At 46.8% G+C, this 108,104-nt stretch overlaps 1 protein-coding gene across 2 annotated transcripts; it reads left to right on the top strand.

The window, feature by feature from the left end:
- The first annotated feature begins 25,238 nt into the window (after positions 1-25,238).
- Positions 25,239-96,184, top strand: SLC4A8 (solute carrier family 4 member 8). Of its 2 annotated transcripts, XM_074980317.1 has the most exons (25): positions 25,239-25,283; positions 50,341-50,422; positions 54,528-54,665; positions 56,031-56,166; positions 59,017-59,177; positions 62,324-62,512; positions 64,008-64,099; positions 65,782-65,939; positions 67,034-67,121; positions 67,514-67,660; positions 68,956-69,047; positions 71,450-71,624; positions 73,441-73,574; positions 74,904-75,149; positions 76,549-76,654; positions 80,718-80,879; positions 81,881-81,994; positions 84,453-84,614; positions 86,955-87,206; positions 88,365-88,433; positions 89,780-89,953; positions 92,728-92,865; positions 94,196-94,296; positions 95,137-95,239; positions 95,877-96,184. In XM_074980317.1, the coding sequence occupies exons 3-24, from the start codon at positions 54,557-54,559 to the stop codon at positions 95,222-95,224; spliced, it is 3,093 nt and encodes a 1,030-aa protein (XP_074836418.1). In that variant the 5' UTR covers positions 25,239-25,283; positions 50,341-50,422; positions 54,528-54,556; the 3' UTR covers positions 95,225-95,239; positions 95,877-96,184. The 2 variants fall into 2 exon arrangements, with proteins under 2 accessions (XP_074836418.1, XP_074836417.1); XM_074980316.1 differs by lacking the exons at positions 25,239-25,283; positions 80,718-80,879; positions 81,881-81,994; positions 84,453-84,614 and having other exon boundaries at positions 50,338-50,422.
- Positions 96,185-108,104: the final 11,920 nt, after the last annotated feature.

The following is a 108,104-nucleotide window of genomic DNA, read 5'->3' as shown; positions in this document are numbered from 1 at the left end:
TCAGTTAATATACCAGGTTGAACATTCAAATTCTTCTGAACAGGTCCACATGTAGTGTTCCCCATAAGCTGAGTGCTTGAGCATTTACCCAGGAAAGATTCAGGTGCCCCTCGAGCTGATTAGCAGAGCACCCCAGCCTCCCACAGTCAGCTGAATGTGATTCTACTGATGGTGCACATCTGCACATGCCTCAGTGCACAGAACAAAATTTATTCTGCCCATGGATGGAAAAATTAGAGGGAACACTTGTCTAAAGCAAGGAAAAATCTCACTCTCACTTCCTTATCCTTCAAAGTCAAATATTCTTTGCCAGTCCCTCCACTCAGTCACTCACTCAAGAAAGATATGGACAAACTGGAGAGCATCCAGAGGAGAGCAACAAAATGATAAGAGGTTTTGAAAACCTGAGTGGGGAGAAAATATTTCAAAAACTGGGCAAGCTTAGTCTAGAAAAAAGGAGACTGAGAAGGGACCTAAAAATATTTTTCAAATGTATTAAGGGCTTTTACTAAGAATGGTCTGTAACCAGTTTTTCTTCCTGTCCAGTGCAAGTAGGCAGAGGGGAAAGTAAGCAGGTGTGACTAAACGCACAGCCCAAGCATGAGCTGGCTGAGCTGCGGCAAAAGCCAGCAGAGAGCAATTTAAAGACCAAGGTCGCAACAGGACTATCTGCAGCTTGACCATGATTTCATAGACTCATAGAAGCTTGGGGTCAGAAGAGACATCAAGAGGTTGTCTAGTCCAATCCCCTGCTCAAAGCAGGACCAATTCCAACTAAATCATCCAAGCCAGGGCTTTGCCAAGCTGGGCCTTAGAAACCTCGAAGGATGGAGATTCCACCATCTCCCTAGGTAACCCATTCTAGTGCTTCATCACCCTCCTAGACCTCACCCACTGCAACTTGAGACCATTTAGAATAGTCTGGTTCCATCCTCTTTGGAATCCCCTTCAGGTAGTTGAAGGCAACTATTACATCTCACCTCTTTCTTCTCTTCTGCAGATAAAATAAGCCCTGTTCCTGCAGCCTCTCCTCAGGACCAGTGGGGTGGGGGAAAGGGGGGAGCATTTTGGCTTTTTACTCAAATTCAAATGGGGGCCTCAAATTAAACACTTGTTCATTTTTTGGCATTTGATAAGTTTCAAAAAATATTTTTATGCACAACCCTCTATAACTGGTGCAGTTGCACAGAAAAAAGGCTACAAAAGCATTTGTTAAATAAAAAAAATATTCTGGTGCTGTCTCACTCTTTTTCAGTGCCATATTTTGTTTTCCTGTGTCACCTTTTTTCATTTTTATTATGGCTAGGGGCCTCAAAAGCTGGAAGTAGCTCAAGCCTCTCTGGGCCTCTGAGATGGCCTGCCTCTGTTCATAAGTCATGTGCCTCAGCATATGAATCATTTTGGTTACCCGGTGCTGGACTCTCTCCAGGTTTTCCCTATCCTTTTTGTAGCGGGAGACCCAAAATTGCCTTCTTCCGAGAGCAAAGTTAAGCCTGTGCAGGTAATTTTTTAAAATCTCACCTCCAAGGGGGTATGGATGTTGTGATAGCACTGTGATGTTGAAATCAATGGAGCTGTGACAATTTACATCAATTGATCATCTGTCCCCTTGTGGCCAACTCCTGGCGGAGTTTTGTTAGAATAAAACATGAACCAGGACGACAGGATGCATCTTGAAAAGCTAGCAGGGAGTTTAGGAGGAATTTGAATTCTTTCAGTGCTTTAATTATGTGTGTATCAGAGGGGTAGCTGTGTTGGTCTGTATTCGGAAAAACAACGAAAAGTCTGTGGCACTTTATAGACCAACAGATTGATTGGCGTATAAGCTTTTGTGGGCAAAGACCCAATTTGTCAGATGCATTTGACAAAGTGGATCTTTGCACATGAAAGCATATGCTCCAATAAATCTGTTAGTCTATAAGGTGCCACAGGACTTCTTGTTGTTAATTATACATGTATATTTACTGTTATAAAGATGACAAAGGCCCAGCCCCTTGGCTTGCACGGCGTAAGGGCACTGTTTCACAACTAAAAGCACAAGCTGTACTTTTCCACTTGTCTAAAATGGCTTACAAGGTAAATGTTGTGTGGTTTTCTTTTGTAGTGGATCAATAGTACGTGTTCTGATGCAACACGGGCAGGACAAGAAATAATGATCCACTTCTTTCTCGGGCACTTCCCCACCTTTTTGGAATGTCTTCTCCAAATAAGTCTTTGAAGTACTGTCTTCCATCCAATCCCTTTCCCAGGCCCATTTTTAAAATAACACAGACAGATGTCAGTTTACAGTGGAGAGGCAACTTGACAACAGGATTAACTGAGAACATTAAGCATAGAATCATAGAACACTAGAGCTGGAAGGGACCTCAAGAGATCATCAAGTCCAGTCCCCTGAACTTGCAGCAGGACCAAGCACCATCTAGAACACCCCCAATAGATGTTTGACTAACCTGCTCTTAATTATTTTATTGATGGAGACTCCACAACGTCTCTAGGCAATTTATTCTAGCGCTGAACTGCCCTGATGGTTAGGAAGTTTTTCCTAATGTCCAGCTTGTACCTCCCTGGCTGCAGTTTAAGCCCATTGTGTCTTTTTCTATCATCAGAGGTTAAGGAGAATAAATTCCTCCTTTTTCTTTACAACACCCTTGAAGACCATTATCACATCCCATCTCAGTCTTCTCTTTTCTAAACAAACCCAATCCTTTCCATCTTCCCTTCTAGATCATGTTTTCGAGACCTTTAATCATTTTTTGTTGCTCTTTTCTGGACCTTTTCCAATTTTCCACATCTTTCCTGAAAAATGGTGCCCAGAACTGGAGGCTTTACTCCAGCTGAGGCTGAATCACCACCAATTAAGGCCCAATCATTCTTGTTTACTTATCTATTTAAACATAATGCATTGAAGCTTGCTAGCTCTTGCAGCAGTGCAACTACGTTCCTGTCTTTTTCTTCCCCTCTGACTACATATTGCACCTGCTTGTTGCTTTTTACTTCAAATCTGAACTCAAACTCTTTGGGGGCATGAATTGGTCCATGCTGTGTGCTTTATAGGGTGCCTAATAAAATTCAGATTGGTCTGATGTAGGGTTAAGAACAAGAATCAGATTCTCATCTGGTGTAAACTGGAATGACTTCACCAATGCCAGGGAATTATGCAGAGCTGATCTAGAGCACATGAAGATTCAGTCCCCATATTTCAAATTCAAGGGTATGTAATGGCTTCCTTTTCATGAAGGCTTATGTTTAACACTAGATGGTGGTAGCTTCATGAGTTGCATATCCAGGGAGATGCAGCTGCTATGGCTTCCGCTACCCCAAGAAAGACTAGAAATCCAACACGGCTAGGATTGCTGTCTAGTTGAAAGATATCTGAACTACAGCAGGTTATCAATAGTGGCGAGCAGTACTGGTTTCTGGGGACAAAACTCTGCAATGAAAGGGCTCTCATAGAGGAAAGGCACTGCCCTTGCAGGTGTTGTCAAAGGCTAGTTGTAGTATTTGCAGCACAAGAAGGATCTGTGGCAAGTATGCAGCTATGGTGGCACATCATCCATGCAAGAGGTGGTGGGAGGAAACACTAAGCCCCCAGGGCAGCCATCTGTTTTAGTTTGTGTAAACAAGTACTAATTTTCCATGGTGAAGGTGCTGTGGAATCTGAACTTTGCACCCAGGATTCCCTCTAATTTTTTTCCACCCAGGGTGGAATAAATTTTGTTACGTGCAACAAGGCATGTGTGGACCATGCACCACAGACAGAAACACGTGCTGGCTGTGGGCACTCTGCTAATCAACTGGGCAGGACCGGAATCTCTCCCGTGCGGCCACCCAAGTGCTCAGCTTTTAGGGAATGCTGCTTGCACCAATACACCATACTCAGATAAGATGGTGGAAAAGGTGTAATGGTCTCAAGTTATAGAGGGGGAGGTGTGGGTTGGATATTAGAAAAAACTATTTTAACAGGAGAATGGTAAAGCACTGAAATATATTGCCCAGAGAGGTGGTGGAATTGTCTTCCCTAGGGGGTTTTAAGTCCCAGCTTGACAACTCCCTGGCTGGCATGATTTAGTTGGGGTTGATCCTGCGTTAGGCAGGGGGCTGGACTTGATGACCTCCTGAGGTCTCTTCCAGCCCTCAGAGTCTGTGATTCTCTGAAAGACAGAAAAGAAGCCACCCCTTCCACATCATCAGGCCAGGAGAGGTCTACTAGATACAAATAATGTTCCTGAAATCATGAGGAGTAAATCCAAGAAGAACTGAAAAAGAAAGAAAAACAAGGAAGCCAATTTAAACTAGATCTTGTTTTGAAGAAGGGTCAGTGGATGAGCATGACCTGAACAGAGAAATGTCTTTTTGTATGTAACCTCTGATCGGCAGAAGTCAACATGGGACCTCTGGAGCTTCGTGCTGGAGCCTCTACAGCTTGAACTAAAAGCCAGGTGCTGCTCAGCTAACGCTGTAGAGGAGATTCACTTTCGGTCTCTGTGAGTAGTCACTACCTGGGACTGTGAACCACATCCAGAAGGCATGTGGGTTCCATGTAGGAAAGCATATATAATATTATTACTCATATCGGAGAAGCACCTCCAGGCCTCAGCTGAGAGCAGGGTTACGCTGTGTTAGGCACTGGGCGAATGTGACCCACTGATGACAGAACGTTACAGTTGCCCTCCCATTACGGCGTGGGGGGGGCAGCAGGCCCTGCCCTCCATCCACAGACAAACATGACTCTCACTCAGCGGGGAGAACAGACAGTTTATTAGTCAACAGGGACACAGCATAGAACAGTCTTAGCACAGGAACCATAACCAATCAATACAATCCATTTTGGGGAGAGGAGGCCCCGAGGGGGCTCCTGAGCCGGGGTCTTTGCCTCCCCCTTCGTCTGTCTCCCCCAGTAGAAACTAACTACTCTCCAACGGTCCAGTTCCAATTCAATGGGCCAAGCCCCACCCCTCTCCTTTGTCCTGTCTTCCAGAGAACAAAGGTGTCACCTGTTGGCTCACATTAAAACTACGCACTGATGCTGCCTAGTGGAACGTAGGGAAACCGCAGGGAACTACAGGGCCCTAGGAAACACATGCAACCAAACCAGAGGAATAAAATCCCCAAACACCCCACTTTGCCACACCCCCTCATGCCAGACCCTGAACAATTTGTTATTACAGCCCCCTGCCAGTGTTCCCTGTAAGCAGGGAGCTGAGGAGAGACTCAGGTGCTACCCAGATGACTAGCAGAACACCCACCACTCGGTCTGTGTTTTTCCTGGTGGTGCAGATTTGCACAAACCTCAGTGCACATAAAATGTATTCCACACATGGGTGCCAAAATCTGCATATGGATAGAAAAAATTGGAGGGAACTTTGCCTCTCTCTGCCCCCGCTCCCCCCCATTGAGCTCACGATGTAGCAGGCTCAGGATTTTAACTCGGAGCTTCGGTCCCTGGGGTGTGGACCGAGAGGGTGGCCACCCCTGGGTACAGTAAAAGCACAGCCCCTCTGTGAGGGGGTGTACTGAGCCCAAAGTCCCCCTGACGGAAACCTCAGGGCTCTGTCACACCTGTCCCAGGAAAGGAGCAGTGGAGAGGTCCTCCACGCAGGCTAGAGTGGCTGCACAGGAAGCAACCAGTCGAAAACCAGGAGGGCCATATAAAAAGGAGGGGCAGAGCAGAGGAGAGGGGATTGTTGGGATGGGTAACTATTAGGGGCTGGACTGAATGCTTGGCTGCCTGACGGAGCTGCAGAATAGCCACAGCCAAATGGAGGCAGGGGCTGGGAGAGCAAGAGGCTTCTGGCAGGCTGTTTGGACTGGTTAGGACTGAGCCAAGAGAGGGCCCCAGGTGAATAGGTCTCCAAGGGGGAAGCTCTGTAGATACGGTCCCATATTAGAGCTGAGATTATTTAAAGACATAGTCCCAGGTAAGGCCAGAAAATGGCCTAGGAACCACTAAAAGGGCATCACCAGAGGATACAGAACATGAACACGCACAACCAGAAGGAGTGCTCGCAAGAGACGAGCGTTGACTCCTCTCTTAGAAACCTTGACCAATAAACAGACGAGACAGACGCCATGTGGCAGACGGAGGGGAGACGGAGGAAGTAACTTGCCAGAGGTGTCATAGCAGGTTAGTGGAAGAGCCAGATGTCGGGGCTCAGAGGAGTGGGGCTAATCTACTGACCTAACCTCTGGGCTACACTTACTCTAACCCTAGTTCCTGCTGATGTCTGCCTTCAAGGACCCAAAGCTTACTGCAAAGCCTAATTTTTAAATCCTCGGTTTGCAGATGAGCTTGCGCTGACTGCAGCTTTAATTCACTGCTACTCTGTTTCCTGTTCTCTCGCCATTTTGAGGTTTTGCTATTAACATAAAAACGGAAGGGAAATTCCCTGCCCCAAAAGTTCTCCCACTGTATTGTTTTCAGTCGAAACTCATCAGCCCAAATGCCACACGTCGGCAGAGAGGCAAACAAAGGAAAGGCGACGACCCAGTGCGTGTAAGTTCTCTTTGGAAATTTAGCCCTTCGCGTTTATCAGTTATATAGAGTGATGGCATCACCATGGACTAACACACTTGATTTGAGTGTCTGGGGCAGGGGTGTGCAAAGTGGGGGTGGGTCCCCTCGGGGAAGAGGGGCATGAAAATTCATACGGGAGGCACAGCACGATTGTCTGCTGGGTCTCAGGCTCATCCATCTTATTAAAAATGCTGAAATCTGTTCCTGTTTTTATGTCAGTGCATTCACATTTATATACCGGTTAATAAAGTTTTTACCTTCTACAGACTTATCTTCTTACATATGCTGAAGAGTTTTTTTTTCATATAAACATAACTGAAGTTTTCATCAGCTTGGATTACGTTGGACAGGTTGAGGGGCACCTGCTAATTGCAGGGATGAAAAGCGGGGCCCAGTGTAAAAAGTTTGCTCACCCCTGGTCTAGGGGAAAGGCATTTTGCAAGGAGAAAGACAGATAGCTGGGTGCAGTTTGCAACTTTGTGACCTACATCTCCTAACAAGCCACAGCAGCAAAATGAGGAGTCATGACATCACCTGTTATTGTTATTAGCACACCTGATTGCTTCACACAGATAACCTACGGGGAGGGAGTGGCAGAAGATTCAGGCACGTGTGCAATGAAGGTGGACTCAGAAATTAATCACTTTTAAATTAGCCCTTTTTAAATAATTCAGTGGCATGTTAATTTATATCTCTTGTATCGAATATGTAGCTAAAAACGTGTCATATGGAGGAGGGAGAAAACTTGTTCTTCTTGGCCTCTGAGGATAGAACAAGAGGCAATGGACTTAAACTGCAGCAAGGGAGGTTTAGGTTGGACATTAGGAAAAAGTTCCTAAGTGTCAGGGTGGTCGAACAGTGGAATAAATTGTCAAGGGAGGTTGTAGAATCTCCACCCCTGGAGATATTTAAGAACAGGTTAGACAGACGTCTATCAGGGATGGTTTAGACAGTACTTGGTCTTGCCATTGAGGCAGGGGGCTGGACTTGATGGCCTCTTGAGGTCCCTTCCAGTCCCAGTGTTCTATGATTCTATGTATTAAGGAACTGTAATACATTGCTGGTGTTTGCTGCCCACAAGATTTCTACAGGGACTGCTTTGTGACATGGTACATCTGAGATTAGTTTAGGCTCCTATGGTACAATGCAGCATCCACTGAAGCATTTTATTTATTTATAATTCTACAGAGCCTAGCATGATACAACCCTCCGCCACAATTGGACTTGCTCGGTGCTAGACCAGTGCATATAAATAACAATCAATCATCAGGCTTCTGCTGACTGGTAGGGACATTGGATAGCATGCTTGTGCATTTTAGGCTTGAAAAATTAATGCAACACCCCAAATAGCTTTGGTATGTTCTGTAAAAGTGAAAGGAATCACCGGGAAGCAGGCAGCAGAAAATATTACCTAACTATTTTTCTATTGTGCGCCTGGTGTGAGAGTGGTGTAAACATTCTGCATTGTAATTTATTTTACAGATTTGTCAAAAATTCTCTTTGTGCTGTGTGCATTGCTTCTTGTTGGCTAACGATTGCAGCAGTAGCCCAGAGAGAATCATCTTTCTAAGAGGCCAGAGATGTTTCATCAAATGGGCTAACTGAGCCCCTGCTTATGGTCTAGATCAGTGGTTCCCAACTTGGAGTCTGCCAGGGTATTGCAGGAGGTCCATGAAAAAATAAAAGAGTAATAAAAATGATCGTAGAAAATAAGTGTTACATAAATTGCAAAAACAACGAAAAGTCCTGTGGCACCATATAGACTAACAGATTTTCTAGAGCATAAGCTTTCGTGGGCATGCATCTGAAAAAAGGGGTCTTTGCCCATGAAAGCTAATGCTCCAAACATCTGTTAGTCTATAAGGTGCCACAGGACTTCTCATTGTTTTTATGGATACAGACCAACACAGCTACGCCTCTGATACTTCTCATAAATTGCAAAGTTACAATCTATTATTTTTAAAATAAATATCTTCCAATAATGTTATGAATCACTGTCTGGAAATCTATGTAGTGGGTTCCTTTTTCATTTGATGATGTGTACAGAATTGGCTTCGATGGGGGTCCGCAAATGGTTTGGGGGAATGCATGAGGGTCCATACTAGTAAAAAGGTTGGGAACCATTGGACTAGAATTTAAAATTTCAGTACTGAGCTGTAGGAAAAAATTGGAAATTCAAACAAGAAGGAAAGCTGATGTGCATAGTTATACTAATTGAGATGCATGAGCCCTTCAAGTGACAATTTACTTCGTAGGTGGGTCAGGTTTCCTCTCTGAGCATTGGTTTTGTATTCTTTCCTGCCCTGCCCCCACCATAATTGGCGTGAACAGCAAAGTCAGGTCCATAGCATGTCAGGTAAAATAAGAAGGAAGGTGCTGAATACAATTCAAAGATATTTTTCTTAGTGGGAAAGTTGTTTTATAATGGAGTAACTTGTGGGCCATGACTACCATTTCCATTTGCATGGTATTTTGGGGGGAGATTTTCAAAAGGCACACAGCAGTTTGTGGCTTGATTTCTACTGAATAAAAAAATCCTGTACCTAGCTCTCATATAACAATCTTTGTCTGTCTCCGTGCAGCCTGTTTGCTGCTATGCTATAGCATAGCATAGGTTAAGGTTACCGTATTTGAACTTTCAAAAGAGAGGACACCCCAGAGAGGCAGTGTATCGGTATCTACCAACTCACATGGTATTAATGTGTTATAGTATATATGCAGTTTGAATCTCTCTAATCCGAAACTCTCCTGTCTGGCAACATTTGTAATCCGGCATGATTTTAGTTAGCTGGATGACCACTTATCATAGGTATGGCCAGATTTCCCGTGGTCCCATAAAGTTTGTTTCCAGTCACCAGTGCTGTCTCTCAGTGCTCTGTGCTGTTATTTAGCTCTACTTGATCCTTAAATATCTTCTAAGGGCCCAATAAGCAGTGCAAGTATTGGTAATGCTTCTAAACAATATTGGTCTCTTGTGGTTCCGCAAATACTCTCGTCCAGCACCGATCTGATCCTAAGGGTGCCGGATTAGAGAGGTTCAACCTGTGGTATATTCATACAATGTGAGTTGGTAGATACTGATACAGATACACTCCCTTTCAGGGGTGTCTGCGTTATTGAACGTTCAAATATGGTAACCCTACCATATGTGGGATGAAATTCAGTATGCCGACAGATTGATGGTGAGGTGTCATGAGTGATGCAAAAGTGAGCAGCCCTAAACAGATCTAAATTATGGTTTATTTCCACCCCCTCCTCAAAAAAATGAGGAAACTCAGACTTCCATGCTTAGCCTTTTTGTAAGGGTAATTACAAACTTCCCTCTTTTTATTACTAAATGGCAGCATGGCCTAGTGGTCGGACCTTTGGGCTATGTGTCGGAAGACCTAACTTCCAGTCCTGCTGCTACTACTAACCTACTCTGAGCAAATCACTTCTCCTTTTTTCCCCTCCCACTCTTTGTCCTTTCCCACTAGGTTGCAAATGCTTTGGGGAAGCAGCTTATGTGTTTACAGAGTGTTCAGTCTATTGGGGCCCTTTTTTCTGTGGGCACTGTTGCGATTCAAGTAAATAATAATCATATCCATTTCAACAGTGCCTCAAAAAATAAACTGCATCACAGTGACTGCTGGGCTCCTTGCTACTGTCCCTTCCTTAGAAAGGATCTAGGAGTCATAGGCTACATCTACATGTGAAGCCTACATCGAAGTAGCCTATTTCGATGTCGCCACATCGAAATAGGCTATTTCGATGAATAACATCTACACGTCCTCCAGGGCTGGCAACGTCGATGTTCAACATCGACGTTGCGCAGCACCACATCGAAATAGGCGCAGCGAGGGAACGTCTACATGCCACAGTAGCACACATCGAAATAAGGGTGCCAGGCACAGCTGCAGACAGGGTCACAGGGCGGACTCAACAGCCAGCCGCTCCCTTAAAGGGCCCCTCCCAGACACACTTGCACTAAACAGCACAAGATACACAGAGCCGACAACGAGTTGCAGACCCTGTGCATGCAGCATGAATCCCCCGCTGCAGCAGCAGCAGCCAGAAGCCCTGGGCTAAGGGCTGCTGCACACGGTGACCATAGAGCCCCGCACGGGCTGGAGAGACAGCGTCTCTCAACCCCCCAGCTGATGGCTGCCATGGAGGACCCCACAATTTCGACGTTGCGGGACGCGGATCGTCTACACGGTCCCTATTTTGACGTTGAACGTCGAAGTAGGGCGCTATTCCGATCCCCTCATGAGGTTAGCGACTTCGACGTCTCGCCGCCTAAAGTCAAAGTTAACTTCGAAATAGCGCCCGACGCGTGTAGCCGCGACAGGCGCTATTTCGAAGTTAGTGCCGCTACTTCGAAGTAGCGTGCACGTGTAGACACAGCTATAGTGGATCACAAGCTAAATATGAGTCAGCAGTGTGACACTGTTGCAAACAAAGGAAACTTGATTCTGGGACGCAGTAACAGCAACGTTGTGAGCAAGACAGGAGATATCTTTCTTCTGCTCTACTCAGTGCTGATTAGATCTCACCTGGAGTATTATCTCCAGTTCTGGGGTCCACATTTCAGGAAAAAGGTGGAGAAATCGGAGAGGACCCAGCAAAGAGCAGCACAAATGATTAAAGGTGTAAGAAACCTGACCTATGAGGGACACCTGAAAGAATTGGGTTTGTTTAGTTTGGAAAAGAGAAGACTAAGAGAGGACATAATAGCTTTCAAGTACCTACAAGTATGTTTACAAAGAGAAGGGAGAAAAATTATTCTCCTTAACCTCTAATGATCAGAAAGGTTTAAATTGCAGCAAGGGAGGTTAAGATGGGACATCAGAAAAAAAAAATCTGCTTCCTGTCAGGGCAGTTAACCACTGGAATGAATTGTCTAGGGAGGTTGTGGAATCTCTATCAATGGGCATATTTAAGAGAAGGTTAGGCAAACACCTGTCAGGGATGGTTTAGGTGGTGCCTGGTAATGCTATGTGAACAGGGGCCTGGACTTGATGACCTTTCAAGGTCCCTTCCAGTTCTAGTATTCTATGATTCCTTAGTAACATTTAGTCCTTATCAGCCTTTGTTTCCCCCTAGCTAAGTTCTGGAGACATGGAAGAAGCATTTTTCCAGCTTTACCAAGAATTCACTCGGCTGCAAGATCTATGTGTAAAGCAGGCTGAGCTTCTACAGAAGCTGATGGTGAAGCAGGAACCAAAAACTGGTAAGGCAGATTGCTCACTACTCCATGCTTCCGTTTGCATGGGTTACAATTTCTGTCCCCCTAAAGGAAGTGTAAAGCTCCATCAAACACAAATCCACATTTTAATTGGATTCTGCACATCGCTGGTGAAAAGGGGCACACTTTGTTGTGGTGGCACATGCTGGGTTGGATGTGATATGGGAATATACCTATACATCATAGTCAGTAAGAGTTACGTTCGGAATCCTTGGAGGCCTCATGGCAGATGCACTGGTTTTAGGGTTTGTGCTCTGCTGTGTACATTTCCAGGCAGGGCATGGGTACTCGTGCTAGCTCTAAGCAAACTAATGCATTGTAAAAGTAATAATAATAATAATAATAAAAAATGGTGTACCCACCAATATTCCCCCTAATTTTTTTCCATCAATGGGTAAAATAAATTTTATGTGCACCAAGGCATGTGCAGACGTGCACCACCAGTAGAAACACATGCTGCTAGCCGTTGGCATTCTGCTTAAGTGCCTGGGTAACATCTAACTCTCTTCTGGGTGACCACCAAAGCACTCAGGTTACAAGAAACATTGGTGCTTACCTAATTTCAGGCCCAACTGTATTTGAGGCGCATGGACCCTCTTGCCACTGGTGACTCTTCAGTCGTGCTGCTACTTGTAGCGTGCTAACTCAGTTAGCCCTAGTGTAGGCCCAGCTTTGGGAGTTACACTGCTAGCTCCAGTGTTGAAGCGTCCTATGAGGTTCATTTATGGAGCAAGAAATCCACAAAGGGAGAAACCAGCAACAGGGCTGAGCAAAATGGTGCCTTTTTGCAATTTCCCTATGAAAATCTAGTTTCTCTAAACTATTTTGTAACCAGAATTGATTTGGTTCTCCTTTGTAAACTGCTTGAGATTGGAAAAAATTTCATCAAAGGGCAGTAAAAATGATTGGGGTTTGGAACAGCTGCTCTATGAGAAGAGATGAAAAAGCTAGGGGACTTTGCAGTTGGGACAAGAGGAAAGTAAGGGGGGGATGCGACAGAGGGCTATGAAATCATGACTGGTGTGGAGAAATTGAAGAAGGAAAAGTTATTTACTTGTTCCTGTAACGCAAAAACTAGGGGTTACCCAATTAAATTAATTGATCGCAGGTTTAAAACCAACAAAAGGAAGTACTTCTTCATGCAACGTGGAGTCAATCTGTGTAATTCCCTGCCAGTGGATGTTGTGAAGGCCTGGACTTTAACAGGTTCAGCAAAGAACTAGATGAAATTATGGAGCATAAGTCCATCTCTGCCTATAAACCAGTATGGGTAGGAATGGTGTCCTTAGCCCCTGTTTTTCAGAAGGTGGAAATAGGTGAGGGGGAGGGACCACTTGATGATTACTTGTTCTGATCATTCTCTCTGAGACATCTGGCATTGACCACTTCCGGAAGACAGGATCCTGGGCTAGATGGACCTTCGGTCTGAAGAAGGCAGGTCTACACTAGACCTGAAAGTTGATCGTAAATACATAATTCCAGCTACAGTTGTATAGCTGGAATCAACGTATATCAGATTGATTTATCATGCCTCCCACACAGAGGTAGGTCGAGGGGAGAAACTCTCCCACTGATCTCCCTTACTCTGCATGAGAATGAGGAATACCAGGGTCAACTATCTACCCTGATGGTTCAATTAACACATCCCCACTAGATGCACTAAATTGAACCCCGGAAGATTGACCTTGACTGGGGCAATATTCCAGGAAGTCTAGAGGTATATTCTTTAGATCTACTATTGTTATTGCTACAATGAGTGCGGCGTATTAGCTGATCTAGCACAGACTAGAATTTATCTCTCTCAAAATTCTTTCCTTCCCTCTCTGACACTTCCTGGTTTGTTAAAGAAATCCCAGAATGCATCAGTCCGGTGATATCACTCCTTCTACAAGCTGCCAAGAAAGAAAAAAAAATCACATTTACTTAGTTTGTGTAAGTTTTCCTTAATTCAGTGATGGGATTTACAGTAAACCTTTTCATATCCAGTAGCCCTGGGACTGGGAGACTGTTAGATATTCAAATAGTCTGGATAACAGAGAGGTATACCTAGCAATGTATAACACTAAAGAAAAACAAGATTAGATATTAAGAAAAAAACAAAGGTATGCAGAGGACTTTATTTACAATCAGCGAGAATATTGTACACTGTAAACTTACACTGTATTTGCTGTATTTATTTGTATTTACTTTCACTATACTGTATTTATGGAAAACATAACTAAAATTTACTTATGGTTAAAATTCTGATTATTTGAGCATTCCACATGATGGAATGCCAGATATGAAAGAGTTCATTGCATTCATTGCAAGATTCATGCCTACTTTCACCTGTGATGACAGCTACCAGGGAGACTTATTTGCATTCATGTCTTGCTGTAGAGCTCTTACCATCCTTCTGTAATTAAGCAAAATGAAGGAATTGCCTTTATCTCCTGCCATGAGCTGTCCATTAAGATGCCAGTGTAGCCGTCTCTGCTGTATAATCAATGTCCAGTTACCAGGGTTTGTCTTTGGTTCACAGAAAAGACTGATACCATGGGGTGTGGGGAGTGGAATGCTAACAAAAGCAATAAGGTCCTTTCAGTCCCCTAAGTGGCCGCACTGTTTTTCTTTTAAAGATATTCCCATTTCAATGCCAATCCAGTGCACAGATGATGGAGGGTTAGAGAAAGCTGAGAGGTGCAGCTTCAAAAAGCAAGTATCAAAGGCTGACAACTGTACCCTTTCCAACCCAACTGTTCTTCGGGACCTGCCGCAAGATGCAGACGTGCTCTCTCGTTTTGACATTAAGTACCCACTGAGCGCCGCAAATGACAGCCAGTTAAGCAGTGCCAATGGCAAGTCAAATTTTGCAACAGCACTTTTGAGCCAGGACTGCCACAAATTGCACGTGGGCAAGAAAGCAGATTGTGACACACTGTTGAAAAATTATAGGACATTTCCTGCCTTGGAAGCGGACAAAGAAACATCCACAGCTCCTCCCAGACCTCTGGTGCTTGCCACCCTAAATCTGGAGGATGTAGGCTCCTTTCCCAGCTTCTTGGATCTTTATGAAGCTCCACAAGATTTACCAGTGGACCGGACATCTCATCAGATGGCACACATTAAAGTTCCTATAGAAATACGCGGACCCACACAGGTATGGTATACGGTTACACAACAGTATCCGGAGCTACAATCATGGATACTGTTGTATAACCATATATTTAATTATAATTATACTATTATGATTACAGTCCTAATAGTAACTGCTATGGATAGGCAGCACTGAATCAATGGCCTTTTTTTAAAGGAAAAAAAATGGACAAGCCATGTGCTCTGTAATATCCAAATGTGCCTTATCAGCACTTAATAATAAAGCGGCAAAAAGGAAATTAGACACTTTCCAATTGACCTTTCACAAAAGCCCTTTTATCACATTGTGGCTTGGGCAGAGATTGCATCTCCAAGGAGAATGCGATGGGCAACTTGAGATACACTCAAGTGCTGTAAATAACTAGGATGGGAAGGACTCATCCAGGGGTTTCTGAAAGAATTAAAATAGGAAACAGAGTTGTGCTGCCAGGAACTATCAGACTCGTTAGCCCTAGACACAGCTGGAGAGATTCTGCTCTGTCTGTCTTAGGAGATGCAACGCTAGGGAAGGAGGAGGGACACAATCTGGCTTTAAATAACGTTTACACCTTCTGCACGTCCTGGCTGATCCAGGAGTTGACATGGCTATGGGATAAGTTAGAGCAGCCTCAGGGCTGCTCTATCTTAACAGCTCTGTTGCCAAGTACTATGGGCACCCTTCCTCCTGTCTTGGTTTCCAGCAAACAACGGAGGCAGCATAGGGGCATAATGGTGAACTCTATGGTAGTCCTGCATAGAGGAATTCCCCAGGGACCAGTACAGCCTCTTTTTATCATCCCCACAGCAGGGATGAATCACTGGTCAATCAGCACTTCCTGAAAGTGGTGCCTATTTTTAAACACAAAGTCAAAACTGGTCGTGGGAATTAAAGACCCTGGAACGAAGGTTGACATTAAAAGCCAAACACAAATAATACCTCTCTCTTGGTTAACGCAGTTATACCTCCTTCCTTTTAATGATTTTCTAGACTTCTTGGACACCAGGATGGGTGGTAGAAGACAGTCCACTTGGTCACAGTGGGGATTTTGAACTCCAAAGGGACCCTGCAAACACAGACCTGTGACTTCTGCCGATCAGCACAAGGAGACTACCACAAGCAACCCGTAACTCCTCTCAGTTAGGACTGGTAGCATCATGTACTTGTAACCCAGCTCTTCTGTTGTTTTTTGATGCTTCGACAATATAACGGCATATGGGCCCATATATACAGCTGGTGCCATAAGCGATTTCTTGGCTCAGTGGCTGAATTGAAGCATTGGGAAAAAAATATATATATTGTTTCGGTTGATCCAAAATGAAAGTGTTTCGATTTTTTTTTCAGCAAAGCTCAAAAACTGAAAAAGAATTTGGTTTGGATGGAAAGAAATATTTTGTTTGCTTTCTGCTTTTTAAAACCTTTTTACAACAGTAATTGGAGCAAATGAAGCGAAACACTAAAAGGAAATGTTTCAGTTGGGAAATGAAGGAATGAATTATTTCAACATTTCTGAGGCTTTTGGTATTTGACTAAACCCATTTGCTAAAATTGACCCAAATTTGTGAATTCTTTCAATCAGCCCAAAACTACATTGTGGGGGATGCGGTGGGACGAGAGAGGGGCAGAGGGAGTGAATCACACAAATAAGTGCCAAGCTCTTTTGGCTTTGAGCCTAATCTTTAGCACAGGCAGTTGTGGCTCAGAGTTAAATGTTTTTGCTGTAATTCAGTTGGCTAATGTATCATCTGTTGCCTCTTGGTGGCCCTTGATTGGTGAGTTCCAGAGGTATCTAAGCAGCTTCAGCTACAGGATCCAGGACAGGTGGTTATGTGTTATATTAGCTCACATACTTTTATAGGTACATGGTAAGAACATCAGATTTGGCAAGTGGGCTTATGGGCACCTCCTCAGTGGTCCACACATTTTAATTGATCTCTCCCTAGAATGAGCACAAGCAAAGTTCTGCACAATCTAGTAGTGATCTTTTCCCAAGCCGAAAAATAATGTGTGTTTATTCCTGGCTCTGACTTCCTGTATAATTTTGACAAGTGTTCTCTAACCATGGTTTGTAATGGATCAGTTCCGTTTGCCAGTGTTTGACCTTCATCTTGCTTCTACTTTGACTCAGAGTGGCATTTAATTTCTCTATATATTTTAGAGATATGCATCTCTCTGTGAGTCTGTCTGCGAGTCAGTTTGTAAAGACCTCTTCCTAAATGGTATGAGCTAGGATCTCCTAATTTGGTATGCAGCTTCCTCTTATTCTAATTTAAAGCAGGGTCAGGGTTAGGTTGTGCCTGGACAACAGGATGTGGCTGGAATTCCATTGTTTTCCATAACATGGAAAGGGAGGGGGCTGATCTGAGGACAGCAATACTTCAGAGTGACCATTGGGGGCAGTCACACCAGGAAGGGAGTGGCCACCTGGGGATGGGACTTACCAACTTCCTGGCCACTGGCCCCGGGTAAGTAGTCTCCCCGATGCAAACCTCTCCCTCCTGGCCCTTGGCCGCAATGCCACACTTGGGGGAGGGAGGGAAGTGAAAGCCCCAGTGGCTCCCTTGCCATGGCCTCTCTCGCCCAGAGCTCTGGCCAAACTGGCAGCACAGTCCTGCCTTGCCCCCTCCCCACCTGTGGGCTGCACCCAGGCAATACCAGGTAAGTCTTCTAGTTTCATATGGGGGTACAATACATGATGGCCTAAAAAGATAATATTCCCTAGCTCTAATAATAATAATAATAACAATAATAATTTCCTCCCCCAATTCATACAGGAACATTTTTGGCTGTTCATCTGAGGCCTGACGTATACTAAGGGAACAAATTCAATTCCAGACACAGAATTCTATCTACGCCATTAGTGTAGCTGGTATCGACTTATTGGAACTGACTTTCTGCCCTAGTATATTGCTCGTTCTGACGTCCCTTACTCCATGTGATAGCATGGAGTTCCAGAGTCAACAGCTGAGCCCAGCGGGATCGATTTTGCCACGTCTTAACACACGCGGCAAAATCGAACACCGACAGATCCATGGTGGCGTGCCAATTGCTGGGTAAGTATAGACATACCCTTCGTCACTATTGGGGAGCGAGGGGAAAGTGCACAAACTTAAGTTTAAAAGGAAGAACTTAAACTGAGCTGGACAGCTAAGACAGCAGTATAAGGGGCTCTAATTAAATTGGACATTCACTGGCCTTTAAGATTCTAACCTTTCCTCTGGATCCGGTATGCCAATAAAGCTCTGACATCTGACATCAAATGTGAATGCCACAGTGATTCTGGATGAAGGTGAGTGTCTACAGTGACAGATGACATCAGTGCCCTGGTGACTTACAAATGCCAAGTTAAGTTTCCAATTTATCAAAATAGCCAGGGAGATTAATGAGTTTCTTCTTTGGGGTGTGAGGACTTCTTCCATGCAGGGACCTCAAACGTTTTGCCTCACATCACAGCACTGTGCTTTTATGCAGGTGAAACACCTCCGACTTTGGTGGAGTTACTACTGTTTCACAGCTGTGTGAGAGGTGAATCAGACCTATGATTTTGCTGTAAGCCAATGAATATTACTAATTACTAGGGCCCTGCTAAGCTATCGAGAAGGTCCAGAGAAGAGCAACAAAAGGTCTAGAAAACATGACCTGTGAGGGAATATTGAAAGAACTGGGTTTGTTTAGTTTGGAAAAGAGAAGACTGAGAGGGGACATATTACCTTTCAAGTGTTGGTAATGCTGCTAGACAATATTGAGCTCCCATGGTTCGGCAAATTCTCTCATCTGGCACCGACCAAGTCCTGAGGATGGCGGACGAGACAGGTTCAACCTGTAGGATATTATTGAGAGAGCTTGTAGGGTTTGTGTAGTATATTAGTCAGTATGTAGTATGTAGTGTATTAGTCAGTACCAGTATGTGTTTGTGGAGCTGTAGTGCATTGGCACAGGTATTGGTAGCTGCACAAAATGACTCTCTGCTCATTGTGCTAACAGCGCATTTCTCTCCTTTCTGGGTCTCTGATTTATGTCACATTCTAAAGAAAGATGCTCCACTGTTGTCTTCTGTCCAACACATTAATACTTCATGGGCCACAGTATAACAAGTGTCACCCTCACTGTCTGCCAATTTCTCTCCATTTATTTCATGTCATTGTTAATGAGAATGTTCCACAAGGGGAAAAAAACTTATCCTGGCTCTTGGTGGGTGGGATATCTCAGTGGTTAGTGCATTGGTCTTTTACACTCATCGTTGTGAGTTCAGCCCTTAAGGGGGCCTGTCAGGGGTGGTGATAGGTCAGGTAGGGAACTGGACTAGATGGCCTCCTGAGGTCCCTTCCAGCTCTATGAGATATGATAACAAGCTACTCAAGCATATGCCTAGCTTTAAGCACCAGAGTGATCTCGTGGACTTCAACAGCCCTGCTCAGCTATTTGTAATTAGTCATCTGCTCACCTACCTACCTGAGTCACACCCTAACCCAGCCTCCTCCCAGTGCCAGAAAAACAAACTTCCCTTCTTATTCATGCTTTGTTCCATTTTTAAATGTCATGTTGCAGACAGCAGTTAGTCACCCTGACTAGGCAGATGGTCCACACTGACATAAAAACGTTTTTTTGTTTTTTTTTAAAATCGAGTGCTTTTCATTGGTGTGAAAATGCCTTTGCTCCCACAGTCACCTTAAGCGCAGCGTGTTTGTCTAACTGCAGAGGGAGTAGGTGGCATCTCAGTCTGCCGGGGCTGTGTTGAACTCACTGAAATGGATGTGGTGTCACTTCTGAAGAAGCAAGAGTTGGCTGATGTTTTGCACCTTCAGTGCTGCATAGGCGGTGCAGTATGGTCTCATTTTTACTATTGAATTTATGATGGATAGCTGGGCTAATACAGGAACCATGTGTGCTGCCAAGGGGCACGACTCAGTGCTGCAGCGCCTCCTTCAGGTTGCTCAGGGAATTAGCTCACTCATCAGCCGGCTGCCTCCCTCCGGCTGGTGTGTTGGCCGCTGTCTCTCCATAGGCTGGTCTGGACCCGTGTCACTCCCAAGATCACAGTGTCCTTCTCAGGACGCTATCCTAAGGCGGTGCCTACTACAGTCACTCACCCACTTCTGGGGGTATCAGAAGTCCTGTAGCTGCACACCAGCTACTCTGTCTAGCTCTTCAACTCGGGATAAGCCACAGACCATAACAGCAGCTGACCTGGGGCCTGGTGATTCAAAAGGGCCCGGGGCTCCCAACTGCCACTATTGTTACCATGGCAGCGGCGGTAACCAGAGCCCTGGACCCTTTATATCGCCACTGAAGTGATGCTCTGGGCAGTACCAAGGGCTGTCTGCTTGCTGGGGGGAGCCTGTGGGGTGCTCAGGGTGGTGCGGAGGGCTGGCTGCCCTGGCTTTGCCTCTTCCGCCTGAGCTCCTGCCCTTCTGGGAGTGCGGAGTGCCCCCGACTCCCATCCACCTTCCTGGTGAGGCTGTCAGCTTCCCTGGCTGGCGGCCTGGTCAAAGTGCGGGGTGAAGATCTAGCTGGGTGTGGGGCTAATTGCAGGAAGGCCAAGCAGAGTGTTCAGCTTCCCCTAGGCAAGCAACAAAGTGTATGATGGATAGGTAGGCCACGTGTGGGGAGGCATGGGGGGAGCACATGAATGCGTTGCTCCTAGAGTGCTCCTGCAGCCACTGGAAACAGTGTGGAACTACTGAAGGAAGTGGTGGGAGTGGGTGGAGGAGGGGTGGGGAGAGGGTGGGGCATGGGATGGAGCAGGGGCCAAGACAGGGTGGGATATGGACATAGGAGGGGCATGGGTGGGAGAGGGGAGGGGCAGGGCATGGGTGGGGCCTCTGGCTAAGTACACACACATTTTACACTGGTATTTTCAAAGGAGGCTAAGGGAATTAGGTTCCCAGATCTCATTGCATTGGGTCACAGCGATGGGTTCACGAAATACTTTCTTACAGTAGGTGCAAAACCTATATTTCTTGGAGAAAACACAAAGCTGCCACTGCCCTTGATAAAACACCTTTTACAGGTTCCAGGAATTCTTCCAATGACCAAACAAAAAAAAAAAAAGGCAATAAATGTCATTTTATCCCTAGCTATAGTATAATCCCATCTGGTCATCCACCACTTATAGGAAATCAGTAATGGGTCTGTTAATGACTAATACACCAAGTTATACTTCAATTTTCCGCTTTCGGTAAGACATAGGGAAGATTAATGTTTCCTTGTGATACTTCATTAGTAAATGAATGTGAAACTGGCACACACAGAGAAAATGCCTGCTTTTAATCTATTTAATAACTAAAAAAAATCACGATCGTTAGCAGAAATATACTAGCGCCAAATATAAGATGGGAGCGTTGCTTTTGGCGAGTGTTTTTAAAAGCTACATTTGAAAGCCCTTAAGTTCTATCCTGAAAAGAAGGGAATTTCTAAGGCCTACGATACACAGAAAGTGAGACTAGCTGACACCGTAATGTCTTTCTTGGACAGAGTATGAAGCCTTGGTGTGATGGGGAGGACTAAACCCTGATGCCCTCTAGAGGCCAGAGCCTTGCTATGGCTCATCCCAGCAGAAGGAGCGGACAAGAGGTCTGCAATCTAGACATAGCCTTAGAAACTTATGGAGCAGCATGGCAGAAAAGGATCTGGGGTTATAGAGGATCACAAATTAAATGAGAGTTAAAAGTGTAACACAAATGCAAAAAAAAGAAAGAAAAAAGCAATCATCATCTTGGGATGTTTTGGCATGGGGGGTTGTAAGCAAGACACGAGGGGGAATTCTTCCATTACATGCAGCACAGGTACAGCCTCAGCTGGGGTACTGTGTCCATTTCTGGGCACCACACTTCAGGAAAGGTGTGGACAAATGGGAGAAAGTCCAGAGGAGAGCAACAAAAATGATTAAATGGCTAGAAAACGTGACTTACATGGAAGATTGAAAAAGTGGGTTTGTCTGGTCTAGAGAAGTGAAGACAGAGGAGAGAAATAAATCTTCAAAGAAGTTGTTATAAAGAGAAAGGTGATAAACTTTTTTTATCCACTCAGGATGGGACAAGAAAGAATTGGCTCAAATTGCAACAAACGAGATTTAGGTTAAATGTTAGAGAAACTTCCTAACTGTCTGGGTAGTTCAGCATTGGAGTAAATTGGAGTACGGGTCATGGGAGGTATTTTTTTAAGAAGGGGTTAGAGAAACACCTGTCGGGGTGGTCGAGATTGGGGTAGGGAATCACACACAGGCTGCCAGGCGGTTTGTTTAGCTGAATGTCTGCAAGCGTGGCCCTCCGCAGCTCCCTTTGGCCACGTTTTACCATTCCTGGCCAACAAGAGCTGTGGGAACTGGTGGCCTGGCCCACACTGCTTCCCACAGCTCCCATTGGCTGGGAATGGTGGACTGCAGCCACTGAGAGCTGTGAGCAGTCATGCCTGTGGACACTCAGGTAAACAAACTGTCTGGTGGCCCACTAGCAGCTTATCCTGATGAACTGTGTCTGGCCTACAGGCTAAATGTTCCCTAGCCCTGTTCTAGATAATATTTAAGTCCTGCCTCAGTGAAGAGGACTGGACTAGATGCCCTATGAAGGTCACTTCAAAGCCTACATTTCAATGATTTTACGACCACAGTGGTGCCTTCTGCTCTTAGAATCTAGGAATCTACTTTTAAAATGATAAAAGCCATCTGGACCATACATACTGCTTTATGGCTTTTTTCCTGCTCTCATTTTCTTTTCTCCACAGCATCCTGAATCAGACAAATTCAGAAGCTATTATTCTATGATTTGCAATGCTAAAAAGACAATTTGTCACCACATAGTTTGTACAAAATAGACTGCTTGCTACAGCTGCATTTATGAGGGGGAGGGATAGTTCAGTGGTTTGTGCATTGGCCTGCTAAACCTAGGGTTATGAGCTCAGTCCTTGAGGTGGATGTTTAGGGAGTGGGGTAAAGAGGTATCAGGGATAGTGCTTGCTCCTGCTAAGAGGGCAGAGGACAGGACTAGATGACCCCCCAAGGTCTCTTCCAGTTCTAGGAGATGCAGATCTCTGGTTATTATATTTTTCTCAGGGCTTGAGCCAACTACTATGAATATTAGCAGGCCCTAATAATTGGGAGTATGAATGTAAGTTACAAATAGAGCAAATAGCAGTTGTTTTTTGGTTTTAAAAAATTAAACAAACAAATAAATAAATACAAGATTTTTGGGTCACACTAAAATTGATTTTTTTCTGTTTTCTTTCCCACCTAAACAAGCAAGCAAACAAATCAGAAAAATCTTTTGCTGTGGGTGGAACAAAACAATTTTTTTGTTGTTGGTTTTTAGTTATATTTTCTGGTGTTTTTAAACCTTTTCAAGTTTTCTTCAACAACTCATCAAGCTAACTTTCAATATCAAATGACTTTGAAATAAAATGTCACAACATTTCATTTGAAAAATGTCAAAACAAACTTTCTTTTCTACCCCAGTTTGAATGCAGGTGGAATTATTTGCAAATCCAACCTGAATTTGCGAGTAGTTTTGGTCACCCTAAAATTGAATTTTTCTGCAGTTAAACTATTATTTAGAGGAAGAAGGAGGCAGTGCTGCTAGTCCAACACCTTCTCCTAAGCTGCACAGTACTTGAAATGTTTGGCTTTTGCTCCTGCAACGATACACTGCGTTCACTGATAACTCAGGGTTTAGAGTACTGAATATGAAAGGCAGGGAAAGTTGGAGGGAAGGGTGTCTCCTGATCTCCTTCCCACCAAGTAGTGTTACCGGGAAATTTGAGTCTTTTGGGACAATCTGGTCCATTCCATAGGCAAAGAATCAGAGTTGCTCTCTGGCGGTATTTTTACTGTCTCCAGGAATAAAACCATCATTGGCAGGTCCTAGGAATTAGCAGAAAGGGGAGAGTTTTGGGGTGGGCCGGACGAAAGCAACAGACTCCATCAGAGGCAGGGAGAGCACTTCAGCTTCGGTTTGGAGGCAGAATTTCAGCAAAGGGTTTTGGACAGCTCCTGTCCTGACTCTCCCCTCCCAACACCTTCCCCTGTTCCTCCAACTAGAAGCTAGAACATGCCTGTTCTCTGCTTTCTTATTTCCCACCTCCCCAGCCCTCATCAGCATTCTCCTTCTTACCCCTCTGTGGTCACCTCTCTCTGCTCTTCCCCAGATACTCCAGGCTTCTGCTGTCCCTCCCCCTGCATCTTTGTCTCTGTTTCCTGTACTTCTGCATCCCATACCTCTTCTTATCCCCATACCAGCTCCCCCATATCTTCTCCCCTATGTTCCTCCTCTCCCCTTGCACCCCTCCTCTGCCACCCCCATTCTCCCTGCCCTCTGCAAACCCATCCTTCCCCATGTCACTTCAACCCACCTCTCCCCTCTCCTGCATCTCCACCCCTCTCCCTCTGTATTTTCCCTCCTGCATCCCCATCACTCCTCCCCCCTTTCACCCTCCCTGCTTTATTCCCCATATCTCCTTGCCTTGTACCCTCTCCACATAGGCTGTCCCCTGTACCCCAACCCTCACATCCCCTCCCCTGGTATTCCATCACTTGCAACCCCCTGTTCTCCCCTCCCTCTTTTCACCCCTTGAAGCCCCAACTCTCCCCTCCCCCGTACCTCCCTCCTGTCCCCTTCCCTTGCATCTCCCACCTCTTCCCCTCTGCTCCCCCATACCCTCTCCCTGCACCCCATTTCTCCCTCCCTGGGAACCCTCCTCTCCCCCGTACTCCCCACCTCTCCCCTCCCCCATACCCTCTCCCTGCTCCCCATTTCTCCCTCCCAGGAACCCTCCTCTCCCCCGTACTCCCCACCTCTCCCCTCCCCCGTACCCTCTCCCTGCTCCCCATTTCTCTCCTCCCTGGGAACCCTCCTCTCCCCCGTACTCCCCACCTCTCCCCTCCCCCGTACCCTCTCCCTGCTCCCCATTTCTCTCCTCCCTGGGAACCCTCCTCTCCCCCGTACTCCCCACCTCTCCCCTCCCTCGTACCCTCTCCCTGCTCCCCATTTCTCTCCTCCCTGGGAACCCTCCTCTCCCCCGTACTCCCCACCTCTCCCCTCCCCCATACCCTCTCCCTGCTCCCCATTTCTCCCCTCCCTGGAAACCCTCCCCTCCCCCGTACGCCCCACCTGTCCCCTCCCCCTGCCTCCCCACCGCTCCCCTCCCGCTTCCTCCTCCCCTCCCGGTACCCCACCTCTTCTCCCCCCCCGCCCCCCACCCGTCGCCGGGCCGCGATTGGCTGCCGGGGCTCGGGGAGCCGGGGGAGGCGGCGGCCGCCTGTGGCAGGGCGAGCCGGGAGGGGAGCTGGCCGGCCCGCAGGCGGCGGCGGGGGGGGGCCGGAGCGGGCCGGGGGTGGGGGCGGCGGGGCCAGTGCGGCGGAGCTCGGCGCGGCGGAGCCGCCTGCCCCAGCCATGCCCGCGGGGAGCACCGAGCCGGACGGGATCATCCTCAGCTACCAGGTACCGATGGGGCCGCGGCAGCCGGGCCGGGCCGAGCCGAGCTGGGCCGAGCCGGGCCGGGGAAGCTGCGGCTGCTGCTCACTGCGGCAGAGCCATTTCCGAGCGCTGGAGCGGCGGGGGAGGGGGTCTGACGCCGGAGTGGGGAGCTGGCGGGGGGGGTCTGACTCTGGATTAGGGGTGGGGGCTGGCCCTGGGTGTCGCTCCGGAGTGGGGAGAAGGCGGGGGGGTCTGACTCCGGAGTGGGGGGCTGGCGGGGGGGTCTGACTCTGGATTAGGGGTGGGGGCTGGCCCTGGGTCTCGCTCCGGAGTGGGGAGAAGGCGGGGGGGTCTGACTCCGGAGTGGGGGTGGGGGCTGGCCCTGGGTCTCGCTCCGGAGTGGGAGAAGGCGGGGGGGGGGGTCTGACTCTAGAGTGGGGGGCTGGCGGGGGAGCTGACTCTTGGGGGGGGGTTGGCCGGGGGTCTGACTCTGGAGTGGGGAGAAAGCGGGGGGGGGGTCCTGACTCTTGGGGGGGTTGGCCGGGGGTCTGACTCTGGAGTGGGGAGAAGGCAGGGGGGGTCTGACTCCAGAATGGGGAGAAGGTGGGGGGGGGGTGTCTGACTCTGGAGTGGGGAGAAGGTGGGGGGGTCTGACTCTAAAGTGGGGGCTGGCAGGGGGGGTCTGACTCTTGGGGGGCGTTGGCCGGGGGTCTGACTCCAGAGTAGGGAGAAGGTGGGGGCATCTGACTCCGGAGTTGGGGGCATCTGGCCGTGGGTCTGACTCTGGAGTAGGGGGCTGGGGGGGGTCTCACACTGGATTCCAGGGTTAGGCATGGGGGTCTGACTCTGGGGGGGGGCTGGCTGGGGGGCTGACTTTGGAGTGGGGAGTTGGTGGGAGGTCTGACTGCAGAGTAGGGGACTAGTGTGGGGCTCTGACTCCAGAGAGGGGGTCTGGCAGGGGGATCTCACACTGGATTGGGGAGTAGGTGAGCGGGGGTCTGACTCTGGAGCGTGGGGGGGCTGGGTGGGGGTCTGACTCCAGAGCGGTGGGGTTGGCTGTGGGTCTGACTGAGTCATGGGGGTTGTTGAGAGATCTGACTCCAGAGTGGGGATCTCACACTGGATTCTGGAGGGGAGGGGTGTCTGACTCTGGAGCTGGGGGCTGTTGGTGGGGTCTGACTCCAGAGTGAGGGGCTGGCAGGGGGATCTCACACTGGATTCCGGTGGGGGTCTGACTCCAGAGTGGGGGGCTGGTGGCAGGATCTGACTCCAGAATGAGGGGCTGATGAGGGGATCTGACTCCAGAGACGGGGGCTGACTCCAGAGTCAGGGGCTGGTGGGGAGGTGCTGAGGATGCACTGCTACTGTCAGGGGATAAGATAAATCCCAATCTCCCCTCCCACCCGGCAGCCTCACTCATTGCACTGTGCTGCTCAGGCGCTCACCTTACCATGTGGGGGGATATACACAGCTACGGGCTGGAGTATGTGCGTTAGGAGCAATCAGATCCTCCTCCCTCTCCCTGCCCACCCTCTGCTTTGTGCACAGAGCTGTCCAGCTGGGCTGAGCTGGGTGTGTGGAGGGGGGCGGGAAGGGGAAGAAGTTGTACACAATTACTTCCCCCCGGGATGGTGGGGGGTAATAAGGGGAGAGCTGTCCACATACATTTCTCCTGCGTGGAGATATACTCAACTACAGCCCCAGGGGCAAGGGGTGTCCACCCCCACTCTCAACCCCGCCCCCATGTGCAGAGAGCTGTCCAGATGCTCTCCCCTTGGGGGAGGGATCATATTGATATAGACAGCTACTGCCTAGGGGTGGGGTTGGTAGAGGGAGGCCAACCCCACTTTCCCCTCCTCGCCCCACCTGCAGGGTCCAGATGTGCTCACCACTGGGAGTGGGGAATAGCCAGTTATTGCTCCTGGTTCTTAAAGGGGGACTAAATTCTCTCTATCCCTTTGCAGACAACTGTCCAGATGCAGTCCTGGGGTGGAGGGTGTTATGCATAGCTGCTGCCCCCAGAGGAAGGGAGAGACCAAATCCCACCTCCCTCCTTCCTCCTGCCCCCATCCAGCGAGTGGTCCAGAGGCCCTCACCTTGACTGGCGTGTGTGTGGGGAGCATATGTTGCGTCTAAGGCCAGGGGAGGGCGGTTCCCCTCTTCCGCTCAGAGAGCTGAGAACTGTCTAAACTCACTTACTGTGGGTGGAGGGAGAAGGGGGAATGCACAGACAATACCCTAAGGGAAACCAAGGAGCCTTCTCCCACCTTCAGCCGCATTGCCCTGTCCAGACACAGTGACCTTCAGGGCGAGGGAAAACAGCCAGGACCTCTGTGGCGAAAGAAGAACGTGTTTATTCCCTCTGCCCCGTCCCTCTCTGCGGCAGCTGAGTGGAATTTGAACACTCACACCGGTTGGTGCCTGGCTGCCTAGTGTAACGAGACAGGTGGCTTTGCGTACAGCGGCTGAGAGTTTTGTGAGCTGTACTGGTTGCTGCTGAAGGAGCTTCCACAACAGAAAGCAGGAGTTTGTTCTAGACAATAGGCCAAAGGCTTGCAGGCTGCACGCTCTGTGTCAGCTGGGTGCGGTGTGTGGGTGTACGGTGGCAGAAGACTAAGATTCCCTGGAACTGCAGTTTACTATAAGGACTGAAAGATTGCTGCGGACTTCCCTCTCTCACACAAGGCCCAAGTGCATATGCCTGTGTAGCCACTGACAGGTGGACTCAGACCTGGGATCTCAGGAGCTTAGTGCATGAATGCCGACAGCAGGGGTCAGCAACCCCGCTACAGGAGCCGATAGCAGTATGTGAGCTGATTTTCATAGGCATGTGAGATGGGTGCGCAGCCCCATGCATCCTCTCTCATACAGCTGGGACCAAAAGACTTGCTAATGCTACCAACCGCCCCTAAAAGGGGTAAGCTCTGCAGCTTGCTTGATTTATTAATGAAGCTGTTGTCAGTAGGACTATTGGTGACTTTAAAAAGTATCACTGGCACTTGGATCACACATAGAGGTTAACAGGCCAAATTTTGGCACTCTGCCTCGGAAATGTTTCTGACCCCTGACCTAGACTATTTCTGACAGGCAGAGCGGCTGACAGCCACCGTGGGACCCAGGGCAAGGTGGGAGAGGGGCCTGACTAAACTCCTTATGCTATCTTCATCTCTAAGCACCCACTACTAATACATGTGTGGTCTAGTCCTATTAGCCCTGAGTTCTGCTCCTGGTGCTACCGCTGGCTGAATTGAGTCCTGTCCCATGCCTCAGTTTCCCCATATGTCAAATGGGTGTGATGAGGCTGACCTTCTTTGTACAGCCCTTTCAGAACTACTGGTGATGGGAAATGGAGGCACAGGGAAGTAGAGTGCTTTGCCTACAATGAGGGAGTGCCAGGAAAGAAGTTAAGGTCCCAGTCTGGCATTGTAATCCTTAAAATCATGCTGCTTCTCAACGTTTTTAAAATTTTTCAGTGGCACAGAAGATGGCCTGTGGGAGTGGACAGCTGGAACAATGCCCGTGTAGTGTATCTCTCCCATGTAATGCAATTAAGAAGTAGCACATTTAAAACCAACAAAAGGAAGTATAGTAAAAGACTCATGCGTCTGACGAAGCGGGTCTTTGCCCATGAAAGCTTATGCTCCAAAATATCCGTTAGTCCAGTGGTTCTTAGCCTGGGGTGCATGCACCCCCCGGGGGTGCGTGATGCCCTTTTTGGGGGTGTGAGACATGCCAGATTTTTTTAGAAGGTGAGTCATCAAAAACACATATTAAGCACAGGCATGTAAGTACAACTACTTTGTTTCAAAACAAAAAGCAGTCAAGCAGCACCTTAAAGACTAGCAAAATAGTTTGTTAGGTGATGAGCTTTTGTGGGACAGACCCACTTCTTCAGACCATAGCCAGACCAGAAGAGACTCAATATTTAAGGCACAGAGAACCAAAAACAGTAAGCAAGGAGGACAGATCAGAAAAAGATAATCAAGGTGAGCAAATCAGAGAGTGGAGGGGTAGGGCGGGAGGTCAAGAATTAGATTAAGCCAGGTATGCAGACGAGCCCCTATAGTGACTCAGAAAGTTCCTGTCCCAGTTTAAACCATGTGTTAATGTGCCGAATTTGAATATAAAAGCCAGCTTGGCTGCTTCCCTTTGAAGAATGGTGCGAAAATTCTTTTTCAGCATACCTTTAGGTGGTTAATAGAAAGCCCCATTCCATTAAAATGTTGACTAACTGGTTTGTGGATTTGGAGTGTTTTGATGTCTGGCTTTGGTCTGAAGAAGTGGGTCTGTCCCACGAAAGCTCACCTAATAAACTATTTTGCTAGTCTTTAAAGTGCTGCTTGACTGCTTTTTGTTTTGATAGTGTATAGACTAGCACGGTTTCCTCTGTTACTACTTTGTTTCATTGAACCTATGTATTTATTAGCATTATACATTTTAATAACATAAAACCGTGACATATATTTAATATGCATTTAAAAGTGTATAGACCACCTCATGTCCATTTTTGATAAGGGGTGTGAGAATATATTTCATTTTTGATAAGGGGGGGCGAGAACATATTTTGAGAACCAAAGGGATGCAGGATGCATTAAAGATTAAGAAACACTGTGTTAAAGTGCCACAGGACTTCTTGTTGTTTTCGTAAAAGCCTGGTTATCCATCACTTAGATTATTGGCACATTTGATTAACTGGCATCCCCCGCTTAGGCTGCTGGCCATGGGCTGATGACCTCTCTGGGGCAGCTGCCGTGGGGCCAGTGTCCCAGCTGTAGCTGGCTGCCCATTACCTAGGCCGGAGTGGGTCTCACTGCTGGCCCTGGCTCTAATAGCCAGCACATTTTATTGTCTGGTTGAAACTGTTTTGGTGAAAAATTGGATTTTGGACATTTTATTATCCAATGGTAGCTGGATAATAAAGCTTGTTCTGTACTTTTCACACAATGCACAGTCAACCCATGGAATGATGATGTTTTGAAGGTCAGGATTAAAACAGGGTTCAAAAAAGAGCTAGGTAAGTTCACAATGGCTGTGAGCCAGGATGGGCATGGATGGTGTCCCTGGACTCTTTATCAGAAGCTGGGAATGGGAGACAAAAGATGTTTAATAAGGACAAATGCAAAGTGCTCCATTTGGGAAGGAACAATCAGTTTCACAGATACAGAATGGGGAGAGACAGTCTAGGAATGACTACAGCAGAAAGGGACCTAGGGGTTACAGTGGACCACAAGCTAAATATGAGTCAACAGTGTGATGCTATTGCAAAAAAAAGCAAACAAGATTCTGGGATGCATTAACAGGTGTGTTGTGAACAAGACACGACAAGTCGTTCTTTGGCTCTACGCTGCGCTGGTTAGGCCTCAGCTGGAGTATTGTGTCCAGTTCTGGGCACTGCAGTTCAGGAAAGATGTGGAGAAATTAGAGAGGGTCCAGAAAAAAGCGATGAGGATGATTAAAGGGCTAGAGAATGTGACCTACGAAGAAAGGCTGAAAGAACTGGGCTTGTTTAGTTTGGAAAAGAGAATATTGAGGGGTGACATGATAGCAGTTTTCAGGTATCTAAAAGGGTGTCATAAGGAGGAGGGAGAAAACTTGTTCTTTTTGGCCTCTGAGGATAGAACAAGAGGCAATGGACTTAAACTGCAGCAAGGGAGGTTTAAGTTGGACATCAGGAAAAAGTTCCTAACTGTCAGGGCTGTCAAACAGTGGAATAAATTGCCAAGGGAGGTTGTGGAATCTCCATCGCTGGAGATATTTAAGAACAGATTAGACAGATGTCTATCAGGGATGGTTTAGATAGTACTTGGTCCTGCCTTTAGGGCAGGGGGCTGGAGTCGATGGCCTCTCAAGGTCCCTTCCAGTCCTAGTATTCTATGATTCTATGGATCATTTGATGATTTAAAAATGAGGCTTCTTGGGGTCTGAACCATGCAACAAGGCTATCCACAGATATAGGAACTGTCTAGCAACTTTATACCAGCCGGATCAGCCACACTGCAACAGAGAGCAGCCAGAGGCGTTGCAACAGGGTGCTTGCGGGAGAAGCCTCATTTATAAACGGTTTCGAGATAATGATTGAGAGTCGGCCACGGGATTTCTGCTTCTAGTGTCATGTTTCAAAGGAGTAGATGGAATGGGCAGTTTTCAAAACTGCGGGCCTGAAATTAGACCCCTATGTTCATACACCTAGATAAAAAGAGCCTGATTTGTGAGAGGGGCAGTGCACCTGCAAACTCTATGGATTTCAGATGGATTTGTGGGTGCTGAGAACTTTTGAAAATGAGGGTGCTTGTATTTAGAGCCCCAAGCAGGGCGGCTGATATGAGAGGAGGTGAAGGGGCCATTGTCGTGGGGCCTGGTGATTTTAAATTGCTGCTGGAGCCTGGCACGGCACAGTTCAGTTGGCACTGAGAGCTGACTGGGGGAAGCACGATGTGGTCCAGGTGTTGCCAAGGGCTGGTTGCCCCATCCCCATCTCCTTGGCCCAAGGGCAGAGCCAAGCACCTGCCACCCCACATTGCCTGGTGAAATCTGTCGCCAGCCCTTAGGCACTCTGAATGAAAAAGTTTGGCTAGCAGTTTATGAAACCGACATAGAAGCTGCTCAGGGCCAGGTCTACACTGTATATTAAAGTGAATTGTAGATATGCAGTTCTGACTATGACAAGTGCATAGCTAGAATTGAGTGATTTACGATCGACTTACCTGGCCGTCCTCACTGACAGAGGTCGACGGGAGAAACTCCCATCAGCCTCCCTTACTCCTCACGAGACTGAGGAGTGCAGGAATTGGCTGCTGACTCCAGATAGTTTGATTTTGTGCGCACCTACTAGTCATGCCAAATCAAACCCAGGGCAGATTGATCCTGACTGGGTCAGTCTTCCACATAGTGAAGACATATCCTTAAAGTGTTAATAGGATCAGCTGAACTCTGGTATTTTTTCCAGAGGTTTAGGCGAGTTTAATATTCCATTTTATGGGAACTTCTGTATCATCAAACGTTTATTTTAGGAAATCAAAAGGATGACAAACTTGTGAAAGCAGCTGGCACAGAGCCAAAAAGCAAGAGAAATCCATTCTGTTTGGATAATAACAAATTCCCTGGCTGGCTGCTATTCAAAGACGAACTTACTTAGCTCTAAGAATCAAGGCTTCGAGTCCTGGATGCCTGCTGAGGGAGTCTGAATTCTCAGCCCTACATCCTGAGAGAGAATTATACAATGAAGCTATCCAAGGGGGATCAAAGGAGGAAGAGAAAAACTGTTGGCGTCTGTCAGGAAGTGGAAGCAGAACAATAGACTTCTGAATAGGTTGCCTTGTTGGAAAGGTTACAATATTGCAGCTTTATTAGATTGCTAAATCCCGCAGTATTATAACCTGTTCAAAAGTTTGCTCAGAGTAAAAGTATGTCTATTTTTTTAAACGGCCTCTAAGTTGGATACGTGCAGTCACTTAATATATTATTTATTGTTTGCATCAGAATAGCACCTAGAAGCCTTGAGATCAGAATCCTATTATGCTAAGCACTATACAGCCACATAACAAAAGACTGCCCTTTCCCTGCAGAGTGTAGACAGGCCAGACAAAGAGTGGGAGACGAAACAGCGTGGAATCATAACCAAAGAATAGGAAAATAGGAGGGGACCTCGGAAGTCATCAGCTCCAGTCCCCTGCACTCATGGCAGGACCAACCACTGAAGACCATCCCTGATAGATGTTTATCTAATCTGCTCTTAAATATCTCCAAGGATGGAGATTCCACAGCTTCCCTAGGCTATTAATTCCAGTGTTTAATCAGCCTGACTGTTAGGAAGTTCTTCCCAATGTCCAGCCCAAGCCTCCCTTGCTACGTTTAAGCCCATTGCTCCTTGTCCTATCCTCAGACATTAAGAAGAATATTTTTTCCCTCTCCTCCTCGTAACAACCTTTTAGGTACTTGAAAGCTGTTCTCATGTCCTCTCTCAGTCTTCTTTACCAAACTAAACAAAACTAATTCCTTTGATTGTCCCTCATAGTCATGTTTTCTAGACTTTTAATCATTTTTGTTGCTCTTCTCTGCACCTTCTGCAGTTTCTCCACATCTTTCTTGAAATGAGCTGCCCAAAACTGGATGCAATACTTCTGCCAAGGCCTAATCAGTGCAGCATAGAGTGGAAGAATTACTTCTCATGTCTTGCTCACAACGCTCCTGTAATGAATCCCAGAATGATGTTTGCACATCCCAGCATCACTCAGCAGGACATAAGTGAAATTTGGAAGAGAGGCCACATCTCCTGACTCCCAGTCCTATGCATTGTCCATTATGTAAGAGAGAAAATGGCCCTACAGTTGATGGGAACTTTCCTGGCTTCTGCACTACCCTGTGAAACGGGCTAGTGAAAGGATCTGAGTCTCTGCTGCCACTTCCTTTATCCAGAAGCCTCCGTGACCTCAAGCTCCACCTTCCACTCTCCTGGGTGGCAGGGTCCCTGTGACCCCAACAAAGCTGGGCCTACGATTCCTGAGTGCTCAACCCCTAACCCTGTGGTCACCTAGTGCAGGGGCTGGGGTGTCCCCACTCTGGGGTGCTCTCTCCGCATGGGATGTTTCCCTGACCAAATGATGATTATGTACAACTTTGATGAGTCCAAAGCAAATATAATTTATTAAACGTCAATACATTAAAATGAAGAATAAGGAAAAATGGGAAAAGTTGATGGAAAACACATCACTCAGCTCTGTGGCACAGAGACCTCACAAACAGTGTTTCTGTCATGTCAGGACAGGTTGTGGTCTGTTCCTTGTAGATCCCAGGACTCCTTCTCACGTCCTGGCCATTCTGCTGGGATACTGCAGGTCAGACACTCACTCTGGGTGGTAGGACCCTTCTCCCCATTCTGGCCTGCAGGGCCTCCTGGTTGGTGGAGTCCTCCCGCACTGGGCCTCTACCTAGGGTCTCTCCTGCTGCTCACTGCACCCAGCTCCTGCCTCAACTCCACTCTGCTGTGCTACCTGCAGCTCCTGGGAAGTTTTTTTCTGGCCCCTCTGGCACTGTGGCTGCAGCTTTCCTTCCAGCATGTCTCTGATCTCTGTGTGCTGTGTCTCTGGCTTTCTTTGGCTGTGCTGGCTCTGCTCCTCAGCTCAGCTTGGGCCCCTGCTATTTCCTTAGCTTGGCCCCACTCTGTCTGACCCAGGCAATTCCAGCTACAGGGAGGACCAGACTCCACTGGCCTTCTGACTTGCTCATTAGCCTGTTCACCCTGCCAATCACGCTGACCTAGAGCGCTGGCTTCTTCCCATTGTTCCCGGGGACTTTCAGTCTCACGGTCCTGATTTCTCATTGACCCTTCCCCGTCCTTCTGCTGCTGGGGCTAGCCAGCCAAAAAACCCCACCGAGTTTTAATGAGGGGCCAACAGTCCACTTACACATGGGCCACCTGGACTCCCTAGTCCATCCCTCCTCCAAGACTCTGATCCTTTTCAGAAAAAATGGGGCCATATTCTTTGGTCATTGGAGTGGGCCTTACCCTGGTTGTGTTCTGTGGTTGCTTCTCTTAACTAACATCACCTCCATCTTCATCTGGACAGAGCCAGATGCCTGTCTCAGCCGGACACCAGGCTATCATTGGTGAGACCTGTTTAGATGAGGGACAGAGGAAGGCATGCTGAAGGTCTTGCTTCCCCACCCTACCACTGCCAGTGGGATCACATACATACTGACAAGCGACACTAGAAAATGCGAGGCCAATAGAGCTTTCCAGGTGGAGGAGAAAATGCTCATTGCCTCTCCCCGGGGTTTCTCTAAGAAGCAAACAAAGTTCCATCTGTGCCTCCCTGAGTTTGCAGCTGTCTTTTCCCCCTTCATGTCCACAAGTGGCCCGAAGTTCTGGTCCGTCTTAAAAAAAAATCAGTGTGGAGCTCTGAGCCTGGTTTGTTCAGTCCCACCGACGAGGGGAAGGGGCAAAGGGGGCAACTGCCCTGGGGTCTGGCAATTGTGGCAGGGTCAGCCTCGTTCCTGGGCCCCAGGCCCTTGTTCTGCTCACAGCTCCACAGGTAGTTTGGGTATGGTGGTCTGGGCCCCACGTGCCCTAGCTGCAGTTCGGACTCACATCCCTTGGCTGAAGGGGGCTGGGGTAAGGGTTCCTGGTTTGCCTGGGTTGGGCACGCGGTCCTCCCCAGCCTCCAGCTGACCCAAGTGATCACCTCGGAGGAAGGGAGTCCAAATGCTCCTTGGGGGGAACTCTTCACCTCCCCGCCCGCCGCCAGCTGCCTCTGGCAACTTTGGTGTTTTTCTCTGCTCTCAAACTCTCTCTCACCTCACTTCAACGTCCTCTTCTGCCCTTCTCCCGGCAGTGGAGGCCTTTTAAACCACCCTGTGGCAGCCTCAAGTGAGCTTAGCTGCCCCAATTGATGTCTAGCATCGCCTCCTCAGTTGCTACCCCACCTCATCTTCTCCCAGCTGGCCTGCAGTATCCCTCTGTTAGTTAACCAGGCTGCCTCTGCTTGTTTAGAGCTGCTTCTCTGCCCTTCTCAGCTAGCCCTCTGTGTCCTTTTGTATCATATGACAGGGCCAGGCCAGAGCTCCTGGCCACTGCTCCTACTGCAGCAGCTGGAGCAGGGGGTCTTTTATATCGCTGCTGGGGCACCACACCACATGCTCTGGGCAGCATTGAGGGCCTCCAGCCCCACCAGAAGGCATGGAGCAGGCTTCCCCTGCAACATACTACCCAGGGGCCTGGCGAGGCTGTTGGCCCCACTGGGTACATTGCTAAATATAAATCGCTAGCCGATCTCTTCTCTGGGCACCGCATTGCAAGAAAGATGTGGAGAAATTGGAATGGGTGCAGAAAAGAGCAACAAAGGTCAAGAGAACATGCCCTATGAAGAAAGGTGGAAAGAACTGAGCTTGTTTAGTTTGGAAAAAAGAAGATTAAGGGGGGGGGACATGATAGCGGTTTTCAGGTATCTAAAAGGGTGTCATAAGGAGGAGGGAGAAACCTCATTCTTCTTGGCCTCTGAGGATAAAACAAGAAGCAGTGGGCTTAAACTGCAGCAAGGGAGGTTTAAGTTGGACATCAGGAAAAAGTTCCTAACTGTCAGGGTGGTCAAACACTGGAATACATTGCCTAGGGAGGTTGTGGATTCTCCATCACTGGAGATATTTAAGAACAAGTTAGATAAATGTCTATCAGGGATGGTCTAGACCGTGCTTGGTCCTGCCACGAGCGCAGGGGGCTGGACTCGATGACCTCTCAAGGTCCTTTCCAGTCCTAGTGTTCTATGATCCTATGATCATACACCTAGCACTATACACCAAGGTGACTGGGAACCTAGAACTTAAGATTTCTAGATCTAAAACTGGACTGGCCATGAGCCTGGAATCTAATATTCTTATCCGGCCTCCATTTGAGGAACTCATAGTCTTTATCCTCATATGCTGCTTGCAGCCAGTTTTGATTCCATCTGCTTTTATTAGCTCCTTATTGTTAAAGAGGGTGATGTATTGAATTCATCTCAGATCTGGGAAAGCGCTAAGAAAAACCCCATTTAGACCAGCTTTATTGTAGCTGGAATAATGTATGAACGTTGCCCTTCATCAACTAGGATACCTCCTGAGAATTGTATGTTGTACCTCAAGGCACTCTGTGAGAGCTATTGCATTGATTTTTAAAAGATCTGTCTCATAGGGAGGTATTTATAGTAGGATAGGGAAATTACTCCAAAGGGCAGCCGTCTTTCATTGGAAAGTTCAGGCAACTGAGCATCACCACAACCCACATTTCATTTGAAAGAGGGGTAAAGTTGCATTTAAACTTTTACATCAAAGTAATTATTTCTTGGTCTTACTAATGATTAGAAGTGCCCAGAAAATGGCCCCACCTCCCCCCATTGAAAATTTTGATTCAAAGAAAAAACATATCAGAAATTTTTGGTGGAAAATTATGAGTTCTTATTGAAAAAATCCCAACTCCTCCCAAATGTTTTCTGAAGACCAGTGTCATAGTGACAAGCTGAATTTTTTGAGGACGGCAGATGCTTTATGCAAAACTCTGGGTAGTTGAAACTCCAATTATCCTTCAAAAGAGTCAAAGGGAAATTTTCAACCAGCCTTATTAATCCCTCTTTAATTTACTGTTAAATTATGATTGCAACTACTCAGGACTTATGACACTTCTTTTGCCCATTCTGAAAAGCAAGGCTGTGTAACATCCTAGCTTACTGCAGTTAGGGTCCTACCTTTGAAAAAGTAGCTGTGGTATATTTGAAACTTGTGCTGGAATTGCAGGCTGGCACTTTAATTTGTAAGTGGTTTCCTGATCCTACTTGCATGGTATGGGCCTCTGCAGGGAAGCAAGCGTGCATCAGAGTCAGTACTCATGGGGAAGCAGCTTTCTTGGTCTGCGTTTGTTGGGTTCTTGTGTGTCTTCCATCTGAATTCTAAGAAAGTAAGTAGTGTTATGTTGCAAACTTCCAACAAAACTATTCCATATTTTTAACTAATTTCTCTGTGTGTAGGCTGTGAAACATAACAGTTGACCATAATACTTTCCATCTCATAATTGCTTGCAGATGGTCTCCTCTGTTTAGTTGTTTGCTTTTGAGACTTTACTGTTAAGTAATACAAAAGCAGCCGGGATCTGAGACTGAATCGCAAAATGATTTTAATTGATTAGAACTTGGTGTCATTTTCATGTAGCAGCTCAATTTACACCCAGTGTCACATTTCCTTTAAAGCTGGGCAGTTAACCTTTGCCCTGAATAGGAGCAACCGAGCCCATTACAAGAAGTGAATGTTCAGCATATTACTAATTAACTGTGCTTTTAAAAAAGGCAATTTATTCTTGTAAGAGAGATGTGATGAGCTCACTATAAACAAGTGATTGGAATGAAAATGTTAATTATCTCTATATATGCCAGATTCATATTCCACGGGGGTTCCGTGGAAGTTATTGCATCACCAGTACAATGCATTCTGGGAGATTCTATGGGGCGGGGAAGCCACCATTTTGACTTTAGAGAGTCTGGAAAAAAAAATGAGGGATTTTAAATAGAAGTGGTTGAAACTCAGTATTTCTGTTCCATGGGAAATGCTGGCCTTTGGCCATTTCCTTTTTGCCTCGAGGTTAAAAAAAAATTCAAATTTTCTCTATGAAATGAAAATTCAGAAAAATTTCATCACTCTTGTCACCTGAGTAGTTGCTAACAGAAATTATTGCAGACTACAATGGAGGCAATTAGCCTGTTATGTGGTTATGATTGATATTTGGGGACAATGGTTGGGATAATGAGGTAATTAGCTTAATAAGGGATGATATATAAATGTCAGAAACAGCAAGTAAGAGGAAAGAACTGAGAATGAGAAAATTGGAAGGAAGCTTGGGTGAGGGCTTCTCTTGAGATAGGTCAGTACTGTGCTCTGTGATGCTGAGAGTCTAAAGATGAAAGATACACACGGGAAGAAGAAACTGGTGTCTGTCGTGAGTAAGAGACTACCCTGATGTGCCAGGCAGCTGGGTGCACTGGCTCATTGAGACAGTGAATCAAAATGAACCAGTTCAGCCTCATAGAAACAGAAAGTTCCAATGATTTTTTAAAAATTGTCAACAAAATGGATAGATTCACATAAAGTATTTTGTCAAATCAGCACTTTCTGACAGAAAACTGACCTAGCAGAATTGTTTGTTTTTACTAGTTCTAGCTTTAAGTATATCTGTGTTGAATGTGCCTCTTATTCCTAGCATGCTGGGGCATTTAACGCTCAGCCCTAGATTTTCTGCTTTACGCAGTAGTAGGCAGTGCCATTTATGGCTCTGTGAGTTGGACTACAGATCAGTGCCTTGTGCATATTTAGAGCAGCCTGGAGGTTGCGCTAATCTGTACAGTTCAGGATAAGTGGAGTGCAGTCTGCTCTGGCCATGCCCCCAAACATCTTCCTCCCAGCATGCTACTCAGGCTCTTTGGCAGATCCCAAGCTTGCAGCTCTATTTTTCAGTCCTACATTTGATTGAAAACTTTCAATCCACACTAGTCTGAACACATGTCTTTCTCCTGGCTGACCCTACACAAGGCTCATGTCTTAGGAACCAAGTGCAAGAAGCCTATGGATCAAAGAACTTCTAAACTAAAGGAAGAGAAAAACCTCTTGAATTTTGTAGTGGCCATGACCCGACTTGTAATGAAGGATATAGCATCTGTGGGAATGCCTCCAGGGATGGACCCGTTCCACAGATCTCCCTGACTCAGCTGCAATATCTTTTAAAAAACCACATAGAACCTTTCTGCCTGTGATGCGTATTTTCAGAAGCCAGTAGAACCAACCCCCGCTTGCTGTTTTCTCTGTGCCATGCTGTGTCTTACGCCTCTTAGGAGTTATCTGCAGGATTACCAGGTGGACTAACTAGAGTCGTATTAGAGCGTCCATTGTTTTTCTCTCATCTGTTGGCTCAAAGACTAGAAGTGAACTATTTAAGGATCAATCAAGATTCAAGTTGGCATCTTTTTCTTTTTTAATCAAAAGTTAATTCTTTAAAGTTTCCCTCTCTCCCTGTGGCACAGACCAGGGATCGGATCCATTGATAAGTGTGGTGAATTTGATCTTGTGTCTGATCTGGACACTGACTTAAATAAAAAAGGCACGGACTAACTTCTCAGTCTGAATTGAAATCAACCATGGCATCGAAGAAACTGCAGGTAATAGAGACTTTGGCTGCTGGTAAAGAGAATGATGTTTTTTAAAGAATTGTGCTAATAATAAAATAGAAGAACTGGTGACAAATCTCATCATCACTTTAGGAAGTGAAACGCGCTAGCTACTCAGCAGGAATAGGGAAGAAGAAGGTTCAAAGAGAGAGCTGTTGCATTGGAGGCAGGATGTCTGAGCATGTTTCAAAGGGACATATACAGAAGTGGGTGGTAAACGAACACAGTCACCACAACACAGAAAAGGGAGAAGAAGAAAGAAAGTGTGCCGCCGTTTAGCACGGCAAAGGGAAGGCTGAAATAATAAGGACCAATGAAAGTATGTAGCTAGCTCATGCTGCTGAAATCCTACATATGAATAGTCTCAAGTTGCAGTAGGGGAGGTCTAGGTTGGCTATTTAGGAAAAACTGTTTCACCAGGAGGGTGGTGAAGCACTGGAATGGGCTACCTAGGCTATGTCTACACTAGACAAAGTAAGTCGACTGCAGATATGCAAATTTAGCGACGGCAGTTGTGTAGCTAGAATCAACCTATCTGCGCTCGGCTTGCTTGGCTGCCCCTACTTAAGAAGGTCGATGGGAGAGTTTTTCCCATCAACCGCCCTTACTCCTTGCTTCTTGCAAGGAGTACAGGGGTTGACTTCAACTGCTGAGAGGTGGATTTTGTACATCCCTACTAGATGCGCAAAATCAAACCCTGGAAGATCGACTTTGAGTGAGTCGATCTGGGCTACTGTAGATGCAGCCCTAGAGAGGTTGGTAGAACCTCCACCACTAGAGGTTTTAAAGACCTGCCTTGACAAATCTCTGACTGGGATGATTTGGTTGGGGTTGGTCCTGCTTTGAGCAGGGAGTTGGACTAGATGATCTCCTGAGGTCTCTCCCAACCCTATGATTCTATGAGCATCCTAAATATAGAGCGTAGTAGGTAGACATATGTCTGACCACTGCTACAAAACAGAGGCTTCTAGAGAATAATAAAGGGAGTATATTTATGTGAGGGTCCTGACATTTCCAGATCCCAGTCCCCAATCCAAATAGGTATTGCACATCTTCATAACTCTCATATGATAGCAGTCAGCACCCCCACACTTCTAGCACGGTTGAGCAAGGGTGTAGGGTCCTGACCAAATTTGCCCCATACGTGTGTGCTTACTAGGAGACCATGGAAAAAAAACTTGTGTAGGTGTGCTGCCACTCCCTGGGAGCTGGTGATCAGATCCTTTGTTATGGCTGGAGAAATGTTACATTGGCAGTAGCTTTCCTCTGCTGTTCAGCAAGGCTCCCTCTAATTTTTTTCCATCTGTGGGCAGAATAAATTTTGTTCTGTGCACCGAGGCATGTGCAGATGTACAACACATGGTGCCTGCTGTGGGTGCTCTGCTAATCAGCTGGGCAGCATTTCAGTCTCTCTCCTGGGTGGCCGCCCCAGTGCACAACTTACAGGGAGCATGGTCGGGAGCCATCCAATGGAGCTGGTTGATTGTAGAGCAAAGCAGATGAGCCCTCTCATGTGATAATGTTCTTGTGCGCAGCAGCTGTACTTCCTCTTCCTCAGATCTGTGCCTTATTGGTAGAATCCGGTCCAAAGCATGGAACGGGGCCAGGTTGTTTATACTGTAGCCATTCCCAGGCTATAAGCATTGGGAGGGGACTCAAAATGACAGCTGTTGACTTGCTTCTTGCTAATCTCAAGGACGGGCTTCCATGTGATCTGTGCCCTGATACATGTTGACCCTCTCTAGCCTGGCATCCTTGGGACCTGCTCGGTGCTGAACCAAAGAATCTGCCAAGCCACGAGAGGTCAGTATTGTCTAGCAGCATTACCAACCCTTCCACTGCTTCCTGGGCCCTTAGAAAACATGTAGAGGTAAATTACAGCTAAATAACAGAACAGAACACTGACAGGCAGGACAGGTAGTTGTAAACAAACTTTACGGGACCTCGGGAAACTTGCCACACCCTTGATAAGAGGTCATCCGGCGAACTAAAATCATGCCTGATTACAGATGCTGCTGGAGAAAGAGTCAGACTCAAGAGGTTCAACCTGTAGGTCTTAAAACAATGATTGCAGAGCCCTAGCGCCTGGTGTGTGGGATCGGAGAAATACGAGCAGCGTTTTGTGAACAGGCACTCTGCTGTTATTGCTAGGGAGAAGTTGTTGCTGTGTCTCAAGGAATCCCTCGAGAGATTATATATTTTTATCACTGTTCCAGTTTCCAAACTACGACACGTCATTAGGGTGGAAAAGAAATGACAAAATTGCCGCCAAAGCACTTATGCTCTGCCACTCTCGCCGAGCTGTTGCAGAAGTTAAACTCGTTTATGTTTTTCTGATTTTTTTTTTTTTGTTAATTAGAGCTGGTCTGCACTAGGAAAGCTGTATCAGCAAACCCTACTAATGGAGACGTAGTTTAATTCTCCTCTGCAGTGAGACTCATAAAAACATCTGACAATAGGTACATTGGGGGGTCTGCTGACATGACACCCCTGCCTATTGTGCTGACCAGCAGTGCCTCATTGTTTCCTTGCTCTTTCCCAGCTGTCTGTATCCATACGTTGTTCCTTGTCTCATTCTTAGGCTGTAAGCCTTTTGAGAGTGAGGGATCATGTCCCAGTATAGGTTGTAGATCGGGGTCAGCAACCTTTCTGAAGCCGAGCGCTGAAATATGACCTTTTGACATTTGGTCTGAGCGCTGGGGATACTTTTTAAAGTCACTGATAGTCCTACTTACAACAGCTTCATTAATAAATGAATTAAAATGCAGAACTTTCCTGTTGAGGTGGGTCTTGGTAGCATTAGCTGTTTTTTTGTTAATCCACAGGCAGCATAGCTTTGAGCAAGCTCCCGGCTGCATGGGGGAAGAGGGGCGGGGCTGAGCTCCCGCCTCACGCGCTGATGAAAATCGGCTGAAATGCCGTTCTTGGCACCCGTGCGGGGGTTGCTGACCTCTGTTGTAGATTGTCAACAATACACTGGAGGGGTTTAAGCTGATGGCTGCTGGTGATGACAAGTGGTGTTCTATTATTTCCCTTCTTGGGCCTATCATGAAGTAGCTGGCTTCTGGGTATTCATCCGGCCTTGGCATTCCATTTCTTTACTTCTCCTGGTAGGTAGGTAAGTGTTAAGAATGCTTAGTAAGGATCTTCTAGTTTTTTGTCTCTGTTGGTGCGATTGGAGCAGATAAGGTTGTATCTTAGGGCTTGGTTGTAAATATCTCCAGCGCAGACTCACACCCTTACCCATGTTTTACACATCACCTCTAAATTTGACACATTTAGTCTACCTCAGCTTAAGGGGGTCCAAACTGATCCAAGTTACATGTGAAAGGGCTGGAAAAGGTATAAATTATATCCAGTTATTTTTTGGTATCTGGTGGCAAATGTTGACTTCTAAATGGGAACCCCTGCTGTTTTAACTCCCAGAAATAATGTTTTTTTATATTTTTTTTAACAGCAAGTATGGGGTAAGGGGCTTTCCAAAGTCACATGGTGCAGCGTAAATATATACTGTTTCAGCAGGCTCAGTAGCTATGTAGCTATCTGCTTTGTTAGTTAAGTTGCATTGGATTCACAAAAGTATGCAATGCATTGAGGTAAGGTGAGCAGATCCCCTTAGTATGTTCATGTTCAGCTGATGTATAGTGTATGTCATGTGGATTATTTCATTCAGTCTATGCTTTTGATGGTGGCCTGTTTTGGTCAGTGTGCAACAGATATCCTTGATTATAGGGGTGATGTAATTCAACAGCAAGTTTGGGATGGGCTACAGAAACGTGGTATTCATAAGTGTCAGAGAGGTAGCTGAGTTAGTCTGTATCTTTAAAAACAACAAGAAGTCCTGCGGCACCTTATAGACTAACAGATATTTTGGAGCATAAGCTTCCATGGGCAAAGTGAGCTGGCCCATTACAAAAGCAGTTCCTCCCTTCCTGTTCTAGTGTTGTATGAATCTATGGTCTGGAGCACAGTTAGCCTCTTCCTCCTGAGTCAGACCTCTTTCCAAATGGCAGCTCAGGCAGGCATACAAAGAACAGGTGATACCATTTAAAGGCTGGAATTGAAAAACAGCCTCTGCTAAAGAGTTGAAATTTCCATTACCTATAGTTTTGCTCAAATGGTTCAGGGCTATTGCTTTTAAAGGCAGGCTGTTGCTTCTGAGGCTGCCTTGAAGAAGAGCCAGATGAGACACACGCTGATCAGGATCTGCATGATATCTCAGAAATGAAGCCGGTTACTGCCTGAGGTGGTTCTGTGCCTGTCTAAAACCTTGCCAGAGGCCATCTGGGGGACTGTTGCTAAGAAGGGACAAACAGTGGTAGGGATAGTTATGGGAGCAATTAGGAAATGGAAAGTCAACAGGTCTTGTGATAATAAGCCTGCTGCTAGGTAACGGGAATTAATTCTGCAGAATAGGACCAATTTGCTTTCGCGCAAAGAAATAGTAACAGGTTTCCTCTGAAAATGGAACTTGTGTGGCTGGTCAGCCTTATTTCTCTGTCTCCAACTGAAGCCACTTCTGTTATTTCAGCTATTTCCTGTTATTTTTAGTCGCCGTACCTAGGAGTCTCATGCATTACTACTGCTTATTTATAAGCAGTGCTGCTCTTTTGAAGCAAGAATGCAAGAGAGAAACAAACCAACACATCCCATCCAAGCCGACAAATCCAATTTAAGGCCTTTGTTTTTCTGTGGCATTACAATGTTCTTTTCAATAATTTTCCCCGCAGGAAGATTTCCCTAAAACATCGTCAGGACTGGGGTCTGTGGTAAATAGCCCAAGGTTACGTGCTGAGTGATAGCTGCCATTTTGGCTGGGATTGAATTGTGACTAGCAGAGTGAAACAAGCATGAGCTACTACGACTTTAGCTAAAGCTGGGGCTATCACAGGTTTGTGTGTGACTTTGGGTCAAATACAAAGAATGTAACACACAATCTCCAATGCTTTACAGTAGCCCTTCCCTTCCCAGAATGCCCCAGGGCCCAAACAGCACAATTCCAGTTCAATTCCTCCTTGCCTTATTCATAGTAAAGCCTCAAGATATGGACAACCAAGTTGTGGGTGTCTTGGGTTAACGTGACTGCTGTCCCTGACAGGAGCAGTTTCCTGGGCCCCAGGGTGGTGGGGAGCTGAGAACCTCCTCTTGCAGAGCCAGGAAACTGAGCAGGGCAGCAGCCCTGGATAGGCTTCTGGCTCCAAGGTGTGGAGGGGAGCTGGGAGCCCCTCTGCCCCTGGTTCTCAGCTCCCCTCTACTGGCTGGAGTCAGGAAACTGACCAAGGCTGCTCCCCTGCTCAGTTTCCCGTCTCTGCAAGTGGAGGGGAGCCTGGAGCCAGGCTGCCCCCTGGTTCCTGGCTCCCTGCCACTCTGGGAGCCAGGAAACTGACCAGCCCTGGTGGGCTGGACAAGTTCCCAGCTCCTGCAGGCCCAGGGGAGCCAGGAACCAGGCGGCAGCCTGGTTGCTGTCTCGACTTGCACGAAAATTCACCTTACACAGGTGTTGCAGAATTGCAACCTTCATGTAACTTGAGGATTTACGGTATTTGCCTCACCACTTCTGATCAGCTATTTACTTTTGCATCCTTCAATCCTCGGCTATTCTCAATACTACAATCACATCTGGAGGCCCCAAGCATGATCGGAGCCCTATTGTGCTAATCCTAAGACATGGTGAGAGACATTTCCTGCCCCCTTGTGCTCTAGGGAACTGAAGTCTGCTCAGGGTTAAGGTTTTTGTTTTGAAACATTGACTCGTTCCAGCTGCCTGCTCCCTGTTGGATGTTTCAGATCTGTTTGGAGCACTGCAATGGGGCAACAAGCACCTCTGGTGAGCTTCTCCCTCTGACCTGCACTGTCTCCTGTTTAAAATCCTCTTCAGCCAAATCAATCCTCTGGCCAAGTCACATTCCCTGTGTGTGAAGTACACAAACTCCTTCCAGGATACTTATCCATCAGGGCACATCTCAGTGCCCTCTGTAGTGTCCTCTTCCATCTGTTCCTTACTCTCCTGGAGGCAGCATCTTTACCCGTACCTCAGGGCTTTATCTCAGAGTCCCAGCATAGTCCAGCAGTCTCCAATAAGCTCTCTGCTCAGAGCTGTCCATGGCAGTACTATTCTCTCAACCAGCCAGTCCCAGATCTGCACACCTTGAGGCCTCAAGAGGAATTGACTGCTACTCTGTCCCGTAGCTCTTTTTATAAGGCTTCCTGGACCCTGATTGGCTGCTTCTTCCGCTGCCACTCTTGCCTGCTTGGAGGACTTCTCTATTATCTTTCTGGGGGGTAGGGGGTGGGGGGTGTCAAGACCACCAGACTTATAGCAGGGGGCCCACCCCATCACTGGCCTCCATACAAGTTGCAGGGGTCCCAACACTTTGTTCTTTCCAAGGATCCATTCCAATTATAGAGTGTATTTTGTAACAAAATCCGTGCAGGCCCTGTGTGCTGCATCCAGATATCAGGCTGATCTCTGAGATGGTGTTATTCCATCTGAAAGAAGGAGGAAAAACCCAAGGGCAAACACGGTAGGCTTTTAATGCTCTTCTTCAAATGGAGGGTGATTGGGCTGCAACAAACGTCAGCCAGAGTGGCTAGTTCAGAGCTGAGTGCTTTGTTTGCCCTGTCAAATTTAAAGGGCTAGCCTTCCAGAAAGCCATGCAGGTCAAAAAATCCAATACAAGGATAAGAGAAGAGAGGAATAAAGTGGGGCTGGCTGATGACAAAGACAGGAGTTGCTGCTTCTGTGTGTTCCTTCTGAAGCATATGGAGCTTGAATTACTTCTCCATTTACACAACAGCACTATGGAGGTTGACATAACGTCTGCTTTTAAATCAAGTCGAGCCCATTCACATGTATAAACAGCATTCATTTTGGTGTTCCTCTTTCTATAATGCAGCATTGCTTGCAATCATATTGATATTCAGTGTTTTTTTCTTGAAGCTTCAGCTTCTGCAGCCATGTGAAAATCTGAGCTCCTTTTTAAATTGAGTTTCTCGGTTTAGTGATTAAAGAGAAGAACTAGCAAAGTTCTAAACACTCAGAAACATGAGAAAGCAAAAATAAAAGGTCCTCAGTGTCTCCTATGAGGAATGGGAAAAAGATAAATTACGAGGCAAATGTACTATGTATTTCAGAGAGTTTGACTGAGTCGGTCTATCCATCTGTCTGTTTGTTTAAGAACTTCTAAACCCGGGGTCAGCAACCTTTCTGAGGTGGAGCGCCGAAATTTGACCTTTGGACATCTATGTATGGTCCAAGTGCCAGTGACACTTTTTAAAGTCACTACTAGTCCTACCTACAACAGCTTCATTAATAAATAACTGAAGACGCAGAGCTTTACGGTTGAAGTGGTGGTTGGTAGCATTAGCTGTTTTTTGTCAGCTCACAGACGGCATGGCTTTGAACAAGCTCCTGGCTGCATGGGGGAGGAGGGGCAGGGTGGAGCTCCCACATTGCGTGTTGATGAAAATCAGCTGGCGTGCCACTCTTGGCACCTGTGCCTGCTGTTGTGGACCCCTGTCCTAAATGGTAAGAGCTAGGATCACCGAATTTGGTAGGCAGCTTCCTCTTATCATAATGTAAAGCCAGGTCAGGGTTTGGGTGTCCAGGAAAATGTGATGTGCCTGGAATGTGATTGCTTCTCATAGAATAGGGAGGAAGGACTCTGCTAGCAGGTATCAGAGGGGTAGCTGGGTTAGTCTATATCTGCAAAAACAGTGAGAAGTCCTGTGGCACCTTATAGATTAACAGATTTTTTGGTGCATAAGCTTTTGTAGTCAAAGATCCACTTCGTCAGATGCATCTGACAAAGTGGGTCTTTGCCCATAGAAGCTTATGCTCCAGTATCTCTGTTAGTCTGTAAGGTGCCACAGGACTTCTTGTTGCTTCTGCTAGCAGGGACAGATATATTGTATAATGATCACAGAGAGGCAGCAAGAAGCCCTGGGACAGCAATAACCTCATTGGGGCAGCAGGGGGCAGGGGTGGAAAAAGGGACAGCTATATGATCTGTGTTTCAGAGAGTTTGTCTGTTTGTGTGTCTGTGTGTCTGTCTGTCCTCCAGCTGGGGGACATGCATCCCCTCCCCGGCTGTGCCCACTGCTGAGGCCATGGACAGGCGCTTCTCTTCTTTCCCCAAGCTGGTGCGGTCAGAGAGGGCTGGGGTAGTCCTTGGTCCACAGGGCATCCTGCATACTGAACTTTTCAACCCCACCCCCACCCTCACCCCAGAGCAACAATTTAAATGAAGAAAACCAAAAACATTATTTGAGTTACAGACCCGAGCAACTGGGTAAGTCTCCTAGGTTTTGCTTTTTTTTTTTCCCCCCCCTGACAAATTCTGTTTACAACACATTCATCCTGGGATCATTTGTACAACTGATTTTTTTAGAGCCAAGAGGAAAGAGAATTTTCCCCCTGGTGAAAGAGTCTTAACAATTAATAGCAGAAACGTAGCATGACGAGAGGGACCAAAGGTTATCAAGTTTTTCCAGAAGGCTCTGCATTAAGCCACAGCTGCAGCTAAAACGGAAATGCCGGCAGTTTTCACTTCTTTGGTCAGAGAGAGGTCTAATCTCTTTCCACAAGTCTGATGATAAGGAGAAGCAAGAACTCCTGTGTGTCCTTGTTGGTTGTGACCCAGCTGTGATTCTGTAGCTTGCCTTGTGTGAATTTCGAGAACGGAAAATTTTCTCTGGTCTGAACCATTTTGAGAATTACTGTGTGGGAACCCACAGGTCAGAATGTGCTGTGTCCTCTTCTGTGTGGTTTTTTGAAAAATTGGTATAGTCATACCCTTGTGTGGGCACAGTTATACCAAGTTAAAGGTACCCTAGACTCATAGAATCCTGGGACTGGAAGAGACCTCAGGAGTTCAGTCAAAGTAGGACCAACCCTAACTAAATCATCCCGGCCAGGACTTTGTCAAGCTGGGACTTAAAAACCTCTAGAGATGGAGATTCTGCTGTCGCTCCAGATAATCCACTCTAGAGCTTGACCACCCTCCTGGTGAAAGAATTTTTTCTAATATCCAACCTAGACCTCCACCACTGTAACTGGAGACCATTGCTCCTTGTTCTGCCACCTGTCACTACTGAGAGCATCCTCTTTCCATCTTCTTTAGAACCCCCCTTCAAGTAGTTGAAGGCTGCTATCAAATCCCCACTCACTCTTCTGCAAATTAAGTAAGACCAAATCCCTCAGCCTCTTGTGGTAGGTCATGTGCCCATGGATGGAAAAAGTTAGAGGCCTTTCATTTTGGTTGACCTCTGCTGGACCCTCTCCAGTGCAGCCACATTCTTTCTATACTGGGGGCCCCTGAACTGGACGCATTACTTCAGATGTGGCCTCACCATTGCCAAATATTGATACCTGTGTACTTCTGTGCTACAGAGGATTTACTGCAATAATGATACCGATATAATTAAAGTGCTACAACTTTTCTGTATAGTCTAGGCTTGAGGCTGGTTATCCTGAGATTCCCAAATGACTGAGGTCAGTTTATTGATCTCCTGTTTATCTTAAGTTTTAGGGTATATGTGCCTCTGGTTTTTGAGCCTTTTTCTGCAATTATGTGGGCTCAGGAAGAAAAAAAGCTGTGATTGCCAGAGAATCTTGTGACTCCAGGAGCACAGGCTCTTAAAAAAATCATCAAATATTTAAAGCTCTGCAGGGATACAAAATTTGCATCTTCATTTATAGCTGCAGTAATCGGCTGCAGATATCTGCATCCATATATGCAGAGGCAGATATGAAATGGATTGCAGGGCTCTACAAATATCTCAACACTCACAATAAAATCATTAGAAGTGGCAGCGCTGCGTCTGAATCTGTTATGTTGCTGATGTTTAAATTGCAGTCTTTTAGTGAGACTAAAGCTCCTGGCTTCTTTGTGTTCTGCTAGTCCCGGTCAGGATTGGGGTGGCCTCATGCCAGGTGCAGTACAAATATACAATCAGATACACGATTGAAGTTTTACCAACTTGGGAACGTGTTTCACGCGCTTTGGAACATAGCTAAGCCAACAGTGCTTTCGAGTATCCCAACTGTGCTCCTAATAAGAACGGTGAGAAAAGTGCATTTTCGGAACATTGGGATTTCTGCAAAATGAAAAAAACATTGTTCAGGGTTGAGCAGAAAACAAAATTTTTGGTGAGTTGAAAAATTGAAAACGATCATTTTGGGTGGAACAAAACGTTTCCTTTCTAGGGTAAGCATTTTTAAATACTTCAACCGTGTAAAAAAGGGGAAAGGAAATTTCAAAATGAAAAGTCTGCAAAGGACTGTGGTTTTCTGAAACTTTTTCAGTTTTTGGAACGAAAAAAACTCCGCAGACGTGACGTGAATTCATGAAATATTTCAGCGTGATTGAATCTGCATTTTTGGGGGGTTTGTTTTTAAACAGAGAGCGGATGAAGAGGCAGTTGTGGACCAAGGTGGGACCAGTAATGTCGTCAATATTCATTATGAGAAAGAAGAGCTGGAAGGTAAGGTTCAAGGCTCCAACTGATAACTATATTTTTCAGTTTTTTCTAGTACATCATCAACTTGATTGGAAATTGTAGTAAATGAGTTTGTTTAATAAGGTTCCAGATAAGATAAACAATGTTTGGTCATAACACCATGTTAGGTTCCTTGCAATTGCCCTATTAGTGTTGTTATTTACTTTTACTTGTATATCTGAGGCCAGGTGTTCCATTGTGCAGTCCGTTGCACCAATGTTCCCTCTAATTTTTCCCATCAGGGCTGAATAAATTTTGTTATGTGCACCAGGGCACGTGGAGATGTGCACCACAAATAAAAACACATTCTGCTGGCTGTGGGGGTTCTGCTAATCAGCTAGGCGGCACCTGAATTTCTCCAAGTGCTTATCTTATAGGGAACACCGCTTTGCACAAGGGCAAAGTAAGGTGTAAATTGTTACCATTCAGGCTTGGCAGTATTTTGTACCCACTGATGTAAATGAAAGGCAGAACCACAGAGAACCAGGCCCTTTGGACGTCCTCAAATGTTGTGCTGATTTAGGAGCGTTAAATGTTTGCACTAGTTGCAACCTAAATTTGCCCAGAGAACCATTGCATGGTCTTTAAACGACAATGGAGTCTCATTCCCATCAGTCTGGCAGTGCAAAGGGGCATGAATGCACAGGAATCTGAGACCTAGTAACTGGTCTCATTTGAAAGAGAACCAGCGGGGGATTGAAAGCAGATCTGGGTAGTCGGCGATTTATCATTTGTCAAACATCACTCAATTTCTGCTGGCAAGCCATCCATGAAGAAAATGCATTGGTTCTCACAACCTATTCAGCCACAGCGTGCAAACCTGGTGGGGAGTCATTCTGTGGAGAAGCTCCCAAAGGAAAGAAGCAAATGGGAACTCGGTCGTTTACCCCCAGATTAGCTGAAACAATGCTAAGCCGGGTAGTTCCTGTTTGCATTGAATGCCAAATTGTGTTGTCATCTGTTACTTGTTAGGATTTAATTCTTACTCTTATTTTGGTAGCGCATATATAATCCACACCCCTAATGGTGTGAGTCACTGTCCCATGTAGTGGCACCTAAAACACTAACATGGAGAAAGAATGAGTTTCTTCTACAGCCTTAATGTACACCTACACTTACCGGGAGATCAGCGAGGTCAGGGTCGATCTTCCAGGATTCGATTTTATGTGCCTAGTGGGGATGCGGGACATCGAATTATTCAGGCTTGACAGTTTTCAAGGATCCTCCCCCACTCTGACACTCTGAGTGCAGAAAGTGGGGCCCCACAGAGACTTAAAAACACCTTGCCTATATGCAGGCTTGACTTTAAAACTTCTCCAGGGTCACAGATCCCCTGGAATGTAAGTGCTGCCACCCCAGTCCTTGGAGAGCCCTTTAATGCAGGCAAGCACATTGGGGGATGCTCCCTGTGGGTAAAACTACAACCCTGTTCTCCCGTCCACATAGGGCTTGAGAACAGCAAGCTGTAACTTGATAGCTCTGTGGCTGAAGGCATGTACACAGACCCTTCTTGGGCACAGGTATCAGATTGTTAGCTTAAAAACAAGTGATTTATTCACAAAACAAGGGAAAGTAAATCATGGGTTGCACACAGACAAAAATATTTCCCCAGGATTCAGCTTAAAAGTTACAGGGGAAAAAAGCATCAAGTCAAACAACAGCATAAAAGAGAAATACAGAGTAGCCAGTCCAACCAAATTCAAAATAACCATAACCTGATCGTGTCTAACTCTACATTTTCTTTTACTTACACCTCTATGGCTGATTTTGTGACAGTCAATATATTTCTGAATGCCTGGGAGACATCTTCCTGAGGTCTTCCTCTCTGCTGGTTCACAGAAAAAGAAAAGCCCCCAAAGCTGAAATTGTTCTCAGTTTAAACAAATATCAGAGAGGTAGCCATGTTAGTCTGTAGCTTTGAGAGCAACAAGAAGTCTTGTGGCACCTTATAGACTAACAGATATTTGGAGCATAACCTTTCGTGGGCAAAGACCCGCTTCATCAGAACCACCCCCCACTCATGCATCTAATGAAGCGGGTCTTTGCCCACGAAAGCTTATTTCTCTGTATTTTCTTAATCCATCAGGTACAACACTCAGCAGTGATAAGCCACTAGAATAATTTGAATGCTGAAGGTGCCTGGCTCTGGTTTGTCTAATGCAGTTCATTATCAGGAGATTGGCTCTGTCGCCTCTCATGTTATGACTTTTGCAAGCTTTTAAAATAATTACCTTCTGCCGCTGCTTAATGAACTGTTGGGAGCGCTGTCCTATTAAAGTTGTAAATTGCAGAGAGGCTTGTTCCCTTCTGACCAGGTTTTAAAATCAAGCCGCTGCCTTGTTTTTGAAACTTTGTAGTAATAAAATAAACCAGCTAGGGCAGATCTAAAATAAAGCAAGCTCATGACCTTTCAGAGTGACTGTGAAAGTGGCTTCTTTCCAGATATCTGACTGACTCAGTTGAGATAATATAGACTGAGATCTTGTGTAGATGAGGAAGTTGAACTGGTTTGACTCAAATCAGATTTTAAACCAGTGTCATTAAGTCAAAGGAAACTTCATTCTTCTTGGCTGTGTCTACACTAGAATCATCTATTGACAGAAGATACTGTCGGAAGAGATGTCTGAACAAAACTTCTGTGGACATATCTCATCAACACATAAAAGGGAATCGATCTTTTGATCTGCTCTGTCAACAACAGGGTCCCCTGGAGCATCTACACAGCTTTTTGGTTGATATTTCTGTAAATGCTCCGTGAGTTTTGTTGACAAAACCCTCTAACGTAGACATAGCTCTTATGATATAAGAGAAGCTTATTTCTGTTTATTTTTAATCTGTTTCTAGTGGGCCTTAGACAAACCCAAATAATATTGACTTAAGGTAAATAACAGCATGTCAATCCACAGTAAAGAATTGTGATGCTACATTGCATGTTTGACACTCTTGCTTTACACATGAACTTTCACATCTTTAGACCTGGTTAGGAATTGTCTGTGGAGAATATTTTTCCACAGAAAAGGCAGTTTCTGGAAAAAAAAATGACCTTGTAATTTTGCTGATTATTTTTGTATTTTCTGTTTGGGTTCATCTAAACAAAGTATTTCATTTCAGATGTTTACTAGGTAGTGGGTGTAAACCAAACAAAAGGAAGTATTTCTTCATGCAGCTCAGTCAACCTGTGGAACTCCTTGCCAGAGGATGTTGTGAAACTAGGACTTTAACAGGGTTCAAAAAAGAGCTCAATAAATTCTTGGAGGTAATGGCTGTTAGTCAGGAGGAGTTGGAATGGTGCTCCTAGCCTCTGTCAGAGGCTGGAAGTGGGTGACAGGGGAGGGATCACTTGATGATTCCTTGTTCTGTTCATTCCTGTGGGACACCTGGCATCAGCCACCATTGCAAGACAGGATACTGGGCTAGATGGATGTTTGGTCTGACCCAGTATGGCCGCTCTTATGAAATACTGGAATTTGCCACTCAAAATTCTGATGTTTTTGCTCAATTCTATCATCATATAACCGAAGTGATTTTCTTTTACTGACTTCGGACATTGTGAGGGATGAAGACCAGCTATATCAATGCAACAGCAGGGCCGACAGCCACTGTGGGCCCAAGGGCAAGGTGTGTGTAGGCCCAGCTCCCCAGCCCCTGGACGGGGCGGAGTCTCAGCTGGAAGGGGCGGGGCCCAGGGCTATCAGACCTTAGCACCAAGTGGAGTGAGGTGCTGGCTCCCGCCCAGCCCTCAGAAACTGTTTGAAGCAGCATTGCCCCAGCATTTCAAAGGGTCCCTATAAAGTTACCCCACTTGCTCCTCCTGTTGGTGGCCTGACGGGGAGGAGGAAAAGAAGGCAGTTGCCCCTGGGCCCGGCATGTGTGTGGCTCTGAGGGAGCATGACGGGGGGTGCTCAGGACTGACTGCCGTAAGCCCTGCCCCTTCTGCACTTGGCTCCGCCCCTTCCAGGAGCAGGGAGCCAAGCTCTTGCCTCTGGCCCTGTGGCGGTTGTCGGCACAGCTGATCACAGGCACCATTCCCCTCGACAGGCACTGCGATGCACAGAGTGATGCAGGCTAACGTATTTCCGCTTGGTTGCAGGGCACAGAACGCTGTACGTTGGGGTACGGATGCCTTTGGTGAGACAGAGCCATAGACACCACAGGACTCATGGCCAAAAGCACAGGAAACGTGACCGGGCGAAGGGAGCCATTCAGGAAGAAGAGCCGGGGTCTCATGGTAGGTAGGAAGGTTCGGGGCGCCAGCCTCAGGCCCTGCGCTTTGGGGGACCCTGTGGCAGCCATCCCATTGTCCTATGGAAGCAGAGCACGAGGGACTGGGAGAGAGTGCCTTGGAGCAGGGGAAGCTGCTGGATGGTTTCAGCTCCTGCCACTGTCTGCGTGTGTTGGGGGTGGGCAGCCTCTGCTCGTTCCCTGCACTTGGCCCCCTGGTATTCCACACTCCTCCAGTTTGTCTAGGTCTCCCTGGGCCCTACCCTGACCTTCCAGTGCCGGGGTGGTCAAACCACGGCTCTTTACTCAATGAAACCTGGCTCCTGTTCAGAGCCATGTTCCCAGACTGCTCACTGCTGCTCTGTGCCTGCGCCCCATGGAGGGAGAAGTGAGTGGCAGCAGCGCTGGTGCGACTCAGGTATTGAGTTAGACTAGGGGTGTGTGTGCTGGGGGTGCCTGGCTGTGGGGATGGGTGGGGGGTTGGGTTAGAGCAGGGGGATGGGAGTGCCTGGCTCTGTGGGAGGAGTGGGTGCATTGGATTAGAGTTGGCGGTTAGGGGTGCCTGGCTTTGCAGGAGGGGTGGGTGCATTGGGTTAGAGCAGGGGCTGGGGGTCCCTGGCTTTGCAGGAGGGGTGGGTGTCTTGGGTTAGAACAGGAGGTCTTTAGTAGCCAACCAGCAGACTATATTTTGTGTACTATATCTGTCTATCGATTGACCAATAGATAAAGAGAGAGTTCTGGATGAGAGAGGTTCAACGTGTACTTTTCCTTTTATTATTATTAATAACTTTACTATGCTGATAACATCTAGAAGTGCCAATCATGAGTTTAGAGCCCTCCTGTGCTGGGGCTGTACAAACATAAGGGTCCCTGCTCCAAAGAGCCTGTGCTCCTAATAATGCAGTATTTTACAAATCTAATACAGATTTATTACAGGTGCTGAATTTCCCAGTTTCTCAAGAGGTGCCTGAATCCTGCTCTGCCCCAGGCCCTACCCCCGACTCTACCTCTTCTCCCAAGGCTCCACCCACCCTGCCTCTTCCCATCATGTTCCACTCGCTGCCCTGAGCATGCCTCCTCTTATTCCTCCCCACCTTTCAACAGATGATCCGTGGGAGGTGGGAGGAGCTTGTGGGGAGTGCAAGGAGCTGATTGGTTGAGCTACTGGTGGGTGCTGCGCATCCACTAGTTGGCACCTATGAATTTTATATTTGGCTTCTGAGCCGGGGCTCAGTTTGAAACCGACTGTTACTGCTGTGATGTTTCAATCAGAAACTTAGAACAATGAGCGACCTCTTCCTGTTCAATGCGGTGGTTTTTAAACAGTGTGGCATGGTTGCAGCAGAGGCCTCTGTAATTCTTTGTTCATTAGACACCCCATCTCAGCGAGTTCAGTTCATCCTCGGGACAGAGGAGGACGAGGAGCATGTTCCCCACGATCTGTTCACGGAGCTGGATGAAATCTGTGTGAAAGAAGGGGAAGACGCAGAATGGAAGGAAACAGCAAGGTGAAACTAAGCGAGACACTCGACTGGCCCCAGGAAATGGAATGTGTTTCCCTGACCTTCCATCAAGTCATGTAGTCAGTGCCATTCCTTTGATCAGTATCGGAGGGGGAGCCAAGTTAGTCTGTATCTTCAAAAGCAGCAAGAAGTCCTGCGGCTTATAGATGAAGAGATGTTTTGGAGCATAAGCTTTCGTGGGCGAAGACCCGCTTCATCAGATGCATGAGTGGGCCGTTCAATACGGCTAACTCCTTTGATCGGTTGCCTCATGACACCACCTGCTGGGAGAAGAGACGCAGCCAGACAGGGCATTCACAGGGTATGTCTTCACTACCTGGAAGATCGACTCAGTCAGGATCCAAGTTACAGGGTTCAATTTTGCATGCCTAGTAGGGATGTGCTGAATCGAACTATCTGGGCTTGACAGTCTCAGGAGGAGTAAGGGAGGTCAATGGGAGAGTTTCTCCCGTCACCCACTCTCTGTGAGGTAAGGTAAGGCCAGATAAGTCAATTGTAGATAAGTCAATTCCAGCTACGCAATTGCCGTAGCTGGAATTGTGTATCTATAATGGACTTTAAGGTCTAGAGCAGACCGAGCTGTAGCTGTAGACTGTCATTTACAGAGTGTAGCTTGATAAAGCAGTGGGGGATGAAGATATGATGCAGATCCCTTATACTGAAGTATTCTTCTGCTTCTTCATGCCCCTTCTGTGTAACAGTAGCCTGGGAAAGAGTGAAAGACAGGAAACTTGTTATACAGCCATTGAGAGACAGGATGGACCAGGGATCAGCAAGTTAGCCTGGGTAGTGGGATGCCTGGGGTCCCATCCCTTGATCGGAGACAGGCTTGCTATGTGATCTTGGCAAGTCACTTAGTCTCTGTGGTTAGATGCAGGAATTCTGGGAGCAGGTCCTGCCAAATAAAAGGCATCTAATACAAGGGTTTGTATCTAAGGCTTGGTTTATACTAGGCAGGCAAATCAATTGCAGATATGCAATTCTAGCTACAGCAATTGTGAAACTAGAATTAATTTATCTGCAACTGAGTTACCTGACTGTCCTCACAGAGGAAGGTCAACAGGAGAACCTCCCTTACTCCTTGAGATCTCAAGGAGTACAGGGGTTGACTGCTGACCCCAAATAATTTGATTTTGCCCGTCTCTACCAGGTGCATGAAATCAAACTCGGGAAAATCAACACTGATTGGGTTGATCTTCCCTGTACTATAGACATACTCTCAGGCTCTCTTTCTAGTATAGTTTCTTTCTTCATCAGTTTCCCCATCTGTAGAATGGGGTTAGAAGCCTCACCTTATATCACAGGGTGATTGGAAGCTAAATACATTAAAAGCTGGGACAAACTTACGTGACCCAGGGGTGCTGCAAAAGGGAGAGTGAAGTCTGCTCTATAGCATTAACTAAGAACCAGCTGGCTTTTAATTCATGTAGTAGAGGCACATGGCTTTAGCTCCTAAGGTTGTAGGTTCATTTCCACCTGCTGATGACCTAGGCCTGCCAGCTTTACAAATAGAGATTGGGCTGGGGTGAACTGCTGGGAGGGGGTCTCCGAAGCTTGGAATGTGCTTCCTCAACTGAGGGAACATGTAACCCAGAAGCACTGCGAAAGAGAGGGTGAAGTTTGCTCCATATAAGGAGATACACATCTCATAGAACTGGAAGGGACTTCTGGAGGTCACCAAGTCTAATCACCTGATCTCTTGGCAGGACCAAGCACCATCTTTTTTTTTTTTTCCTTCCATTTGCCCCAGGTCCCTAAAGGGCCCCCTCAAGGGTTGAATTCACATTCTTGGTTTTAGCAGGCCAATCTAAGAGCAAATGGTGCAGGGCTTTAGCCCCCAAGAACCCAGGTTCAATTCTGTCTGCTGCTGTCCCTGGTTCATTGGTGTTACACTAAGGTAATGGGCACTGTATATGGTAAGACCATAAGAATGACCATACTGAGTCAGACCAAAGGTCCATCTAGCCCAGTATCCTGTCTGCTGACAGTAGCCAATGCCAGGTGCCCCAGAGGAGGTGAACCGAAGACAATGATCAAGCGACTTGTCTCCTGCCATCCATCTCCCGCCTTCGACAAAAGGCCAGGCACCATACCTTACCCCTTGCTAATAGCCATCTATGGACCTAACCTCCAAATATTTATCGAGCTCTATTTTAAACTCTGTTAAGAGTCCTGGTCTTCACGGCGTCCCCTGGCAAGGAGTTCCACAGGTTGACTGTGCACTGTGTGAAGAAAAACTTTCTTTTATTAGTTTTGAACCTGCTACCCATTAATTTCATTTGGTGTCCTCTAGTTCTTATATTATGGGAACAAGTAAATAACTTTTCTGTATTCACTTTCTCCACACCATTCATGATTTTATATACCGTCACAGGTGTGAGAGAATACTTTAAGGATTTTCAAAAACAAGAAGTCTTGTTGTTTTTGAAGATACAGACTAACTTGGCCACCTCTCTGATACTTTAAGGATTGTGAGACGTTTTGCTGCTGTGTTAAGAACATACGAATGGCCATCCTGGCTCAGAACAAGGCATCCATTCAGTGATCCATCACCTGTTGTCCAGTCCCAGCAGCTGATGTGGCCTGTGTAAAACAAACAGAAAATAGGTCCTTCAGCATGTTACTAGAGCTGGTGGGAATTTTTTCATTAGCTGCTTAAAAACCATGTGAAAATCAGAATGTGCATGTGGTCCCCTTCCCTTTCCTTTGAACCACTAATGAAGAGACACCAAACATCGCACACAGCTGTGTAGATAAGCAACACCTGCTTGTGTGTCTCTTCTCTGGAACTGCTCACTGCCTGGCCTGAGTGGTGTCCATTTACAATGCTTCTAGGTGGCTGAAATTTGAAGAGGATGTGGAGGACGGAGGGGAACGCTGGAGCAAACCCTACGTAGCGACGCTCTCCTTGCACAGCCTCTTTGAACTGAGGAGTTGCATCATGAATGGGACTGTCCTTCTGGATATGTGCGCCAACAGCATTGAGGAAATCGCAGGTACTTGCTCTCATGCATGATTTATCGGGCCATGCCCAAGAAAAAAAGATTCAAAGAATATCCTTCGTGCTTCTCTGAATGCAGCAAATTCTCTTTGCACCATCAAAACAAAAAGCAGTCAAGTAGCACTTTAAACACTAGCAAAATAGTTTGTTAGGTGAACTTTCGTGGGACAGACCCACTTCTTCAGACCATAGCCAGACCAGAACAGAGTCTGTTCCCCATGCCTCATTAGGATAACGTCACATGATTTGGAGTCCAGAAAACCATTCTTCCGGACTCCAAAAGGCTGTGTACAAGCGCAGCCCCGGGGGGAGGGTCTTCCGGAAGGAAGTCTTCCTTCCAGAGGCCCCTTCTTCCCAAAAATTTTCGGGAAGAAGGGGCCTCTGCAAGAAGGACTTCCTTCCGGAAGTGCCCCCGGCAGCCGCGCTTCTACACGGCGTTTTGGAGTCCGGAAGAATGGTCTTCCGGACTCCAAATCAGGTGACGTTATGCTAATGAGGCATGGGGAATTTGCATCCCCACCTCCTTAGCATATTTTGCTCCCTGTATTAGCATGAGACTTCCGAAGGAAGTGGCCTGTGTAGAAGCGGCCACAGAGTGATTCCAAAATAGCTTATTTCAAAATAATGCTGCTACACACAAAAATGCATTTTGAAATCGCTCTTAGCGATTTCAAAATATGTTGTCTAAACACAAAGAGACTATTTCAAGAAAGAGTCATTAGATGCATTATAGCTTATTTTGAAATAGGCGCTATTCCCTTTCTTAACAGCACCTGTTTCAAAATAGGCACTATTCCTCGTGAAATGAAGTTTACCAATTTCAAAATAAGGTGGCCGCTACTTCAAATTAGCATTTGTGTCATGTAGATGCTAGACTGGTTATTTCAAAATAACGTCTGTTCTTTTGAAATAACTGTGCTGCAGAGGCCTGCCCTTATTCTGGGTTAAGAGCATCCACGCAAGGAGTTCATGAGGAATAGTTAATCCTCCTTAAATTCATGCCCCAATCTTATTTTGGATTAACTTTCATGTAGGGACAAATTCTAATTTCAAATTAATTTAATCCATTTCCAGAATAGATTGAGAGCACTCAGAATAAATCAGAATAGCCAGTTTGGAATAACTGCTTCAGTAGATAAAACCTTAGTGTGGAAGTTAGATACTGCTGCTTTTTATATTCAGGGCCTAGATTATTATTCAATATGTAAATAAGATCTAAATTTGAAAGCTGAGGTTCCTTTGGCAGATGACCAAGTAATACATTTCCATTGAGGAGATAATGGAGGGTAGTTGAGAAAGCAGCTTTGTAGATGTTATTTTTGATTGGCAGGTCTCCATTCAAACTCTTTCAAGGTCTGATGATGTCAGAGCTGTTCTTAGCACATTCCTTCCCGAGGGCTGCCAGTTACAGTCAATTATGCAAGAAACCTCGGGGAAATCTTGCATTCTAGACTGACTGTCATTTGGTGAGGTATGTAGAGTAATGCAGTCGGGTCAGATCAGGAAAGAAAACTGCATTACCTGGAAGGGGGAGTAATAAATGCATTAGCAAAGTGGTGAATCAGCATTTTGCTTAGATGTTTTAGCAAAGAAAAATTCCTGCCAGCCATTGAAAGGCAAAAAATGATGGGTACGCACAGCAGCCGGGAATGTGCTTCTCTGGGTGGTTGGACAGAGGTGTGCTAGCTCTGCTTGAGTGAGTTGTGAGAATAAAAGCTCAATCCCTGAGTATCTACTCAGACAGCTAGTTTGAGCCACTGCCCATGCTACCACAGACACACTGCTCCTAGCTCATGCAGAACCAGCATGTATCCATCTACCCATGCTAGGAAATATGCCCCCAGCAGCTGTGCAGGCATTCCCAAAGGCATATTAACAATGCTGCAAAGGTTTCTCTAAGTAAGGTTGCCTCGGCGTTGGCTGTGTCATCCTGTGGTTACAGTGCTATTGTACAAAATATGCAGGATGACAAAAGAGTCTTCCCTGGAAGCTGAGCACTTGGGTGACCCCCAGGAGAGATTCAGGTGCCGCCCAGCTGATTAGCAGAGTGCTGGCAGGATGTGCTTCTACTGGTGGTGCCCATGTGCACACGTTTTGGTGCACATTACAAAATTTATTCTGCACATGGATGGAAAAAAATAGACGTACCATTGGACAGAAGTCCCGATTTTATTCAGGGCTCTTATATCGGTGCCTATTAGCCCCCCACTTCCTGTCCTGTTTTCTTGCACGTTTTCTGTCGATAACCCTCAAGCTACGTAACCTCCTTCTAAGCTCACCGTGGGCTGTGAACGTTACACGAGGGACTAGGTGTTGTTCCACTGCTTCAGTGCTGGCTGTCTGGGGCTGTAGCAATTCTAGGAGTGAATATCAGCCCCATGGAAGGTATAGGAGTCTCACTCTCTCTTGCTCAGTGTTGTGAAAGCCAGTTTCCTGCTCTCAGCACGATTGCAATACGAACATTGGGGATTGCAATGTGAACAATGAGGGGGAAGGATGAGTTAGTGTTAAAGGCACTTCACCAGGAAATGAGAGGAGAGGGTTTAATTCTATCTCAGGCACGGACTTGATGGTGGGACGTGAGCTCACATTCCCCATGTGTGAAATGGGGATAATCTTTCCCCACCTGATGGGGAGGTTGTAGAGTTGAAATTCGGTGATCGTGAGAGCCATGAAATCATTCTGAGCAAAGCGCTAAACAAGAATAGTTTGATGACATGTTTACCTCTGTTTGTGGTACTTCTATGGCCTGCTTTACTGTGAGCCTCTCCCACTAAGTTGGGGGACAAGTCTTTAGCAGTGGGCAGCTTAGGGTTGCCCACTTCCCAGCATCCAAATAGAACTGGGGGCGCCGAGCACCTACCACTCCTGAATGAATTTATCCTCACAACTCTCCTGGGAGGTAGAATAATGCTATTATCCCATTTTACAGGTGTAACTGAGGCATTGGGAGACTTGACCAAGTCACACAGGAAGTGTGTGGCAGAGTAGAGACATAAACTCTGTCCTGGGATAGTGGCCTAATCAGTGTACCACCTATCCAATTAGCTCATACTCGTAGCATGTAGATACTCATCAGCAGCAATATCTACGTGTTGCAAGCTTGAGAATTTTTTGTTTTTGTTTTTGTGTTTTCCCCAGATATGATCCTGGATCAGCAAGAACCAAGAAGCGAGTTTGATGAAAGCATGAGACAGAGAATCCGGGATGCCCTCTTAAAAAAGCATCACCATCAAAACGAGAAGAAGAGGAACAACCTCCTTCCGATTGTCCGCTCTTTTACTGACGTCAGCAAGAAGCAGTCAGATCCACACTTACTAGACAAAACAGGTGAGGATTTCTGCCGTCAGACAGCCTGAGGGGGGATTTTCCAGAAGGTGTATGTCATCTGGGAGCATGAGTGCCAGCTGACATATCCACGATTTTGCTTAAAAACAAAACGAAATGAAAAGTTGGGTTTTAGCATCATGATTAGACCTGAATGCTGAAGGAACAACCGATGTTTCGGTTTGCTGGCAGTTCTGAAAACCTGAAAAACAATCATTGTGGGTTGAACACAGAATGGAATATTTTGATATTTTTGGCCAATTAAAAAAGTTGAAAAAACTCCCCTCATTTCAGATCATACGAAGAACTCCATTTCAATTTTAAGAATTTAAAAGTAATAGTAAAGGAAATTTCTAAACCCAGTATTGTTTGGACGCTACATAATGAAATTGTTTGGTTTTGAAAATGACGAAGTGAAACTTTGCAATTCTGTTGTTTTTTTTTCTCGAGGTGAGCAATACCGCAAACCAGATGCGAATCCCTAACGTTTGTTCATGTCGCCGAATCTGCTTTTTTTGTTTTTTTGCCAAAAAAAAGTTACTGTCAAAATTTTTTTCCTACTTCTCATTGTGAAGCTACATGACTGGTACTTGTGACTCCTTAGCGTTCACGTGCTGCTGATTGCTCTGCCACAAATGTCGTCGGTTAGGGTTATATTAGCGAGTTTTGTTGAGAAAATGGGTTTTGTTGAGAAAACAGAGTGCACGTGTACACACAAAGTGCCTTTTGTCAACAGCCTATGGACAAAACCCAGCACCTTCCCCGACAGGGTTCTGCTTCTCCATTATGGCTACATCTACACAGTGTGTGGCTGCTGGCAGGGTCATGCAAATGAGGCACTCATTTACAAACCATACACCTCATTTGCATGCTCTCGCGTGATCACTTTCCCGGCAGAGGCTTCAGTTGCCACAAAACAAGCCGTGAAGAGGCGGGGTCTGTCAACCCGACCCCCTTGTCGACAGCTCCATATCCCTGATTAAAATGTTTTGGGAAGTTTGGGAGCTGTTTACATGTTTGTTCTTGTGTCTTTTTAGCTAATGGGAGCGGAGCGTGACTACTTAGCATTTGTGCAAATGCAGAACTGATCAAGTCCTCACACAGTGGGACCGATGGCCACCGCAGGTCTTGGAACAAGGTGGTTCCTTGCCCAAGAAGGGGTGGGGCCTTTAGTAGAAAGGGCGGGGCTTATAGTAGAAAGGGCGGGGCCTAGGACAGTCAGCTCTCGGCACTGCTTGGATTGTGGCATTGCCCAGCCTCCTTCCCCGAGAGCTGTGGAGAAGCACAGCAGCTCTGTCATGACACTTCAGAGGGACCTGGAGCTCCGAGTCCCTTTGAAATGCTGGGCCCCTGTGCAACTAGCCTCTTTGCCCACCCCACCCCCATCAGTGGGCCTGAATTTACAAGTCCCAACTACTCTCCTGCAGCTGGGCGTGTGGCCACAAATGGTGCTGAGTAGACAAGTTTCCTTGAGCTTTCTGACATCTTTTCCTTCCAGCAATGCACACGCTGGCTCCTCAGCCTGGCACAGCCAGTCTAGAAGTTAAAAATGGAGCGACCCACGACACCAGTCCTATGGATTTAAGCAAGGTGAGATGCTCCGAGAAGCTGTGTCAGTCCAGGTAAATTCAAGCAGTTTGCTTAACCCGACAGGCCCTGAGCGGTGTTTCTCATAAGCTGTGCGCTTGGGCAGCCACTCATGAGAGATTCAGATGCTGCTCAGCTGATGAGCAGAGTGCCCACAACTAGGTTTTATGCTTCTACTGGTGGCACATGCCTTGGTGCACGTAAAATTATTGTGCATCTGGGTGGTAAAGTCCTCACATTGATGGGAAAGAGTAGAGGGAACGCTGGTGCCGAGAACTTGAAAATTTGTCCATGACTTCTTATAGCTCGGTTTGTCCCGTAGCTTGGGCCATGTTGGCTTACCCATTTGTCCCCTGAAATCAACTGTTGACATGTGATGCTTATTTCACAGGAGAGGATGTGCTGGAATAATTATATTGATTTAAACCGGCTCAATGTTAGAGCTTGGTGATTTCAAGAAAAATAGAAAATTAGCAAAAAATTTTTCTGAGAGGTAAAACTCTTCCTTATTTTGAATTGAATTTGGGAAATAGTTTCAACTGAAAAAAAAGTTTTTTTTTGTTTTTTTTTTTAATCAAAATACCCCCAAATGCCCCAAAACAAAAGCAAAAATACCACGAAAAACTTTTCTTTGCAGTTGATATCAAAACAAAAAACCAGTCAAGTAGCACTTTAAAGATTAACAAAATAATTATTCGGTGATGAGATTTTCTGGGAGAGACTCACTTCTTCAGATCATAGCCATGCCAGAACAGACAGACTAACATGGCTATCTGTCTGTCACTGTTCATCTTTGTAGTTGAGTAAAGCATTTTTGGGTGAGCTGAAATGAAATGAAAACACTTCATTTCAGATCAACCAAGATGTTTTCTTTGCCTGAAGCAATTTTTTTCATTTTTTGTTTCATTAAAAATATCAAAAACATTCACTGTTTGCCATGAACCTAACTGAATTTGGTATCAGATTTTTTTGTGTCCCTTTCTGCTTTTGCGAACATAATATCAAATATGTCTTTTCCTTAAATAGTAACAAAATAACTTTGTAAACAAGTGCTAAGGCATATTTATAACAGCACAACTGCCTCTGTGCCCCTGGTGAATCAATTTAACTATGGCTGGGTCTACGTGTGCCCCTTCCTTTCGAAAGGGGCATGTTAATGAGTGGGTTTGAAAGATGCTAATGTGGCGCTGCAATGAATATGCAGCACCTCATTTGCATAATGTCGGCCGCAGCAATTCGAAAGTGTGGCTTTTCGAGTCGCGCACCGCTCGTGGAGACGGGACCTTCCGAAAGGCCCCCCCGAGTTTTCGAAAGCCCTTCTTCAGATCACCAGATAGGAAGAAGGGCTTTCAAAAACGGGGGGTGGATCCTTTCAGAAGGTCCCGTCTCCACAGGCGGCGGGCGATTCAAAAAGCCACACTTTCGAATCGCCGTGGCCGCCATTATTCTAATGAGGCGCTGCGTATTCATTGCAGCGCCTCATTAGCATCTTTTGAGCCCACTCATTAACATGCCCCTTTCGAAAGGAAGGGGCACGTGTAGACACAGGGTATTTCTGGAGAAAGACCCCCCACCAAAATAACTAAACCAATAAAATACCTGTGTAGAGAGCAGGCCTGACAGGAGCTGTTACTGATCTGACGCTGTAATTCCTAATGGTCTGAAAATTATTTCTTCCTCACCAGGCAGAACTTCATTTCATGAAGAAAATTCCAACCGGAGCCGAAGCTTCCAATGTTTTAGTGGGGGAGCTGGATTTCCTTCTTCGCCCTGTGGTGGCTTTTGTGCGTTTGACACCAGCTGTGCTTCTCTCAGGCATGACAGAAGTCCCGATCCCGACGAGGTAAGGATGTTACAAAACAATTCACTTTTCTAAAATTAAAACTATTTTAAACATTGCAATTAATATAGCTACAAATCAGATTAAAAAATTCTGTGGAAAATCCGAGTGCACTCAGGACAGCTTTTCTCTTCGGCTTTTTATCAGCTCATTGCAAAGGTTTATGTTTCACATGGAAGTATAGTTGTTACAGGCACAATATGCTTAACCTACATCTGCACGAGAGGCTTTTCCTGGCAAAACTGGGCTTTGGTCAGGAAAAACCATGGAGCATCTACATGCAAAATGCGCTTTGTCGACAGTTTGTCAACAAAACATGGAACATCTGCCAGCAGCATTACAGCTCTCCCCATTCAGGTATAGCACCTCTCTTGACAGTGTTCTATCAGCAACACAGCCATGTAGACACTCCAGGGCCCTTTTGTTGACAGACAGGCCTTCTGGTTCACTGGGCAGCCCCGTTTGCAGAGCTTCCGGTCAGCCGTTCTGTCGAGAGAGGGCCGGTCAGTCTGGCTGCTCTCTGTCAACAGAGTGGGTTGCTCTTCCGATCGGCTTTTATGTGCAGACGCAATCTGTCGACTGAAGTTGTGCTGGGAATTCTCTTCTGGCAGTGATTTCTGTCGACAGAGGATTCTCGTGTCGATGTACGCTTAAAGTTTGAGCCCTCTGCAGATACAAAATTTGTATTTGCATCTGCAGCCAAAAAAATGATCCGCGGATATCCACATCCGCACCTGCAGATGCGGATGCCTTTGGATATAAAGTGGATATCCACAAATTTGCAGGGTTCTAGATGCAAAATTTGCCTTTGCTTCCATATCCCCAGATGAGCCGTTGTTCTCTGCATTCACAGCAGCGGAGGCAGGTACCCACCAATATAAAGGGGATCTCTGAGGATTTGCAGGGCTCACCTTAAAGGAGAGATTTTCTGAGGCATTGGCTTGCTCCTATTGCGCCTCCATGAGCATTGTGCGCTCACTCCTGCGTGCAGACACCTCATATCCTTTTGGAAACTTCAGGCTGTTTCTTTTCGCTCTTTATCCCCACTTTAAAGGGTCCCAATTTAAAAGCATTTTTTCTCTGTTTTCTGTGGCCAGGTTCTTATTTATCTTGCTGGGACCAGTAGGGAAAGCACATCAGTACCATGAGATTGGCAGGTCAATGGCTACTCTGATGACAGATGAGGTACAGTGTGCAACAAGTGACAGTTTCATCTCTTCTCCTTTGCATTTGCTTGTTTTCTGTCCTCTTCAAAATTATTCTCTCTTTCTCTTTTTCTCAGCCCAGGGTTCTAGGTCATGTACCCGTCTGTTTCCATTCTAATCAGATGAACAGGGCTGAATTAACCTAGGAGCTGAAGGGACAGCAGCCCAGGGCCCTGGGTTTAGCACAGTGCCTGCCAAGCCATTTAATCTAGCCCATGACAGGAGGAGAGCTTTGAACACTGTCCCCGCCCCCAGCAAAATCTATCTGTTGCTGTTGGCTGGAAGCGGGCCAATGGCCTCAGTCCCTAGCTCTGAGCCTCAGTTTCCCCTTCCTAGGCTAAGCGTATCTAACCTTTACTCTCTTATGTGTAGGTTTTCCATGATGTGGCTTATAAAGCGAAAGACCGGGGTGACCTCGTAGCTGGTATTGATGAATTCCTGGATCAGGTGACGGTATTGCCTCCTGGAGAATGGGATCCATCAATTAGAATTGAACCTCCGAAATATGTACCTTCCCAGGTAGGTCACATTTTTCATGTCCAGAGCGAGGCAGGGACTAGAACGGCTGACTGGGATGCCTGAGCAGGAACTGTATGGGTGAGATCCCTGTTGAGCAGTGTGTCGTATGGGAGAGAGCTCAGGATTGGGGACTTGAGACCTGAGTTTTGCTCATGGCTCTGCAACTGTCACTCCTTCATTGGGCAAGTCACGTCTCGGCTCTCTGCGTCAGTTTCCCCATCTTTAAAAGGGGGTCCTAGGACTTCTCTAGCTGGCAGAGGGCTTGTGAGCGGCGCGGCTGCATCAGTATAGGTGTGCCACTGCAGTACTCTGTGTGTGGACCTGCGTGTAGACCAGTGGTTCGAGACCCGTGGCCCAGATAGTGCACAGCTGTGGCCCAGATGCATGCTAAAGGCTGCCACGCCCTCATGCTGGGGTCTGGGCTGCCTAGCCCGGTGCATTGGGGATGGTGATAGCAGTGGGCCCCGTAGCATCAGGCATTTGGGTTTCGGGGCTGCTGCCCAGCCCCACGGGGTCTGGGGCTGACATCTGGCTCCACAGGGCCAGGGGTTTGGGTGCTGCCTGGCCCCACAGGGTCAGCGTTGGGGCTGCTGCTCAGCCCTACAAGGTCCAGAGTTGGCGTTGGGGTTGCTGCCCAGCCCCAGAGGTTCCTGCTGTATGACCCCCCCAGGACTCCACTGCTGGCACCACTCTGTGGAGGGGTCTCTGGGTGGGAGGCATTAGGCACAAGAGTCTGGGGAGGAAAGTGTGGAGGGGGGGCACTGTAGTTCTCATCCTGCGGCCCAGGTAACACCTTGTGGGCTGCAAAAATACCACTGCCTTAGACCCAAGCCTGCAAATGCTTATGCACAAAGTTGTGATAGGGTACTGTGGGACCCCAACTGTCTGGGCATAGGTCCTGTTGGGATGCCAACCCCCTGAGCATCGGCCCATTTGGTGCTGTGGCTAATCCACCCCTGCTCACCCAGGAGTGTCACTTTGTGTGTGCAACGCCATTGACCGCATAAAATTAACTGCATGCATCAGTGTGTGCAAGGTCAACACCTTAGGATAGTGTACAGGATTTGGGTGGTATCCCTTTTAATAGTTTGGTAGCTCCCTGCTAGAGCTTTCTACTCCAACAGAAGCCAGCAGAACATATACCAGTTTGCATATGTAGCTAGAGTTATGCTCGTGGGAATACAGCCCAATTCCTGCATGCTCCTCTAAGCATGGAAACGTGTCTCATTATCAGCTGCATGGGACTGAGAAGCACACGCCACTAAGCTCTCTCTCTTGGATTTCTGTTTTAACAGAAGAAGCGGAAGACGCCAGCTGTCCATAATGGCACTACTTGCCATGCTGAGCCAGAACAGCACAGCGGACCCGAACTTGAAAGAACGGGAAGGTTGGTTCAACCAGTTTTAACATTCATATCCCGCTCCTTAAAGTTCACCCTTGAGTGTTGCAAATATTATAGATTTTTTTTGGTTGCTTGGCACTTGCCTTTTCATTGTGTGTTTGTATAGCTCTTAATCCAAAAGGTGTTCTGGCATGTTATGATAAAACAAATAAATAATAATTTTTAAAAGGGAAAAAAAGTTTCAGGTCGACCGCAAACCTTTCATTTTCTCCATGACTGTCTGGCAAATAGAAAAGGCTAGAAAATAAATTCTGGGTTGAATGAAATGTTCTTTTTGTTTAACTTGAAGTAATTTTTTAAAAACTTTTTGAATTTCTTAGAAAGGAAAGTGAAGGAGAATTCTAAACAAAATGTGTTTTTCAATTGAAAAATCAAACTATTTTTTTGAAAAAATACATGTCACATCTTATAGAGCTGGAAGGGACCTTGAGAGGTCATAAGGTCCAGTCCCCTTGCCTGGACTAAGCACCCTTTCTTTAAAAAAAACAAACAAACTCATGTCCTTAAATGACCCCCTTAAGGGTTGAGCTCACAAGCCTGGTCTTAGCAGGCTAGGGCACAAACCACTGAGCTATCCCTCCCCCTGTAATTTGTTTGCCACAGTTCCCTAAATGGCCCCCTCATGGGCTGAACTCAACACGGCGTTTAGCAGGTCAAACCACTGAGCCGCCCCTTTCTTCCCCATGGTCTCTTGAGGAGAGAAATGGATCTGTGTGAATCAATACTTTTGCAGAGACCGCTCTAATACTGAGAGGTGTATTATAGCTAAATAATTAATGGAGAAGGTGCCCAGTGGATGGTACTCCAGTCTAGGTAGAGTACAGGTTGAACATCTCCAGTCTGGCATCCTCAGGACCTGACTGGTACCGAACAAGAGAATTTTTCAAGCATAAGGGGCCAATGACAGAGGGGCTGGCCTGTTTACTACTGGTAGCACACGTTAGCTGTGTCTACACGTGCACGCTACTTCGAAGTAGCGGCACTAACTTCGAAATAGCGCCCGTCGCGGCTACATGCGTCGGGCGCTATTTCGAAGTTAACTTCGACGTTAGGCGGTGAGACGTCGAAGTCACTAACCTCATGAGGGGATCGGAATAGCGCCCTACTTCGACGTTCAACGTCGAAGTAGGGACCGTGTAGATGATCCGCGTCCCGCAACGTCGAAATTGCCGGGTCCTCCATGGCGGCCATCAGCTGGGGGGTTGAGAGATGCTCTCTCTCCAGCCCCTGTGGGGCTCTATGGTCACCATGGGCAGCAGCCCTTAGCCCAGGGCTTCTGGCTGCTGCTGCCGCAGCTGGGGATCCATGCTGCATGCACAGGGTCTGCAACCAGTTGTCGGCTCTGTGGATCTTGTGTTGTTTAGTGCAGCTGGGTCTGGGAGGGGCCCTTTAAGGGAGCGGCTTGCTGTTGAGTCCGCCCTGTGACCCTGTCTGCAGCTGTGCCTGGCACCCTTATTTCGATGTGTGCTACTTTGGCGTGTAGACGTACCCTCGCAGCGCCTATTTCGATGTGGTGCCGCGCAACGTCGAAGTTGAACATCGACGTTGCCAGCCCTGGAGGACGTGTAGACGTTATTCATCGAAATAGCCTATTTCGATAAGCTATTTCGATGTTGGCTTCACGTGTAGACGTAGCCTCTATGAACAGTGATATCTGGCATGGCTATGCTAATGAGCCCTGGGAATATGCTAATGAGCAGCCAATTGCAAGACTGCTCATTAGCATGAAGCTGCCAGCACGAGGGCTCTGTGTAGACCCTGCAAAAAATGCATTTTGAAATAATACTTAGCTCTTTCAAAATACAGCATCCACACACTAAGGCTTATTTCAAAATAGGCTCTGATCCCTGTCTTAACAGTGCCTATTTCGAAATAGCTATTCCAAAATAGGCTCTATTCCTTGTGAAATGAGGTTTACCAATTTCGAAATAAGCCTGCATTCTGAACTCCTCATCCCCTGCCCTACCCCAGAGCAATGATTTCTATGAACAACAAAACTTATTTGAGTTAAGGACCTGAACAATGCCAGGTAAGTCTTCTAGTTTAAAATACAGCAGCAGTGGATAGAACATTAGACTGCAACTAGTGAGACCTGGGTTCTCTTTGGTGACCTGAGCAAGTCATTTTCCATCCCGGTACCTCAGTTTTCCCATCTGTAAAATGGCATTTCTGACACTTGCCTCCTATCTAAAACCCTTCAAGATCTGATGGCAAGCTTTGGAGCTTGGCATTATTTGGTTATGGTTACTGTCAGGGCAAGGTGTAGGGTTGCTTGCGACCAAGAAAATTTACAATACGGCATTGCTTCTGCCTCTGTTTAAAAAGGAAAATGTGCCATTCCTATCCCTAGTGGGGAAGAAAAATCTCCTTTTGTTTTCTATTTGCAGGCTCTTTGGCGGTTTGATCTTGGATGTGAAACGAAAAGCTCCTTGGTTCTGGAGTGACTTCAGAGATGCTCTGAGCCTGCAGTGTTTGGCGTCATTCCTCTTCCTGTACTGTGCCTGCATGTCCCCCGTGATCACCTTTGGGGGACTCCTTGGGGAAGCGACTGACGGGCAAATAGTAAGAATATTCTTTTTCTCTAATGTGTAATGAACGACTCCAGGACAATTAGTTACAGCTGAGAAAATAAAATGAACACCACCAGAAACAGGCATAGCATTTCACTGTTGTTAATATGTTCGGGAGTCTATTGATTTGCCATCTGCTAATTGAGCTATTCAGGGAGCAAGTTTTTATTTATTTTTTTAAATGAAAGCTGAGATTCTCACGCAATCACCTGACTCTGGGAACTGGGGCTTTAAGGAAAACCACCAAGTACCATGAGGCTTCTGATGAAGTCGTGAGTGTTGACAGCACTGATGAGCGGAACTATATGGGTTCACATCAGCAATGCCGTTGGCCTATGGAATTCCAGGGCTGTGTCTAAACTGTGGGGAAGTGTTGGCAAACGATACACAAATTGTGCACACGTTGTGTTATCTTTTGCCGACATTTCTGTCAAGAGAGGCTTTTCCTCCATTTGGCCTGCACACACGGGGCTAAAAGTCAGAAAAACCCCTTCTGTCGAGACATCCCTTCTGCCTCGTGGAACGAGGTGTGCAGAGAAGTTGACAGAATGCTCCCGACATGGCAGACCTCCTCCCAGAGATCTGCAGTCTGGACGCACTCTGCGTACAAGGCTTCTGTCGACAGAAGCCTGCAGTCTACATATATCCCAAGGCATGTGCGGCTTATGCTTTGGGCATGGTAGTGCGGCATACCTTTCAACGTGACATTTGCAAAGTTGTTATTCCACAGAGCTGCCTGGTCAGACTGGGTAGGCGAATAAGACGACCCTGGCAGAGTCATTGCTATTTAAAATTAAGATCTTGCTGTAGGCTGGATGGGAATCATGGATAACAGGGTGATGGGTGTCCATGTGAAACTCTACAGGAACATCAGGCCTGCTGGCAGGGAGCTGGACGGAGGGGTGGGGGCAGTTGCCCCAGGGCCCAGTTGGCTAGGTGGCGGTCTCTTGAAAATAATCACCTGCATTCTCCAATGAGCCCACATACAGGGCTCTGGCAGCGTATACTCACCTTAAAGTGAATATCCCCATCTTATGCACTGGGAGAGAAGTTTAAAGTGGATTTAGTGTAAATGAGATTCAGACCCAATGGGTGCGTCTACACTAGGAACTATCTTCAAAGTTAACTTTGAAGTTAGGAGCTACTTTGAAGTAGCCTGCAGAGAGTCTACACACATTTTCCCCTAGTTTGAAGTTAAATGAACCCAACTTCAAAGTCCTTACTCCATTCCCAGGAATGGAGTAGTACCCAAAAGACATCCTGTATGGCGAGCTAGCCTCTGGCAAAAGACCTCCTGGATGCCCCCAGTTGCGCTACAAAGATGTTCGCAAGAGGGACCTCAGGGAGGTAGACATCAAGCCGGACAGCTGGGAGGAGCTGGCAGACGATCGCAGCAGATGGAGGCAGGACTACACAAGGGCCTTCAGAAGAGTGAGATGAGGATCAGACAGCTAGCAGAGGAGAAGTGAGCCCACAGAAAGCACAGTAAGGGCCTGCCAGACACCCATTACACATGCAACAGATGCAGCAAGGACTGTCACTCTCGTGTGGGCCTTCACAGTCACACTCGACGCTGCAAATGATGATTCCAAATGGAGCTACGAAGGGCGCGATCCATAGTCTACGTAGACTGAAGGATGCTTACTAGTCGTGCCCTACTTCAAAATTTAACTTCGAAGTAAGGTGTGTGTAGACACTCAAGTAAACAACTTCAAAGTTATTTTGTAGTGTAGACACAGGCAATGCGTATTAAACATAGAGAAGGAGGAATATTCATATGTTGCTTGTTGTTGTTACTTTAACTTCAGAGCGCAATAGAATCCTTATTTGGAGCATCAATGACGGGAGTTGTTTACTCTCTGTTCGCCGGACAGCCCCTCACCATCTTAGGAAGTACCGGACCAGTGTTGGTGTTTGAAAAGATTTTATTCAAGTTCTGCAAGTAAGGCTGTGTGCTCTTCCAAATGTGCAGAATTGACCCAGGTGGGCAGGTGGCAGAATAAATAACAGGGAAAATGTGGTTTTTTTTGAAAGAAAGAGCAAATGTAAAATGCAATTTTATTTCTTTATTGCAAATAAAACATTGCTGCTTTCACGAGTGATGATATTAGACTGGAATGGAGTATTGCAGATTTAATGAGAACTAGAATGGTGAACAGTACACTGACTTTAAGGAGCCTTGGATGTCTTGCTCACGTGCTTAAAAGTTACATGAATTCTCCAGTTCTTATTCCCTATCCTCAAATGCTTGTTTGTCTCATCCACCTCTTATGGTCTGTCTTTTAAGTTTGGACCCTGGAACCACTTAGGTACATGCTTAACTTTAAGCATATAACTAGTATGTCTGATGAAAACATGTATTTTTTTTTCCCTCAGACAATCTTGCTTTTTTGGAGTGGAAATATGAATACAGGTTGAACCTCTCTAGTCTGACACCCTCGGCACCTGACCAGTGCTGAACCAGAGAATTTGCTGAACCACAGGAGGTCAATGTTGTCTAGCAGCATTATCAACACTTCCACTGCTTACTGGACTCTGAGAAGAAATTTAGGAGTATATAGCATCACAGAACCGCAAGAGACAGGACAGGTGGCTGTAAACAAACTTTATGGGACCGTGGAAAACTTGGCCACACCCATGCATGATAAGCAGACAGCCAGCTAATTAAAATCATCTCAGACTATGGATGTTGCCGGATGAGAGAATACCAGATTAGAGAGGTTCAACCTGTACTGAAAATGTTTTGTCCAAAAAGTGAAATATTTCATTTTTGGCTGAAACACTTTGGTCTTTCTGATGAAAACTGAAAAATATCTGTGGAAAGCAGACACTTTCATTAAAAAAATAATATTCATGGGAAACTTAGTTCGCTGTTAGAAAGGAGTGTTGATGGAAACTTTCCTACTGGTCATAGTGACTAATCCTATTAAAATTAAGGGTTCTACCAACATGCTTAAAGTTGTGACTGTGTGTTTGAAAACGGTGAGCTCCTTTCAGGGCAAGGCCTGAAATTTTAATACAGAGGTTTACTATTCCTGGCATAATTGGTCCCTGCCAGTTGCTACCACAACATCAGTGATTAATAATAATAGAAATGGAGCTCTTCTCTGCTGGGTCTCCACCCTTGGCAGGTTGGCCTCGAGAGCAGCGATGCACTAAATTGGTCCTCAGAAGAGTCTTAACATTTGAATAAAATTCTTCCCAATTTCCTGTGTCATCCAATGAAACTGGATTGCCCGTTTGCTTATTTTGACCTTCCTCCCATTTGCAGAGACTACACCCTCTCCTATCTTTCCCTGAGAACCAGTATTGGATTGTGGACCGCTTTTTTGTGCATCGTCCTTGTGGCAACAGACTCCAGCTCCCTTGTACGCTACATCACGCGATTTACGGAAGAGGCATTCGCTTCTTTGATCTGCATCATCTTCATCTACGAAGCACTAGAGAAACTGATTAAGTTAGGAGAGACCTATCCCATCCACATGCACAGCCAGCTCGACCACCTGACCTTCTACTAGTGAGTTCATCTCGGTTCTTCTCTTTTCTAAAGCTATTCTCATCTACAGGGGGAGGGGACAGATTTGCCAGGCCCCCAGACAATATTGGGGCTGCATGCTTGTGGAAGGGGCGGAGCCTCGGGGAAAGGGTGTGGCCCTGTGAGGAAGGGGCGGGGCTTTGGGCTAGCTTCCCCCCACCCCAGCCCTTCAGCACGACCCAGAGCATGCTGCCAGGGATCTCCCAGACCCTCTTGAATCACCAGCCCCCAGGCAGCTTTCACTGTTGCCTCTTTGCCCGGTCAGCAGGTATGCTCATCAAGCAGGCCACTAAGATACTGATTCAGCAAAACATATGCCTGTGCCATCCCTGTTTAGCAAAGCACTTAAGCACTGGTTTAATTCCCCTTCACTTCAGCAAGATTGTGGCACCTTACTGAGTATTAAGTGGGTTTCAGCAGGTGCTTAGAGGAAGATAGTCTAATGCTGCATTTCTCAGCCTTTTTGAGACCCAGGATCAGCTTGCTCCTCTGTCAGGGAGGTGTTGGGGGCCTGGCACTGATCCAGTGATCAACTGGATAGGTCTCTGGGCTGGGGTTCAGGAGACCCAGCTTCAGTTGCCAGCTACTCCTGAATAGCTCCATGTGTGGACATTCTTTTCCACAATCCAGTTTGGAAGTGGATTAAGAACATTCCGGAACAAGAGTCCAAACATGGTGGTATTCAGGAATAGCTACTCTGCTTTAAAGACACATCCGTTTGTTTGTTTTTTTTCTGGGGTGGCTTTCATCTGTCGACAAGCCTCTGGATCAGGCTTTCTGAGGGACCCTGAGCAGCAACTCACATGATGTGCCTGTAATAATTCATCTCTGTCTCACAGGGGAGTTGTGAGCTTCAGATTCCCCAGTGATTATGAGATGTGATAGTGAAGGCTATAGAAGTGTCCGGAGGACGATTTAAGCACGTGCTGAAGTGATCTGCTTAATAGTGGGTTAATGCAGTGATTAAACTTACTTAACTCCAGCGAACATAACCTGTGAATGATTAAGGGTACAGCAAAGAGATGGGCCACAGAAAAGTGGAAGCTTTTGAAAAGGGAATCCATGAAGACCTGGAAACCAGTGGCATTTTGCTATGTGCTTTGAGAATATTCAAACAGCCTAGTGGTTAGGGCACTGAGCCACTGCTCTCTGCCTCAGTTTCCCCATTGTCGTAGTGCAGGTAATGGTACAAGTTATGCTTTGGAGTTGCTGAGCCCAGTTTTACTCGGAATCCTTTTTGGTTTTGCTCTTAAAGCCTGAACAATGCATCACCTCCCCAGAATAAACGCTGGGTATAATTATTATGCAGAAAGGTTCTGTGGTCACCAAGGAGTTTCCCTCTTTTGATGCTTTAACTCTACAGTGTTTTGTTTGCTCTCAGCTGCAGGTGTGCCGCACCCGACAACCCCAGTAATCAAACCCTGCAGTACTGGAGCGACAGGAAAATTATCCCTTCTGCGATTGAGTGGGCAAACCTCACCGTTAGTGTAAGTGCCTGCAGGCCACCGGACAGCAATTCCGGGCCCGGGGGCAGAAATTAACGGTCCTCCTGCCCTCCTCCGTCAGCCAGGGCCACAAGTCCCACTAGGAGAAGACGTAAGCTCCCGCTCTTCTGCCAGAGGAGCCCACGCCTGTCACACACCAGCTTGGAGGAGCCCCAGAACAGCTTCAGCACACCTTCCTACCCTTCCCTGGACCCAGCCTGCCTGCTCTGGGGAAAAACCCCAGCAGCATCTCTTGATTCAAAGATGCCTCTGATATGCCCCATGCAGGTTATGGGGCCCAGTAACCCCACCCTGGAACCTGCATGGGGCATACCAAAAACATCTTTGAATCAAAAGACACTTGCCCCCAGACTGCCAGCAGAGTTACAGCAGCAGAGGCCAGGTCCCACAGTGACCAGTGCTAGAGTCAATGAACAGAGCAGGTGTGATCCATCCTCTGTTGTCTGCTCCCAGCTTCTGGCGATCAGAAGCGGGGAACACCCAAAGCATGAGGTGGCATCACTGACCCTCTTTGCTCAGAGCTATTGATGGGCCTATCTTCCATGAACTGAGCCAGTTCTTTTTTGAACCCCTTTGTAGTTTTGGCCTTCACAGTATCCCCTGGCAGTGAGTTCCACAGGTTGATGATGAGTCATGTGAAGTCAGAATTCCTTTTGTTTCAAACCTGCTGCCTATTCCCTTCTTCATGCGCCTGAACCTGTCCCCTCACCCCCTTCCTTCAATTCATGTATTTGATTTGTCAGTTTTTATTCCAAATTTTCTGGACCTCTGTACTATGTATCTGGGTCTGGACTGAAAATTCTATAGATCGAAAGAAGTGGGTCTGTCCCACGAAAGCTCATCCCTTCATAAACCATTTTGCTAGTCTTTAAAGTGCTACAGGTCTGCTGGTTTGTTTTGAGACTAACACGACGACCTCTCTGTTACTGTCCCAGTTTGGTGGCCATTGCGCAGGGAGCAGAAATCTCCATTGCTTGGTGTTCCCTGCAGGCTGAGCGCTTGGGTGGCCACCCTGGGGAGATTCGGGTGCCGCCCAGCTCAGCAGCAGAGAGCCCACAGCGGGCAGCATGTATTTCTTTTGGTGGTGCACAGCCACACATGCTTCGGTGCACGTGACAAATATAAATATCTAATTGGAGATATGCATCTCCTGGAACCGGAAGGGACCTCAGGAGGTCATCTAACCCAGCCCCCTAAGCAGGACCAGGCACCCATCCCTGACATCTATTTGTCCCAATCCCTAAATGGCCTCCTCAAGGACTGAGCTCACAATGCAGGGTTTAGCAGGCCCATGCTCAAACCACTGAGCTATCCCTCCCCCTGAAATGAGCCTGCCATCAGGCCTCCTGATGGCAGGGTAAAAGGGGAAGATGCCCTGGAGCCTGATGTTTTAAAGGTGCCTGGAGCTCTGGCCCCGGCCGCTGTTATTTTAGTGGTGGCTGCAGCTCCGGGCCCCTTTGCAGTGCCGGGGCTGCACCGCTCTGCATGTCTGTTTGGGGGGAGGGAGGGCAGACCTGTGGTCCTGGAGGCACTAAGGGTCGAGTGCCCTAAGTCCCACCCCTTGGCCCCGCCCCTTCCAGGGGTGCAGAGCTGGGTCCCCCTCCCACCTTCACTTGGTGGTTGTGGGTGCAGCAGCTGTCCATGGATGGACAAAACTAAAGGGAACACAGCTATTGGGAGTGGGTAGTTTAAACGCATTTTACTGGTAAGGTCTAAGTTCGCACCTATGAGGATTTTACTGTGAGCCAGGTCAGAGCTGGGAAGGGAGGTGGGAGGAGCCTGGCTTGAACAAGTGAATGTGAAGGGTATGTCTGCCTTGGCAAGGCATAATTCATCAGGAGGGATAGCGTCTGCACTGCCAGCCCCAAAAGGAGAGCAATCATGAGCCCCAAATCATGTTTGGCTTAAAAATCACAAGACTTGGCAGCCCCGTGATACAGAGATGCTGCTCAGGAGCTGCGGTTCCTGCAGTTGGTCTGTAGCTCTATAGCCTGCCCTCCCTCTAGCGCTGGTGTGGTAGCAGGGAGTGATTCCTACCTAGCTGGTTCTCTATAGGACTTGGAGCAACGTTGTGACTTTTGGCTTCCCCCAGTTTCCTTGAAGCATGAGGGGACAGTTTGCGGCTGCTGTGTGTGTGAGAGCTCCCTGTCCTTACAGTACTGTACACAGCCTACAGGATGACTACAATCCTAGCCCATATCCTGTGAGCATTTTGTGATGCAAAGCGTTCTTGTGTTGTTTTGGGGATGGGGGTAACTTTGAAATATAGCCACTGTCATTAGAGATCGCATGCAGTTCAGCAAGGCTGTAATGGTTTTCCATTACAGGTCCATGGCTGTTTTTCCATGAGTAAACAGTTAGTGGTCGGCACTAATTATGTCATTAGCGTAATGATTCGGGTAAGTGCCGTGTTACGTGGCCTCTCCATTACCCCAGGTTGATAAGCGGCTTACGGCATAAGCACACCTGTCATTAGGAAGAGGTTGTTGAAACATCGAAGCGGCTCAGAAAAAAAAAATTTCAAAGGAGATTTCTATTGGCAAATAACATTTTGATGCATAAAGCTGTCCTTACCCAGACACAAAGCACGCAGCCGCGTAGGGAGCCTTGAAATCTGGGGCACCAACCTGGGCTCTGGTAGTCCCATTGCCTTTCCTTCTGCCCCCCACAGGCTCAGTGCTGGGGCACCAACAGCCCCAGTTGCCTCCTAAGGCATGAGCACCCAACCTTGCTCAAAGAGGGGCATTCATGGGGCCAGAGGACTCATGGAAGAGGGGACAGCAGGTGACTGGAGACAAGCAATGTCTTAAAAGGGTTGCTTCTCTCTGACAGGTGTGTGCCCGCCTGCTGCCCCTCCAACCCATGCTCCCCTCCTGGCCCTGCTCCTGCATTGCTAACTCTCCCGGACTGGGCACCATTGCAGTAAATGGTGTCCAGTCTGAGAAAGTTGGTAACCCCTTTCCCATAATTTCCCTGCACCCACCCTGTTCCCACTGCAAAACAGTCGCTTGGGGGCAGGGCAAGGGGCAGAAAGTGCCAGTGCTGAGCTGGTCTGAGGATGAAATATAAATGTTGTGCAAAATTATATTTGCAGTGAAATTTCAGTTTGGAGAATAAGTGAAGAACACATTGAGAAGACATTGAAATGCCCCATTTTGGTGGGAGGTGGGTGGGAGGTGTTTCACTTTTTGTTAGTTGTAGTTTTCATTTTGTAAACCACTTTCTTTTGTATTAAAAATAAAATGTTTTGGAGGACTCCACAAATTGTCTTTTTAAAAAGTCTCAATTTGAAAAATATTTTGAAAATTTTGGCCTTTTTTCAGGCTTTGAAACTGTTTTTTTTTTAAATTCCAGTTTTCTTCATGGGACAAAAATGTTTGTTTTCCGATACTCATTAGTCAGCAGATTGGGTTTTGAACATCCAGCCTTACGTCTCATGACAGAAATTGTCAGGAGATAAACACTTGAAATGATGACCCTGAGTGATGACTCTCATCTGTTAAGTGTTTGCAGGATGTAGACCAGGATTCCTTCAAATTCCATCCATGGGCAGAATAAATTCTGTTATGTGCACAAAGGCATATGGGGATGTGCATCACCTCTAGAAACACATGCTGCCGGCTGTGGGTGCTCTGCTAATCAGCTGGGTGGCACCTAAATCTCTCCAGGGCAACCGCCCAAGTGCTCAGCTTAAGGAAACCCTGATGTAGACTTTAAGTAACTAATAGTTTTCTCCTGTCAAGTTCAGAATTAGCTGAGCAGAGGTCTTACTAGATGATCTAACAGCCCTTCTGATCATTCCTACATGTTGCTACCTAATGTATATTAAAGCCACATGCTGTCAGCCAAAGAGGCATTGCAGTCCATGGGAATTTGGCCTATGTAAGAATAGCAGGGTTTATCTCTGAGTTCTGTCTTGAGACTGTGCAGGTACTAAAGCTTTTAAACAGCCCCTTTGTCGAGATGTCACGTCATTGGCTCATCTGTGACGTAGCATCAGCATCACGCATGTTTATGGTGGTGTCTTGATTACCTGTTTCTCTAGGAATGTCAGAAAATGCATGGAGAATTTACTGGACCTGCCTGTGGGCATCATGGCCCCTACACACCAGATGTCCTCTTCTGGTCCTGCATTCTCTTCTTCACCACCTTCATCATGTCTGGCTCACTGAAGATGTTTAAAACCAGCCACTATTTCCCAACAAGAGTAGGTAGTTGGTAACTGCCAATCCTCTTTCTTCAAAGACCAGTATTTCATGGTACCTCTTATTAGTGTATAATGCTATAAATTCCAAGGCAGTGAGGAATTTGGAACTGGTCATAAATTTTGCCACAGTCCCTCCAAGATCTATTGTTCATTAATCTCATGTCCCCATCCTTTACTGTGAGCTGGGTTTCCTAGGAGGACTGCATCACCCATGATGCACCAAGGCCAGGGACTCCTATGATACACTACCTCTCGCTCACTGTGGGAAGAGCTAAGTGCATCTTGGGAAATGCAGTTTGAATTGGGAGCCCAGGTTATAGGGGACAGTGAGAGCTAGAGGCACAGAACTACACCTCCCATGAAGCATCATGGGAGTATTTCCAAGTCGCAATAGTTGGAGTTTTGCTTGAAATAGCTCATCTGACAACCAAAATTATGGCTGGGTAGAAAAAAACCAGATTTTTCAACCAGCTGTCGTGGAAAACTTACCAAATTCTTTATTTACTGAAGCAGATATTATGGCATGATTCTGACACACCAGGATACGTATGTGATATATTTAGAACAATCTTTGTGTAGTGAATGTGAAATCTAGCCAGTACCTACAAAACCCATGACATGCACTCCAAGGAACAATTTGCACTAAGACCAATATTGCTAAATTGAGAATGCAGTAACATGATAACATATTATAACTATATGTTGATTGTGGGTGTTGACATGTTCCTAAAGGGAAGAATCCAGGTATTTTAAAAAATTCTGAAGAGTAGAATCGTGCATTAAAAAGTATGTTGGAATCTGGCTCTTTGCTAAAAATGAACATTACCTCAAACAATAAAAATTGTTAAATATAATTACAATTACATAAATATAAATACAGTTATGTTGCATGGAAGAGGGAAAGAATTTCAGTAGGAAAAACATTTGCCTTTGATTATACTGTCCACTGATTTTTTTGATGACTTGTTGATGCCAAATGCTTCTCTAATTTCTCATACCAGGTACGAGCCATGATAAGTGACTTTGCTGTTTTCTTTACCATCGTCACTATGGTGGTTATTGATTTCTTAATTGGAGTCCCATCACCAAAGCTTCAAGTTCCCAGTGTCTTCAAGGTAATCAAACGGTGTCACATAGATTTGGTTTCACGGAACAATCCAAAATTGTAATGACATTTTAAAATGAATGGTACGTTGTGGAAGGCACCAGGATCAAGCGGATGGCAGACCAGGGGTGTGTCTACACTAGCTGGCTACTTCGAAGTAGCCGGCACAATGTCAAAATAGCACGCGTCGTGTCTACACGTGCCGTGTGCTATTTCGACGTTGAAATCGACGTTAGGTGGCTAGACATCGAAATTGCTATTCGCATCTGAAGGTGGAAATAGCGCCCTACTTTGATGTTGAACGTCGAAGTAGGGCATGTGTGGATGATCTGCGTCCTGCTACATTGAAGTAGCGGGGTCCTCCATGGCCGCCATCAGCTGAGGGGTTGAGAGACACTCTGTCCAGCCCCTGCGGGGCTTTATGGTCACCGCATGCAGCAGCCCTTAGCCCAGAGCTTCTGGCTGCTGCTGCAGCTGGGGGTCCATGCTGAGTGCACAGGGTCTGCAACCGGCTGTCAGCTCTGTGGATCTTGTGCTGTGCAGGCCAAGTGTGTCTGGGAGGGGCCCTTTAAGGGAGCGGCTTGGGGCTTTGCTGGCCCCTTATTTCGACGGGGAGCGCTTGTGCATGTGGACGCTCCACATTTCCTTCCGGGGCGGCTCCTTTCAACGTTCTCCGTCGCTGCTTCGACATTGAAGGTCAGTGGCACCAGCCCTGGAGGACGTGTAGACGATACACATTGAAGTAGCCTATTTCGATGTTCTTATGTCGAAATAGGCTACTTCAACTTAGAGTGCTAGTGTAGATGTAGACCAGAAGTTAGAACTGCAGGGTTATTTTCCCATTTCTGGATGAGGTGTTTGAATTAGTTATTAAAGCAGGAGAAAGAGAGAAACTGGATTTCTGGAAACTTTCCTAGCGGTGGGAAGGAAGTGGGGTGTAGTGGTTATAGCAGAGGTCTGGGAATCAGGACTGCTGGATTATGGTTCCGGCTTTGGGATCTAGAGATTGAAACAGGAAGAATGAGGGGTTGGCAGGTGTAAGCTCTGTATTGATTTTGTCACTAAACTAATGACCTCAGAAAGCCGCTTCAGTTCCAAGGTGGCATTTTCAAAAGCATCCGACTGACTTGGGAAAATACCAGTTTTGGAACAATGGGATTTACTCAAATGAGAACCAAAAAGTAAAACAGTAAAGGGAGGGTGCAAAAAGCAAACAGAAAATCAAAAACAAAACAATTATCATGTCATGGAATGACCAGAATTCTTATAATAGGGCAAACGTCACAGAGAAAAGATGGCCTGGTAAGTAGGTTGGTAGCCTGGGGTTTGAAAGACACAAACTCAATTCTTCTTTCTACCACAGACTTGATAACCTTAGAACCTGAGATAAAAAAGCAGGTTGAAATGTTCAGAAGTACCTAACTGACTTAGTTCTGGTCTACAGTAGGGAACAAAGTTGATCCTAGATATGCAATTCTAGCTACACTATTAGTATAGCTAGAATCAGCGTATCAGAATCGACTTTCTGCCCTTGTTTTGATCGGGGTTGTTCGGGCTATACTTGGAGTACCAAGGTTGACAGCCGAGCCCAGAGAGATCAATTTTGCTGTGTGTTCACACATGCAGCAAAATCGAACTCCGAAAGGTCGATTGTGGCACATCCAATGTGGGCAAGTATAGACAGTATATTTATGTTTTTAGAAGTGACTTAGGCACCGAAGGCTTGCTCATTAAAGATATGTAGGTACTTAACTTGCATGAAAATCAAGGAGTGTAAGGCATACCTTTGAGGATCGGAGCCTTAAGAGCCCAAATAAATGGGAGTTCAATTCTCAAAGGCATAAATTAAATTGAAAAAAATGAAATGTGGGCATTAGCGTTCCCTCTAAGCTGAGCACTTGGGTGGCCACCCAAGAGAGATTCAAATGCCACACAGCTGATTACGAGAGCACCTGCTCCTCCCACAGCCAGCATGTGTTTCTGTGAGTGGTGCACATATGCACATGCCTGGGTGCACATAACAAAATTTATCCCGCACTTGGATGGAAAAAAATTAGAGGGCACCCTGGACATGGGCGTCTAAATCTCTTAAGAACTTGTAAAATGTTCTCAGTAGTCACATGTTCCATGTCTGTCAGATGATGACAGTAGTTTGCAGGGCGTTGGGAGATTAAATACATTCAAGACTGGAATTCTGTGGCACCTTACAGACTAACAGATATTTTGGAGCATAAGCTTTCGTGGGCATAGGTCACAAAAGCTTATGCCCCCAAAATTATCTGTTAGTCTATAAATGCCACCGGACTTCTTGTGGTTTTGAAGATACAGACTATATCGGCTACCCCTCTCATTCATGACGGAGGTACCATGGTACTGTGGAGATGGAGGCTGAATAAATACACGAGAATAGATGGTGCAGTTTCTGCCACAAATAGCTTTTATTGTGCTGTGTGTGGGTTTTGCCATAGCCGACAAGAGATGACCGTGGATGGATTATTAGCCCGATAGGACCCAATCCCTGGTGGACAGTGCTAGCTGCTCTTATCCCAGCTCTCCTCTGCACCATCTTGATATTCATGGACCAGCAAATCACTGCTGTTATCATCAACAGGAAGGAGCACAAACTAAAGGTAACTGTGTTTTAGAACAAAAAGGCCGTCCAGTAGCACTTTAAAGGCGAACAAAATAATTCATTAGGTGATGAGCTTTCGTGGGACAGACCCACTTCTTCAGCCCATAGCCAGACCAGATCAGACTCAATATTTAAGGCACAGAGACCCAAAAATAGTAAGGTTGACAAATCAGAAAAATATTATCAAAGTGAGCAAATCAGAGAGCAGAGGGGCAGAAGCGGGGTGGGGGGGAGGAGTCAAGAATTAGATAAAGCCAAGTATGCGTAAGAGCCCATACAATGACCTAGAAAATTCCCATCCCGGTTCAAACCATGTGTTAATGTGTCGAATTTGAATATAAAAGAGAGTTCAGCAGCCTCTCTTTCCAAAGTGTTGTGAAAATTCCTCTTCAGTAAGACGCAAACTTTCAGGTCATTAACAGAATAGGCCCCTCCATTAAAGTGCAGACTGACAGGTTTGTGAATCAGGAGTGTTTTTAGGAGTGGATGAAGGGACTGGATTATCCATTATGCTGTGCCTTAAGTCATTTATTCCTTTGCTAAGTGAGTGTGACACGCTTGCACATCAGCTTAGCTCTCACTTTGCAAAGCCCTCATTTAAGCACGTGCTTAATTTTAAGCATGTGCTTAATTGCTGTCCTAAATAAGAACACTTTCCCAAATGAGGTTCTGAATCGCTACACACGGAGCTGAGCAACAGAGAATTTGGCTAGTAATCTTCCTAAAAATTAAATTAGCCTAAATCCAAAATATTGAGGAGAGGGTTTTATTACCCCCTGCGGCCAGGGGACTGATTAGTGTCCACACCATTAAGTAACTTACACTATAGCTTCCTCTTAGTTGCTTAAATATAAAGTGGGTGGAAAGTTTTTTGATGAAAAATTGCTTTCTGATTAAATGGAAAATTCTACCAATTTGGAGAGGAGGGTGGTGATAATGTCTAGGTTTTCATTTAAAAAAATCCACATCCCTATTTATTTACTTACTAACTAAATTTTTAAGGGGGGTTGGTGATAATTTCCTGATTTTCATTTTAAAAATTTCAAAATGCCATTTATCTATTTACTTGCAGATGTACCCAGCATTGTTTGGGTCTTTAACTGAAGTAGATTTTTTGACAATGTTTTGGGAAAAACCTAAAAACACTTGAACATTTTTTCATTTTTTTGTTTTTCTTTCCAAGAAAATTGAAATATTTTCTCTCCAAATTCCACTTAAGTTCATTTCTGCATGACTAGATAATTGTAGATTTGAAGGATGCTAGTTTTCCGTGGTACTTTATTAAAGCATAAAAACTTCTTGCTGCAATATTTCTGGATAAAAGTATGAATTTTCTTGTTTCTGAAAGAGTTCTTATGACCACAAATAACTTAGCAATTCTTTATTCCTTGTCTGAATTTTGGTATTGGTATTGAATACCATGTAGAGATGTGGTCACTTTGTCTCAAAAAAGATATCTTGGTGTTGGAAAAGGTTCAGAAAACAGCAACAAAAATGATGAGGGATTTGGAATGGGAGGCATATGAAGATCGTTTAAAAAGACTGGGATTTTTCAGTTTAGAAAAGCGGAGATAGATGTGGGATATGATAGAGGTGTACAGGTATGGAGAAAGTGAATAAGGACAACTTATATACATGTTCCCATAACATAAGAACTAGTTGTCACCAAATGAAATTAATAGGTTGCAGGTTTAAAACAAAGAAAAGGAAGCTCTTCTTTCCACAGTGTACAGTCAGCCCGTGGAACTCCTCGCTAGAGGATGTTATAAAGACCAGGACTTGAACAGGGTTCAAAAAAGAACTAGGTGAATTCATGGAGGACAGGTCCATCAATGGCTCTTAGCCAGGGTGGGTAGGGATGGTGTCCCTAGCTTCTGAGGCTGGAAGTGGATGACAAGAGAGGGATCACTTGATGAGTCTTTGTTCTGTTCACTCCCTCTGGGAGCATCTGGCATTGGCCTCTGTCAGAAGACAGGATCCTGGGCTAGATGGACCTGTGGTCTGACCCAGTATGGCCGTTCTCATATTCTTATTTTTTTCATGACATTTAATTAAAAATGTTCATTGTACATCAGGTTTTAATTTGTATGCTCTAGCTCAGCTTCAAGATACAGGCTTGTTGCAGAAATAACTGAATGAAATTCTGTGCGTTATGCAGGAGATTAGACTAGCTAATCACAGTAATCACTTCTAGCCTTAATATGTATGGGCGAAATCCTGGATCTCTGGAAGTCAATGCCAAAAGGGAACTAGGATTTCAACGCATAAGTCTGTTTTCAAAAATCATCCATTTGGTTCAAGTGTGTGTCTTGTCTCACTGGATTCTGTCTTCCTGCAGAAAGGATGTGGCTACCACCTGGACCTTCTGATGGTAGCCATAATGCTGGGAGTGTGCTCTGTGATGGGGCTGCCCTGGTTTGTTGCTGCAACTGTTCTATCCATCACCCACGTGAACAGCCTTAAACTAGAGTCTGGCTGCTCAGCTCCAGGAGAACAACCGAAATTTCTGGGAATACGAGAGCAAAGAGTCACAGGCCTCATGATCTTTGTGCTTATGGGCTGTTCTGTCTTCATGACGGCTATGTTAAAGGTAATAGAACATAAAGCGTCGAGAGTTCATCAGGGCATGGATAAGTATCATCTTTGTGATTGCACTGTGGAACTCCCTGCCACATGATGTTTCTTTGATCAAGAACTTAGTAACATTCAAAGAGGGATGCCAATTTATGTGGATAGCAATTAATATGCAGTTATAACATATAATGCAGGAGAAAAGAGAATCTTGTGTTGCAGTCTTTGAGGCAAGATCTTCCTAGAAGGGCCGTTTATCCCACATGTGCCTTTTGCTGGTGTTCTTGCCCTTTCTCTGATGCATCTGGGACTGACTAGATGGATCCCAGGTCCCATGTTTCCTGTAATCTGTACGCTTCTGTGGCTACTCGGGGAGATTCAGGTGCCACCCGGCTGATTAGCAAAGTGCTCACAGCCACCCACAGCCAGCAGGATGTGTTTCTATGGTGGTGCACATCTGTGGGTGCCTCAATGCACATAATAAAATTTATTCTACATGTGGTTGGAAGACATTAACGGGAACATTGCTCAGGCTCCCCGTAGACTTGAAGCTGCTAGCCTGAGTTAAAAGCTAAGTGGCTGTGTCTTTACTGCTGTTGTTACCTGCATGAGCTAACCTGAATTACGACTGCACTTAAAGAGGTTTAATGGATAAAGTGGCAGACCTGTACATCCAGATTGTCCAGACTGGTCCTCTGATTGTATTTGTATATTTCCATGCAAGTGGTTTTCATGCCCACTCCACATGGGTGTGTGATTTTGCACACAAAAGCCATGTGGGTCTGCCGCTGGGGTTTGCCCACAGGTGTTTGTCCATTTGCATGGGCCGATGAAGATGCGTGTGTGGACAAACTGTGGAACCCAGAATGCCACAAAGGTTAAAGCCTGCCTGGATGGGTTCCCCTCTGTGAAACTGCTTAAAAGTGAAGAAAGACAGGGAGGTAGAATCCGAACTCAGGTCATGTCTTCCAGACCGTCAGCCTGGTGCACAGGAGTATGTACTCCAAACAGGCTCTTGGAAAGTGGGGGCACCAGAGGTATCTACCCTGGGGCCCAGTTATTCTGAGGCAGAGCTGGAGCATGGAAAACGTGAGCCTTAATGACAGGAAAGTCTTAGGGAAAGGGCTGATCTGTACTGTACAAGGTTGTATCTTTAATACACACATTCTGTTTGCAGTTCATCCCAATGCCTGTTCTTTACGGCGTGTTCCTTTACATGGGTGTTTCGTCTCTCAGAGGAATTCAGGTATGTCATTTTGAAGTGGCTTGTCATATACTAGATTGCATGGAAATGCCAGGAGCACTGGACCAGGATTGAAAAGACTTGTTTTATTTCTGCCTCTGGCGCAGGCCTTTTGGGCAAGTCATTTCCTGCCCAGTGCCTCTGTTTCCCCACCTGTGAATGGGGCTGATGAGACCACCCTTGTAAAATCTTCTGAGATCTGCTGATGCAAAGTGCTGTATAAGAGTGATGTGGTACTGTTATTATTCCTCATGCTAAAGGACCTGGTCTGTTAACTTACAGGCAGTAGTACAGGGGTCTTGAGCTTATGGTGTATATGCTGCAGAATATTTGCAGGGGGACCTGGTGACCCAGGGACCATGCACATTTCCTAAGCCCTGCCCCTCACTGCTAGCACACTGCCCTCTACAGTCATTACACCCCATCCACCAAGGGATGTGGCCTCAGGGATTACTGGGGGCGGGAAGTGGGGCTGGTGCTGAGTGGCAGGAGCAGTCAGGCTCCCCCCACCTTCTTTGCACTGTCAGGAGTGGCAAGAAAGTGGAAAGAGTGCACACATCAAGTGCAATGGGGTTAGAGGACGGGGTGGTCGCAGGAAGAGGCAGGGCTGGGAGGACAGGGATAGGCCCCCAGGACAGATTGTGAGTATACTCTGGCCTGCAGGTGGGCCATGAGTTTGAGACCAGTGTTCCCTATCATTTGAGTGCTTGGGTGGCTGCCCAGGAGAGATTCAGGCGCCGCCCAGGTGGTTAGTAGAGCATCCACAGCCGGTAGCAGGCGTTTCTGTTGGCGGTGCATGTGCCGCAGATTCTATTGGTGGTGTATGTCTGTGTATGCCTTGATGCACATAGTTCTTCCTGTGGATGGAAAAAACTTATAGGTAACCCTACAAGTGCAGATTGACATTTATAAGTACAGAGGACCAAAAAGAAAAAAAGAAAAAGTCCTTTGTACTGTCAGTCTGTGTTGGAAATGAGATTGATCTGAAGAAGTGGGTCTGTCCCATGGAAGCTCATCGCCGAATAAATCATTTTGTTAGTCTTTAAAGTGCTCCATTTCTGCTGCTTGGTTTTGTTGGAGTACAGACTAGCACAGCGACCTCTCGGGTACTGTAAGTAACCCTGTTTGAGACCCCTGCAGTAGTAGAATCACAAACCTCTGCACACAGTCTAGCCACTGTGAAAGGATGGGGGAGACAAATACTCATACTAGTTTGCATATGGTAATTTCCAACATCCTACTAGATTTGTTATCTGCAAGGAGACTCTTCTACTTCAGCTAATAAGTGCAAATCTTGGTCAGCCTGTGAAATCTCACGCACTTGGAACTTCTTTGCATGGTCTTTCCAGTTCTTTGATCGCCTGAAGCTCTTTGGCATGCCCGCCAAACACCAGCCCGACTTTATCTACTTACGACACGTCCCCTTGCGAAAAGTCCACCTCTTCACCGCGATCCAGCTGACGTGCCTCGTTTTGCTCTGGGCCATCAAAGTGTCCCCTGCGGCGATCGTCTTTCCCATGATGGTAAGATTCTTGTTCCTCACTAGCTGGATGGGTTATATTGCTAAGGCACCAATCATCTGACTGCTGTAGGGTGTGATTGGTGGTTTTGTTGGGTCTTGTTCAGTCTCATTTCCTCCATGGCCTCCAAAGCCAAAGTAAAATGAGTGTGAATATAATTATCTATTCAGGCTCCTTCGCCTGGGGCAAACGAGAAGAGAGCCCTAAAGGTCTCGTCGGTATCCCTTACTCACATGAGCAGACCCATTGAAGCCTGCCATCCTGAATGAGCAGGAGCCAGTGGCACAGAAACAATTTTTGGAGCTGGGGTGGTGAGCTGCACCCACTCTTACCTCTGTCTGTGCCCCTCACTGCCCCTTGGAGCCGGCACCGGCAGGAGGACCCCACATGTGGGGCTGCTGGCCAGGACTCCGGGCCCAGTGGTTGGGTGGGACTCTGCATGCGAGACCTGGTGCTGAAGGCAACATCTGAACAGGACTCAGGGCTGGACACCAAGAATTATCACATGGGAACATAAGCTGAGTGGGACCCAGGGCTGGAAGCAGAGTCCCCAGATAATAGCAGGCCAGGTAGCTAGGCCCCTGTGTGATGTGATGGTGGCTGGGAACCTGAACAACAGGGGCATGTGGCCAGGATACCCAAATCCTGGGGTGTTAGAGCACGCCCCCCCCACACCCCTGCTTCTCAGGCCTATTGCTGGGGCAGCAATTATGTTACACTCACTGGGTTAAATCTGGACTGGTATTGGGCCTGATTCTGTGGCCATGTCCAAATTAGATAAAGAGATGTCTTTTTAACAGCTGTGAACTGACCCCCGTTAAAATCCCTGGGTGGACGAAGCAGTTGTGGTTAGCCCATTGAGGAGTCAACCAGCTAACGCCTACTAAAACGATAGCTTGTCTTGTATTCATTAGGATTTTACCACCCTGATAAAGCTCCTTCTCTGCCTTGATGGGTCCCGTGCTTTCAGGCGGGCTGCTCACCTCAGAGACACACAACAGTCCTCTCTTTAGAGACTTTCCCTGGGGCATAAAGTTGCTGTTTATTTAGCCACCCATATCATTGGCCAGCATGGGGAAAAGAGAAGAGATCAAACCCCAGAGTCTCTGCTGCCCTTCCAAGTGATTTGGGGCAGGACAGAGCCTTTTTGGGAAGGAGAGAGGGAGGGATAGCTCAGTGGTTTGAGCATTGGCTTGCTAAACAGGGTTGTGAGCTGTATCTGCCCTAATTGATTCTGGCACGTTCCTGCTTCTTCTGGATTAGCCCTTTTTAGCTTACCTTGGAAAAAGAAATGTTTAATTTGGGGTAAATATACTTTCCTTCTACCCCTGTTTTGCAGCCATCTGGCCTGACTCTGTCACACCACATTTCAAACACGCACCTTTTCCTAATGAAGACAAGGCTCCTGTGCCTCACCTGGGCACAGTAAAGGGGTCTCACTGCAAGTGAGTGTGACAGTGTGATGTCACAAAAGACCCTGTGGGCTATTCCCAAGTGTGCTGATCATGCCATTGACACCCACCTTCTTGCTCTCTGGGGCTCCCCACCATTCTGCCCTCTTGGTCCAGATCCTGTGGTCTGCCCCAGCCTGAGAGTTGAGGTTCCCACCCCATTGCAGAGCAATGCAAATGCTGATTTACTTCAGCGCTAAGAGGGTGAAGTTCAAGAGCGCAGCATGCAGGAAACCAACCCCCCAAAGGGATCAATACCTCAAATGATCCCATCTCTATCTGTGCAAAAGATTTTCATAAAAAGGGGTCATCCAGTAAGCCCCCTTTATCAGTGAAAGAGAGATGTACCCTAGCCAGGTATTGATTACTTACACTGGACTTGATTATAAACAAAAGAGATTTTGTTAAGCAAAACCAGTAGGATTTAAGTAGTTATAAGTAAAAACAGATGGATCAAAGTGAATGACGAATTAAAATAAAAGGAAAACACATAGCTAATTCTATTCCACTAAGAATCTACTTACATGTAAGTTCTTACCCCAAACAGCTGTTCTTATGTGAGGTGAAAGCTTCAAGTCAGAAAGGATTTTATTCTGACTTGAGTCTCCAGTTCTTCCCCACCTCTGGGTGTGTCAGGCAATTTCCAAGGCAGGATGAAGACAGAATCACTGGTAGCTTACCATTGCTTAAACAGACTTCCCTGGAGGGTGGGAAACCTTTGTTCTACCCAATGCCAGGGAAAAACTCTGGACCAAAATGGCTTTCAGTACCGGGTGATATGGTCACATGTCTTTCTAGCATCAGCCACCTTTTAAACTTACAGGATAAACAAGGCTGTTTACAAGTTTTTAAGCTGATCACCCAGTCGTTTCAGTTATGGGATTATTAGTGATGGCCTTCATTAGCACATTTAGTACAATAAACAGACATACTCTCCGTATCTAGCTTTACAGACAAGAATGATGCATGCCCAAAAATAGGGTATACAGACTGAGCAGATTATAACATTAAAAATAGTAGGTTACAAGAGGTATTTTGTCCGAAGCATCTCCCAGTTATGCATATTTATATTCACGAGCCAATTTTCAGAAGCCCTGGAGGGGAGGGGTCTGTCACAGTGAGGACGGGGCTCATTGCATTTGCTGGATGTGTTAGAATGTTGATCGGTACGTACTTGAAAAGGAAAGATGTTCTGAATCTGAAAATTCAATTGACATGGCCTAGATGAAAAATTTATACCCGATACAACTCTCAGGTGAACTCTAGTCTGAAAACTGGCTCAGAGGCAACTGTACAAGGCTTGGCTGTTTGGTTATATCTGTCTAGGTCTTGGCTCTGGTCTTTGTCCGGCAAGTCATGGATTTCTGTTTCTCCAAACGGGAGCTCAGCTGGCTTGATGACCTCATGCCAGAAAGCAAGAGGAAAAAACTGGATGATGCCAAAAATAAAGCCAAGGAAGAAGAGGTAACGTTCAATGAGTGTCCAGAGCTAAACAGCACCTATGAACTTATATCACTTCCACTCACCATCATAACCCTTTGTTTAAAGATTGCAATCTGGCTGGAGGACCATAAATAAAAAATAATTTTGTAGTGTATTTGGAAGCAGGAGGATTAGGTCTGGTAAGTTTCAACTGGATCATTTTTCTTTGGAAAATGCAGCTGCATTGAAATTAAAATATTTTGCGGGCTGTTCAGCACACCCGGTGGGCCAGAACTATGCTGTACTGTACCAGTAATACTCTGACTTAAGTGGCTAAAGAAAAGGATAATGTCCATGCTTCACTGGAATCATTGCTCTGGGGCTGGGGAGAAGCAGTTCAGTATGCAGATTGCCCCAGGGTGAGAGGACAACCCCAGCCCTCTCTCACCCTGGCAGCTTGGGGCCGGGTGAGAAGTGCCGCTCCATGGCCTCTGCAGCACCAGCAGGCACAGCCGGAGGAAGGGTGCATGTCGCCGGATGGGACAGATCCAGGTTTGTCCGCCCCCTGTGCTCCCTAGCCAGAGTGAGGAATGCAGCAAAGAGTGCACTTTCTCCTCGTTCCCTGATGAAGGGGAAGAGACGGCAATATTCCCGTATGAATTGTGGGGGGGATGGAGCTTCACCCCCCCACATCCTCCTTTAAGGGTGCCTGGAGACTGTGAGGCTCAAAGCTGGGGCAGTCCTGGTGTACAGGGGGTAGGGGAACATGCCCTCAACCAGCCCATTTCACCAGCCTCATTATTCCGTCTCTTTTCTGTATGAGAAGCAATCTCATTCCAGGCACATCCCATGTCCCTGGCACAACCAAACCCTTGCCTTGCTTTAAGTTACGATAAAGGAGTCTGGGTGCTGAATTCGGTGATACCAACTCTTACCTTTTAGGAGGAGTTCTTGAACAAATGGACAGAAAGACAGACAAATGCTCTAAAATATATAATGGACACACGGACACACACACGCACTCCTGCGCGTACCTTGGTTCTTATACTACACACATCACTGTAATATCTCAATGGCATCCAGTAGTACCTTAAATGATGTGGCTACCATCTGGTCATGTGTGGTTCATTCTTTCATCCCGTGTGATCCATGGAGTGTCTTATTCGGGTAGGATCTTTTTAACAGACATGTCGCTATTTATTTACGTCAGGGAAGGCAAGGTCAAAACCACACTTGCACTTGGAGTGGAAGATCCAACATCTTTTGCTCCCATGGTTCTGCTTGATCTGCCCTGCAGAATTAACTGAGTGAGATGCCCCTTAGTTCCTTCCACAACAGAGCAAGGACGTGTGGTTTTTAATCTTTTAAACAGGAGTCTCAGAAGATGATAGAAGCCGCTGAAGCAGAGGTAATTCAGTTACCGTTGGGAAAAACAAAATATTTGGCTGTTCCAGGACGAAATAACAATACCAGGTACAACCCACTAAGAAAATCCCCCAGAATTAATGTTTTTATTGTCTCATTCTTTGTGCTGCTTGCATCTTCGTGGATTTGCTGTTGATCCATCAGTCCTGGCTTTTCTATTCATTAGTGTTCTGGGCTGGTGTTCTCACAGCAGGCTAAGGAAGTTGAATTTCAAAGTGATTGGCCACTTCCTTTGCATGGCCATTTCAAAGTTTTTGGCTAGTGTAGACACGGCCAGTGAGTGAAAAACAACAAGTCCTGTGGCGCCTTATAGACGAACAGATATTTTGGAGCATAAGCTTTCATGGACTTTCTGACGAATCAGGTCTTTACCCATGAAAGCTTATGCTCCAAAATATCTGTTTGCCTATAAGGTGCCACAGGACTTCTTGTTGTTTTTGAAGATACGGACTAGCTTGGCTATCCCTCTGATAATTGTCAATATGTAAAAAGTTTGTGAACGTCCTGCAGTAGACATGTATCACATTACGAATCATTGTGTGTGCGTTGTTCTTAAAACAGGGGTTAAAAAAGTCTGGTTTAACGTTATTTCTTAGGGGCTGTCTCATATTCACGTGCATTGCAGCTCTTAAAATACTGAGTTTTAACCAAATTAAAAAAAAAATGGCTCTCCTTGCTCTTTTGGTTGCTGACCCCTGAGTTCGCGGGAACACTGCTTGGGATTGGTTCCTAAGGTCCAGCAAGACAATTTAAGTCCATGCTTCCTTTTAACCACATGGGAAGTCTTGTTGAATTCAGGCTGTTTAAAGATAAGCATGCGCTTAAGTGCTTTTCTGGACTGGAGCCAAGAGCGATCATGGTGATCAGTACCAATAATATTTCTTTCAGGGATGACCCTTCAGAGATAAACATCTCCGATGAAATGCCTAAGACAACTCTATGGAAAGCGCTCAGCATGAATACAGAGCACCTCTAAATCCAGGGAGAAGAGGTAAAGGAGTGGAAAGATCAGAGCAAATGGAGGCCTGGTCTTCCTTGCTGCAGGGCCATGAGCAGACCAGTGGGATGGGGGTGAGCGGGCATGTGAGACGCACCCAGAGCAAGACTGCAGGGTGTTTGAGACCTGCACTGCTGGAAAGCAAATGCCTTATTCCCTTGAGGAGTAACCAGGCCTGACGATGGCTACAGGGAGGGACAGGCAAATGGAGAAGCTGGCCTGGGGCCCAGCGTTTCAAAGGGCCCTGGAGCTCCAGCCACTGCCCCTGCTGCTTCCGTAGTGGCCGGAGGTCTGGGCCCCTTTGAGATGTGCGGTTCTGAGGGAGGGCAGGGAAGGGCCCAGCACTGTGGTCGGAGCAGTGCTAAGGGCTGGCTGCCCTAGGCCCTGCCCCTTGTGCCTTAGGCATCTCCCTGAGGGGCATGGAGCCCAGCCCCCACTTCCACCTTGCCCTGTTGGCTCCACTGGAAGTAACTGGGGAGGAATGTCAATGAGGTGAACTGTGCTGAAACCCACCCCCTGCCCGTGTTGTTTTCCCACAGGCAAGAATGATTCAGCAATTGAAAGCAGATGCTGCCCTTCCGCTACTAATGACTCTCTCTCTCTCTCTCTCTCTCTCTCTCTCTCGCCATAGCTTTTTCATTTAGGGACCTTGACTTTGGCGGCAGAGGAGGTGAATGGGAAGATGACTCAGGGATGAGCCAAGATGTACCGACACGGGGAGAAAATACTCTTAACCGGAGAAAGGAGACAAATTCACCACTCTCCTCCGGTACTGTTTTCATTCAAGTAACTGGAGTCCCATTAAAGCCATCCAGACATTTTTTCAGTGCTGTTTCATGTGCTTCAGCAGGCGCTGATTCTCGTCAGACCAGCAAGCTGAGGCGCCTATTGCGATCCAGGACAGTCCAGTGTTATTAAGCCTCTCTCTGTGTGTGTGCGTGCGTGTGTTTCCTGTTCTCTTAGTGGTAGAGAGGCTGCTACCGCACGGCCATTGAGCGTTATAGATTTTCCCATTGGGGTTCCTTCGAAAATATAACCTCTGAATGTACAAAATTAATTTTCTGGTCTTCCTGGGCCATCCTCCATTGACTGTTTTTCACCTGTTGGTTATTGGTCTGGTGGGGGCACTCGCTTACGTTTCGGCAGTGATTTCTTGTGTATCACCATAGGCGGCAGCTCCGGGGGTGTTTCTGGCCTGGTGCACTTATGGAAAAAAAAATAATGGATGCTCAGCACCCTCTCAGTTCCTCCTCTCTGTTCCCAGTGCCTCTCACCTGCCAGCAGGTGCCACCAATCAGCTTCTCTCCCTCCCCTGAGCACCTTGACCTTGCAGAGCTGGGTGCTGCCAAATGTAGGGTTGATTGTCAATGGGATTGAGGGTTTCGAGTGCCTAAGTTCCTTTGGACAATGATACCTGAGCTCCTAAATCAGTTAGGCTTTAGGCACATTCTCAAGTCCTGTTGAAGTTCCTGGAACTTGCTGGCAATGAGTCCTGTGTGCTATGGCAGCCCTGGGTGACGCTGATTAAGATCAGGGCTCTTTTGTCCTGGGCACCTTCCCTGAAGTGTAGAAAGAATCCCTGCCTCAAAGAGCTTGCAGACTGTTTGTACTAGTGGTTTGTACTGGCTTTGTTTCTTCTGCAGGCTGAGCTGCATGCGTACAGTGGGACTTTGAAACCCTCCAGTCCCCCTCAGCTCCCTGCTAACCCTCCCCATCCTCCTCTGTTTTAGAGAGTCTCTGCAGCCTCCCTGCTCCATCATACTAGGAGTTTTGTATATCTTCCATGTGCCCCAGACCGGGATTCTCCAGTCACCCCTATGCCAGAGGCTCTGTGCACTGCACCTCCCCACATAACAGGATTCCCCATTTTCCCTGTGTCGTCTCATTTTCCCTCCCTCCCTCCCACTATACCAGGGGCCCCCATTCAACTCCTACGTCTTCTCTTCCCCATGTCGGGGCTCTGCTAATCCCCCATTTCCTTCGGCTCTCCCATGTCAAGGGTCTGTGTACCCCCAGTCCCTCCTTCCCACATGCCAGGCCCCCCTCATCCTTCCTGCTCCATGCCAGGGGCTCTGGGTGTCTTTTCCTCCAAAGCACCTTTCTTACCCCCTGGATCAGAAGGGATGGGCGGATGCCTGGGGCCCTCACCTGTTCCCTCCCCAAGGAACACACTAGGAGGGAGGAAGGAATGAAACTACCTTTATTCACTCATGTCTTTAACGCCCACTTCCTTTCTGAGCATCTGCCCCATGGTTGTTACACCCGTCTCCGCAAGGAGAACGAAAAGGCAGAATTGGGTTTTCTGGTTTTTACCCAAATCAATGGGGCTCTGCTCCCTGGAGTTTCAGAGCTGATTGGCTGCGGTGTTCAAAACTTATTGCATTACAGTAACTCACAGACAGGCAGACGGAGGAAGGCCACTGAGCTGACTGCAGGGCTTTGTTTGCCTTGGATAGTTAAGAGTGGGAGAGCCAGGAATAAAAGCCAGGTGCTCTACGACCCAGTCCTGCGTTCTGTCCGTTAGACAACACTTCTCGCTTGCTTGCTCACTGGCTGAGAGCAGCACTTTTCCCCCGGTGTACTGCAACACACTGGTGTGCCCCGAGAAGTGTGCTGTGAAATTTAGTTGATTTCCCCTCATGTCTCTCTGCAGTGTCACAGAATGTGGAGGGGGGAGGGTAAGAGGCAGGGTGGGGTGTGGAAATTGACCACCTCATGCTTTCTGGGGCTCAAGCAGCAAGCCTGCCTGAGTCCAGCTGCTGTGGGGTTTGTCAATTCCTCCTCACAGTGGCTCTGCAAAGAGTCCCCACGAGGTTGGTCATTTCCCCCCTGCAGTGACTCTTTGCAGAGCTGCTGCAAGGGGGAAATGCAGAACTCACAGGAGCCTGTTTGTGTTGGGAGGCACCTGAAATACTGCTTTCTGCCCCAAACGGGCAGGTGGGAAGCTCACTCCCGCTCCTTGCTGTGGGAAGGAGGGCAGAAGCCTCTTGGAGCTGGGATGAGGTTTAAATGCCACATCCCGTCTCCAACTGGCTGGCGGGGAGGGGCGACATTTGAGCAGTCGATTCAGCTGAAAAATGTGGGCGTGCCGTGGGATTATTTGTCTCACTGACATGTGCCGTGTTACGGAAGAGGTTGGGAACCACGGGCTGAGTGTTAACGACATGCCCGTTTGCTTTGCTGAATCTGTTTTAACTCACACCATGCACGGGACAGGAAATTTTGCCCCCGATTCATCCTGGTGAGTATTCACATTAGTTGTGAGTGACCTCAGAGGCCAGTCAAAGTTAGCCTGGATGCTGTAACAGAGCGCTCCTGCCCGAGGCCAGACCACGATTTATTCACACCTGCTCTCCTGAGACTAGGTTCTGCCCAGGAGCGGTTTGGAGAAAGTTGCCATCGTGTTGGGCTCGCTTCCTGGATGGAAGAAAGGCAAAGCTCACGCACGGGCTGGTGCCTTCTCTGCAAACGAGGCCTGGGTGACCAGATGCCTGACAGAAAATCAGTGCTGGGCAACAAGCAGCCCCAAGGACTGCATGTGGCCCACTAGGGCTCTACGTGCAGCCCACAGACCCACTGCCACCCTCTCCACTCCCCCACACCTCTCATGCACTGGGACTCTGGAGCCCCACCCTTCAAGTCAGTGAACTCACCTTCCATCCCTGCTGTCCCCTAGCTCCCAGAGCTGGAATGCCACGACTCAGCTGTTTGCAGCTGTCCGAGCTCTGGGAGGAGTGGGAGATAGAGTGCGAATCGGAGGATTTGTGATGCTCTGCAAGGGCTGGGAGGGAGTTGGAGGAGTGCCCCAGTGCTGGAGAGGCGTGTGTGGGCAGGTGGTGAGGTCATTTATTTGGGGGGTGGTGTGGGAATGCCCGTCTCTGGGGCAGGGGGAGGGCATTTATTTTGGGGGGAGGAATGTAGCTAATATGGACAGAGGACAGCCGCACGTATGGTGATCATTGAATTCCTGTTGGATGCCGCCAGTGCAGACATTTCTACTTGTGCAGGAGTTGGGGCGCTGAAACCCAGCTGGGTCTTGGAAGAACCAGAAGGTCGTCATGGCTTTGGTTAGCCCTGCAGCCAAATTCCTGGGTGTCACCAAGTGTGGGGGAGTCACTGGGCCCTGCATTCCTTTCTGCAGTCAGATGGGACTCTCAGCCATCAGGAGAACAGAAGGTTTATTCGTCGACAGGGACACAGCATAGAACAGACTTGCCTGCACAGAAACCAGATGCAGTCAGTACAATCCATTTTGGACAGAGGGTCTTAGAGGGGGTCAGAGGCCTCCCACAGCCTCGCAAGCCAGCTGAGACTGCCTCACCCCAGCAGCCTGGTCCAAATCCCTCAGCCAGGCCCCTCCTCCAAGCCTTTGTTTTGCTTCCCAGAGAAAAGGTGTCACCTGACTACACCCCCTCCCAGGCTTAGGTTACAGAGGGCATGGCCATCATGTATGTGTGGGACATTATCACAACTGAAACTCCTATCACTATCTGTGTATTGGACCTGGGGGCACACAGGACAGTGAAAAACACACGCAATATGTCAAGGGGAATAAAATCCCCACCATCCCCAGTTTGTCACATTGGGAGCCTGAGTCAGTTGACCAGAGCTCTGAGACTGAATATCATGAGTTTTTCTTTGTAGTGCAGAGATAATTTGATATAGTCTCAACAGAACCTCATGAAGCAGTCTCACCTAGAAAGAGTGAAGGCCTCGGTGACCTTGGTGACTTGAAAGTTAATACTTCCATTAATGTCTGAAGATGAAAAATCCCATTAAGACTATTTCAGGCTAGTCCCGCTTTAAGAAAAAAGAAAGCTCTTTGCATTCCAGGGCAAAATTTGCTGCCTCTGTCTGTAGACTTGCACTATCCTTTTCTGTTCTTTAAAATAAATACTCTGTTTTTATTCATTTCGAACCCTGCCCTAACCTTTTCATAGACTCCTAGGACTGGAAGAGACCTCAGGAGGTCACCAAGTCCAGTTCCCTGCCCAAAGCAGCACCAAACCCAACTAAATCATCCCAGCCAGGACTTTCTCCAGCCGGGACTTAAAAACCTCTAGGGATGGAGATTCCACCACCTGTCTAGGTAACACATTCCAGTGCTTCACCACCCTCCTAGTGAAATAGTTTTTCCTAATATCCAACCTAGACCTCCCCTACTGTAACTTGAGACCGTAGCTCTTTGGGCTCATTTCATAGCTCTCTGACGATTCGTCCTATATTCTGCCTTGACATCAATGAAAGAACTAGCTCCTCTGAGATGACGAAGACAGAACCATTACAGAGTTGCAAGCGCTCGTGATATTCTCAGAAACGTTATGTTGACATTTTTCTTCAAAGACCCAGCTCCCAGAGTCATGTGATGACATGAGAATCCTTGTTTTTATTTTAAAAAAATCTCGTTTTCATGGATGCAGAGAACTTGAACTTGTTAATCCAGTGACCCCAAACGGTCCAAAAATAGCAATATTCTCCCCAGCCCTTTGATATGTCATTTTAAAAATCTCACCATTTTAATTCATCTTGTGATTTGAGGGGTGTGTGTGTTCTGGCTCATGATTTTTGACTGTTGGAGATTAGCAGTGCTGTGGAAAGATGCTCATGGTTATTTGGTGCCTAACCTCCACCGACTAACTAGAAATTAGACTCTTAATGGCCCTGTGTGCCTTCGAAAATTTCCCCCTGGAGCCAAATGTACCATAACCTCAAGCTGCTTTCAATTGGTGGCATTATTCTTTTTAAACATCTATAGTACAAAGAAAAACATTTGATTCAACAGAGATGTTTTCTAAAGGGTGATATCTTTTACATTCACATGTCTTTGGTCGCTCTTATAAGGCATTTCTTTAATAGTCCCCTGTAAATCTGATAGATCTGCTGATTCTTAGAGCTCCTCAGCAATGTGGGCTGCTGCCTCCTGATGGGGGGGTGGAGGATAGGGGCTTCACAACTTCCCATCGGGGGGACGCCAGGGAATTAAGAGGCTGCCCCATGTCAGAGATCGCTGGTTGTGGGGGCTGCCTCCATGGGATGCCAGGGAATGGGGCAGCCACCCAGCAAAGGAGCTCCCTGGCAGCAAGGGCTGCTGCCTTGAGACACTGGGTGCCAGGGAACAGGAGCCCTGCAAAATATGGGACAATTTGCCCAGTTACTTAAAAGAAGTCGGGACACCTGTGAGACAGCTTAAATAAGGGACTGTTCCTGTCAAAATGGGACAGATGTTCGCCCTACTGATTCTTTTAGTTTGGAGAATGACAAAGGCTGGAAGGAATTAGGCATTGCAGTTCTCCAAGGGGGAATCTACACAGTGCTGTTATTTCAGAATAACGGCCGCGATTCCGAAATATCTTTGCCATTATTCTGAAATATCTTTGCGAGTGTCTATACAGCAAAACTGCTATTTTGGAATAATTTTGATTTGGTGGTCGGCTTATTTCAAGTTCTTTCAACCTCATTCTATAAGGAAGAGTGACTATTCCGAAATAGATGTTGCGGAATAGGGGCTGTGTAGACGGGGAATGGGGCTATTTCGAAATAGGGGGCCTCCCCAGGGTGCCTTAAATGTAATTCAGCATCCAGTCAGTGTGGATGCGCTATTTCAAAATAGCTGAGCTCTGTTTCGATGCGCGTGTTGTGTGTAGACATGCTATTCCAGAAACTCTCTTCCAGAATAGCTTATTCTGAAATAACAGTACTGTGTAGACACAGCCTAAGGGAATCAAATGGGTGTTTCCTTTTGATGTCTTTGAAAATGCTCGCTAAAATGAAGTGCATAATAATCCCTAAACAAGGAAGAAAAAAATGTATAAAAGGTGCTGGCACATTTTTTCTACTATATTTTTTCCTCCACGTTCGCTACATGTAGAAATGGAGAAATTTATTTTCTTTCTAGAGATATCGAAATATATTTATTTTGTTGTAAGAGACAATGTAGTTTGGAAACACTCCATGTTGTAAATAAAACAGAACTGAACTATGTGTTATTTACAAATTAAACCCTTTGTGAAAAGTCTGACGTGATTTGATTGATCTTATTTTGGGGCTGGGGGCTGTGTTTGGGTTTGTGCTGTAAAAAAAAAGTCTCATGGTTCATGTCTGTGAAATGTTGCTTGGTGATTGTGATGGAACTGTGCCTGTCTTTGATTAATCTGTAGCTCATCAGAAATAATGGAAACAATAATAAAAAAAAAGTTGTTTGACTGCGTATGCCAATTTTCAATGTATCCGAAAAAGAAAAATTGTGCTGTTGGAGAGAGATTGGAGGAACCTGAAGGGGCCTTTCAGATAGTTTGAGTAAGGCTTTGTCTACGCTATGCAAGGGGTTGATGCTGAAACAATTGATCCACCGGCCATTGATTTATCATATCTAGTGTAGATACAATAAATTGATCTCCAAGTGTGCTCCCCTCGACACCAGTACTCCATGAAGGTGAGAAGTGTAGCCTGCTAGATGGGAGAGCAGTGTCCATTGACCTTACTGCACGCAAGACATCTCGGTGAGTGCATTGACTTTAGCCATGCTATTTGTGCAGCTGAAGTAGGTTTAGAGTGCCAGGAAGTGCAGACAAGGCCTAAGACACAGCAGGCAGGGAAGGAGGAGGTGGGAGAAGGGAATGTAAAGGCTACATCTGCAGTACAGCGATCCGTCGACAAAAGTTACTGTCAGAAAAGGTCTTCCGACAAAACTTGTGTCGACAGATTGTAGCCACGACCAAAAGTGGATTGAAAAAGTGATCCGCTATGTCGACAGAGTGGCTGGACTGTCCGGCCCTTTCTAGACAGAACGGCCTACTGGAAGCACAGCTGATAGGGCTTTCCAGTGACCCAGAAGCCTGGCCTGTCGATGGAGTCCGCCCCCGGAGTGTCCACATGGCTTTGTGGTGACAGATTCTGTTGAGAAAAGCAGTCTGCCTTGTGGGAGAGAGGCAGAAGGCTGTTGACAAAAGTGGCTAATTCTGCTGACAGTATGTCAACAGAATGCATTTTTAGTGTGGCCGCTCTGCGAGTTTTGTCGACAAAACAGCTGTTTTGTCGAAAAAATAGTGTATCTGTGGAGGCAGCCAAAGGAAACCACCGCAACCTCAGACCATTGCTCCTCATTCTGTCATCTGTCGCCACTGGAAACAGCCTCGTTCCAACCCCTTTGTCAGTGTTTCCCAAACTTAAAACATTGGCGTACCCCTTTCAGGACTTCAGCCTTATTGGCATGAACACACTGGGAAACACAGCTCTTTGTAATGCCCCTTCAGGTCCTTGCAGGCTGCTATCAAATCCTGCCTCACTCTTGTTGTCTGTCGACTAAATGAGCCCAAATCCCTCAGCCCCTTTATAAGTCATGTGCTGCAGCCCCCTCCTCATTTTTGTTGCCCTCCGCTGGACAGTCTCCAATGCATCCATATCCTTTACATCATGGGGGCCCCAGAACTGGACACAGCATTTCAGATGTGGCCTCACCAGTGTTGTATACAGGGGAATAATCACTTCCTCCATCTGTTAGCAATGCTCTTACTAATGCAATTGGCCACCTTTGAAAACCTTTCCGAAATCCACAACAAATATACAGTAAACCCCCACCTTATGCGGAGTTTGTGCTCTTGGCAACACCATGTAAGCTGAATTTTCGCATAACTTGGGAAGCCAGGAAACTGACCAGCACAGCAGCACTGGTCAGTTTCCTGTCACCCTTGATTGGCTGGGAGCTGGGAGACAGCTCCCCTGGGCTAGCAGGAGACAGAAAACTGTGCAGCACCAGTGCTGGTCAGTTTCTTGGCTCCCATAGTGAGGTGGGGAGGCAAAAGCCTGGCTCCCAGCTCCTCTCCACCACAGGCGCTGGGAAACTGACCAGAAATATGCTGGTCAGTTTCCCAGCTCCTGCCAGCACTGGGGAGCCAAGAGGACCAGGAAATCGCTCCTGTCAGGGATGACAGTCCGTTAACCGGAGATACACACAACTGGACTGTGCATATCTTGGGGTTTTACTGTAGTGTGTTACTCAACAAAGTCTGCAGTTGTTGTCCTTCATTCAGCAAAATACTTAAACAAGAACACAGGGGGGCTGAACTTTCATGGGCCCCCAGGCAAGGTATGTCGGGGGGCTGGCTCCATGCACCCAGAAGGGGTGGGGCTTTGTGTGGAAAGGGTGGGGCCAGGGCCGCTCCCCTGCTCCCTCAGCCTTCAGAGCTGCATGCAGCACACAGCACAAAGCTTCACCAGCAATCTAAAGGGCCCAGGGCCCTGGCCATCACTTCTGCTGCAGCAGCAGTGATAGTGGCCAGGTGCCCCAGGGCCTTTGAATTGCCAGGCCTTGGGGCAATTGATTACTTTGCCTGCCCCCCCACCCGCCTGCCACCATCATTGGGCCTGAACAAGAAGCCAAACCTAAACCCTTGGAAATCAACCTTAAGTGGGTGAGGTGCCACTGAAATTCATGGGATGACCTGCTTGCTTAATGCTGGACAAACTCCTGGCTGAGTCAAGGCCTAGAGCAGTGGTTCTCAACCTTTTCACTAGTGCAGACCCCCAATCCATCCATGGACCCCCATCAAAACCAATTCTAGCCGCTATGTACATGTCGTTAAATAAAAAAAGAAAATCACAACAGCAGTTCATAACATTACCGGAAGGTATTTAATTGTAAAGTAATAATGGATTGTAACCTTGCAATTTATTTAAATCTTATTGTCTCTGATTCTTTTTATCTACCTTTTATTTTTTCCCAGGTTGGGAACCACCGGCCTAGAGGTTCTAACAGAGGTCCAAATTAAAATGCACTGCGAAAGCAGCCTGTTTTGCCAATTCTCCCAGGCACAAGAGACAGCAGAGCACAACTGGTGTATTGTGGCCGCAGGCAGTGAGGAGATAACCCGGGAACAAAAACAGAACAGACACTGGAGGAGAAGGGTGTTATAACAGCGGAGAGAAAGCTTTACCCCTATTTATTGCATAAGGCAACAAGATCTTTTGTAATTTAATTTGCGGGCTCAGAGAAGGTTAGTGACACAAGCAACTAGGTGTTTCTAAATCGGGCTGGGTCAATGTAGCACAATAAATGGCTAGCGACGCAAGCATTAATCCGACCCCGGAGGCTCAGCTATCTTCTCCTCACCCTCCTCAGCTCTCCCAGCTTTTCTAACCAGATTTATTCACATTATCCCCTTTTGATGTCATGCCCACCTTTCCAGGAGACTACTGAATAGCAAACCAAGAATGACCTGGATTTAGGAAGCCTCTGGATGGGCTGGTCCCAGCGGGGTGCAGAACCATTAAGCACATCTTTAGCTTTTTAAGTGCACGAGCAAAGGTTTTCACAGCAGTGCAAGATAGGAGACCAGCAACACCTGTTGAGATGTTGGATGACTAACTTAAATGATATTTTGAAGTCCCGGCTGGACAAGGTCCTGGCTGAGATGACTTAGTGGGGGGTTGATCCTGCTACAAGCAGGGGGCTGGACTAGATCCCCTTCTGAGGTTCCTTCCAGCCCTAGGATTCTGTGATTCTGCGACAGTGAATTCCTCCAATTTAAAAGAAATGCCCAGAAGAATTGGATTACACCAACGGCAGCCACAGATCAGTGGCGTTGTCAGGATGGGAAGACTGAGCAGGCACTGAATTTGGGCAATGATGGAGCCATGTGTTCCGTCCCGCAAGCTGGGCATGCTGAAGAGAGAGAGAGATACACTGTCCAGGGGCCCATTAAATGGGAACCCCATAAAGATGTATGCCTCTCACACCCTACCTGGCACTCACGGCTTGCCCCGCCCTGCCTGCAGGGCGCTCCTCCTGGGGAGAGGAATTGGGAGCTTGCCCTGCCCACCCATCCAGTGCTCCTAGTGGGGAGCTGGAGTGGGGCGGGGGGGCTTGTCCTGCTATGCCCCCCACTCTCAGTGCTCTGAAGGGGTCAGGCCATTGGGATTCTCACTGTTGTGGCTAGTGCTCCCTGTGGGCAGCTGGGTCAGGATGCCGGGGTTCACCCCACTTCGGCTGGTAGCAATATTAGTAGTGATACATGGGAGCTCTGGGGTAATTGCCAAGCCCTGGGGTAACTTCACCACCAACAGCGAGCCTGGAAAGGGTTGAGATGCCTTAAATGAAGCCAAGATTGAATCAGGAGAACCTCCTTTCTTTACGAGCCAGAGCTATAAACCCATAAGAATTTCACAGACTCTGACTAAGCTATGTCTGGCTTGGGGTGTGTGTGAAGGGGGGCGCGCGTATGAAGAGGTGGTCACCCCACAACAACCTGCAGGCTGGAACCATTGGTACAGCAGTGTGTGCTTGTGAGTGTGTGCACGCTGTCAGCCACTGAGCCACACAGTAAACCCAGGAGAGGAGTGAAAGCAAGCCAGGGAGGTGACTTCTTCTAGGTCCAACACCAATGGCTGGAAGGGGTTAATGAGGCCAAGAAGGGCCCAGTGAACCAGCTAGGCACCAGCTGAGGGGAATGAGGTGGCTGAGGTAATGCCCTGAAGGATGATGTTATGCAGCTAAGCAGGAAGAGGTGGAGCTAGGAGCAGCAAGGTAGCAGCCATTCCCTGGCAGGAGGGCGGTGTGTGATTGATTCCCCAGCCAGGGGCCAACAGAACTGCTGGGTCCCTGGACAGGGTGAGAGTGTGTGTGTGGAGGGGGGGAGGGTGTGGCGCTACACTCCTCGAAGGGGCGTGGCTTTTGCTGAAAGGGGCGGAGCTAGGGACCGCCAGCCCTCAGCACTGGGCCTCCCCTGGCAGCTCTTTGCGCCTTGCCTTCTGGAGTGCACGGCCCAGGCTGCAGGGGTGATTTAAAGGGGCTGTGGCGGGTGGCTGGGAGCCCTGGGACAGTTGCCCTCTTTGCTCCTCTGTTGGCAGCCATGTTTCCTGGGAGGAGAGAGTTTGAGCTGGTACCCCCAGAGAAGGGGGAGGCAGAAGCTGTGGGAGGGAGTTTAAGGAAGGAACCACAAGGTCTGAGGGAAGGCAGACCCCGGATGCCACTCATAGGGCACCTGGAATGGAACCTGGAGTAGAGGAGGGGCCGGGTTCCTTCCCAGTCCTGGCCATCTGGCACCATAGCATGGACTGAGTAGCCTGCCAGTAAGGAGACACTCCCTTACCCTGCAAGGGGGAAACCTGCATTGCGACCTGGCTTAGAGGGTCAAGTCCTGAAGAAGGAGCATCCCAGAGAGCAGCAGGTAGAAATGCAGTGAGCAGCGGAACAGGGGCTCCGATCTAGAAAGAGACGATATTCACAGTAGCAGGTGCTGGCTGCGGTGAGTATTCCTATTTCTCCTATCATGAACAGCATCCCCTGTCAGTTGTGACTCGGGCAGCCGCTATGAAGAGATTCTGATGCTGCCCCGCAGATTAGCAGAGCGCCCATGGGCGGCAGCGTGTGTTTCTAGTGCTGCTGCACGTCCGCACCTGCCTTGGACGTGTGACAAAATTTATTCTGCACGTGGATGGAAAATACTAGTGGTGACCTTGATCATGAGGTACAATGAAGTTGGTTTCGGACCACCTAAATCAAACCCAGAGCTGTGTTCCCCCTTGGCCCCGCGGGGAAGTCAGAAGAGATGAGATGACTACCTGGAGCTAATGCCTTGGAAAGGGCTTGCTGAAATCCCACTGCCACAAGGGCACTCAAGCAGCTGCTTGAAGTGAAGCATGTGCTCAAATGTTGGCTTCAGGGCAAAATACAGACCCAGTGTTATGGTTAGGCCCAGAGCAAGGCTCCCCAAGAACCATGTTTTGTTCCCAGCTAGGCTATTGGGTCATCTTGGGTAACTTAGTTCACCTCTGTGCCTCGGTTTCCCACTAGAGAAACTGATGTTACCTCCTTGGTAAATATATTTACCTCCCTGTGCCTCGAGAGTTATAGGTTAAAAAG

Source organism: Carettochelys insculpta, chromosome 29 (genome assembly GCF_033958435.1).
Source record: "Carettochelys insculpta isolate YL-2023 chromosome 29, ASM3395843v1, whole genome shotgun sequence".
NCBI lineage: Eukaryota > Metazoa > Chordata > Testudines > Carettochelyidae > Carettochelys > Carettochelys insculpta.
Note: the sequence above shows the minus strand (reverse complement) of the source record. Positions and strands in the feature narration are given on the sequence as shown.

Bases quoted from the DNA above. Each gene is read 5' to 3' on its own strand.
- SLC4A8 (XM_074980317.1), top strand. From the start codon at position 54,557: ATGCCTTTGGTGAGACAGAGCCATAGACACCACAGGACTCATGGCCAA. The intron at 73,575-74,903 runs GTAAGGCTGTGT...TCCCATTTGCAG, and splicing joins ATTTTATTCAAGTTCTGCAA to AGACTACACCCTCTCCTATC. The intron at 92,866-94,195 runs GTAACGTTCAAT...TCTTTTAAACAG, and splicing joins ATAAAGCCAAGGAAGAAGAG to GAGTCTCAGAAGATGATAGA.